The 144,179-nt window shown below is 38.7% G+C and overlaps 3 protein-coding genes across 5 annotated transcripts; 2 read left to right on the forward strand and 1 right to left on the reverse strand.

Annotated features, from left to right (window-relative positions):
• Positions 1-3,739: 3,739 nt before the first annotated feature.
• On the reverse strand, positions 3,740-11,838 carry LOC146330110 (uncharacterized). The gene is given in 10 exon segments (XM_084715585.1): positions 3,740-3,995; positions 6,830-6,864; positions 7,502-7,551; positions 7,999-8,029; positions 8,144-8,354; positions 8,611-8,897; positions 9,797-10,183; positions 10,913-11,075; positions 11,171-11,319; positions 11,715-11,838. Coding segments are annotated over 10 exon segments (1,464 nt in total). The 5' UTR covers positions 11,785-11,838; the 3' UTR covers positions 3,740-3,914.
• A 4,958-nt stretch (positions 11,839-16,796) lies between these two features.
• On the forward strand, positions 16,797-95,610 carry rab11fip4b (RAB11 family interacting protein 4 (class II) b). Of its 3 annotated transcripts, XM_084715586.1 has the most exons (16): positions 16,797-17,041; positions 22,934-23,021; positions 26,806-26,885; positions 77,594-77,844; positions 78,524-78,709; positions 81,041-81,175; positions 84,302-84,337; positions 85,914-86,013; positions 87,169-87,272; positions 87,526-87,666; positions 88,034-88,115; positions 89,837-89,974; positions 90,155-90,313; positions 92,813-92,893; positions 93,344-93,487; positions 94,611-95,610. In XM_084715586.1, exons 1-16 carry the CDS (start codon positions 16,889-16,891, stop codon positions 94,725-94,727), a joined length of 1,995 nt encoding a protein of 664 aa, XP_084571712.1. In that variant the 5' UTR covers positions 16,797-16,888; the 3' UTR covers positions 94,728-95,610. The 3 variants fall into 3 exon arrangements, with proteins under 3 accessions (XP_084571712.1, XP_084571713.1, XP_084571714.1); XM_084715587.1 differs by lacking the exon at positions 92,813-92,893 and having other exon boundaries at positions 16,802-17,041; XM_084715588.1 differs by lacking the exons at positions 16,797-17,041; positions 22,934-23,021; positions 26,806-26,885 and adding an exon at positions 59,577-60,011.
• A 4,698-nt stretch (positions 95,611-100,308) lies between these two features.
• LOC146330112 (uncharacterized) lies at positions 100,309-103,873 on the forward strand. Its single transcript, XM_084713224.1, has 3 exons — positions 100,309-100,817; positions 102,128-102,249; positions 102,958-103,873. The coding sequence occupies exons 1-3, from the start codon at positions 100,333-100,335 to the stop codon at positions 103,131-103,133; spliced, it is 783 nt and encodes a 260-aa protein (XP_084569350.1). The 5' UTR covers positions 100,309-100,332; the 3' UTR covers positions 103,134-103,873.
• Positions 103,874-144,179: the final 40,306 nt, after the last annotated feature.

The following is a 144,179-nucleotide window of genomic DNA, read 5'->3' on the forward strand; positions in this document are numbered from 1 at the left end:
TATTGTATAGCAAACAGGTGAAATGATCTCACACCTGGCATTTTTTAAGTTGTTCTTTCAAAATAAAAAATGAGCCTAGATAATAAGATAAACAGACTCGATAACAAGCAAAATTGCTTCTTAAGATGAAGTTAGTTGCGATATTCATCATCACTGATTACCTCTGCCTGACAAAGCCAGCGGTCATGTGGCCTGACACATCATGAGAAAGATTAACCCAAAAAACTGCATTAACAAGACAGACATAATGAGCAGTGACAGTGATGTAATGGTCTGGTAAAAGTCAGCAGGCTGTACTCTCAGACCACCTCCACTGTCAGGACAGCAAACAAACACCTGTTGTTCGTCCCCCAGACGTGACCTCCAGAGGACAGGACTTGGCTATGTTAAATTCTGGGTCAGTTACCATGGTAACTGATGCCTGTGTGAAGATTTTCCATGACTTAAATAAAATACTGAATGAAACAAAAACTGATACATTACAAAACTCAGAGAAAAAGAAAGAGCATCGCTGTGGTGCCTGTTTCTATGATCATTTGCTTATACAATTGAATTGTTTTAAGAAATACACTGAGACAAATGTTTAACTGAAAATGTAAGTTATTGAGGTGTCATGTAGATTCCCTCAGCACTGTGATGTAGTGATGGAAGGGCTGTCATATTTGCTTAAACCTTCTTGATTTATCTAACATCTCATATTTTATTTTCTCCTCTGTGAGTCAGCTTTCAAAACTGGGGGATATCTCTTTGTTCCAGATCTTAACAATGATTTTCTTTGCAGTTACCATTCCATAACAGATCACTTTTCAGACCTCTTTTAATCTTAATTTTAGTAATCCTACAGTTAATCAAAAATGACTCTGGATAAATGTGTAGAGGTCAAAAACCAGACGGACAACTACTGTATAATGCAGGCTCTGTTTTGTGTTTTTGTCTGAATGTTTTGCCAAACACAGTCGGCTCAGCAGGTAGGTAGCGAAGAGTGCAAAATGGTGTAACATTACTTTTGAAGATTGTGCTCATATTTCACGCTTTGCATATCTGCTAAAAAATGTTCCACATTCAGATTTGCTTTTGCCCTTGAAATGTGATGTATGTTACAAGGCTGTCTGATTTATATTATTACAGAGTGCTCCTGTGAAGCCACTGACTGAGACAGAAAAGGCCTTGAGCTAATGTGTCCAAAGTGGTCAGAAAAATGGACAAAGCAACAGTGTTTTTCTTTGTCATCATTTATTTAAGATGATAATTCGCTACCCAACCTAGCTTCAGTCATGACTTACTGAATTAATGAAGTGCATTGCATCAGATTAAATTAAATTATCAACCCCAACTGGCTGAGAAATATTTCAGGGTGTAGATGAACTGCCAACACCTCCCACGGTCTTTTCGGTACACACCTTCATGTCCTGCATACACTCCTTTAGCTAATGCACTGGAGACACAGCACGGGGTGGCATTAAAAGTGCAATTACTGCATCAAGATTGTGAAAATGGTTTAATTTAGATGTGACTCATAAGTGTGTCACATATGCACGCACAGAGACACATAGGGTGAGGTTACTTGAGCTTATCAACCTCACATAGCTCAGGACTCTTATCTCTTATTCTGCCTCTTATTCAAATATATCTGCCTAATGCCATTATCTGGAGCTGAATATCTTCACTGTGTACATATGCATGTGTGTGACAATACAGGACGAGTAAACTATGACTCAGATGTGAATATGAGCGAGACATCATGCAGCCTTTGCAATCCTTAAATTCATCCTCCATCCTCCCATTTCATGTTGTTTTTGTCTGTGTGCATGAAAGAGGAATGAATAAATATATTCCCTGTGTGCATGTCTGCCACAGAGAGAAAAGCCCCGTGTTGCCATAGTAGGTCAGTAAAATGTAATAAAACTCAGTACTGTCACAGTGTTGGCTTTCTGCTACTTCCTGAAGTACAATGCCAGCCATTCTCTGCTGAGTTATTGTCCACCATAAAAACCACATAAACAGGTGTGTGTATCTCCCTCCTGAGTCTTTTTACCTTTTTGCTTTCACACAGTATTCAAGTCACAGCACATTAATTCATAACAGAAGAAAATGATATGAAGAATAATAGATATGAGGGATCAAACACAATGTCTAAAGGGTTAATGCTTGTGCCATGATCACATGATGAAAGGTGCCCGCAGCACCTATCAGTGGTTGTCGTATTACTGTGGATACACCAGGATTGCTTGGCCTCATGCTCGCATTGTTCCACTAAACACAGGACCTGCTTTGTATGCTGTGCTGTAGGTGTGTTTTTACATTCAAATCATATCTAAACGGTGCCCTCTGCAGAAAATTTAGCAAAACTACAGCAGGCTGATTTCACTAAGCGTTGTTAATTGTCATTTCCCTCACAGCACAACACATATTATATTTGTGAGCAGGGAAGTAATGAAGTATAAATGCATGTTCTGTACTTTTACTCCCTACATTTTAACACAAAATATATGTAATTTGTACTGCTTACATTTTCAAAGCAGGATTGTTACTTCAGTTGTAATGCATTTGAGGTGAATTGTTGATTATTTTTATTTTGCGTCATTGTTCGCCACCTGACCAGCATCAAGATCGATTTCAAGCTAAATGGATAGCACAATGAGACGTGGAAAAGATGATGTCCACCAGTGCATAACACACACGACAGATGTAACAAGACTAAAAGGATGTAAAAGATGTTACAAGACCAAAGAGACAGAGAAGGAGACACAACAACAGAGAAAAGATGAGGTTCAGTTAGCTTTGCACTGGAACAGCTGGTAGAAATGTCATTCAGAGGGCTACTTTGAGTACATTTCAGAGCCTGTACTTTTTAATTTTTTGAGTGAAGAAGATTAATCAGAATTTCTAGTTTTAACAGTAATGGGTCTTTTTACTCAAGAGTCTGTACTTGTATTTGAGTAAAGAATGTGTGTACTGTAATGTGTCCCACCTCTGTTTGTGATATAAATCTTTTTTTGACCCCATATTTCTGAATTACTCTGCCTCAGGCCTCAGGCAGGAACCGTCTGTCAAAAAAAGAACCAAACTTTTGAAGTGTGTGTTGTATGAGGAACTTAGCCATAATCAGTGTATCACGAGTAGTCGGCATTCAGCACGGCCCCCAGTTTGTAGAAGCAGCAGGTTCACCAGTGTGGGAAGCTACAACCAGATTCCTTTAACAAAAAAGGTAAATTTGACCTTGCAGAACACAGGAGTTTCTGGTCTCCATTCTTTTTTGATGGGTTACTTTGTTCATGTTTTTTGTGTGACTTGAGTTAATGTGAACTAATCATTAAAAACTCTCAATTCACACAGTAACAGAAACAGGCAGCAGTTATATCATGGTGGTTTCCTGACAGAAAAGCCTGTCTGACAACAAGGTTAAGTCTTGAAAATAAATATAGTTTACACTTTAACTGATATTGTTGTTTTGAGCGGCTAACACAGAAGTTCATTGTTTAGCCTCCTACACCAGAACTCCTGCTGTGTCTCCAAACTGTGAGTGTGCCGACCGCCATGTGCTGTAGGTAACTCACTGATTCTGCATACTTCATACACTCACTTCAAAACATCAGACATAATAACACTGACAGGGAACGTTTTACTTTTACTTCAAGTATATTTATCTGATAATAAAACATCCAAACTATCCCTTCAAAAGGAAGACACATAAATTTTACAATAATAATAATAAAATCTGTTTTTACATACACTGGCTCAGTAACAACAAGATCAAAGAAGATCACATCCTGTCAAATTGTACAATTTTAGTCTTACACATGAAATCGGAACTGTGGAAATAGCCCTTCCTGTCCTGCTGTGTAACCCCAACTGATGCTACACTGATAAACTGGAATAAAGTATAAACACAAAAAGAGAGAAAATAAACATTTCTAATGGATCGGGGTTGTGAACGTGGACAGCGAGTTCCATAAAGGGGATCTGGTGGGTGTCTCTGTAGTTGTGTCCCAGTCCTGCACACACACACATACACAAACACACACATACAAGCTGTTAGAGATCTCAGCATAGCATGAGATAGCATATTTTAGCTAAACTTAAATAAGGAAGTTATGTTCTGCTGTTACTCCTCTGTGGGTGAATTTCAACCTGTTTTAACTTCATCTTGTACCTCTTCTTTCCCACGCTGTTAAATTCCCTCTATTCATAATTTCTGATGTCACCGTAACAGACTAGTGCTGCAACTAATGATTATTTTCAGTATTGATTTATCTGCCAATTACTTTGCACATTAATCAAATAATTGTTAATAATTGGTCCATAAAATTCATAGTAAAAATGTCCATCCAATTTTCCAAGCTGATGTCTGTAAATATCTTGTTTTCTCAGTCCAAAACCTGAAGATATTAAGTTTAGTATGATAACAAACAGAAAAAAAGCAGGAAATCTCACTATTTGAGAGGCTGAAAACAGCATTTTCTGCCATTTTTGCATGAAAAATAGATGGTGATTATTTTTCTATCAATAGACTAATTCATTAGTCGACTATTCATTGCAGCTTTATAACACACAAATAATGTTTCTGCTAATGTCTTTAAATATTATTGCATATTTGTCCTTGTTGTCTTTCAGACCTCCCCATCACCTCCAAGGTATGTCCAAGGAGGTTCAAGCTAAATGTTTCTATCAAGCACATGAAGGCTTCACCCTACCACCACATCCAGCATCCAGACTCCAAGGAGATCCTGTACTATCCTTCTCCCAATGGAGTCTTTCTCTATTGTCACAGTTTTTACCCACTGCTTACACACTGAAAGTGAATGCTTAGACAAAAGCATCAACTTTAAACTTTAAACATATGCAACCACGCCTCATTCAAAGACAGCAAAAGTACAAACACATTTTCTGCCTAGCACTTTGTTCACAAATCTGCAACGCACTCTTCATTTAACCCTTTAATGTACAGAAGAGTGTTAGTGCCAAACATAAAGGGAAAAAATGAAAGGATTTTGAGTTTCAAGAGTCAAGTCTAAAATTTCAAGAAAAGCTGAGAATTGCATCAAAATTTCAGTATTAGTGAAAAATTAGTAAGAAAAAATAAATCAAGAGGAATATTTTTTGTATTAAACTCAAAATGTACACATAATCAGGTTTAATACAAAGATGGGAAACAAATTAAAAAAACACATAAAAAGAGAAAATGTTGAGACTTAAATTACAATTTTTAGAAGAAAGTCGGAGCAGTAGTTCGACTTTTTTTTTAACATTTTGACTTATTTCTCAAAATGAACAATAAAAAAAATCTACCTCCTTGATTTAGTTTTTTCTTTATGCCTGGCATTAATACTTGTATATTTCATATTACTGGGCAAATATTAAAAGTTTTAAAAGTTATTTGCAGTTGCCATTCAATTTAAAACAACCTTGAGTCTTTACTGTATTAGGGGTGTGACGATTCACTCATGCATCCGATGCATCTGACTGTAATTTGTAACACTGACCATGAATCGGAAAAAAATCGATGCAGCACTAGCATATCGACCACGTTAGGACGGGCACGTTTCATATTTGGCATAATTTTCTCAGTTTTCTCTCTCCCCCTGCTTGTATTGTACACTATTGTGACAAGGCTAAATCATATAGTGCCGAATCATTAGCTATTTAAAAAAATTCTAATTGTATCCTTTAACATGTATAAAATTGTCTCAGTCAGTGACATTCACACCCTGAACTGTAATGCAACAGTAATAAAACAGGATATAATTGACAAAAATAGACCAATAAAATGACACTCCAGATCACAGCTAAGACTTCTGATATTACAGGAAATATCCACTTCCTGTCATGGCTGTTTTCATGATAGCTGGTTAGTCTTTCCATCAGCTGGTGATGACAGCGTCCTGCCCTCTAAGATGGTTGTTCAGTAACACAGAGAGACAGAGAGAGCCTTTAGTCTAATGAGAGCCTTTCATCAAGCTAATTGATTACAGCTAATGAGAGGCAGATCCAAACCCTGCACGACACCACTAATATGTGTGGGTTGACACTATGCTTGGTTTGTACTGTTTGTATGTATGTGTGTGTGTGTGTGTGTGTGTGTGTGTGTGTGTGTGTGTGTGTGTGTGTGTGTGTGTGTGTGTGTGTACATGCACACGTATGTTTACAGCTAAGAGATCAGGGAAGTTTACAGTTGTTTGTCAAAGTGAATCAACAGGAGAAACATTAAGGCTGCAGAAATACCAGAAATACCAAAAGAAAAGAGGAAGATGAAGAGAAGAACGCGCACATGATAAACCTTAAACACCAGCTATTGCAACACGCACAAATGGTGAGTCTGGTGGTATTACATGATTTTCTTATTGTCAAAAAATCCAATGAAAAGACAAAAAAGGAATGAATTCATCCTACAAACAAGAATTGCATATCCAAAGCCTATTATTTAGGGGATCACATGGACATTTTCCTGCTGTTGTAAATGTACTGGACTACACAGATGGATGACAATAAAGTCCCTCTTATCTCTTAAATACTCAAAAGACCAGATGCGTATTAATCCACAGCTGAAAACAGTCTCTAACAAATGTATTATTTCCTATCATCTGAGTGTGCAAAGTACTCCTAGTTCTTTCAGGTAAATATCTGTTGTTCATCTGTGGGACCCAATGTGCTTCAGACTGAATGCTTTTAATTTGATGACTAAAACAAAAACCCAGACAGCTCTATCCTTTAACTCAAAGTGTTGTAATAGTTCAAAAGAAAAAGAAATTACTGCAAGTTTAAACATCGTTGATAAATCATCCAAGAATTTTATCAGCGTTGTAGAGTCAGGTATTGATTGAATATTTACCTGAGAATTGTAGCTTGTGCGTCTTAAGGTCAGGTCTGGAAAACAAATACAAACAAAAAATCAGTTTGTCTTTGTATCAGTTTATCTCTTCTCTTGGAATATCCGTGCAATATACTGCAGTACTAGTAAAGCAACACTGTGCAGTTTCAAAATCTGACTTGTTGTGGGGTGAATGCAGCCTCTGTCATTCCCACCACTCTGTGCCCTGTATGCCTGTTCTCACACTATAACTTTGGTGTCTGGGCTGAGAGAAGTGCGTGACGCTTTATGGCACTAAATCACAACCAACTATGTCACTGATTTGGGGGAAAATGGCTCATATTTTGCAATCCACCTCAACTCTCTGTGATGTGGTTTCCTAATGAAATAAAATACCAAGCTGGCCTTTTTGCTGCTGGATTATTAGCTTGTTTGCTATGTCTTGTGTTGTGGCACTTCCTTGGTGTTTGGCATATGTTAGCAAAGTAGTATTGTCATCATAACAAATACACATGTACACCTGTCCGTATTTACAGCAACAGTGTACCAGTGAATCACACTCTGAAACTGCGGGGCACCAAATCACAAGAAATATCAAATCTTGCATAATGTTGCTTTAAAATCACCTTTAAGACACTAGAGAAAACTGAATGAATAGACTATTGACTGGCAATAATATCATCCTAAACTCACCAACAACATGGTCCTTAGCATGTACTTGAGTCCAGAATTGTGCTTCTTGTCTGAAACAGTTGAACACAGCAACATTTTATACCACATTTTCAATGCAGCAGTGCAGTAATGTGTATTATGTACTGAGTTACATGAAAATCAATTTGATAACCCCAAATCAAAGTTGTGTAAAAGAAAGCCTGCAACATGAAATGAATATTCAGATTGTGGGAGAGGGATTTCTTTGCTATCCATTATACACGTTTGAATTATACATCATATTCAAGCAAATTCAGAGGAATTATAAACCATTTCTTTTGTTGCCAACTTGAGGAAAATGTCTGCAGTTAATGCTGCCTCTAAATGTTTATATATCATAGCTGTCATGGAGCTCACAGTAAATCTCACGTTGACAATTACTTCAGGAAGACAAAATTATTCTGCACAGACACAGTGATCATTTATTGGTCTAAACTTTATCATCTTCAAGACTAATGAGCTCTAAAAACAGACGATACCTTTTCCTCTTCTCCTCGGCTGCTGCTTTTACTATAGAAAGGATGAAAAGCGACAAAAGAGAGGAAATGACACATTTCACAGAGGAAGACAATCATGGCAGTGTTAATGCATCAGTGAGAAAGTGGAGATTCATGTGTGAAATACCCTTTCTGTGTGCAACCACAGCCACAAGTGCCACTGAAGAGAGGAACAATACCACTGCAGAGAAAGAGCCCAGTACAAGAGGCCAGTCCACACCAGACGCATCTGCAGACATCACACCCGCATTATTGTGAGACACAAAAAAGAGATATATAAATAAGTCTATTCATGGTCACTGGAGTAGAAGTGCAATTCTGGGGAGCTACTTCAATTGCTCAATAATGGATTTCCTTGCAGCTCAGACAGATGTGATACATTTTAAATTGGCAGAAAATCTGAGTAATTTTTGTCTTCTTGTCCTGCCACACAAAATTAACATCAGATAGAATTTTATATAAGATGCTATTGTAGGCCTACCTGTTGATGCTGGAGGAGGACTTCCTGAAAAACAAGAAAAGAAGCAAACAGTTACATTTTGCCTTCAATTATACTCTAACTAAACCACACACATACAGGCACAGCCTTAAAACCATACCTTTAGTTACAGGTAAAGGGAGGCTGTGCTCAGATTCGCTCCATTTATTTCCCAGGAGGATGCTGTACTGGCAATGGTAGAAAGCCACTGGAGAGTCCTGGACTGGCACTGAGAAGGTGGCCTGATGCTGGGTCATGGTGGCGTGGTGAGTGGCGACAGGAAATTCATTGTCACGAAGGTAGAGGGAGAACACAGCGCCGGGGTATGCAGGAGACCCTGTGCAGAGCAAATGCCACACATCTGTCTGCTGCTGGAAAACAAGGGTGGGCACTGGCAACGCATCTGGCAACAGACAAAATGCAGTGGATATCAATTAATGCCATCCTTTAAGGTATATTAAATGCAGAATTTTCCTTTAAAAAAACAACTTGTAGACTGCCTGCATTTTCTTATTTTCTCATTATTTTGCTGTGCTTGAGACTTTTCTGGGTGTCAGCCATCGGGTTACACTGCCGTCTTCATCTCTGTCCTTTACTCAATGAGAGATACACACGCACGCATGCGCGCGCACACACACACACACACACACACACACAGGCAGAGCAGACTGAAGACACAGAGACAGGATGAAGGCTCACTTCGGCTGTTTTTACAAAAAATCCAGCATTGTACAGCGGTGTGGTGTGAAACAATCAAAAAATATTGTTTTATTTCTCTGATTCAGATTTGTTCTTGCTAATGGCACTACCTCACTTACATAATGTATATATTTCCTGGTTTTCTTTTTCTTATGTGAGAGTAAGCTAAATATTAGTGGGGTTTTGGACTGCTGGTCACACAAAACAAGCAATTAAACTACAACAAGTTGTATTTTGAGAAACTGTAATAGTGGATCTGTTTTCTGACATTTTAAAAAATAAAACAATACATTGATTAGTTGAAAAAATCTGCAGATGAAAAACATAATGACAAAAAGAATTCTAATATTTTCACTAATTTTTGTATACAAATGCTTGTCACTATTCACCTCCTTTGCAAATTTTATCCATGCATACTGTTATTAATCCAGGTGACTAAAATATTTTAGTATACTATACTATAAGTCCAGTAAGTGGCAAAGATGCAGGTTTATATGGAAGAGTGTTAGGGCCAAGAATAAGGGAGAAAATGAGAGGAGCAAGATTTGTTTTTGTTTTATTTTATTTTATATTTACGCAAAAAGTCATGTGGAACATCCTCACCTGTAATAGTGACTTGGACCATGTTGCTGATGGTTGAATTAACTAATCCTCTTTTCTTGGTGATCTGGTAGAGGCAGGTGTACTGACCCGCCTCTCCTCCCTTCACTGGCCCCACACTGAAGACTCCTGGCTGAGGATTAGGGCTTGATACCTGACTGGCCGGAGCATGGTGGATAGCGGATGTTTCCCCTGTTCGCTCAGCAGTCCTCACCAAAACGAAGGTAACTGGTTTGTTGTTCAAGCTAGACTGGGACTGAGACTGGGACGGAAAGGGGGGGACTGAGCAGCTGAAGGACAGCATGTCCCCACGTTTTACCATACCATTAGAGGGCTGCACAGACAGGACAGGAGGAGGGAAAGAGGGCATGGGGCGAGTAGGGGCAGCATCTGGACAAGAACAGAGCAAGAGAGGACTTCACAACATGTTATATACCTGGCGGTCCACCATGACAGTGTCATGTTTTCCCTTACCTAGGCTGAGAAACACTTAAAGAAACTGTAACAAAATCTCAGTATTACATCCACCCTGTCTTTGTCTCTATGCTGACTTGCTTGCTCTTTATGCTTTATGCTCATTACATTATTTAAATTTCTCTTACATAAATCAATATTCATTTAACTTTGTTTCACTCACCACTTTACTGAGTTGATAATCTCTATATTGCAGTGGTCTCATTACTTTATCATATTTTATTTGATGGCATAAATTCACAAAAAAAACCTATTATAATGATGACTACTTTGATTTGCTACAGTTGAAGGCCAAACCCCTCTCTCTCTCTCTCTCTAACCGTCAGTACTGGAAGCTTATATTGTGTTTGATGTTTTGTGTGTGTGGGTGAGTGAGTGTGTGGTTTCTATATGAAGTGCAGGATGTAACTACCACTACACACCCACAGAGCAGATGACAATAAGAAACCACAGAGAGCACCTGTGTGCTGAGGAGCGGATGGGAGTGTTTATTATTTTATACCACATGTAGAATCATGACCGGGTGTGGATTGAACTGATCAGCCCTACAAACTCTTTTGTGTGCAGTAAAATGTGGAGCTACAGCTACCGTTCTATGTAATACAACCATGAATTGTGTGTAATAAGTTTGAATGCAAGTAAAACCTTTCTGGCGCTTCAGCTCCAAATAGGGACTGAAGGCGCTGTAACGACCCCCCTGGTCCTTGTACAAACAGCAGTAGAGGTCAGCTTCGACTGAGTCCACTCCTGTTAACGTCACTGTGAACTGGACCTCCTCAGCGCCAGACTGCAGCTCACGAGAGTCCACCTAAATGCACGAAGAGAAGCACAGAGAAACATAAAATCACAGGAGCTTGGTGGCAGCACACAATGCAACAGAAAAAAACACACACATCCTTTTACCTTTTCTGTGGATTTGTACAACATGAACAGCACCCCACGGTTCCCCTCTGGGGCCCGGCAGACCAGAGTCACCGAGTCCTTTGACCTTAAATTGATGTTAAGTTCAGGTGGCGGAAGAGCGGGAGAGGAAGTGGAAGCTGACAGCCTTCCTAGACAAGTGAGAAAAGGGAAAACATACATACAGCAGCAATCAGTTGTGTTTCACAAATTCCTTTTGAGCTGGAGCAACAGTGCAGCAGATGTGTCGGTAAAAGCACAGCTGTGATTGCTACATATGATGACACTCACTTTGTACCAAACCGAAGTTTGTAGCTCATGAGAAAATTTAAAATGGAACATGGTGCTCAAAATAGAAATATTAACTTCAGCTTAAAGATGTAGTACATTTACAGCAGCCACAATTGTTTGTGATATTTTATATTTTCATTATTTTTTACTTCTTTTTCATCTACAAAAATATTTTTCTACTGGAGACAAATTGTATATTATTGACTGTTAGACAAAACAAAAGAAATAATCAGTTTAGAAACACCACGATACTTACCCCAAAGTTGTAGAGAAGTAAATAAATGAGTGTATATCCAAAGTAACTGTCCACCACTAACAACCTGCATGTTTGACACCAGAAGAAGACTGAATGGTTGAAGTCAGAAAACACAGATGAACACGGACTGTTCTCTCTCTCTCTCTCTCTCACTCTCTCTCTCTCTCTGTGTTTTCTCAGTACGTAAGACATCCTCTTGAGGACAGAATGACGGGGGAAGTAAAACTCATAAACAGACTTCCTTTTTTGGTTGAATTCATGGTAACATGAGAATAAATAGTGTCAGGCCTGTGTTTCAGTAACTCGCATGTGAGAAGTATTTCTTTGTCAGCACATTAATTGAGACACAGTAAAGAAAATATTCCTAAGATGTCATCCAGTGTCATTAGGATGTGACAGATCAATGTGCTTGATAATGGGTTGTATTTATGCGGCTCCCCAAACACTCAGACACATTGACTATGAATGATCTGCTAAGTTAAATTTGTGCTACAATTCAACATCAGTGTGAAAGATGTCACCCTGACACAAAAGTTTAATTTTCTGTGATATAATAAAACAGGGGGGAATTCAATGTTGTTGTGAGTCAAGCTGAGTACAGAGATGTTTAATATAAAATAGCGTCATGAAATACTATCATGGTGATTAATTATTTCATTGGTTTTCTTGTTCTGTCGTCTGTTTAGTCGTCATCGTTGATTTGACTGGATGATTTTAGACTCGAATTGACAAAATCAGGACTTGCAGCTCATCTTGAAATTTAACACCAGCGACTCATGACCTCACTTGGACTTGAGCATTTTGACTATTTGATACTTCCCCAAGCCTAAAGATTAAAAGTAGCTTACAGTATGTTATTTTAAGTGTGCCACGATTTTTCATTTCCTGTATCAACTAACATTAACACTGCTCACTCTCAGCAAGCCGACACTTAATTTCCCAAATCCACTTTGTTTGAACCAATCTGGCAGTTTCCAAATCAAGCTGGAAAAAATTATACCACAGATAATTTCGTTCATATACAAAAAATGGTCAACAAAAAATGAATGGCAGTATGGAAAACATGTCGGTCAAAAATTACAGAAACAAAGAGTAAGTTGAAACTCTGTTGTTAAAATAGCATTGCTTTTGGTGAAGAGAGCAGTATAACTTGTTTGAAAATCAAAGTTTAAGACTTGAGTGCAAAGACCCGAGACTTATTTGTGGCTTACAAAACAATGACTTGGTCCCACTTCTGCAAAGTATGGTGCCTTTTATGCATCTGTGCATTTAGCACATTTATGCATTTACAATAAAGTGGCCTGGAAACAAGCATATTAGAGTCTAAACAAAAGCTTGTTCTTTGTTGTTAGAAGTAGCCTTAAAAGTGTGGGAAAATAGTGTGTGGCAGCCACATCAGCTGCAGATGTAGAAAAGAGAAAGTGGATAAAAGTAACAGAGAATTAGGTCATTAGGACGGAACCAAGATGTTTATAAACTATGTCAACAACTCTAAAGTAGAAGGTTTAGTTTGCACAACAGAGTGATGAGAACTCAAGCCTAAATCAAACTTGAAATTAAATATGTTATTTATCTGATAGTGGTAAATATCCCTTAAGATGAGAGTGGATCTAAATCACATTACCCTTGGAACTTCTACCAGCGCCCAGCAAAATGAAGAGTCGTATTTCATTATCAGTTCACCAAAACGAACATTTACTCTGCTGACAGTTAAGCCAGCAATAGAAGAGCAGTAAATCTAATCTACAATAAAATATCCTCAAGGTGGATCCTGCAGAATGCCTGTCACCTTTTCTTTAAGAGCCTTCATAACCCACATATAGGCACTAATTTGAGTGCAAACATGGTATTACAAAAAGTGATCAGATGAAACACTGTAACACCATTTTAAAACATTTGGTTTTGAAAGCTGTTTTGAACAGGACAACTTAAAAAAAAAACATCTGCCACTTTTTCTTTCAAGACTCTCTTCCAAAAATTTATATTTGAAGTGTTACAAACAAGGACCTACTGGGAAGCGAACACGATGACGCATGACTCATACAGAAGAGAAAAACTAGTGGCTACTGGTGTTGAGCTGCATATTTTTGAGGAAGTAGACGAGATTTGTTCCATAAAAAGATCCACCTCTGAATCATTTTCTAAATAAACTACAAATTTTCCCCATTTTAACCATGATTATTTTCAGGAATTGTAAAGAGAAAGAGTGTAAAGAGATAAATTTCTTTTCTTTATGCAATATGTGGCATAGTAAACATTATGAGACATACTGGTTTCCAAAAATACAAACGTCTGTCTCTTAAATCCACTAGGAGACAATCATTAGGTATAACACTGTAAATACTACACTGCTACATTACACAACAAAGTATGGGTTATATTTCAGCATCATAAAAGCTACTAACAGCATGTAGTACAATAACAAATGTTGTGTTTTCTCAGACAGCAGCACAGCATCTCGCTTATAAATCTGTGATTTTACATCTGCTCCTTGCATGCGGTCGAGGAGCTGCTGCTCTTCTGTTCCACTAGCTTATTAATAACATTCATCTTCCATCCTGAGTGTAAAACTGTCTCTGGTAAGATGCTAAAATGTAAGTGTATTGAGAAATACAGCCTTGTATGCGCAAATAACACAAAAAAAGCTAACAGAAACAGGAGGAAGGTACATATGATTTAAGATCACCAACCACCACAAACATTTTTTGAGAATGTGGGAATAAAATCCATTTTCCGTAAACTGGAAAAAGTCACATGCCACTTTTGTTCTGTTGTCCAGACATCACAGCTTTATTCTTGGCCTGGTTTTTTGCATTTTAAAGACCTGAATTAAAATAACATTTCACAGCTGTGGCACTGTCTTGACAGTGCAAATATATTTTAACAAAATCTGTTCTGTCATATGTATGTAGAGCTCAACCTTGAAGATGTGGCAAAGGATATTTGTTGTGACAAGACTGATTTCTTCGTCTCAGGCCATTTCCATAATTGAAAGAGTGAGCTTCCTTGGCTCAGAGAAAAATGCAGATGGTTTTGGCCAAGCAAGAGCCACATCGATCCCAGAACAACATCAACATTGCAGACCTCGGTTAAAAATAAAATCAGAGTCAGTTTGAAGGCACTGTAACACTCATCCTTTATGAAACCGTGAGAACAGATTAACTGTGTGACAATGAGTTTGTGTTAATCTAAATAAATGCAAATTTGTTTGGTAATGCCCTATAAGTGCTTGAAGCTAATTACAAAAACACACTGCCTGCAACTGTCAGTTAACTCTGTGTCTTCTTCTTACTGTAGGCTTGTGTGCAAAGTTGTTCTCTTTTTATTTTCAGCCATGCCAACAGCAAAATCAACAACAGTCTTGTTGACCACCACTTCAATGCAGACTGAAATACTTACTTACTTACTTGTGATAAGACAACTTGAGATACACAAGAAAGAGGGGAAGAATGGGGGCACAACATGCAGCAAAGGGCTGCAGGCTGGAATTTAACCTGTGCTGCTGCTGAGGACTTATAACCTCTGTGCATGGGGCGCACACCCTACCAACAGAGCCACCAGCGTGCCCCACTGGTGAAATAAACAACTATTGGATGGAGATGGATTGCCATAAAATTTGCTATGGATATCCATAGTGCCCAGATGATGAATCCATAATGAGACTGCTTATTCCCTGACTTTACTCTAGTGCCACCTGCAGGTCAAATTTCCATTTATCCTGTGAAATTCCTCAACATCTACTTGATGGATGGGCACCAAGTTTTGTAACATTTTTGTTCATGGATAACAGACAATAAAGCCTACTGACTTTGGTGATCCTCTGACCTTTCCTCAAGTGATCACCATAAGATCTGGTACAGGCATTGATGTCTCCCTAAAGATATAGGTGATATATATTATATATTATAGATATTTATAGGTGATGCCCTGATTTCTCTTCAAGCACCATAGACTGTATAACAACTGGTGGATGGACCTTCTATGACATCACCCATAGGTTTCTGAAGCTTTGAGTGTGGTGGCTCTATCTGTTGTCATTTTGGCAGTGCCTGCCTCTGCTAACTCCTGTGTAATCCAAAAATGAAAAGAGTCCAGTGTATGAGTGGACCAGAGGCTGCCAGCAGCTAGCCACCTGTGACACACTTGTCACTTAGCAGACATGCCCTTAATACTAGTGAGTTATATAAACCCCTGCCCCCGCATACAGGTGTCATTAACAGAAAAATTAGCAATAGAAACCAAAACTATTTTTGTACCAGGCTGTAAACTTAATTCTGCTGTTAAGTTGGAATTTTTAATATGGGAGTCTTTAGAGATTGACTTGTTTTTGGAGCCAGCCCCAAGTGGCCATTCGAGGAACTACAGTTTTTGGCACCTCTGTGTTGGCTTCATTTTTCAGCCCCCGAGGTGTCAACTTGGCCACTAACAGCTCTTTTAGGCCAACTTGAATCAAAACTAATAAAATTCCCATTAGTCTCAGCTGTATTTTGGCTTTGTTGTTCATCACCAGATGTCAGAATTCTAACACACTAAATTATGATTGTGAGCATAGTCAACATTATACTTAAGTTTATAAAAGAGCATGTTAGCCTTTTCATTTTGAGCATGTTAGCATGCTGCTGTTAGCATTTAGCTCAAAGGCAAAGAAGAGCTGCTAGCATGGCTGTGTAGACTCTTGTCTTATTTAAGTTAGTATAGGTTATATCTAGATCAGCTTTTATTAACATGCCACTTTTTACACTTTTGCAAATCTACCTTTACCTTTTCTTATGATCATTTTATGGCATGACAGGGTAGACTATAGCCTGTAATACCCTAATTATGCTTAGATTGGACTCCTCATTTTCTCACTGTGACTCATTGCTAATAATATTGGTTGCTATGGCAATGAGCATCTTCAAACACTTCAGTGAGGCTGAAAAAGTGAAGATAAACTGAGTGGGAGGTGGACTTTTACACACTTCTGGTGATGAAGAGCACAGCTGTGCTTACCTTCACTTCCGGGTTGGGACATATCATCCGTCCATCAACATCACTCCTCCTCTCGCGCGCGGCACCAGCATCATCCACAGTCAGCTATGTGTCACACGCGCGCAACTCGAGCTGTTTTCAAACAACATGGAGTCACGTCGGGATGAAACACGCTGAAAGAAGAAGAAGAAAGCACTAAAAAGATGGACGAAGACTTTATTCCTGAGCCGGAGCGTCTGCTGGCATTAGTGACGAAACTCAAGGAGGTGTTTGACGTGTGTGACGACGACTCAGACGGTTTTATCCGACCTGAACACTTGGTGCAGCTAGGCTCTCAGTTTGGACATACAGAACAGGTGAGAACATGTGTCTTAACCTTCAGACACTGTTCATATTTGCATTTTCCGTAGCACGTTTTTCTTAAACTAGCCCAAACGCCGTTGAAGTGAAGTATAGTGTTATAGTCTGATAGTCTTTGCCACATGAACTCATTATTTTCTGAAACTTAATAGACACTGTCTCTTGCCTCTTGCAAAGATATAATTAAGGGATTTCACGTCGCTCTGTGATGAAAAAGCTTGCACGAAGTTCCACTTTTACTTTTTGACACATGAGAGTTTAATTGGGGAAAGAGCTCATTTGAACCTGCAGGGTGTTACTGTTGTAGAAGATGTTCCTAATTTGATTTTTCCAGGTTGGAGCCAAAGCAGAGAGAAATGTTCCTTAGCAATGCAGGGGCAACAATGGGAGTGTATGAGTCTAGCAGAACACCTTTACCTCTCTGACCTGAAAGCTCAGAGTGTGGTATAAGATTTAAGTTTTTAAGTTTTACTGGAGCAGGAAATATAAATGTGATGTTCACTGGGAACACTGTCTGCCAGGAGGATATATGCTATTATTTTTTAACATTTTTTTCTACATTATGAAAGCAAATACAGAATATTATACAATGAAGTTTCTAAACTTTAGGTCAACCATTATTACTTTGATTTGGCAAAACCCGATAGGCTACAGTAATAAAAGGAGATGAAGCTGACATATAAATCAGAGGAGCAATACTAATCACATTTAAATGTAGAATCTGTAAATGTAGAATCAGAGCTGTTTGGAAATGCCCAGAAAGGTAGTTGATAAAGCGCTCTGAGCACAGCAGAATGATGACAAAATAAGGAAATAAAGAAAAGTTTCTGCACATACATGCCCCACATGCTTTTAATGGATCATCAGTGATGACTGAAAGGAATTACATTTATATGAGTCTACATTGCTGTTTAAGGAAAATGTTGTATACCCAAAAAAGCGAACAAACAGACAAATAAAAAACAGCTCTTGGCTGATACATCATCAGATTTTTTTGAAAAAAAACCCCCCAAACTATATCAAAATCCATTGCTATATAAAGATTACATCCCTAACATTTTGCATCTGTGTCTAAGCTTAAACTGGTGACTAGGGTAGCAAATGTTTGAGATTTTCACATTATCACAGTATACGATATTACAAAAATGTTGTTATTATTATTATTATTGTTATTATTATTATTATTATTATTATTATTATTATTATTATTATTATTATCATTATTATTATCAGTTACAATGATCCTTAAAGGAATGAAAACACAAGGGTGTTTTTGGTTGAACAAATACTTTATTATAATTTCACGAAATATTATTTCCTGAAAAGATATGAAACCTGAAATTATTTTAATCGAAGAAGACCTGTGTGTTAAAAATCTTCCTTTTGAAAATAAAAAAAAAATAAGAAAGTTGTCCATCTCCTGTTTTAATGAAAGAAATGATGAAGAAAAAAGAGCAGGCCTTGAAAAACTAAAAAATTATTTAGAAACAAATAAATCAAACTGTAGAATTCAATATCATGGACAGGCAAATGTACATGGACGGTACAGTATGATAACTATAAATTGTGTATCGGCCGCAACCGTTCTGGTGACCTGTTAAAAGTGGAAGTGTACTATGTCTCTCACCCAGTCTGTGCTCAGACAGCTACAACCGCTTGCAACCCTGAACAGGATTAGCTGCTAAGAAAATGCTTAATGAGTGTATTTCGGGCGAAAAAGGAAGTCCATAGAGGGTTTATTGATTGCTAAATCCTGTATATTTTGCCTCCCTCAAAGCTCTACTTGAAAATGTTCCTTGGAAATGACCACGGCAGACTGTCCTCTATCTCAGCTTTCTCTCAGGTCTGAGACCAAGCTGCAGTTGTATTGGACCTTGCTATTCATTAGACTACAGTGTGTATGTCATTATTGGGCGATGTAAGTTAAAAAACTCAAATCATTCTCCACTTAAGTTTTTTCATTAAGCCTTCATCAGGATGATGTTTCAACTGATTGAGAATATTTTGTTTTTGAAGCGTACTAAGTTGGAACCTGTTTGACTCAAAGAGCTCAGTCGGCGATGAACAAGGGACATTGTTGGCTGTATTTTAGATGTTTTTCATCAGTGCGTGCCACAGTGGACGTTGTGCCTCCGTGTGTCTCGCTGCATGTCAGAGTAATTGAACACTGTTGTTGATTGGTTCCCCAGTGTTGTGTTGCTCGTCAGCAGGAACATTGTGGAGGCACTGATTAGCTCCTGGGGGAAACTTTCCTCTGACCTGCAGGGAAATGGGTTGATAGGATGAAGTAGATGAATCTCAAGGACCTACACGCTAGTAGATCCTATACAGTATAATGCACTATATTTTTTTATTTATTTTGTTAGAATAAATAGGATTTTGTGATTCAAGTATGATGCTGAGACACTTATAGACAAAAATCCCAAAACAATATGTATATTATGATGATTATGTAACTCAGATAAGATTGTATACAGATAAACAAACATGCACATTATGCACATCAGTATTTTTAAGTGATGTACCGTGTTAAGAGGTTTCCTTAGTGCAGCTGCACGCGTCCTCTCATGTCATTGTCCTATATGAGCAAATCTCACCGGCTGCTTCGTGACAGCCTGACCTACTATTGTACAAAGTACAGTAGATGACACTCTCCCAGTTGTACAGTCACATCACGTGCAAACGTGCACACCCTCACATAATCCTACAGTCTTCTCCTCTGACCTCTTTTCTTTCTCCTTCACTTTGCCCTTCAAAATTGAGGACAAATCAGAAACAATAATTTAGGCCAGGGATACTAAACTTGTTTTGCTCAGGGGCCACTTTTGCAAAATGACTGGGGCCCTGTTAGCCAGTTAATAAACAAACATTAATAATGTTATTTATCAGATGAAATGAATGAACATTTAAAAGCCCAAGACTTTTCTTTATTTATTTATTTATTTTCAAATTAAATGACTTAGGAGATTAATTTATCAACTAAATGAGTTTAGGGCAAGGATTAACATTAGGTCTATATGGCAGACAAATCAGATTTTGCTGCATTTAATAACTGCATCTGCATTTTAGTTGTGCATGCTTCAGTTATATTTGAACCTTAAACATAGCTGGAACCTCTTCCATCATGAAATCACTTAAACATTGGAATGATTCATAAACATAAACCATAAACATAAACTGCTCCTACCAGACACTGAATGAATAGCATATTTAAGCTCTTTTAGTATGTGTAGGCAGATATGCAGCTTCCCAAGCAACAGCCAAGAGACATTATTGAACATTTACTAATTGGTATAAACAAACAAAAAATCAAAGTGTGAATCATTTTATTTTCATTCTGAATTAGAAAATGGTCAGCGGGCCACCCAGCACCCTATAAGGTGCCAGATTTAGCCATTGATCTATGCTGTCACCAGTTTTGAACAGGGCCAGCTGACTTAAACAGATCTGTTAAAATTGGATTTGGTCCAGATGGATCGATTTAAGTCCTCCAGTGACCTCAATTCAAAACAGCATAAAATGGTTTAATCTGCAGTACTGTGCTCAATTAAATAAACCTAATGTATAGATTCACAGTATTTCTTGGATTTCACATTTAGACTGTTGCTTAAGTACCAGAAGCATTGAAGCATCGTTGTTTCTTTAACCTGGAAAAACCCTGAAGTTTCAGCCACAAACTTCTGCTAAAATTAGTGCTGTTAAAATTGAAATGGCTGTGGGTAGCTTGCAAAGAGAATAATGCATTATTCAGCTGTGGTGCAGAGTGCTTAAAGGAAGCAGTCCTCTTCAGTGACGTAGATTTGGGAGGATCATGAGTCAGGGTGCACATACTGTGGCTACCTTCAGTATACAAATGTGTGATATTGCACATTAGATGTGTTAGATTCCTTGAGTAAGCCATCCCACTGTCCTTGGCCTTGGTTCAGGCTAAAGATTATGAACATTTTGTATTTCTAGGCTAGGCTATGGATGACGATGTCAGTCCATCTGTCTGTTGGTCTTTTTAGTGGCTCTGTGAAGAAAACAGCTACTGGCCAAACATTCATGTAAATTATTACATATTGTCATGTGTCCCAGGGGAGCATTTTTAAATAAAATTTGGTAACCTCATCCCCTTTCATTTTGAATCATTATTAAAACAAAATCACCACTTTTAAGAAAATATCAGTGTATTGTGTGTTAAGTGTATTGGGCCCTCACTGTCCATTTGGACATATGTGCACCACCGTTAGACCAAGACATCGATTTTGCTCATTTAATATCTCCAAATCTAACAGGCAGATTACTATAATTCTGCAGGGCATGAACTTCTTAGGTGATTAACCATCTTGATATTAATGAGTGTTCTACTTATTCCTCAGTTCTCCTAAGGCTCTAAGAATTAGAACCCATCAGTCAGCCGATATACTGGCCTGATATGGGCATATCACAGATATGTTGGCATATATTTATGATATTGACCAATATTAACTTTTTTACGAACATATAATGCAGAAAATTATTCTTGGGATGATTTAGATTTAGTAGAGTGGGGAATATTTATAAAGACAAGAGGAGTTTCCTGGCAGGTGTAAGTAATGAGAAGCAATGTTTCTTATTTGAGAACCTGCTCCTAATTTTAAAAACTGGTAGTCGTTAAATTTTTTCCCAGTTGGCGTCAGTCTCATAAATCCTCTATCCGTTGTGCTCTATTAAGAATATCAAAACCATGCTTACTGGTATGTTGTTTGTTCAAACAAACAGTTGGTGCCACATAATAAACAATGCAGACTCCAGAGGGGCTATAAACGTTTCCTGGTTTCCAAGATGATAAAGGCAGTAAACTATTGCCTTTTAGACATTTATTGTTATGGTTGTAATCCTACAGGGTTCAAATATTTTAACATCCCCTGTGACCTGTTTTTGAATAGCACAGCTTTGTAGATGCTTTAGGGGGAAATTCAAATATGTGTTTGCAAGATGTTTCTGGCGGCCTGTTTGAGAGAGATAAGCTGTTGTTAATATACAGCATGGTATGCATGGTGTAGCTCTGCATTTGAAAAAACATACAGTGTCAGTTGCATTCATAATGAAAACAGAGGATAGGTGCAGCATGGCAAAACATTCTGACTGTGAAAACAATGATATGCAATGCAGATAATGATATGAAACACTGTGCGGTGCTGTGCATATGAAGAGCATCGGTGCAGTGAGTGATGGACTGGTTTGTACTCATCAGTTACGTCTGTATCTGAGAAACCAACTGGTGTAATGTAACAGTGAAAGGCACAGACTTCACACACACACACACACACACAAGCACACATACAAATATATGTTGACGGGCTGAAGATCTTTTGAATAAGATGTTGTACCTGGGTTTTAGTATTGATAATAGCCATTTTTTCACAGTATACACGTTGAGTTGCTGTAGCAAACCAAGTACAGGTATAAGTAATTACATGAACGAAGGCTCTGTTCTGTTAAGCTTGTGGTACGCCTAAATGGCATGAAACCGACAAACTTACGCTTGTTTTCCCCTACAAACCCATTTTTTATGCTACAAATGTTTCTTTAATCAATGAAATGTATGTATGATTTTGTCTTAACATGAACAGTCATACAAAAATGTATAAAAATAACCAGTACATCATCACCAGCCAGCACATGTATATACTGTACAGCACTTTTCGTATCAATTGTGCCGTAAATTACTTTGCAATGACTCAGTTTTCACACCATGGATAAACTATTGCTCAGCTAACCCATACAGACAGGCAGACAGTCATGTTTTTTTAAGTGAACAGAGAGCAAAATAACCTCATCCATAATTAATGTGACTGTGCTTTAACAGAAATGTGTTTAGTGTGCTCTGATAGCCTTTGTGTTTTCTCCGTACTTTTCCACAGGTGAAGAACTTGGCCAAATGTCTGGACCCCGACACTCACGGGAGGATCAGTTTCAAAGACTTCTGCCGTGGTGTGCTCACCATGAAAGGTTAGAAACAGCTCAAACGTTGCTTCTCAGGGAACACATTTTCCGTGTGTGTTTGTGTGTTTATGTGTGAATGATTTACTGTTTCTTACGGTGTTTTGTTTGGATGTGTGTGGGCCCATTAGCAGTAGGTTATATCAGAAAGAAATCATGAAAGAGGAATCTAGTTGCAGTGTAAAGAATGAATAGTTTAAGGGTTGTACATGTTGTGTAGGTTTAGAGAACAAACTGTGAGAGTCTGTAACGCCCAGTGTGTTCCTCCCTGCTTTGGGAATAATTTAGCACTGGCTACATTTCCTTGGCTGTGAACTAAAAATACTACAATAATCAAAATGTACTTTTTGCTACACTACTGAGCGGAACATTTTCAGCAGCAGCATCATTCTTTATTGTTAAAATGTATTCTCCTGTTTGGCTGCTTTCATACAAAGTGGTTTAGCTGCAGAGTCTCTTTTGTGCTTCACAGCCAAACTGCATCAATGCCCAAGCGATTTGTGGCTTTATGCATGTTAGGAGGGTATTGAATCTGAACCAGGCCTCCACATTTTATACAAAATTGTACAATTGTACAATGAAAAAATGGTGTGAAGACAATTCAGCTTGATGGAGTGAAGGCAATAAGTGCCAAGGATGCCATTCAAACCTCCATTTGGCTCACATTGTATTGGGGTTAAGGCAGAATCTCAGTGATTCAAATATGTAAAAATCTGAGCACACAAAGCCAAAACTGTCTGCATGGCTGTATACCACCAGAGATAAGCAAGATGTCTTTGTTTGTTGGTCTGTCAGGTCCATTCACCTATTTGTAGGTGCTCCTGAAGATTAATGAATGTGAGTTAGTATTTCCAGTTTTGATATTCTTTTGGTGTTTCCTCTGTTGTTGTTGTTTTTTTCATTTATTGAGAACATTTAGTGAGAAAAAATTCTCAATAAACAGCACAAGTAGACAGAATATGGTGCAGGCCTAAGTTACAGATTATTGCGCCTTTTTAACCATAAATCTTCTTCAATCTCAAAAGGTAACATCAGAGGAAAAAAGCACAACACAAAACAAATAAAACATTTTTGGTGTTTTAAAACAGCAGTCAGGAGCAAGCAGGTAATGTTCTTCTAAATTACATTTAGCTGGTTAGCTTTAAGTACGGTGAAGACATACTGTATATTTTTGTACATGTGACTTGAGTGAAGCTCTAATGCTCCCCTACTTAACCAAGTGGAATAAAGTAACATTTATGCCAACTCATCATATTTCCTCTTTGGCAGTCCTGTTCTCTTTGTATTCTGCACAGACTGAGAGTCTCTGTAAAACCAGGTCAGCTTATGCACTACAGTGGACCCAGGCCAACCAGGACACAGGAGGGGTCAGAGCCTGGGTACCACTGAGTTCGAGTGGAATAAAATACGTTTCTAATTCTGCACTGTTGAATGGAGTTGATCTGGCATTAATAATACGATGTCCTTTGACACTCAAGTGCCAATTAATGATCTGTTTCCAAATGTGTGGCTTAGGGATGAACCCACACAGAATTATCACAACTGCAGCTGCCCTTGGCTTTACAGAGCTTCCAAAACTTTATTGTTGTAGTTAACTCTCGCTGCTCTCATAACATCAGTTTTGACCACAGCAGGCAGCTGTTTTCACTAAAAAAGCTCTGTAACCTGACTGTACACTACCTGGAGGTGTGCTAAGACACAAGATTAATGGGTTAGTGAAGTATGTCGAACCTAAAGCCAGAGTTGGCGCCAAAGGTGTCTCTTTTTTAACCTGGCTCTATCATAGTGGCGACTTAGGCTGCGCTACTAAATGGGTGCTGGGGAGGTTATGTTCAGAGTTTTGGATTAAATCAGCTGTAGAAAGCACCATTATTTTCCTGATGATGTTCTCTGTGAGGGATGAAAATTCCCTAACTGGGGAATACATTATATTTCCAAACTTGTTTATTCCTGTTTGCTTCTGGTCACATTAACACTTGAAAATTTTATATAGCATGTCATCCATAGACTAAAAAGAATGATAAAGCTACTACAGACTGCTTTAGAGGACGTTTTTGATCTTAAATTGCTGCAAAGTTCTTTTTACACTGTGGGTATTGCAGCTCAGAACACCGATTACAAAACTAATTCATCTATTTGTATTTATCAAAGAGAGTATTTAATCAATAAAAATAATTTAAATTTGATTTGGCTGAAAACTACAGTGATTTCCATGTATCCTTCATTTTAGGACAATGTCAGACATGTTTAAATGCGTCCAGTTTAAAGGGATAGTTCACCGAAAAATGAAAATTCAGTCATTATCTACTCACTTTCATGCTGATTTGAGGTCAGGTTTAGTTTTTTAGTTCACAAAACACTGCTGGAGTTTCACCGGGAGATTCTGCAACGCTGTTTTCATGTGGAACTCCAGCAGCGTGGATTGAAAAACTAAACCTGACCACCAGTCGGCATGAAGGTGAGTAGATAATGACTAAATTTCCATTTCTGGGTGAACTGTCCCTTTAAGAGCTCTACAGTGCGCATTTGTCACTTTAGCGATAAACAGGAGGCGTTCAGAGTGTATTGAATGGTAGAATAAATATATTAACTATTAAAATTTATTCTACCCTTTCACTGTAATATTTTTATATAAAACCTTCTCTTCCTCAGAATTAGGTGATACATGCTTGGTCCATTTTGTGTGGAACTGTGGAGCTGGTGAACATACAGCATTTAGCAGCTGAAGAGCCAAAAATTCCCCCCAGGAGCTGATAAAGACAAAAATCAGACCTAAAAGAGTGAATACTGAATGCATGAATGTGTTTGCAAAGAAGCCAGAAATACCACTTGAAACGAGTGATAATATTACTCTGAATATGTAAATAAGCAACTGCAAACAAGTTCACCATATCAACTTAAAAGGTGACGGTACGTCAATGTTGTGTTCACAGCTCGTTCTCTCTGCCCTCAAATGGCCAAAAAAGTCATTACAGGTTTAAGGGAAAGTTTTCATTCCACGCATCATGATTTTGCATTTTGCTGGAGAAAGTCTGGCATCTTTGGCCTCATGTCAACTCTGTTCACCCTCCCCTCAGCACGACTTCACAACAGTTTTTCTGTGTTCCTCCCAATGGATTTGGGTTCTTTAATAATGGAGTGATTTCAGAAATTACACCACTTATCTGCTCTCTACTGCAAGTTTTTTTTTCACAGAGAGAGTTTGCGCTTTTGTCCTCATATTGACCCACTGTTTTTGAAGTTGTTTGGGAGTATCAGAGAAGCTACTTCTCTACTTCTCTAAACCACACAGGAGAGTCTGGAAGTTGAGGCTTTTGTAATGTTTGCAGAATATAGTCATGCTAAAAAAAACAATGCTGATTTGTAATTCCAGTAGCTCGTACCAGCCGTTATCAGTACAGTGTTCTTTTAACATGTGAACATGCACATAATGTATGCATGCAACTGTAACAAGTATAATGTCTATAATTTTCTTTAGGAGAAAACTGTAAGCCTTACTGTATAATGTTGACAAACAATTTGATAACTTTGGTGGTGGTGAGTGTGACATTTTTCACTTTCTTCCCTTTTAAATTTCTGCTTTGAAAGTAAATTAAAGATATTCAGTCATTTCACACCACAATAACAAGTGTGCAAGTGTATTATCACCCTCCAAAAAAAGAGCAAACAATGTATCAACATGTATGCTGTGTATTTAGCAGCACATGCAGTTTCTGCATCTCGGATAGGAAATGGTTGCTCTGCAGAATCTCCACCAGACTGAGATGATTCATTTTTGCTTTCTGCTTTGCAGGTTATATCAGGATCCTTAAGCAGAAAAGTGGGCCACGGTTCATCACAGGACCGTATGAGATGACGAAGAGTTTCTGTTGGGTATGTTTTTAAAGTGTGTGGACATGTGTCCTTTAAGTGTCCACAGAAATATATCACACCAGCCAGTGTTTTTGACACTCATATAATCTCCTACTATCCTGAACTAAGACAATAGTTTGGATTGACTTTACATGTTAATGCCAGTGGTGGATATATCTAGTTTAATATCAGCACTGCAGCACATGAAGTGAGCAGCAGATTAACTGTGGTACAGCCAGAAAGTATTTGACAGTATCCCTGTGATGCCCGCTGTATTAGTCTTACAGTCCAGTTTTGCTCATGTGAGCGGTTGTTGAAGGGACGTCCACACATGTCTGTCAATGGGCTGGGAAATACAACCGAAAAAAAAAAAAAAATAAAAGGATTCATTGCAGTCAATATAAATCATTATTGATAATTTTAAATTATCATAATTAATTACCTATTTTTAATAAAGACCAGGAGAAAAAATGAAAATTAATTTAACCATTTTCTTCTGAATTTGACTGTCTTACTTTATTTATCAAGCAACACAGGTAATAGACTTGACAGACTTAACCCTGGCCCTCCACCCTCTGCCATACTGATGAGCTGACCTGTCCTTAGTTAGAAACCTTTTTTTTTTCTCACCGTCTGCAGTCATTTTCTCACACCAAGCTATTTTCGTTTCTTTCTCACATGTTGATGGTGCAGCTGAAGAACACACTTAAATGATTGGCTGTTGGTGTGTGTGTTGGTGTGGTATGCTCCATTATCAACGGATATGTTTCTGGACCAGGGCATATATGTTATGTGCTTTCATGGTGGTTTGCTTCTAAGTGAAACTATTGAGCATTTTATTGAACAATTGTCTTATTACTATCGATGAAGTGCCTGATACATATCACTATTGTTGTATTGCCGAGGCCTAACAGGCCCAGGTAGATCTTATGTGAAGTAAACTATAGTTTTCACTCAATAGAAGAAAATGTGCTATTAAAATGTTCAGCTTCAGTATGTCATATCAGTTACTGTGCCTTGTTGGCAGTTTGATAACTTTTACAAAAATACATAAACAGCCATGTTTAGAGTTACAATGACAATAGCAACAATGCTGTAGTAAATTCAACGTAGGTGTAGCTTGTACTTCCCTACTTTGTCCACTTGGTGGTAGTGTTCAGCCACAGATGTGCAAATATGCACCAGAAACACAGCAGACGTACAGCATCCTTCCTTATTTGTATGTTAGCAGTACAAACATCCCTGATGATCTGTTGGATTGGGTATATTATTTATAACCTGCTGGTGCTTTTTGTGCCTCTGAATTCATTATTTAGACTTTTAAGAGCCCTTGGTTAAAGGATAAAATAAATAAATATAGTGATTTCCTAATTTTATTGTTTAATGTAAGAGTTTCACAAAATTACATTGATTTTCCAATTTAGGTTGTTCAGATGGAAAGTTTTTTATAGATGTTGTAATTTGGTCTTATTGCCACACAGAATTGCCTCGTGTGTTTCGTTCAACTCTGACGTCCGGGTACGCTGATGTAATTGGCTCGTTACATCACAGTCTGAGAGGAAAGATCCCTGGGTGTTACATGTCACATATTTCATGAAGTCCTCTAGATATCTCTTGGGAAATTTGAAACTTTGTGCAGTACCGCTCCCTTCAGCATTAATAACATGGGTACTTTGCATAGCAACTAAGTCAAATAAACATCAGCTCAACTTCATGGTTGAGAAGTAGCTGTTGCAGAGTATCCTGTGCAACATTGACATTCTACCTTTACATTTGCTTTTTAACTCGACTCCACTGGTTTAGGGAAGTCAAGATTCCTCTCACTGACGCTGGTTCAGTATAACATTTCATTATACCAAAGGAGAAGTGCTCTTAAAATATTCACACGTGGTGAAATGCAATACGGCCGCTACCTGCTGCGTCTTTGATGGGCAAAACCAAACACTTCTCTTTTCTAGAAATGCTGTCTCATTTGTTTACTTCCCTGTTAAACGTGAGTTATAAATGATTTTCTGGTAGCAGTCATACCATCTTATACTCCAGAAGAAGAGGCGTCTGCTTTTATCCAAGATTACTGTTGCAGGTAGGTGTGATATTCAGTTGCAAGTATGGGTTTAGTTATCTGTTTGAATAAAAATGCATTGTGTTCTAACCTTGGAAATGTCTAGCCATGGCAGGAATGGAAAAAATAAAAATCAGCCAGACTGAAAATATGAATGTTGCTGTACTATTGCACTGTAGAGACATACTGAAGATGAATGATGCAATATCTTTCTCGCCACAACTGCCTTCAGCTGTTAAAAAGACATTTTAAATGAAAAACTACTTATTAAAACAAATAATCTTTTGTTATGACTTTCCATTGACTGACAATACATTAGGATGATATGACAATAAATTCCACGTAGAGACACACAATACTGGATTTTTGCTGCTCTGCTGATATTTTCCAACTCAACTTGGCTGATTGCTGATGCAGATACCAATACACACGCACATCTAACTGCAGAGAGCATCAGGTACTTAAATTCTGTAGTGGAATTAACATTGTATTATGCCTGCTGTTATTGTGGTAGTCCACTGGCAGATAAAATACATTCTAAATAAATACAATATAAAATGGTCACATTCAAGGGGCAAAATAAGGAAACATTTGCTGTGTTTGTTTTGTTTTTTGTTTTGTTTTTTTGCTGTTGCCTGTTTCTCTTTGTTTTCAGTGAGAGAAGTGAGAGAAAAAATTCTTAGGTAATGGGCTCACTACAAAACATGCAAACACAACATAAAAATACACACACATACATATATGTATATATAGGATGCTGTCGCATGCACTGAGGATAAGGTTCAAGATGTCGAAAATGGAAAAGATTAGATAGCTAAGTTAATCTTGTATATATAGCACATAGATACTTTTGATACACTTGACCCTGTTTACTCTAAGTGCTGTTTGAAGTGATGTTAGTGCTGCTGTTGGTGTGAGAAAACTTGGCTGGTCTGTATACATAATTGATCTGTTGTGAGATCAAGTTTATCCTGCTGAGCAGCAGCATAGAAGGTCATTTACAGACACTGTTACAGTAAATGTGGTGAAGAGCTCTTCTGTTGCAATAGAACTACTGCGTTCCGCGTAAAGGGTCTCTTCTTTTCACCTTGTTTTTATGTTTTATTTAATGTTTCCCTCAAGTGAAATACTCTTAAGATCTTCACTGCTGCATGAGAGAAAGCAACCACTGCATTTAGAGCAGTCGATGATACAGTGTTCATTTCCAGTACAGACGCACAGAGTGTAATCTGCAGGTTCTTCCCCTGTTCCATCTATCAATCTTGGTCTCTGCAGAGCTTATCTCATTTTCCTGCAGTAAGTAGTTTTCCTCTTGTGGTGGATTGAGATAATGTGAAACTAATAACGGCTATTTAACCTCCTCACTGATGGCAACTACTTTATTAACATCTCCTCAGTCTGCTGGAGATCTTTTGTAAATGTCTCCTTATCTCATTTTCACATTAGAGAGGCTTCTGTGTTGCATATTTCTTAAAATTATATTTATGATCCATGGCGGCTCAGTTATTTGAGTCCTGAGGTGTCCAATTGTGTGAAAAATGTTCCAGAGTAAAGTTGTGTTGCCATAGCAGGGAGAGAGAGGAATGCCCAGAGCTCTCCGGGGTAGCTCTGCAGAGGTACATGTGTGTCTGTGTGTGTGTGTGTGTGTGTCTGTGTGTGTGTGTCTGTGTGTGTGTGTGAAAGAAGAGAGAGATGAAAGGTGAGAAGTGTCTCATTATTGCGTGGAGACATTGTAGGAGAGGATTTATTAGCTTGCTCTCTTCTGCTGCTTGGACACACACACACACACACACACAAACACACACCCACACACACACACACACACACACACACACACACAAACACACACACACACACACACACAAATATGAGGAAGTACAGGGGAAAGACTCAGCACGGCCAAAGCAGGTGCTGAAATGAATTTTGGCATGGAGCGAAGACAGATTAAACTGGTGCAGTAAGCAGCTGCATACATTGTGTGTCTGAGTGCACCGCTTATGTATGTGGGAATGTCGTGGCCCAGATGCTCATCTCCAAAATAAAAAACAGCCATTGGAGGACAGCAGAAACATAAACACACAATATGTAAGTTCTGCTGATCTCACATTCAAACAATTACAAAAGACATACTTTGATGATGTGAAGTAGCAGGGGATTATGGGAGTTGTTATCCTCGTCATTAAAGAACCATGTCTCAGGCAGAATGAGGTAATATTGGACTTTTATTTACATTATGTTTAGTCACGTTCGTGGACTACCTTCTTTACTTTCTGATGTATCTGATATATCCCATATTTTCCACAAAGGTTATAGCAACTAGTGGCTAGTAGGAAACACTACCTACATAACCTGAATGTTACTTTGTTGGAAACAATGTAAGCGTACATTCATACAGTATGTGACATGTCTAGTGTTTTTAGACATTTTGAGGCAAAAATGTTACATATTATAGCTTTAAATCAAGTCAGACATCCTGAATGACAGTTACAGCAGCTGACTGTATGACCTACAGTACTAGTCAAAAGTTTTTATAAAAAGCAAAGCAGTCAAAAAAGCAAAAGGTGGCTGCTTTGAAGAATCCAAAAAAGCAAAAACTTTGGCACACAGATGCGTAGGAGGAGACTATGGGTCAACAATTAAAAAGCAAAAAAGACTCCTGCACACTGTCCTTTGCACTGTGCAGGAGCATTTTGCTTTTTAGGAATCTAAAATATAAAACTTGTTTGTTTTGTATTTTTTGTTAACTGCATAATTCTATGTATGCAATTTCCTAATTTTGAGGTCTTCAGCGTTAAAGAAAAAACATTGAATGAGAAGGTCCAAACTTTTTAACTGGTACTGTATGTCACCATCTATATGTCACGGCAACCAAACCATGGGAAACTTAAAAGTACTTGGCCAACACTCGTGCTGAGGGCTTCCAGGGCTTGGCTCTTCATGAATACATGAAACAACAAACTGAGTGTTTGGCTGCCGGGTTGAAGGTAAAGTGTGTGGGTCCACCTGTCTCTTCGCTACTCTGGCTCTCGTCCTATGCTTGTTGTTTGGCCAGCTTGCTCTCTGTGGTCCGTAAGCATTCAGCCACGGTGTAAACTTAAATGAACAACAACCTGCACACAGTGCTGGTGCAGAAAAAGTCACTGAACACTGTCTGGTTTCGCTGCAAGTCAAATTTCAGGTAGGACAATAAAGACTGAACTGAGGTCTTGAATGACCACTTAGCTTTTTGGTACTTTTGATACTATCGAATATACAATAAATGGAGATCTTATTGTTTTAAACACTTTGTGTGTTTGCTGTTTGGTGATGGCCAGGTGGTGTGCTGTGGGCACCACAGTGTTTTTGCTGAAAACAGCTGTGGCCTGCATCTTGAAGTGAGGTGGATGCATGCTGTGAGTGAGTGAAAATAGTAATTAGGCTGCCAAAACAATGGACTGAAAGATCCTAAAATTCTCAAAAGAGAGAACTGTGGGTTTGTGACCACAACTGAGGAATTCCAAATTCCAAACATTTGACCCATTATTAAAATAAAATCATTGATTAGTGCAGCTTTAAATTACCCAGCCTGTTTAATGTTGTGCTGTCACTCCTAATCACCTGGAAACAAACACTTAACCAAAAAGGACTTACACATTTAATCTGCAGTGTTAATTGTAGTATATAATTATTCTGTACCTGCTAATTCTAACCTGCTTATACTAATTTCTCTTACATGCTCAGGTCAATTAAATTTAATTAATGTCTCTAGAGTTACTTGACTCAGCAGACTCCCACTGAGAAAGAACACAGATTCATCCCAAAGTGGGAAATTAAATCTGATATTCAGGCACCAAATTGAAATGATATGAATACGACCATTTCAGGTTGTTCTAATGTATTTTTAACAACGTTTTGGAACTGCAGTATATGTCTAATCCTCTCACATTCAGTGCAGGGTAATTGTAAGCCTCAGTTCTTACATATATCAGTCCTTAACCGGCAGGGAACCTCATAGAATCTGATCCTGAAAATATATGAAAACTGTATGGTGGCCCAGATTTACTGACTTAGCTGCTGCGAGAAATAATCAATAATTTACACCTCATTTGTCCTTGCATGGGGAGATGTTAATTTTTCTCCTCAGGGTTTCCAACAGGTCAGAGGAATCATCTGAGCTCTCTGCATATAATCTGCTTTCCTGTCAAAACTTGTCTGTGCTTTCCTTGTGTGTGTTCTTCATCTCCTCCTTGTTTCATTTGATCGCGGTGATCTCACTGAACTCACGTCCTCCCTGGGTCATCGCCAGAGACTGTTTTGTTTGTGTATTATGGCTGCAGAAGTGGGGTTTGCAGGTCAGACGTAAGCGCATCTTGTCGTCCCCGTCTTTATTTTTTATGTCTATATTTGTCTTCCGTCCTCATATGTGCTGTGCTGTTGTTTAAAGCACATCTCCTGCTTTTATTTATTATCATCACTCCTCTGCACCCTCCTGCGCCCCTTTCTAATTTCCTTGTACTCTCTCATCTTTCTCTTGAAATCTCTTTCATTCATTGCTTCCTTTCTTTCCTTTCTTCTTGCTTGTCTACATCTTCCTCTCCCTTCCTTCAGTTTCTTCTTCTTTTCCTCACTTCCATCATCCTTCTTCTCCTCCTCTCCCTCCTTCCACATTAACACTTCAGATGAACAGTGAGGAGGAGATTGCTCTGCCAGCCTCTGCAGTCATTTCATGGTCTGATTAAAGAAGTGAGATGGGGGGGGGGAAGTGAGGCAAGAGAGGAGAGTGTTGAGATGAGAACGTCAGGAGAGAATAATAACAGGGAAAAGTTGAAACAAAGAAAAACAAAAAGGGGATGAAAAGGGGAACTTGCAAGAAACAGAGAGTGAGAGTACAAAGGGCATGTTTGTTTACCATTGTTTGTGAGCGCGATGGGAAAATCAGCCAGCCGAGCAGCACTGCAGGCTCTGTGGCAGGGGAAACATCCCTGTCACTTCCTCATAATAACTATCAATAAGCCTTCCTCAGAGCTGTGCATCGGCTGTATGTTAGTGAAGTGGTTCTGTGAGGGAGTGGAAGTTTGTCTAAAGGTCAGTTTGTTGACAGTGTTTTCATGTCTTTCTTCATACAGTATAGATGAGGTAGTATCATCCTTCTCACTAAGCAGTGTAAAGATGCAAATGTCTCATGGTTGATATCACAGTGTTATTTCATGCAGGATTAATCGATACCAAAAACCACACTGAATATCTAACAGCTGCATCCCTTTAGGGCTAAATGTTGGTACGCTGTCTGCAGTATCATTTCATGCCACATCAGAACTGTTTGTGTTTTCTACTTTAAATGTGTCCTTACTAAAGAAGAACAACAGCATTTATTATTTGTTTACCAGATAATGAGCTCTTGTGGCCTTTCCAATTGTGATGGTTGTCTCTGTGAGGCAAAAACAAAAGTATGATGTTGTTACGGCACCTCAAAACCTCACAGGGAGGCGTTTACAGCTGGCGGTTAGGCTTGCAAAGTGTGAGAGTTTGACATGAGAGACCACTTATTGAATTCTGTTTCCTACAGTACCGACAGTTAAAGTCTGTTTCTTTTAACTAAGAGTATGGTGTTTCCCTTACCTTCATCAAGACTTTGTGGTGCCCAAACCTTAAAGATCATGTAAAGATACGATGAATGTGTGTCCAGTTTGTCACACGAAAGAAACGTGTTATTAACCACCCAGCCAAATTTGAATGATTAAAATAAAAGTATATAAATTAGGTCTCAAATCAAATACTGCGGGTGCGTCTGCTCTGCTGTCTCAGTGTCAAACACCGCTACGACCTGAAAACAACGTGAAACACTGTCTAGCAACTTTATTGGACATGTCCAGACATGTTTGAGCCACCAGCGCTGGAGGACAGTGACAGTATGTTTTTTTTTTTTCTTCTGTTTGGTTGTTGGAACTGAAATGAGCTGAGGTGAACTGCTGGACTGATTAACATGACTTAACATTTCCACTATGCTTTAATGTAATCCACTGCAGGGTTCAACATTAATGCTTTTTTTCTGTTGAAGTGGGTCAGAAATCTTCTTGCCCGCAGTCAGTTTTTACTTGCCCCTGTACAAATTGTTTTATTTATTAGTGGTAATCAAATGACAACAATACCTGAAGTTATTTGTCATGTTTAATCTAGGGCTGCAATGTCTTTAAAAATGTCTCATACCAGTTTTTCAATGCCTAAGGTGACGTCTTTAGATGTCATGTTTTGTCAGTTGAAAAACAAGACAGTTTAATATGATAGTAAGCAAAGAAAAGATTGAAGTCTCCATATTTGAGAGCTTTTTCTACCATTATGCTTGACAAGTTACTTTAAAAATATATTGATTATTAAAATAGTTTAATAGTTTGATTCTTTTTTTTGACTTGCCTGGTTGGGCAAGTCAGTTGCCAGATTTTCTTGCTCAGCATGGCATTTTACTTGTCCTGGGCAAGTGGGCAAGCCTTTTTGTTGAGCCCTGCACTCATGTCAGATCTTTGTGGCAGATGAAAGAAACACTGTCTGTATGATTTGTAGAAGTTAACATGTTTTGGGTCCTTGTATTTCTGTGTATGTTTTATGTGGCACACATGTGGAGCAGCATTAATGTGACTGGCTTGCATGTGTGACGTTTAGACACTCCAAAACCAACATGTGAGCTTTCTGGCCACATTAACAGCCTCAGAGCTGACTGATAGGCCCACTGACAGCCATGGAAACCTCGAGACATGTGATGCCACATTGTGAGCCATCTGGTGTGATGTGATGTGATGGCACATTATGACAAGCTGTCTGTTAGATTTACCATTTTCTTGTGATCAGAGGACAGTGCTGGCAGTGTGAGCCTTTTCTGTGATGTGTGCTAATGACCCAGACCTTTATCAGCTGCCGTGGTTAATGTTGTTTGGAAATTTCATTTGTGACCGCCGTCATGATATCCTGGAGTTGAAGTATGAAGAAATAAAGACAATGCTACATCTTTTATTGAATTTTCTACAGTGAATATTACATATCATTTTCAAAATACGGAGTTTACAAGTACACAGCTTTAAAATATCTCTGAGGATGTAGGGAAATAACAGTTCATATGTCAGGCAGATTTAAACATAATGGTTGCATTTAGGTGTAGAACACAGTATGACATGTAATGTTTGAACCCCAGTAGCCAGACCAGGCATATGATACTTCTCCTTCTGTCAGAATGACCACAACCCCTGTTAGGTGAAAACAAGCGCTTTAATATTGTCAGTGTCAAATTTAAAAAGCCCAGTGCATCATGTCTAAAAGCTGCCGCAACACATTTTGCATATCAAACAATAAAATAAACCTCAGTTAATGATTTTCTTTACTTCCTCAAAGAGTGAATTACAGTAAAAGAAGAGATCTGTAGCATCAGGCCACAGAGAGGATGAAAATGATAAATTGTTGGAGCTGGCTAGTCGATACCTGTGCAAACACTTCTTCACAGGGTAGTTGAAGTCTGTGTAAAGGAAATACCTTAGATTTTCTTCTAAACACATTGTACATGTTAGAAAGTAGTTGCTGAGAACACGTGAAAAAACTGAGGAGTATGTAGTACTAAATTGTGGACTTGGACCAGTCAACAGTTTCTGCACTCAGAAGTTTTTGGGGGGACCTGAAATGTGGCCTGATGACACGCTGGACCTGAACCAACTTACAGACTTTAATGATTTAATGTAAATACTATAATAAAACACCTGCTTTTAGAATGGAGTTTGGTTTAATAGTTTGTCCACTCTGTAGTGTAATATTTCATTTTTAATAAGTCCTGTGTGGTGACCTGAAGGTTAATCTTTTTATAAAACTAGTCAGTCACTTGTTCTTAGTGTGATCTGTAAATCATACAGATCCTTCACAGGCCACATGCATGTGGTTTAGTATTAAAAACTGAAGTTTTTTCTGCTACTACCTCCACTAGTCTTGCTTGTCAAGGGACAGTTGGTTGGTCAGTGCTGCTTGTCGAGGGTTTGAATGGCTTTGGAAACCTCCTCCTCTCCACAGCTTTCATGGAAATACACACCTGACAAATAGCCACAACTGTTTATTGTAACATGTTATATGAACTTCTTTTACCTGCATGACCTGACCCTTATTTTTGACCATCTCTGCAAGGTTCAGCACAGCACCATGTTGTATAAGAGGATGTGATGTAATAGTGATATAGAAAAAGACGCACTGAGGCCAGTATGACATTTTTAATAGGGAAATACATAAATTTTTTGCTACAGCAACATATAGTGTACATGCTTCAGTAGACTGCAGCATTTTATGGTAAAATCAATACAGTACTGTAACATCTCTGCCTTTGTTTGGAGGAGTAGTGTAGCATGTGGATTAACTAGCTGTAGCACACACAGCCTAAAGCAAAAATCAATTAGTATTCATTGCGTTTGTTTGTTATATTGATAGTATATTGACTTTGAACACATCTAAAGAAGGTTACAGAGAGCAAGTGTGCGTGTGCATACTGACTTTGTGAGCTCCGTTTTTCTCTCTCTGAGCAAGAGAGGAGAAAATGGCGGGGTAGTGATGACAGTCGGAGGAAAAACAATGACACAAGGAAAGAATGAAGGGGGAGAAAGACAAGGAAGTTGGGGGTCGAGGAAATAGTGATAAAGGGGAAGATAGATGGGATGTGTTGGGTCAAGTGTGGACGGATGGATGTGAGGGAATGAGAGTTTGGAAAGAGATAAGAGCAGTGGGAGGAATGCAGACAAAGAAGGAAAGTCTGAGGGAAGATAAAATGGAAACAGAGCAAAAAAACAGAAAACAAACAAAAGATAAGAGTGGACAAAGATAAAGAATAGCAGAGTCAGATAAATTGAGCAGGACCTTTATCTAATTTATTAATGTATGAGCCATTTGGCCTGTGGTTGAGTGACAGAGCCTATTAGTGAAGGTGACACTCATCAGGCCTCACTTCTAAATCAGTCACTGGCCTTTCTTTGTTCGTATGGAAACAGGAACGAATGATATGGTCAGGACGAGTCAGAGGCAAGCGTGTGTGGTTTTGAATTGTGGCTACTCAAAAAAAATAAATATGGTGTCTGCACATACTGAAAAAAAGCATTAAATTATGTAAACTTATGAACTTATGATCTTAGAAGTCTGCAATTAAGTTTAACACTGCACTTTAATTCTGTTATTTATCAAGATTTTTTACTGTATTTTTTGTTCTTGTGACAGGTACTGAACTGAGAAACGCTTATAATTGGTTTGTTAACTCTTCGTAAAAAAAAAAACACTTATAAACTCGACAGAAAACAAAATAAAACTCACCAGAACTGTCTTGCCTGTTTCAACAATAAACAACTCTGGTTTGGTCAAAAAAGTGCATTGCTGAGCAGCAGCTGTCACTCTGCAGACCACTGAATTAGCAAAATAAAATGAGAAAAATTGCTTAAAAAAATTTCCCCTCAATAAAGACAACTGATATATTCTTCCTGTTGCCCAGTCCTACTGCCAACTTTACTACTTTCCAGGCTCTATTAACATATTGCTCATTTTAACCGTTATAAACATTTACTCCTTCTAAAAGATTGTTTATGAGCCATAAGACATCATTAATAGATACTTACTCATTTGGTGAACATTTGTCATAGTTCTGTATTAATTTAAACTTCCTTTAAAGTAAATAAAAGGGAAACAGGCAGTATGGCCAAAACCTTCCACAGAAGAATGGAAATTTCAAGGAGATATTTCAATGCATGTTTCAAGTTATCATGTTTCCCTAGTGTCTAGTGACACATCATGGTAATTTCATGGTATAGTATAATAAATCTATTACATATTTCTCCTTTAAAAGGAAGGTTTAGATTTCATTTGCAGGCAGCCTGTGGTTTCAGTGAAAAAATCACCCTGGGCCTCATTACTTCTCGTAATAATACAGTCCATTCTTCAAAGCTGCCTTTGAGTTGTGAATTATTTAAAGTTATCTGATGCAGATTATATCTTTGTCTCTCCACACTCAATTGGCTCCTGAAACAAAGAGTAAGTCTGCATATCCAGAATTTTGGAAAAACCCATGCGGTTGCATGAAAAAAACTGTAATGCAGCTGTGTGGAAAATATGCTCGATTTTTCACCCTTCGATCACAGCGCTGCAGAAGTTTGCAGAATACCCTCGAGAAAAGCAGCCAGTCAACCCAATATTGTGGAGTTGCAAAATCATTCTAAGTCTGTTCAGGCAGAGAGGGATCAATAAAGAAATGCAGTGAGGCATCCTGGTAAAAATGGGTCACAGTGCATGCAGCTGCAACACTGAATCTGTTTAAGGACCATTGTTATGTTTTTTCCCCTTTTCTATCCTCATTTTCCTTGTCAGTTACCAAAAAATATGATTAAAATGACTTAATGCAGAATACTGTATGCTCATTGCTGTTACTATTGTCTCAGTTTTACATCAGATTCTCAGAGAATTGGAGGATGCACACACAATAGGCTGATAAGACAGGGAGGGAATTACAGTTTGTTGATTTGAAAGAGCACAAGCAGTGCTGCCTCACAGTTTTTGGCACCGATATGTTTGGCTTAGTTGGTTAATTAAAGTTTTGAAAGACTCTCATACACATACCAACAGACAGACACACACAAACATACACACACAGTCTGGAATAGAGACAAGGCCCAGCAGAGTCCCACCAATGACAGTCAAGGACACACTGCCACCAAGCAGACATGATTATCCTGTAACTCTGTGGCTATAAGGGAGGACTGCTAATGAACAGAAACATCACTCGTTCACCCTGAGACCCTCCGTCCTTCTCTCTCTCTCACACTTGCACACACATGCACATACGAATTGCCTTTCTCCCATGATCTCACTTACAAGCAATGGCTATAAATCTTAGTTACAGCTGGCTCTCACTCATTTCTGTTACGCTGTCCAATTCCTGTTAAATGTTGCACATACAGTATGTACTGTACACTAACAGTCCTTCTCAATCTTGTTATTTTTTGCATGGTAATATTCTTACACTTTATGTTTCTTTCCACTTTTCTCATTCTCTCCCTTTATCCTCCTCATGTCTTTGCAGAGCATCAGTTCACACAGAAACAGATGCAAGTAATTCTGTTTCAGCTCTCTGACAAATGATGCCTTTCACTGGCGTTTGATTACCCCACACAATCTCACCATCTTGATGTAATGTGTGTGTGTGTGTGTGTCCCAAGGCTGTTTCTTTTCTGTTATTCAAAACAGAGTTGCAATATTTAACAAGTTATAAACTCCACTAAAGGTGCTTAAAATCTTTTTATAGCATCGCTGATATGAGAATATTACATGATGTTACATTTCGGGCTCGAGGCGGTGTTGTGAGATGAATTAGCATTAGGAGGAGAGCTGCGATGATGGTGTGGAGCCAAAGAGGAAGCTGAAGAAGGTGGTTTCATGGTTGTTATCTCTGCTGTTCCTCTAGTTAAGTTTACATGACCTTACTCTGACTTTGAGCAAGCTTTGACTCTCTTTCTACCTCTGTGAGTGTGTGTGTGTGTGTAAGTTGTGTATGTGTTGCCACAAGTCTAGACCGTCTGTTAGTGGACAGAGGTCACCTCCTGCCAGGAGCATCTGTGTGGAGAGCATGAAGCATGAGCTTTTACACCCACTCACACACACTCACACACACACACATATGCTTGCATGTATCTTAATTTATTTCCGTGTGCTTCTGTACAGGTAAGCTAATAAATCCTGTAAGGCAAGTATGTTCTTACTGGAGGGGTGGAAATCTCTGGGTACCTCACAATTTGACTTGATTATGATCCAGTAGGCAACAATTCAATGATTAAACGATTCTCATTTTGATGCATCTTTTTGTCTGATCCAATTCAGAAACTATTTTTGACTGAATTAATAGAAAAGGAGGTACAGTTTTCAGTGTCTTGGTCCATTTTTTCTGACATACAATATGAAACAGAACTGGCAGTCAGATGGTCTGCAGCCTTTTTATTTTAAAAAAAAGTTAAGTGCATTAATTAATGAATTAATCAATTTGAAAGTTTCCTATAGTCCCCTGCCTGTAGGACAATAAAAAAATAAGAGGAAGGCGGAGTGTTTCGCTGTATTTGGAGTTATTCATTATTATGTCTCCAGCAGTGCAGAGCAGCCTCTCTGCTGACTGTTTTCTTTGTCATAGAGTAGTTTGAAGTTGTTAAATTCCATGGTGTGTGTCGCTCAGCCACTCTCGTTTGCTACAGGTGATCACTGCTCTGCTCCGTGAATGTCTTCACATCTCTGGTTGAAAAAATTGTTCACCTTTGTCTCGCAAATGCTGTTATTTAGACACTAAATCAAAACATGATTGCAACTGCTGCCTTTTGAGAAGATTAAGGACATGTCCCTGTTAACTGCTGATAACTTTCGTGTGTGCGCTGTAGTCTGTCCAGTTCCACCTTTTTCGCTCCATCAACTTCATGTTGATTGACATTTAGAAAATCGATTTTTTGACATTTATGAATCAATTTAGAATCTTCCACGTCCGTATTGCAATGATTCTAAGAATCAAGTATTTCCCTCAGCCCTAGTTCTTACACTTCCATTTGTCCTCGTGGGGACACGTCTTTTTTGTTTTGTTTTGCACTTGCCTTGTCCAGGAAATGTACTTTTCTCTGCTCTCTATCATGCTTCACCAGATGGAGCAAATGGAGTTGTTTTGTACACTCTCAGAGAAAAGCAGTAGTCGTAGAGGTACAAGATGGAAGAAACCTACAATATATTTATTTGTCAGCTCACTGCTTTGACAGTGCCCAGTGTAAGTACATTAAGGTCCTGAGAAAAGATCATTTTCTGCTACAAGTCAACTTTATGCCATTTATACCTTCAGTTACAATTACAACTCCAACATGTAGTGAGAAAACAAATGCGCTGCCTATTGTTTCTTGAGTTTTCCTCTTTTTCTGCTCCATTTGAAATGACCTGTTCTCTCTGTAGTGCTGTCCTTACTATTTTTGCCTTGGGGTGGTTTATACAGAGGACAGTGTAGACCAACCAGGAGTACTTTTGTTAGTCGATAAGGATCCCTCACCAGCTTCCCAACAGTAAACTTCAATGCGGTCGCAGCACTGCTGCAGGGGTTTGAAATTTGCACTGGCAAGTGACTGTTTCTTTTTCCCAGGCCCCACAGGTGCCTCAGTAAATGTGCTATCTTTACTGATTTAAGTAACTGCACTTTCTGTTCAGAATGCACATGTACAAACTTTCAGAAACAACAGCCTGACCACAATCATTCTCTATCCTTAAAAGTAGTAGTTATGATATTTCTCTAGACTTAACCAAGTTGTGTTTGTGCATAAAGCTAACCAAGTCTGTGCTCTATAGCAGAGAGTAGTCACATAAAAGTGATTTTTTTGTACTGGCTTTGGAAGTCACAGAGAAATTATGTTGCCCTGCGTATAGGGGCATCAAACCAGAAAGTCATTGACCAGGTTAGAGAATAAAGATGTATTTTGTTGTTCAATCTGGAGGAATTGTCGGGATAAAGAGAGTCTTTACCAGAATGTCCTCAAGTGAGGCACACAGGCCTATATTGACCCTCAGAAACTTTTTGTGCAGCCCTCAAACATGCCATTAAACACTTATATTATATTGTCATCATCTGTGATCTATTACTCTCCTTCCACTTTCAATAGCCTACATTCTGCATCAAACTGTGCCCGTCTATCAAACATCTATCAGATTAGGAGTGACAGCTTGTAGAGGGTTACTGGTTGCATTGCACCTAATCACACTTGGCGAGTGTTGCAGGAGGATGTCATCAAACTTTGTGCTGTATTTTGTTGGACAACCCGACCGTTAATGTGGAAGTGAGACGGAAAAGCCACCATGGAAAAAACTCTGTATGGTCAAGAGGAAAAGGAGGTTTCAGGGAAAATAGATCACCTCTCACTTTATTGGACCTCTGGGGACTGTTATGTGCCTCATCTGCCAACATGTGGATTTGGTGCTCAAGAAATGTAATGTTCATGGGTTTTACTGTGCAGCCCTCAATCATATGCTGGCTCCCTAAATTGGCAAAACTTTGAGAACCTCTGGTCTATACAGTACAGTATGTGCTTATGCAGCTGTTCTGTCCTCACTGTCCATCTCAGTATGTGCGTGGGTGATCTCCTCCGGCCCTTCCTTTTTTGATGACACCCCTCTCAGCACTTTGCTTTGCCATCACTTTTAGCTGTTAATTTCCAAACAACTTCTCTTTCTGCCCGGGTGCAGAACGGAATAGCATGTGAACTAGCACAGCTGTGAGGTGTCCTGTCTGCAGAGAATGAAGAAGGAAGCGTCATAGAGGAAAACAGAAAATTGCATGCAGCTCATCTATGTTTTTCCAGATGTAAACATGGATCTGTTGTAGGCCAACCCAGAGGTTAGCATCGCTCTGGTTCCCTCTATAAAAAGCCAATGCAATTTTTTTTAATTGGATTTTGGATCAGTGCAGAAATAAACTCAGTGAGGAACAAAGTTTTTTCAGCAAGGTTGTCTTGCAAATTAACAAATGAATGACCATTTGTATTATTTTTGAACTGCAAATGCAATCACAACAAGTAAATGCTAACGTTAGACTATAAAAGAACTCTAACATGGTTGCATGACTTCATGTCACCACCAGACAACCTAACCCTAACCCCTAACCCTAGCCATTTGTTAACAACTGCTTTTTTTAACACGTGTAAAAGCTTCAAAATTCACAAGTAGGGTATTTACTGATGTATTTTATGTCAAACTAAACGTGAAAATCTCTTGTACTTGTCTTAACCACAGAGCTCATTTCAGGCATTTAACCAAAAGCCCATTCAAAAACTCACTGACTTCGAGATGAAGGAACCAGGGGTACAAATATGCTAACTAATTTCAGAGTTTTAGGACTCATTCCTGCATCAATCTATATAAAACACCAAATCATATCTACGTCAATACTTATAAGTGGATGTACTCTTTAAACCAGTGTTTCCCAAACTATTTTTTCTGGCGACCAACTTAAAAATGACAAATCATTGCAATACAATCTTGGATAGAGTTAATTTGTAGGTAAATGAATGTTTATGCCCTTCTGTACTGCCAGTTCTACATCACCTTGTATTGTCTTGACATGTGTTTTAGAAAACATTCACATGTTCAATACTTTATAAATGTATTCAAGCTGTTTTTACAGGCCATTTCATTGTTTTTATTTCCTCTCATCAGGAAAACAATATAGGACTGTTTAACCTAAATATATAAATGAGACAAAATAAGTGTATTTACACAGAATTAACAAGCTCTGTTATAATAGCACTTTTGTAATATACATATTTGAAATGCTTTATAAAATGTGCACTGCAGATATAAATCTTAAATATGCAGAATTTCTTCCATAGTCTTTTATTTATTTGGCGACTCAAATAAAATATCCTGCGACCCTCCTGTGGGAACTACTGCTTTAAATCACACGAATTTGTCAACATCAAAGCAGAAGTGAGAGATTGCAGCAGGCTAATGGTACGTCCAACACCAAAGCCTCTCAGTCACAACAGTTATACAGACTGTGTTATGTGAACAGAGTGCACTGTGTCTTTGTCAGTCTGAATGATGCCTCACATGAAAGTGTCAGATAGCTGAATCAATGTGACCAACAGGATACTCTCAGTCATTTAGTCTTTGGTATCAAGCAGTCTGCTTTTTTTCTTTTACTTGAGTGATTTTCCCCAGTTTATGCCCTGCTGCTGGCCTTGTAAGGACTGCAGACAGGAGATTGTTCTGGGTATTTGTGGAGTACTATCCTTGTGCCTTGAGTCTTATTAAATGAATAAATGAATAGTCTTTTTTACTTTCTCTCCCACTTCCCTTAATTTGCCGTCTCCTTCTGTCTTCTCATCGCTGTTATCTTTCCTGACTAGTGCTGGAGGTCTGGGCTAACTCTTCTGTCCGTCTGTCTGTCTTGTTATCCATAATTAGTGTCCAGACCCTATCTTCCTCTTCTCAAAGTGGATAAACTGAATTGCTTGCAACAGCACTGCTGCCCCCAACCTCTATCTCTCTGCCCCCAAATCTGAGCCAGCATTTCCCAAGTAGCTCAAGGCCAGTGTGTAAAACACTGCACTCCTCCTAACTAACCCCAGTTACCATCCCTCTTTCCATTTCCCTACTTTACTTTCTTTTACTCTGCTGCTCATGTTTTATTTGGGCCTTGCCTGATTTAATCATTGATTTTCTCCTCTCGTTCCTCAGATCCTCCCTTTCCCTCTCTTTGCAATTTTTTTTGTTTTTGATCCCCATTTTCTGCTTTGTTTTTCTCATGAGCTTTCAATCACTTCACCCATCTTTTTCTCATCCAGCATCACTTTCTCTTTCTTCTCCTTGTCTTTCCTCTCTGTTTCTCTCTCTTTTTCTCCCTCTTTCTCTTTCTGTTTGTTTAATTAGGTCGCTGATTGTCCTGTGATGTGTGGACTGAATAGAAAAGCTGTCACAGGAGCTCAGTTCTGGATCACTGCCTCCTCCTTCTCTCTCCCTCTTTCTCCCTCTTTCATAAACAACAAAGATATACACACGCCCACTCATAGTGGGAGTTATGGCACCGCATTCACCAAACTGACTGGCAATTACCATAAACCTTTGAGGGCATGCATTGTTTTGAATTCAGTGGGATATTTACTGACATAATATTTAACAACATGATGCAAATGAGCACAGTTCATTTCTACTGAAAGTGGAATGTTAGCAAACAAAAATATTGAAAGAGAAAAGATAAAACTTTATCCCCGGCAGGAAGATGTAGCATTTCCATGTATAAGCTTCAGTTGTCAAAGTATTGATAGGTTTTTCAATACCACCTCTTTTAAATGATGCAATATCCATTATTATTATTATTACTACTATACTACTATAAAAAAGTAGTACTGAACGTAACTGTGCACATGATCTTTGTCTTTTAAGTCTTATTTCGCATAAGGTTCTGCACTGTAGCTATTCTTCATGAGAGAACTGGTTCATAATTTTTGTTTATACCATATATCAACTGACCGCTTTTGTCTACATGAGAAACATTTTGTTCATAGTCTCCTGAATATCACAAAGTCACCTGTTCTGGAAAATTAAGCGTTTATTCAAATAAAATAAGAATTTTAATTCATTTGTCCATACATAATGGCATAATTAAATACCTTTTTGTGAGTCTCTCTGTATATACTGTAGGCCCATACATTGTGGATTCCTTTTCCAGCTCCAGGATGCATATTATCACCTTTTTATTTTGCAGATATTTACATTGTGTTATTGATATTTTATTCGTTTTTTATTTCCAATAATGAAAGTGGTTTGACATCGTCCTAGCAGCAACTTGCAGCTGTGAGGAGATAGACTGATAAACAGCAGGGCGAAGCAAGCTTACAGCACAATTTCACACACAAGTGTTGCCTCTATCTCAGAGTTACAATACAGCCGTAAAGGAAGTTTATGCTTGCACAAACTGTTACAACAGGTGTTTCGGCAAAATTGTATCTCCCACTGTGTCACAACAAGGTGATTCATGATAAGCTCACAGGCTGAAATCCTTCTTCCACGTAAATGAGAACTGTGAGTGAAAGAAAGTCATCTTTGTGTAAATGTTTACTGTGGCCAACTTCCTGTGTCAGCACCCAGGTGCCTTAAAACCACAAGGCTGCTGCACTGCTGTTTTGTGCAACTGGAACTAGACAACAAAATGTAACACTTAGTTCATCTGGTGTCCTGTTGTGATATTGATAATGGTTTCAGTGTTGCAGTACATCTTGCTTGTGCTTTAGTGCAGTGTGTGTGTTGTGGCACTTTGCAACAGCTATAAAGTAAATCAAAGATGTGAAAGTAGAGGATAATTACCAATGAATTAACAGCTCAGTTTAGGATGTAAGACTCACTGTCTCATTAAATTTACAAACCTCATTTATTGTGTGTGAGATCTTTATGCATCTCCTCTGTTTGTTCATCTCTTTGCAGAGTGCATTTAAATTCCATGACCCTGGTCAATAACTCCTTTCATGGTTCAGTGTTTTTCCTCCTGTCTGTCAGGCTAATTAGCAGCCATTGTCTAGTTGCTTTGTTTTGGTTCAGCTCACACAGAGTACCCTCCCCTACCCACTGTAACCTTTCAATAGAGGAAGTGAAAACCCCCGTGAAACTCTGAACATCCTAATGAAAATCTGCAGCACCTTCTTCTTTGGTTCTGAGCTGCAAATACACCAGAGGTTTTGATACAAGTTCCCTCATCCAGTTCCCTCAGTCTTTCCATTAACTTTCTTTTTCTGTTTGTCTGTCTCTCACCTCGCTATCTCAGCTTTTAATCTTGACTTGTCTTACACTTTCTCACTTCCTCATTGATCCCTCTGCCACTTGCTGTCCCACTGGCCTGTTAGTGATTTGATAGATGGATGGTCGGCTCGTGTAGAGCTTTGATATGTTGTCAGTCACCTGTAAGCCTTGACAGTTCAGCATACTGATAGAGATGATCCTATGTGTTGTTTATGAAAAGAGTTTTAAAAAGTTATACTGTATAATTAACTAGACTTGTAATAGCTGTCACATAGCAAACAAAGTCTCCTGCAGCATTGGATTGGCTAATGTTTTATACATTTTAACCATCCAGCAGCACCTCTTGTTCAGCTTTGTCTTACAACTACTTTGTCAGAAAATTGGCCTGTGTGAGGCACCTTAGCCTATTCATGACGACGGCAGCATTCAGTGTTGGATTTTTCATGATGGATTTATTTTTAAAAAGCCTTGTAGGACATATGTGGTAAACCCTATCCATAACCCCTTTTAGTTTGCACATAATGGAGACATAGACACATCGACCCTTCTGTTATGTATACCTGTGTGCCAGTTTTAAATAACATTGCTCTGATATGAAGCCAAAGGTCTGATTTTATCTGTTAACCAAGAGCTGGTAAAGCGTGAGGCCGTATTATACTATTATATTAAGATTAAGTACCAGAGGGAAGCACAATCTCTCGAGAGCTCATAGGAAAAGTGATTTTGCATGATCTCAGATGGAAACAGATGTAATCAAACCAGAGACAGGCATGATGCAACAGTTTGTCGTAGCTAAGCTTTGCAGTGAGAAAAACAGTTAAACAAATCTGGATGAGAAAATGTTTAAGGAGATGCATCAACACAGGTTTTTTTATTTAGCAGCTAGAACTGGAGGTGAGATTTTAATTGTCAGTTTGTGAACAGTAGTCTGCTGCTGGCTAACATTGGCCTGAAGAGTTAGAAAGTTTCTGCGACACCGTCAGCTGCTCCGTCTCCATGTAGACTATATGTCTTGTCTTAAACCTGGAATCTATCACTAATGCCAACTTCATGCAAGCGTGCGTCTGAGTGTGTGTGGCTGTGACCAGCGCTGTTGTGGCTGTGATTATATTGTCTGTGTCGCTTCACATGTAACATGACCATCGTGCAAAGTGTGTGTGCGAATATAACTAGTACAGAATTGGATATGTGATGCTGACTGTCTGTTCACCCATGATGACTGGGAAAATATGAAAATATGTGTTGCCACTATGATGTCATTTGCATCAGCGCTGCATACACTGTACTCTTAAAGTAAGTCAAGACAAAGTTTATTAAAGTCCACTATCACAGACTGTGTCTTCAAGGGATGTACATAAAATAAAACAATAATGAAAAAACATAAGCAAAATATATAAAAATGCGTAAAGCTTAACATGATAAACAAAATATTTGAAATATTTAAGAATGTATATATAAAAAAATATGAGATAAAATACAACAATATGCACTTAAAACCCCTGTCCTTTCATACATTAATATTGTATGTGTGTGTGTGAATTTGTATACTAAATCTAAAGTGAATACCCATTCTCTGTAAGTGGAGTCTAAATCTTATTTTATACTGGATACTGGTCTGTTCGTCATAACTGTGTCAGAGTACATTGTTACCTTCCATAAACAGATGCATTATACTCACCATGTGAACAGTAATCAATACGTTCACGACTGTGTGTGAGTTTTCCCTGCAGGCAACACTAACCCAGTAACCTGGTTTCACTCATATTACAGCCATATATCACCAACAGATGTGTAGATGTGTCCTGCTGTAGGAAGTGGTACCGCCTTTACACATCTGACCCACAGGATTCCATTGAAATATTCACTGTGTTACTGTATACATTACCACTTACATTTCAATATCAATGTGAAAATCTTGTTGTGATGACCGTTTTTATATTTCAAAGACAATATCTGTTGTTCTCACTAGATCTGCAAGAGATAATATTGCACACGTCTATGCAATAGTATACTACTCTTGCTTGCTGCTTCTCTGTGCATCATACTGTCGTACTGTTGCTACACACAATGGTATATATTGCTGCATCGATTAATTGTAAGAATGTGTTTGTGCAACTATTTTGATAATTGATTAATTATTTTGAGTTCTTTTTTAAGCAAAAATATTCAAATTCTCTCATTTTGGCTTCTCGATTGTGACTATTTTCTGGTTTCTTGACTCCTCTATGACAGTGAATTGAATATTTTTGGGTTGTGGGCAAAACAAGACATTTGAGGACATCATCTTGGGCTTTGGGAAACCAAGCAACTAATCGATTAATCAAATGGAACTAATTGAGGAATTGATCAGCAGAGTAATTGAATGAAAATAATTGATAGCTGCAGCCCTATTCATTGTTTTATGACATGACTGCTGACTAGGGCTGCAACTATTTCCATTATCACTTTATCTTCTGATTTCTTTCATGATTATTCGATTAATCGGTTAGTGTTCAAAATGTCAAAAGTAATGTGAAAAATACTCATCTCAATTTGCCAGAGCCCAAAGTGACACAAATCCTCACATTTAAGAAGCTACAGCCAGCATGTGTTTGACATTTTTACTTGAAAAATGACAAACAGTTAGATGAACTTGTGATCTGTCCAGCGTGTACCCTGCCTCTCGCCCAGCGTCAGCCGGGATAAGTCTCAAGGATAGCAGTTACAGATAATGAATGAATGAATGAATGATTAATTCTGTATCAAAGTAGATGGCAACTAATTTGTTTTGTCGACTAATCCTTTAATCAACTGATCATCACAGCTCTACCTCTGACTAATGATACATCAGTGTGAAGCGATACATTGATGAACGATCCAATTTTATTGGTGCAAAGTAAGAATATCAATCTATACTGTATTTTCATCCAAAATAGGCCTTTATTTTGAAATTCCCATGGCATGTCTGTGTCACAAATATCTGGAAGATATTCAGTAATAACATTTTTGTGAGCTGGCATAAATGTAACTGATTGTGTTTAATAGACATATGATATTGTCTGACATCAGTTGCAGGCACCTGAATTGAACTGAATCAAAATTGTAACATGGCAGACCTTGTGATATTTGCAAATATTGTATTGTCGAAAGAATCAGTAAACAAAATTGTATTGTGACAAAACCTGTGATTACACTTCTACCTCTGACTAATTTTTAGTGTTGATTTTTTCATGCAATTTCGTATGTGTATAGTCTGATTGCATTGCCTCCTGCTTTAGTGAAAAAAAACTTTGCGTAGACTGTCTTTCTCATCATCTTTCCCTCTCCTCCTCATGTCTCTTCTCTACTTGTCAAATTAATCTTATCCATTTTTCAATCACACATAGAGAATCATTTATTCACGGTCTCAGTTTTTCTGTCAGTCCTGGCAAACTCAAGATAAGAACAGAAACGATGCTGCGCATTTTAGCCCTTTCAATCTTTCTGTCATTCCCTCGCTCACTGACTCGCTCACTCACACTCTGTCTGACCCCGTCTTCTCACCGCCTCCACTGCTACATTGTCATTATGGTGAACTTGTGCAGTTACTGGTTGCAAGCTGTCAGCTCTCAGGATCTGTAACAGATGTCTTCAAATATACTCCTCCAAACCCTAGCCCTGTATAATGATTGAGGATAATTATGGCAACATAAGTGCAACATTTCAAATTATGTGTAGTTATTAATTAAGACAGAAATGATGCATCATTCAAAAGAAAATAAAATCTTTTAATATGGCACTGTGCAGAAGTCAGATATGTTTATGTCATGATATATACTGAGTTTATGGAAATGATTGAGCGCAGGAGCACCAAAGAAATTCAGCAGGCTGGAGAATCAACTGCAGCATAAATACCCGAGGCTACTAGTGGGATTAAGCAGCTAGAAGACACAAGGCAGAGCTGTTGGCCTAATGGACTGAGCTGAACAACATAGACTATGTTTACATGCACATTAATTTTCCAATACTATTTAGCATTTCACAATATTCTGAATTAACATATTCCTTTTGGATATTCTGAATTAGGCCTTATTCTGTATATGCCATTTTCCAATCAAGAAAGGATGGATATTATTTGGGTTTTAGAAGCATTCCTTGGACAGCACATTTGGAATATGCGTCTCAGTTGTGGCTTTTACCGCACATAGACATCTTTGTGCCTGTTTACTGTCACATCTGTGTGTTGTAAACAAACCAACTAGCCAACAGTTTGAAGGCTGGGGTCTAGATGCATACACAAAAGAAAAGCATAATTTCTGGTCACAAGGAGAAACACATCTACTTTTAAATATTATGAAAGATATTAACAGGTTTTTGAATGTGTGCAAATAGTAAACACCAACCTTTTCAAGAAAGTGGTTGAACAAATGGAGGGGAGAGGCTTTGTTTGTACAGTTGAACAAGTCCGACACCAATGGAAAACTTTCAAAAAATGATGCAAAGATGCAAAATGGCTCAAGCAGCACCAAGTGTTTCACTTTCCCATAATTTGGAGTATCTACGGCTGCGTGTCAAGAATATTAATTAAATATTTGTTTTCATCAGCCATGTAAACAGCTTATTGTGAATAATGTCCTTTTCAGAATATGGGCAAAAAACAGAATATTAGTGCGTGTAAATGTGGCCACTGTCACAGTATTTATTTTGGTACATGTGTGGCAGTTAAATGTCCAAAGCTCTGCATACCTACAAGAAGTAGCAGCAGAATAGCAGCACTCGACCCAAATACGCAGCCTACCAACCCACTGCCCCCCTGAAGAGTATCCCTGCCTCGTTTACTTCTTACTCCTCTCTTACTCCGTGGGGCCTCTCCCTCTCTGGCTCCATCCATCTCTACTCCCACCCTCCTCCTCTCTATCATTTCTCTTGCTGCATTGCGAACCCCAGCAGCTGCCTGTGAATCCCCACAGAGCTGTTTCAGCTGAACTCTGCACCATGCACATTTGTTTAGGTTTGTTTTTTATGCTACTGTATGTGCACTTAAAGATATGTAGTAGTGTTGAAATTTTCTGTGGATTTTCCGTAACAGATAGTTGAACATGTCATCAATAATTAATAACATGCAAAACGCGTGCATCTTTTTCTCAGTTTAAGTATTATTTGAACAGTTAGTTTACATTAGTTATAGGAAGCATGGATTCATGAAGAATAAGGGCATCACAGTTTAAATAAAGAATCAAAAATTGAGCGAAATTAGCTTTCAGTTTCAATAATTGGAATCAAAGGCAGAATCTGTGTGGGGGTTTTTTCTCTACGCCCCCATCTACTTGTGGCAGCTGAAACAAACAGCACTTCAAAAACAACACAGCATAGATTACCAGCCTTTTTAAAAAAGAATTTGAAAATGTGAAGTGTTGTCAGGGCATAAAGATAATTGAAAAATTTAATTGAATTTTGACCTTAAAATCAAAAAATGAATGATGGATTTAGAGAACAGTGACACTCCAAATGGATAACAAACAAAAACAAACAAAAATAAAAATAAGAGAGTTTTACATCATGTCCGACCATCCTTATTCAACAAAATGGGGTGCAGTTACTGTCATTTCTAGACTAAAGGCAAACCAAACTGTGAGAAAAACTGTTACAAGGTGCACAAAACATACATCATCAGTTAATAAACTTTTAATTGATTAAAGGCCCAACATGTAACAGTTGCATAATGAAGAATGAGTACTATAGTCCTAATAGTGAGTTGGAGCCTTTGACGGTATATTAAATAGATTGAAATCCTATTTAATATACAAACTACAGTTAAAGTGAGGTGTTTCCTTCCACTGTCAGCTCTCAGGAAGCTTAAGCAGGCTGCAGAGACACTACAGGAGCGCAACACTGTAGTTTGACAATAACAAGCAACAGCAAGTCCACCATGATAAGTTGATTAGCTGTTTTTAACTGTCAGTTGTGTTGTTGTAAAGCTAAGCTTGTTATCCTGAAAACTAAAGTTCACTACTCCAGAGTAAATATACACTCTGGAGTGGAAGTTGAGTGACTGCCTGCCTTCTGCCTCCCAGACTCCATAACAAAAGTTACGGTCCAAAATTGAAATTTCAAAGGAGGACACCGTGGCTGTGGCATTGTTGTCAGAGAAACAAGTATTTCAACTTTGATTCAGTACAGTAAATATATCACAGATTTTTCCTTTAAATTCTTAAACATCTTAAACAACATTAAACATCTCTAGCATGTATGTGTTTCCCTTAGCCCTGTATCCATTCTTCTTTGAGGAGTATAATGCAGATTTCTCACCCACTATGTCCTCTTTGCCGCCCTCATCACTTTGATATTGCACCTCCCTTTACTCCATTATACACCATCACAGAAAGTAATGTAATGATGTCTTCCACTCTCTGAATAGCATTAATATAACTGTGTTAACACTTTGTGAAAGCTCATAGTGAAAGCCAGGCCAGCCTTGGTCCATAACTGTGTGTTGCAGTGTGAATGAGGCAGGTAGACATGAATAGAATTGTAAATGGCTTCTTTGAAAAGGGGGAAAGGGGCCAGCCCTCTAACAAATTGCACATAAACAAATAGCCACAGGCTATTGGCTGAGCCGCTGCCAGTGTCTTTGAGAAGTGACGGAGAAGGAGAGCAGGAGGGAGGGAGGGAAAGAGAGAAAGGAGACTGTAGGAAGGGTGCATTCCTTTCCACACAATTAGGTTTTATTTGGTTCTCCCAGCTTGGATCATATCTCTTTCCTCCTCTTCATCTTTCTCTTTTTCTCGTCAGTCCATCAGCATAATACTACTCACATCAAGCATCAGGACTCAAGCAGCTACAGCTCTCTGACACCCACTATATGAGACACAGAGACTGGCCAGCATGCAGAGTATGAGTCATGAAATTAACACTGAAACACTGAAAATATGTCAACAACAAGCAACAGAGAGAAAAAACAGCAAGAAGGTAATATGTTCACTGACATTTCCTTGTAATTTTAGCAGGATTAAGTTTTGGCTCAGCTGCCGTGAGCTCTTGCCAGACGCTGCTGAGTCCGGTTACTGGGACAAGTCATGAAGTGGTGAAAACCTGAGCTAACACCCGACAAACATAACTACCCAGGAAGTATGAGATTTTATCAAAATTATATGAAAACAAAGGTTAATTAAACCAGAATGTTTGCTGAAACACAGTGTAGAGGAAAGACATCCAGAAGGTGAATAAATGTGCAAAATTAGCATATGGCAGATCAGAATAAACATACAGAAGCTAGCATGTTTCTGTTTTTATTTCAAGTAGCGCAGACAGACACCGGAGGGGATTGTTGGGATGGCAGTGGAGTGTGTGTGATTTATATTTCCACAGCACTGGGAACAGGTACTTCTAATATAAGTAGGACAACAACAATATGGGAGTATGGGATGCCCTCAGATGACAATAACAAGAGAGTGAGGATCATACTAGTGGCTTGTTCTGTCATGCAAAATAATGCAGAGATAAAACAAATCTTTTTTGTGATGTCTTCTTTATAGTGTGTATAAACAAACACAGCAAAGTGAAAACAAACAAAAACAAATGAGAGAAAGAGGTATATAGTAAATTCAGACTAACCATATGGTTCACTGCATCCCCAACCCAACATAAGAGACTAAATACAGGCTTACTTATTGTACCCTATTCCATATCTATAACTACCCGTCTATCTTTGCTGAACTTTTTGTAACCAAGTTAGTTTAAAGGTAAGGGTGTGTATCTCACTGACTGAGACCGATTCGATTAGTATCTTGATACATGTTCAACGATATGTTATATCTTATCTAGTCATGACACAATACTATATTATGCAATACAAGATCATGTAGTCTGTGAATATTTACATTTTGATTCAATTAGTGGTACACTTGTAGAGTGCTATTGGTCACAAAAAGAAATCCTGATAGTTTTACTAAATATAGCGACAGTAGAGACAGAGAGAAGGAGACATTACAGTGGTGTTAACATCTTGTTATGTGTCTCATGTGTAAATGAGATACTGCAGCCTAAATGAGTATCTGAAAACAAACTTTAAAACTGTTTAAGATATTAGTATTTTTGCAGTAAGATGATCTGCTGCTCTGTTTCATATGAAAAGTGTTGTGGTTTTGATTAGTGTGGAGGAACAGTGATGCTCCATGTTACCTGCTCTCACAGTAACATGTCTCTGTGGGTCAAACTCGTGGCTCTGTACTCTGCTGTCCAGCATGTTTTGTATAAATAATTTGCAGCAGTGTTTCTCATATTTCTTATAAAACCCAAAATTATTCTACACTTGTGTGTTGTGAGTGTTGTGAAAGTTTGGTGGTGCCATGCAGTACAATGTCACTTCTGTCGCTGTTCTCAGCGCGGTCAGTTTTGAGCAAATGAAGACAAAAGTCAGGAGAGGGGGGAGGGAGCGCTTGTTTTGAGAGAGCGCAGCAGCAGGCGTCCAGTGAGAGCGGTGCAGACAGAGGCAGGAGGAGAGAGAAAACGGAGGAAAGTTACAGTGGCACTTCATTGGTGCCAAAAATGAAATATATGCGTCCTCTTCAGACGTATCGATGCGCTAGTGCTGCATTGATTTGTTTCCGATTCATGTTCAGCTTTTTACCGATGCAGGCCGTCTGAACCTATGCACTCAGATGCATGAGTGAATCGTTTCACCCCTATTTAAAGGGGTAGTTCAGATGTTTTTAATTGGAGTTGTATGAAGTAGCTATCTATGGTCAGTGTCAGCAGTAAGTTGTATTGTAGCTACCCATAAAAAGGCCAATTTAAAAAAGACTAACATCAGTTTAAGTTATACATAGAATGATATATATTAGAACCAACCAAACCAACAAGACTTTACTAGCAACGTCCATAATTTTTCCTTGCAGAACACAGCGGTTGCTAATGTGCAGCTGCCTGTTTGTGATTGTGTGAATCTGATCGAAACTTTTCAAACACTGAGGTCACACAAAAGCATGAAACAAACTAACTGACTGGGGCAGCAGGAGATGAGCTACTCCTCTGTTCAGCAAGGTAAAAATGACTGATTTTGCCTATGGAGTCTGGTTGGTTTTGAGACAGTACACATAAATTGATATTCATTTTTTAGATGAGCCTTTTTAAGTGGCTAAAATATTTTTATGTTGCTGACCCTGTCAACAGCAGTATATTGTTTAGCTCCCGTGCCAGTACTCCTTTTTGCTTCTCCAAACTGGGGGCGTCTTGACCGCCATCTACTATAGTTAATAATGTCCTATGGATAAGTACCTCATACAACCTCACTTTAAATAACCCCTGCCATCCCTTTAAGTTACTTGAATTCAACTCGCCTGATCTTTTAATTGAAGGTTAAGAACCATGCATTGATATATCACAGATAAACATAAACTGATATAATCTGAATAATAATCTGATTTAATTAGTCAGTTTCTGGATCAGGTAGAAATAGCACGAGTAGTGCATATGAGAGCTATAATTTCTACTGGTAATCTATGTTTTATCCTATGCCCGTATTGGTTTGTGCAGCACGACTGAAACCAGGTCATCTTGTCGTGTGTATATATAGCTTCACATGAACATGCTGGTGGTTCAAACATGCTCCTGATGCTGTCGAACTCAAGCTCAGTCTGCAGTCAGTATACAGTATTGTGTCAGCCGTCATATCATGGTAATGTCCATATGGTTGTCACTTTAACTCCAGTCAGATTCACCTTTTCACTAACAACATAGTTTTTAAAAGAAAGTGAATTTTGAATGCAAAACGGCTCCACAAGGGACTGTAGGGACTGTAGGGACTGGCGCCGCCAAAAAAGAGTAACAAACATGATAATCACATTTTGGGAGCTCTAATTAGAGGAAGTCCGGGCGCTTCAGTGCTGACTTCAAGTTGCTCTCTCTGATAAGAGCGTCTGGTCTGGCCTCAAACTAGAATAGGAGCCATTTAAAAGATACAAGTTGAGGAGTAAAGCACAGAGTGGCAGCTGAGAGAATGATTGAAACGCCCTGTGGAGCTGAGATAAGAGCTGAAAAAGAAAAAAAATGGTAAACATTATGGAGAGCCCACTCAGAGAATATTTTTCTACATTTATTTAAAACTTCTGTAGACTCTTTGAGGAATAAATTATATGCAATATATGTATCAGTAGTACTGTGAAATTATTTAGAAATGTAGAAGAAATGGTGTTGCATAAAAAGTTGTTTTTGTAAAATTTAAAAAGAAACTGTACAAAAACAGTTCTGCTTTTTAGAGGAGTTGGTGCAAAGGTTTGAAGTTTCCGTTCATCTAGTCTGTGCATCAAATTATCAGAAAAAAATAGATATGTTATTTATCTTAGTTTCACTAAATCAATTTAAACCATTAATTAAGTCTTTTAATATGAAAACTTGGACATTTGGTACATAATTCTCTGAATGAATACAACATAGCGTATTTCTAAAAGGACAACTTTTCAGGAACTGTGAAAAACAGCTTCACATATATATTGACTACCATGCATTTTTGAAAGGATTTTAGGATTTTCTCAACTCTGGTTAATCCAATGAAGGTGACTCACATGTTTGGATTTCATTTGTACAAATGTAGGATCATATGATTCAGAGTTGCTTGGGACGTGAGAAGTAACCTGATTGTAATGAGTTTATGTTAGAGCTGCGGGTTACAGTTTATGTAATATTATGAGATTGGGTTGTTTTTATCATAATGCTGTGTGAGGCTGCAGTTAATTTAAATTTATACAGAGATGCACTGAATGCAGTTTTCTTGGTCTCCAATTTTGAAAGCCTGACCGACTGATTCAGATTTTCTTTCTTTCTGAGAACTATTATATTATTGCAGTTCATAATTAAACATGGACTATTAAATAACTTTGTAATTTTCTCCAAAAGTGCTCTAAGTTACTGGACAGCTTTTTTGTACAATTAAAATCTAGTTGAAAATGAATTTCAGTTATATCATGTTGAGCAGGAGGATGTTTTTTTTTTCAGTGTCTGATTAAGTTTGTTGTTCTGAAAAGTTTTGTGGTTGTCACAAATTGTGAGCTTTGTATCTTCTTCATGTAGAGTGGAGAACTTCCATGCTAGTAACTTGATAGCGTGTGTGTGACTGTGACCAGCAGCATTAAATATGGCTGTAACATTACTGTCTTTGTCAGTGTGCACATAACGTAAGCCACTGTGCTGCACATGAGTGTAAATTTGACAGAAAGAGAATATATGTCTGATACTGATCAGCTGGTTCACCAGTCATGGCTGATAAAGCTGAATACTGTCTGATTTCGGTCACTGGCCAATCGATCAGTGCATTAATGCAGTTTTATCCAAAATAATTTCTACTATCAGTTAATTTGTCAGTTGCTTTTGCTGTCAATCAATGAATTGTCCATAAAATTTCAGAAAATACAAAAACAAAGGATTTAGTGGCAGATTGCAAAAACCTTCCTCACCCTCCCCTTCCCCACCTGTAGGTGAACCTACAGTGGCCATGAAACCTGCTCAAAACACAAGTTGCCTTATCTAGAACCAGTGTTTAGGTTTGCAGTTCTGGGCTACTACAGGAACATGGTGGTGCAACATGGCGGCCTGCATGGAAGAGGACCCGCTCCCTCTGTAGATATATACAGTTCATTCTAAGGTAACAAACATACCAGAATTATTTTCAGGTAATTATACACAAATGAAAACATATGAAAACTTATGAATATTATATTCCATTTCTGCCATTAATAAACCCGTGTAAATCTTAGACTCTGGGCCTTAGTTAAAGGTTTTAAAAAAATTACTTAATCAACTAATCCATTATTGAAATAATTGCTGATTCATTCTCTGTTGATCAACTATCTGATTAACTGACTAACTGTTTCAGCTCTAAGCTATAATACTACAGTTTAATCAGTGTTTTTAAAGAACCCGTTGCAGATGTAAGTGTTTTTGTGAACTCATTTGACAGTTTCAGCTCAGTGAAATTAAAAACAAATTCCTCCAGCTGCTTTTACCGTCACCTGTCATCCCCCGTTCTCTCCTTCCCATTGTGACCAACCAGTACGTCTTTTTCTTTTTGACCCCTCTTGTGGAATCTGCTGCATCACTGAAGACAAACTGTTTCAGTTAAAGTGGCAGCCATCACCCTCCTCCCTCCCCCTCCTCTCCTCCTCAGCCCACACAGGCTCTGGCCTCTTCTACAGCGCAGAGACACACAGACAGAGACGGAGAGGCAGGCAGGGCTTGATATGCAAATATAGCCTGAGTAGGCGGCAGCCAAGAGCAGAGTGTGCAGCAATGTGAGGACTCTCGCAAGCCCCGCCCACAGAAGCCAGTTGCTAAGCAACTACCCGCAAGTAGGGGAAGGGGAGGGTGAGGGGGAGGAGGGGCCATGAATTCAACAACTGTTGCCTGATCTGAGCACTCACTGTGTGAATGCGAGTCAGCCGGCGAACCAGTCAGCGAGATAGAGAGAGGGAAAGTGTGTGAGTGTGAGGGTGTGAGGTCCAGAGTCTGTGCTTGTGTGTGTGTGTGTGTGTCGCAGTGTGTGTTGGTGTAGGAGAAGCCAGGCAGCCGGTGAAGCGGTGTGTTTTAAAGTGAACGATACATCCTGCTTCTCTCTTTGGATTATACCACTAACAGGGACTCACCCTTTGGACTATCCTGACGCTTCCTCCTCCTCCTCCTCCTCCTCCTGCCTTTGAAGGGAACACCTGTGTGTGTTTGTGTGTGTGAGAGGTGTGAGACAAGACAACGGACTTAGCCCTGGTGAGCAGGGCGAGTGGATGACTTCAGTGGATTGGGGTTTGGCTGGTGGAAAGAGGGGGACTGCTGCTGCTGACCATGGACTCCCCTCACTAGTAGACGGGGTAAGCAACCAGACTGCACCCAACCAACCAACCGGCTGGAAAAACGGGGATGATGAAAGAATATTTGACAGAATGGGAACAAAACAGAGGAAAGACTCGAATAGAAGAGACATGAGGGCTTAGTGAAAGAAATCAGAGGTAGTTTTTAGTGAAAGGGGGGGCTGGCGAGTTCAGCGGCAGTCCATTGTCCCCCAGTTTGTGTTTGAATGTGTGTGTGGTGGTTGACCCTGCCTGCCTCACAGCTTCCCTGTCTGTCTGTCTGTCTGTCTTGCTCAGCTGTTGGCGTCTGTGTCATCACGCTGCACTGTCTCCTGTCTCTTCTGTTCGCTCTCCTCTTCTCATCCCTCTCCCAGTATCCCTCCTCATCATTTTCTCTCTGCCTCAGTCGCTGGTGGCTCTGGTGCGGTTCAACATCTCTCTGATGGTAATGGGATTAATTGGAAATCAGTGTAGCTGGAAGAAGAGGGAATGACAGAGAGGACGGAGGGACAGAGAGAGAGCGTGATCCAAAGAGGTGTGCAGGGTACAAGATGGATATAGCACATCCAGGTATAGATAGATCGAAAAAGGAAAGATAGAGGAGATAAAGGGGAGAACAGCAGGTTTTTGCTGTCTGTCAGGATTGAAGTGACTGATATTTGGCACATAAATGTATGTAACTGTTGGCTGTTATGATTCAGGATCTGTCATGTGTGAACATTTAGAAATCATCTGAAGTCATCATGTCTGCTCTATAAGTGTAATTCAAGTTATTCCAGTCTGTTTAAACAGGCCATAGTTCAGTGAGAATGGGGAGGTTTATTCCATAACAGTCAAACTGTGTGTTGGACCAAACACACTGAGAATGTAGGTGTACTGTTGACGTAATAAATATACAACGGGCCGAGAAATTAATATTGTATTTGAAGAAATTTTATTTGTTTCTAAAAACTTTTAGATGTCCTGTTTACTAGGGCCGGACCAATACTGGATATTTATGGCCATTGCTGATAATGGTAAGAGGGAGTAAAGAAATTCCTGTATTGATATATTGGCTGATTGCAATGATCCCTCAAATATAGTTACTAAACACTTGTTGACAAAAATAAAATAAGGAGGAAATAATAAGGAGGCAGAATATTTTACAGACAATAAACTTTATTGTCCAAAATGACATCAGATCACTGAAACAGTAAATTTTCACTGGTGTTCTTAATAATGAAAGCATATTACATATTACATATGCTGATACCAATTTAGACCAATATCAGGCAGATATTATCATCAAATTGTCTTTGTGACAGTGTCATCATTTTAAAAATAGGTTTTACTCTTATTTATATCATCCAGATAAATGTAGGCAAGGTGACGCCATTTTATTTATACAGGATGTTTCACACACAGTGGTAGATTCAAGGTGCTATACAGAGTTGAAACAACACAGCACGATTATTATGTTGCTAGGGTCTCTCACATTTAGATAATAACAAAAGTTGCAGTTTAAGGACATTTTGAAGTAATGTAGGAGTTTTTCTCTTCATTTCTAAACAGCTGATGAAAATCTACCTGACATGATAAAGTAATATTAAAGTTTTATTCATGTTACATGTGCGCCAACTTGCTTTTTCACTCTCTGACTTAATCGGAACATACCATGTTTTCCCATTATAGTTGTAGTAACTAGTTAACAAGGGCTAGCCGTAACTCGCTGTTACTTGGAATAAATTACAGATTTCTCTGCATTTGAACACCGCTGAAAACATTTGGGATAATTTAAGTACACAACTCAACAAAACATATATGTCTAGCATTTATAGACATTTTAATGTGGGCATTTAAACAGTTAAAAAGTTAAAGTCATTAAAAAGCACAAGATAAAAGAGATGAATCTATTAAAAAATAAGAAGAGTAAAATTCAGTCATGATAAGATAATGTCGATGACCTGAAAAAATCTGACTATAATGTGCTGTTCACAAGACAGGGACATTAGCCTTTTCAGTCATGTGCTGTTGACAGTATACCTGATACTTTCTGTACTCTCTGTACCTTCTAATGTTCATTCATTACTCCTAAAATAGAATGGCAAGGTGAGTCTTCATTTGCTTTGTGGGGATCACAATAGCAACATGTGACGTCAGCCTCTAAATTCGTTTTGAATACTCCTGGTCTGTGACTGACTGGACATTACATAATGAGATTTACTCTTCTTCGGCTGAGCAGGAAATTACCTGTTGATTGTCCCGGGCTCAAAACATTCCTGGAAACCATTGTTTTCCACTGAAATCATTTTGCAAATGCTCATATATCTGAATGTATTTGTCTTTTAATAGTAATTTGGTTTGGTTTCTTGAACAAGGCAGACATTGAGTCAAGTGTGTTTGACAGTGCACAGTGTGTACACCAGGACTAGAATAACTAGATTAGCATGCAGCACTGAGCTGTACTGGATGAATGGAGGCTAATCTGCAGCAGGTACAACAGTCACTCCTCTCTATGGCATCCTCTATACTTTATGTTACACTGATACTGAGATAGATACAGATTTGAGGTGCTTGTACCTTACTTGAGAATTTTATAGTCATGTCACTTTATACTTCTGCTCCGCTACATCTTAGAGGGAAAAGTTGTACATTTTTACTCCACTACATTTATCTTACAGCTTTAATTATTAGCTACAATTTAAGATATTTGTACCCAAAACATATGGAGGGTAATGTTTTGTAATACAGTAAATTACCCAACAGTTTATACAAGCACAGAATCAATTAGTTGGCGCCATTTCTCACTATTTTCAGAATTTTTACAAACCACACAATGCAAACCACAAAATGATCTGTTGTAGTGGTCCTATACAAAATAGTTTAAAATTAGCTCCACTCCAGTCAATGACACTAATCAAATCCAATTACCTTTTCTGCCTCAACTATTTTTAATACTTAAAATACATTTTGCTGATAATAATTAAATATTTTTTCTTAAATAACACTTTCAATCCTTAATCCACCACTGTCTAGACAGAACAAATAATTATCTTCACGCACATTCAGTCACAACTTTACTGAGTTAATGTTCTGTAGTTCCAAAGACAAATATTGTTTCTGAACTTGTGCTGAATATCTACAGAGGCTGACTTGTTTCCTCTTGTAGTTTTTCCATTAGAAGGTATTTGAATGAGTTATTGCTGTGCACACGCAACAGCTGACAAGAAGCAGAGGCCTGACCACCTGCTGAGGGTCTGCCACTAACAACACACTGAAATGCCCCCATTCAGCAGACAACAGCGAGAGTCCTGACACACAGTGGCTCAAGAGGCAGACAATGCACGCTGTTTAAGAAAGACAGCGCGGTGCTTTCTTTTCTTTTCACTGTAAATGAGTTTGATGACTCAGAGAGGACATTTAACGCGGCAGACACACGACGCACTCTGACTGTGAGGACGACGGATTTGGACACTGAATGAGATGGAGAGCTGTTAAGCATTTGTGCTGCTACATGTGAGTCAGAATGTTGTTCATTTCCCTTGAAGATGAATCTAACTTCTTGTGTTACCTAATGATGCTAGTGATGATGAAAATTCAAGGGAAACATGACTGCACCATCCCAAACGCCTACCTAAAACCATCAATCAGAATTAATTAGAAAAAAAGCAATGTCAATGTTGGGTAGAAAAGCTATACTGAAAGTCTATACTCAAGTAAAAATGCAATTATTCCTGTATGAAATCACTCAAGTAAAAATGAAAATTACCATTTGAGAAACCAGCTCAAATAAAAGTAAAAAAGTACCTGGTTAATTACTCAAAGTACAAGTTACTTTACATTTGTTCCATTTTTTCCCAATCCAAGTAACTTTGAAGTTGACATTTCATTTAACTAACTGCCTTCTAAAGCAAACCAATTTAAAAGCCCATAGACCACCAGCTGCTAGATTAGTTAATATTAATTTACACATGAAAAATGAATATAGGGCTAGCTAATATTATAAAGCTAATTCCATGTTCATGTTTCTTGGTAGTTATGCCTTTTTTTTCATTTTGGAATAAAGGTTTGGTCAGATGTGGCTGAAGATTGTGACTGGAAGCTGCCTCTTGCTCTGGGTTTTGCTCTGTTATCATTGCATTGTGATTGAAGGACAGGTGGTGCTTATTCTCAGCAACTTGTAGAGGTGCTCCTCACTCAGCTAGCTTCTTCCTTAATACTAACTAAATGTTAGGAAAATAATCGTGAGTTGCAGCCTCAGTGGTCTGTATCACAGTGACTGTTGGAAGGCTAAAAACAAAGCACTCTGGTGTGACTTTAGTTTGACTCCTGTGGGTTCGTGCCGACTTCCTTGTTTTGATGTGAAGCATGGCGTGTTTTGTCCAAACATACTGTAAGTAGCAGTCAAACACTTAAGAGTTCAGAACAGGTAATTGACACCCAGAGGACAAATGGACACACACTAACACTTGCCTACTTGAATGACACCTTCTCTACACTTATTTACACTTCACTATGACAGTGAAACTGTTTGGCCTATGTTCTACCCACGCAAACATTTAGATTCATTTTTACTTTCTAGTTTCTCTGTCTGTCGGTTTGATAATCCTTTCTCTGATTATCTGACTTATTTCACACATGTAGAGCCTGGATTGAATGTTTTGCAGCAGGCAGCAGGATACAACAATTGCTCTGCGTGCAGATTTGTGATCTGTGGTTTTTCTCAAGGATTCTTTCGTTTTATTAAAGATGCAGTTCACTCATTAATTCAGTCGCAAACAATGTAGGACACTTAAATTACTCATAATGAAGGGATGCATTTCAAGTTCTCCTTGTTTAACGGGCCTACTGTATAAACACACCCACACGCAGATGCAGTTTGGTTTGAAACGCTTGTGACAGCACTAATTTCTTAACCACTAACCTCAACTGCAACTGTTAGGTGGTTTTAACCCTTAACTCTAATCCTAAACATAATCTGGATGTTAATTTTCACTCTCCAGATTTTCATCTTGAAATTCCCCATTGATGAAGTCTGGACAAAATAAACTAACTCTGAAGTACTTTCCTTGCCTTCAAAGACATTTTGTTGTCATTCAGTAGATACAGAAATACACACACTGTTTCACCCCTTGAGGTTTCCTGTGTGTATGTAAGTTGGTTTTCATTGAGAATACCTGCACACAGTCTCCAGTGTGCAGCTCCAGTCCCTCCCTACATTGTCCTTTGTCCAGCACAACATTCCTGGTAATTTAAGCAGCTACCTGTTTCCCTCGAGACTCAGGTGGAAACAAATACGTGTGTGTGTGTGTGTGTGTGTATTTGTGGCTGAAACACTGTGCAGAGTGTAGAGTGGTAATGTTTTTATAGATGTGTAGGTGTGTGTGCGAAGCTGCTCTTAAAGCCCCAGTGTTGAAGTTTTACTTACCGTTTGGACTTAAAGATGAATGAGCAGAGAGGAAGAAAGGATTTGTTCAAAAGTCTCAAGTGTTTTTGTGTGCTATTTCTGTCAGAAGAGTGGATGTGTGTGTGTCTCATTTGATGAAGTTTCTCACAGTGTTGACTTAACAAAATGTTCATGAAACATGAGTCATTACTTCCCCTTTGTGTAATATGTGAGTGTGCATGCGTAGGAAGAGGATTGCTTATTATAGGAGCTGAATGATACAGACAGGCAGGCAGACACATAGACACACACACACAGTGTTTATGCTCCCCTGTCATGGTATTTTGTAGAAGTGGTCTCATGTGAATATGATCATTGCTCAACAAAGGAAGACTAAAGTTCCAGTCTACAAAGTTTAGGGGGATCTATTGGCAGAAATAGAGTATAATATTCATAAGTATGTTTTCATTGGTGTATAATCACCTGAAAATGAGAGTGGTTATGTTTCCCTCAGGACGTTTGCTTTGGGGGTCGGATACGATGTGGGAGGGCTGGGTTGACTGCAGAGGGAGGGTGGGGAGTCAGAACAGTCATCAGTTGCATTTCAGCTCTTGAAAAGAGAAACATTAACTAAAAGCATTTAAGGACTGTAAAATGAGGTCAGCATACACTTTTTGTGACTGTGTGAGTACTAAACAACTGTTGTTGTAACAACATTAACTGTGTGTTTACGCGTAATACAGCGCAAGCTAGCTGGGCTAGTCAGTTAGCTCATTGCTTGACGAGGCTAATTTCTTCACACATTCAGCGTACAATAGATAAACTTAAAACCAACAAGACAGTGAAACATCATGAAATACAGACATCATATATCATTGTGTTACATGAGCCTGGCAGCACATTGGTAGTGACTTTTGCCTTGAAACAACAGCAGAAAGTATAGCTGAGCAGAGTGACAGGAAGCAGAAACACTTTTCAAACGCTTTCAAACTAAAAGTCTCTGAAACTAAATGTCTGAATGTAAAGAACTTACCATTATTGCCTATTTGTGTAAAAGCCAGAAAATAGTGAAAAGTTTCCCAGAGGCCAAGCTGGCAGTTCAGAAGCCCCAGATATTGAGTTTAATATCATGGAGAAAAGCAGAAAATCCCCACATTGGAGAAGCTGAAACCAGCAAATGCTTGGTGTTGGTGTTGCTTGAATAACGACCCAAATGATTGATTAATCAAATAATTGACAGATAATTTCAGCTCTTGTGAAAAGGAAAATCCTTTTTAGCTTCTGTAAAGCCTCTTATGGCCTTTGCCTGTTGTTACCCACTGGTGAGATCTGAGGCTCAAGAGTGACAGAAAAGCCAGTGGTAACAGAGTCAAAATGCTGAATATCAAAGCGGAGGCATAAAAGGATTCACTTTATAGGTGAATCTTTCTGTGGTGGCAGCAGCCGTGGAGCTCAGGGCTCAGAAGAATGTGGAAAAAGAGAGTAAGAGAGGATGAAAAGAACAAAGAGACAGAGAGAGATGTAAAGCCTCTGCAGAGAAACGCCTCTTATCTCTGGAGCTCGCTCTGACAAACAAGCAGAGAGACTGCTGTTCTTTCTCTGCTGCACTTCTCTCTAATGCTCACTCCTCTCCCTCTTTCTGTTCCCTCTCTCCGATCCATTTCTCCACATTTCCCACCTTTTTCCAATTTGCCCCTAACTCTTCTGCTCATCCTACAGTCCCCTTTTACTGCTGACTCACTCTAAATCAAAGCTTCATCAGTGTGGATCGATCCAGTCGATACCAGTTCATGTGTCTGCTCATCCAAACCCACCCCACACCGGTGTAGCACTCCATCTCTCTTGGTCTCTATATTTTGCACAGTACTTGTTTTGCAAGGTTGCTGTCCAGCTAGTTATACAACAAATAGACAATTATAACAGCCACCTTTTAAATCCTGATAAGCTTCATAATTCCTTTAATCTAGTTTTGCTGAAATGACAAACCACAAGCATGTAAAATATTCTTAGAGGGCGGCCCTCTGTAAAACTCTTAAATCTTATAAGCCTGCTACAGGAAGATGCATAAAAACATTTCAAATGCAGAACATTTTTAGTTGATGAAATATCTAATGCACCAACAATTTCCAGTAATACTTCATTTGAAGGGGATGTGCATAAGGATGTCATTACACTGTCATAATAATGCCTTGATACCTGTCGTGAACATTGAGTCTCTGAGTGTTTATGACTGTTGTCATTTGGTTAAATTTGTCATTTTTAATGCAAAAGTCATAAAATGACATAACTGAATGGATGACAACAGTCATAAACATATAATACATATATGAGACTATTACATCACTGTCATAATTACATGACACCTGTCATGAAAATGAAGGAGTCTTTATAAATTTCTTTGTTTCTTTAAATTGACATTTTTTTTAATTTTTCTTAAGACAGCATCTTAAAGAGACAACCTTTCAGTGTGATTTTGTACTTGATACGACTTCACTTGAGGTCAAAGGAATTATTTATGACACAGTTATTAGAGCATATGACAGTGTAATAAAACTTGATGACATCTTCATGACAAGTCCAAAATGTACCACTTTATTTGTGGTCATGACAGTCTCATGATAGCCAGTGTCAAAACCAACCACGTATGATAGACGTTGAGAGGCTGTATTGTCTGGGTTAATGTCAAGTTGCCATAACAAAAACATTATTGTCTTTATTAATATCTGACCGAGTAACACTTAATGTCATAAACATTCATAAATATGCTTCATTTTCACGTTTTTATTAATATTTATGGATTTATCTGCTATATTCTGGGTTTGGTAACTGGGATGTTTTTATGGAAAATTCTGCAAAAGTTGAAAACAAATTAACAAGTCATGATAATTGAGTGAAGCTGAATTAGACACACATGGGAATTTCACTTGCAGCATTTTCAGCAGAGAAAAATTAGATGTTGTGTAGGTTGTACCACTGTTACCCAGCCATGGTCTGGCAGCCATCTTTTACTTTTTACATTTAAATCAATAGGGTCTTGAAATGCATGGTCATCCAAATCATTCCTCAGTGTGCCAGAGGGGAAGATTAATGAGTTGTTCAGCACTAAAATGTTATTGACCCTCAGCACTCAGCATTGACTAAAGGGGTGTGAGGAGAGGTGGGTTGGGACTCTATTTTTTTTTAATGACGGTTGCAACAATGCTGTTGTTGTTGTTGTTCAACCTGATGAAGAGTTTGGGTCTTTGATGACTCTGAGGTGGAACACTAATCTAAAATTAATTGGCTTTTCAGTGGGTAATTAGCTCATGTCACTCTGCCTGTCACCCTCTGTGTGTTGTGTGTCCGTGTGTGCATGTAAGCTTTTATTGTAAACGAGAGGATAGTGACACTGTGTGTAAATACATTGATTTGTTACTAAAAATAGGGGTCAGATTCCATGTATGAAAGGAAAGAAACAGAGGGAACTAAATTTTCTTTTACTTTTTTAGAAGATGATTTTAGATTATGTATGGTTGCCTGTGACAGGAAAGTCCTCCAAATGAAAAAACAAAATGCAGATTTTGTCCTCAAGAGGGAAACATAGAAGCATTTTCTGATCTGACGGCTTTTTTATATATGCCTTTTAAAGCTGTTACAAATGTTTTTTGAAAAATAAACCGTTTCATGATGTGAGAACTCTAAGATAAACATTTGATTAGGCACAAAGGACTTGGTTAGTTTACGGGAAAGATCATGGTTTGGGTTGAAATAACAATTTTGTTTTGGTCAGTTAAGAATCAAAGTTTGGGTTGAATGACGCTATTAAGATTAGGGGACCTTTGTTGTCATGGTTACAATAATAAACACTGGTGAAAGTTATGGAACAATTGTGGTCATGATTAAAAGAGAGGAGAAAGAAAAAGTGTTGGAACGGTATGAAGACCAGTCTCCCGTGTATAGTTGTTGATGTTTTGCTGATAAAACCGTCACCTGAATTCATTTTTGCTCCCATTACAATTGTCATGGTCATTTCACTTGAATGTAAACATGTTGTTGAACTTGATTTGTGGCAACAGCTGTGGCTGCCATTCTTCTTGGGAGGACAGTCTCACTTTGGAAAACTACAGGTGTATCTGTAAATATTAATTTTGGTACCGTTTGGCTTGGTGCACCAAAACACCAAGACAAATTCAAGGAATAGACAATAAATTATGAAAAGTTATTATAAACAAGCATTCATAATAGAGCTGAGCTGTGATCTGGCTGCTGTTATTATATATGTATGTTAGATTGTAAATGTGCATGCAATAATGATATCGTACATGGATTTTTTGTTTTTGCATGATATATCGGTCATTGGCCGACATGCTCTCTAAATATTGGCATCGGCCATTGATAAACCCATATCGGTCGACCAGTAAATTTGACTTGACTTCCTAAGAACAAACTTTAGCCCTGTGATAATTATGTCCATGAGAAATTTGCATTTTGTTTTTGGACGGGTTAATTTGACTACATGTCATTTCAGAGGAAATAAAAACTGCAAGTGAACATGGGTGGGAGGATAAACTTTTCAGTGTCTCTGAATGCACTTTTGCCTCCCACTCACCTGTTTTGTTCCAAATCTTTCTCTTACACAAACACATGCTCAATTTTGTAATGAGAAAACATTGATGCCTCCCTGGCAACCAGCAATGTAGCAGTAATTACAATACAACAACATCGTTGAGATCTCACTAGTTTCTGTATTATAATCCTTTACAGTGTTGCTCAACAACTTCAACATGACAAATACATTAGTCAGCGTTTTGAGTTTCAGGACTGTGTCAACATGGTGTGATTGGTAGTTGCCATGCATATTATATTAACTTCCATCTCTGCCCTGCTGAAGAGCACATGTTGCTGCCGAGCTGAACCGAAAGTTAATAATGAGGTCAAATTATTTTCCAGTTACTTCAAACATATTTCCAACGTGCTGCACTCATATATAGCCATGCTTGCTGTGTTTTTAAGTTAGTCCCTCAGATCTTTTCTCTGCTCACCATCTCTCTCTTATTCTTTCCATCTATTTCTTTCCACTCGACGTAGTGATCTCACTCTTGTTTGCTGCTCTTTTTTTTTTCTGTCTCTGTCTCTTTTCTCCCCACTTCTCACATTTCTATTGGAGCTGCAGAAGATGTAAATAATACATTTTTCCCAGAGAGCCTGGCTGTGTTAGAATCTCTCTGTTACTCTGTCTCACACATAACTCCTCATGCTTCACAACTGTTTCTCTACCTGTAGAATCTGGGCTGACATTATTTCTGTCTACACTACAGTAAATAGCGTCTGACCTGTATTTGTATATGAGAAGGTTTACAGAGAGGAGACACAGGCTTATTCAGCCGCACATGACGTGTTATAAATTACATGTAATAAATCCATTACATGTGAGGAATTCAGTGATGATTGATGTTGTGTAGAAACTTAGCTTTAAACACCTGAAAGGGGCTCGGCTGCTGGGTTAGCTAAACAGAGAGCGCATTCACACATACACTTATGGCTCGTAGTTAGGAGCGTGTATCTCACTGACTGAGACTGATTTGATCCATATCTCGATACATGTTCAACGATACAATATATCTTAGAAAGTTTTAAATGGCCAACGATTCGGTTCAGTCCGATTCAGTGCTGTAGTTTTGATTAGTGATGGGGAACAGTGATGCTCCAAGTTACCTGCTCTCACAGTGACACGACGTCTCTGTGGGTCAGACTCGTGGCTCTGTACTCTGCTGTCAGACATGATTTGCATAAATGATTTGCAGCAGTGTTTCAGTAACAGTGGGTTTTATAAGAAAGATGAGAAACGCTGCTGCAGATCATTTATGCAAAAGGTGTCGGACAGTGGAGTACAGAGCCACGAGTCTGACCCACAGAGACGTCGTGTCACTGAGAGACACAGAGCATCACTGTTCTTCCACACTAATCAAAACCACAACACTCTTCATATGAAACAGAGCAGCAGATCATCTGACTGCAAAAATACTGATATTTTAAACAGTTTTAAAGTTTATCATTTATCTCATCTCATTTACATATGAGACACATAATAAGATGTTAACATCACTGTAATGTCTCCTTCTCTCTGTCTCTACTGTTACTATGTTTAGTAAAACTATCAGGATTTTTTGGCAACTAACATCACTCTACAAATGTAGCATTAATTGAATCAAAATGTAAAGACTGACATATTGCATTGTCTTGTATTGCATCGTATCGTATCGTATCGTATCGTATCGTGTCAGAGCTGAATCGTATTGAACCGAATCGTTGGCCACTTAAAGATTTATAAAATATCTTGTATCGTTGAACATGTATCGAGATACGTATCGAATCGTCTCAGTCAGTGAGATACACACCCCTACTGTGCATTTAACATGCACAGCCACATACTGTATACACATTCACACATTGCTTTCCTGTAAAACACACAAAATGACCACAAACACACAGCTAAGATCTTTCCACTCAACCTGAATTTCTCATCTCAGAAAAAGAGATTTTTTCTTGTCTTCATCTCTCCATTTTTTTTCACTGACATTTGTCTCACCTGGGAGACTGGAGAGAGAGAAGGAGGAAGGAGAAGGAAAGATGATAGAAAGTCTGCACTTTAAGTAGGTCAGACCCTACAGCAACAGACTCACAGAGAGATCAGAAATCCTTTCCCTGTTTTATCTAAAGCAAAATGTGAAAAAGACATATGTACAACAGCATGCATGATGTGCAGAGTAATGATGTAAAGGTGCATAGTTTCTTGTCCCTCTCTAGTAAATGTCTTTATACATCTGAGACAGACGATCCATGAACATGAATGTTGAGCAAAGCGAAATACAATATTTTCTTTCAGTTAGTACAGTTCTGTTATGCATTTGGAATAAAATTAAGTTAAAGTTTTTTGGTAACACTTTCATGTCTATAATGCATTATAAACACATTTATGGTGACATTGACAAGTTTGTAAAGAATTAAAAGTGGTGGATATATAATGTATTATAAGTTCAGCATTCATAATGCTTTATACCCCCAAACTAAATTGACAACAATGTTTGAAAGAAGAATCTGAGTCCTGAGTTACACAATGCATTATAACCACCATAACTTTAGCCAACTATAAAGACACACAGAAATCTGCTTTAACTTATCATAACAAATTATTATATTATTAGAATTCTAAGTTCCAGAAATGAATGTCTCATAAGCATCAATAATATGCTATGCCATGACTTTGTGAGCTTTGAGTAAAGTGACAGCTCTGTGTACGGTTATAAACATTTGTACGATGTTTATAAAACATTATTGCATTTCAGAAATGTAGAAATTATAATCTGCTTTGATATCTTATAGTTTTATAAAGCCTTATAAATGCATTTATTGTTTTATGAATGCATTATAGATATAACCTTGATAAAAAGTGTTACAGATTTTTTTATCATCTTGATTTTTAGTGTACATTTTGACCATAAGTCATTGTAAGCATTAAATATAATTGAAAAATGTTGGAGTCTTAAGTTAAACTGAACATGGCATCATTGTGTCTTGACTTCTTCTTGACTTCTTGTTGTGTTGCGTTGCGTTGCGTTGCGTTGCGTTGCGTTGCGTTGCGTTGCGTTGCGTTGCGTTGCATTGCGTTGTGTTGAGTGAAAACACAAACAACACTTTAGTATAAAATGTGCTGTGTAATATATTGGGTGTGCGACCAAACACTGAAAGGCTTTAGACATCTTTATTACCTGATAAAACCTGCTGATAAATCATCACTAACAGAACTGTTTTGGCCCAAGCAAACATTTAATGGTGATAAAAGTCCTCCGTTGGCTAAAGGGTGATGTGAAGGCACGTCAGGCTCCAGGCAGTGCCGCTGCAGTTAAAAGCACAGCACATCTTGATGTCCTCGGTTCAAAGCCACTGGCAGGTCGGACTCTGTTTGGCAGGCTGGCTTGTGTTTGTGCTCCGGGGAAAATCAAGCAACTCAAAACACTCTGCAGGCTCATGTTTTGGCAGTTACAGCCCCCAGGCTGTTCTGAAGCAGGCGTGTAGAGAGACAGGCATGCTGTAAATACACAGACACACACACACACACACACACACACACACACACACACACACACACACACACACAGAGGTCCCTTACTCAATTATCACTTTTTACTATTCTCAGCAGAATGACTGGCAAAGAGGGCAAAGTACTTCTGTCTGAAAACACACACACACACACACACACACACATAAGCGACAGGATATTACTGTCCATTTGTGTTTTTGCCGGAAACAACACGCACATGTTCTCCTTAAAATGGTTCTTGACTGACAGTTCAACATTCACTTAAACAGAAGAAAATAAACTTCTGTAAATACTTTGTAATGAGCAGTCAAGTAACAATTAAATACAGCCTTTACTGGGTATATTGCATTAGAGTAGCACAGGCATTAATAACTTTATGGAAGGGATAGCTAGAGATTTAATCTTAATTTTATTCTATGAATATTTCATTATCACTTCATCAACAATATAATGTGTTACTCTGGGGTAATTTCCCAGTTAACTAAACAACTAATGTTGTTGTAGTATTAGGAAAGTTATTCCATAAACAGGATTTCTTACCCTTTCAATCTAGATTGAGGGGCTTTGTTCTATATTTTGACGAGACTAGGGCTGCACAATTAATCGAAATTTTATTGACATTGCAACATGGCCAGCTACTATTTTCAAATCGCAGGAAGTACAATGTTTGTTAAAGGCAAACTTTGTGTCAGAATACCATTTTAAATGAAATATTTTCATGCCACAGAGACTTCCTGGCCCACACATCATGTAATGCATACTTAAGCAAACTTCTTTGATACAGATCCCTGCAAAAATTAAACAATAATCATTTTGTTTTTCAATGAAAATGAGAATAATGATGTAAAACAAAATCTGTAAAATGATATCGTAATTGAATTATCAGTCATAATAATGACAATTACATAAATCATTCAACCTTAGCTCTAACATTGTTTGTCTTATGCGAGCTAACACCACATATGAAAAAGCTCATCTTCTCTCTTCCTCAGAGTGAGCTCAGTAGGTGTCAAATGTCCCTGCTGTGTTTGCTTGTTCACTTTTTTTTTAATTATTGTGGTGCCTCACATTATTTCTTTTTCTGCTGCAGGGAAATAAGGAGAATAGTTTGAGGAATGCTAAAGGGACCTTTACCCTCGGTTTTATTCTCAGTCTGACTCGGCTCCAGACCCCACGTTGGCTCTTTGTTACAATACAGAGCCTCAGTTTCTGAGTTGAATGGGTACTTTTTAATTTAGCTGCACACAGGCATGAACATTTGTGTGTGTTTGCTTGGTTGTGGCATAGGGATGTAAACAAATATGAACACATAATTCTGATATGAACAGATAATCCTCTCTGAATAAATGTGAACAGCAGTGAAATTATTTTAATATTTGAAGAAACAAAGTCAGTGCTGCACTGTGTTGAAAATCAATACAGCTGGTAATATAAAAGTAAAAAATCCAGAGCTCTTCAAGGATAGGACCAGTAGATTAATAATAAAAAACAATGACTGTCCAGCTTGCCTTTAATTGAAGTCTGTGGTATTAGTAGGCTGTCCAAAAAAGAATCTGAGGCGCTCTGATTATAGATATAAAAATCCTTTATCCTGATCCATGAGTTAATAAAGGGTTTATATTTATAATCATGCCTTGGGGGCTTTTGGACTCCCTACAAATACCACTTTAATTTTTTTTCGAATATGTGAGAGGCTTTCAAAGTGGGAGGCGGGCCTCCCTAGGGGGGCTGCAAACAGTTTCAGGTTAAAGAAATAGTTCAGAGATACAGTTTTACAGTTTTCCCCACTTTCCCAGAATCAGAAACTAATAAATGCATTGGGACAGACCTTTTTATGTATTTGGTGTTGTCTGATGTTACGTAAAACTGCAATATTAGGCTTTCTTGGCTCAATTGTTGAGTGTCTGTGGGATCAAATAACCTGCCTTTGCCTTTTTCCAAGCTTTGTTTGAGGGGAGGCCCACAGTCTCAGATTTGAAAATGCATGCAAACTGTCCGAGAGAGGTTTTTGGATCTTTGTCAGTTACTTTGTCAGTTTTTCATTGCATAGACACAAACACAATTGAATTGTTATTTATTATTATGAATCTGCATGCACAATCTTCCTTTTTTTAAATTGCACAATAAGGCCTAATGGGGTACTATACTAAATTTATTTATTTATTTATTATTTTCTCATTTTTTATTAGACACTTAAGACCAACTCTGAATTTCTCTCACTTCATCCCATTATATATTAAGCATCTTCCGGCTTTTAAAGAAAAATCATGCAATATGCAATGCAATTTTGACTTGAATTTTTCTCCTGTTAAAACCTCCTGCTCTATATCCAATATTCATTCCCGCCCAGACCATTAAAAGTTACAGAAATCACTGTAGACTTTGCACTTAACTTTTTTCTTTTTGAAGGTAAGGTTCAAATACAAATCATGTTTTATTATTTGATTATTTAGGTGTAGGGTTGCAAATTATGTACATTTTACTTAACTGATCGTTGAACATGTTAACACTCAATAATCGATTAATTGTTAATAATTACTAAGATACAAAATGCATGACTTTTTCTCAGTTTAAGCTTCATTTATACAATTCTTGTGGCACTCTAGTTACATGAAACATTAATTAATGAGGCACAAATTTTTTAAACAGAATAACAAAAGAATCAGGCTCTCGTTCAAAACAGCTGCTCTTGTCCACCTGTCCTTATTCAACAAATGGCTCCACCAAACAAAACAATGTCAAATGGGGCCCAATTACTGTCAGATTTTACTGTTCAGCCAAGGTTTCTACATCAGCAGAGCTTAAGGGATGGAAAGTCGAGCTGCAGAGAGCTGTCTGAATCTGAGTTGCTGAAATCTTTTATTAGTCTGTAATATTGTTGAATGCTGACCTGACTGTCCCCAAGCTACTCTGTTATCTCTCTGCCGCTGCTACATCTTTCTTCCCAGCTATCGTCTAATCTCACCCTCACACTGTACCACTAATTCTCTTTCATTCCTTCATGTCTTTATTCCTCGTGCCCTCTTTTACTTCTCTTCACTTGTTAGCTGTGCTGTCTTCTTCTGCACATATTCTTCCTCCACACCACCGTTGTGTTTATTTCTCCACCTTTCTGTTACTTACTCTCCCACACACCCTGCTCTGTCTCCTCTCTGGTTACCTCCTCACCTGCCCTCCTCCTTCATGCTGAGTGTTTCAGCTGTTCAGTCATGCTGAGATAAGTCCTTGTTTTCTTGCATTAGACAAGATTTGAGTTGTTGAAGAATGAAACTAGATGGATTGGGATCTGTGACCTTTGACTTATTGCCCTTTAACCCCTCCAGCCCTCTAGACCCCCTACATGTCAGCCTAAGACAATTCCCACCGTAAAGAATTTACTTAATGGTAAATCCAGCCTAAAACAGAAGCCACTGTTACTCACAGCACTTGCCAGAACCTTGATTTCTGACCAGCTGCACAAAAACTGTTATTTTTTAAGCCATTTTAATTAATTCCAAAGGATTCTATTGTCTAAAAATATACATTTTCAGGATTATGTGATGTATTTTAAAGGGATATTAACTAAGGGTTGGCCAATATGTTTTTTCAGGGCCAATACTGATTATTGATAATCATGCAAACACATGATCAGTATTGAAAGAGATATACATTTGCAGTAAAAATGAAAATCTTGGTGTAAAAGTTTAAAATAACTCCAACACCAAACTTTGTTGAAATGCCTTTAAGCATATGTCTAATTAAAACTTGAACTCCCTGAACTTTTCAGCATTTTTTTTTAAAGTGCAGGGAGCTGCCAACAGCATTGAACTGTAAACTTTAATAGCTCTGACAAGTTTTATAAAGTAAATAAAGTAAAACTTAAATTTGTATTGAAATTTAATTTATCTTATCAGAAATTGAATTTAAAAATATGATTCCAATGGCAAAAACATTTTGAACATCAGGTCTGATAATCAGTGAGCACAACTTTAAAATTATTGGAATTATTGGAATATGAGGGAAGTGGCCAATCAAAAATAGAGTTTCATCGTCATGGCTACTGCACACAGTGGCTTTCTGGCTGGAATGAGCCACTTAGACTGTTTGTTTGTTTGTTTGTTTGTTTGTACCTACTCAATAAATTCTTCCTCCCTTTCATTTCTTCCTGTCATTCTCCAGGGTGGTGAGGAGGAGCCGGTTTGTCCGGTCATCATGTGCACGCGGGCCTTTCCTGACCCCGTCCCTGAGTGCCAGCTGTTCCCGGGAGAGGTGGAGGAGCCAGAGGAGGAGGTGGCAGACGAGGGCAGGGAGAGGGAATCAGACAGAGACAGCGCTGTGGAAAGCACCCAAGGGTCAGACACCTCTGACAGCCTCATCAGATCGGGGGACAAGGAAGACGCACTGGGGGATCTCTTTTTCCCCGGGGAGAAGTAAGCGCTGGTCCACCTTTTTAATTTCTGCTTTCCTGTCTTGTTGTCTCTAAATCATACTTTGGTCTTCATTTGATTATGCTCCTTGTGCCATTCCTGCAGATAAATGTCTGTTTCTATTCAGCTTCATGGTCCTCACTGTTGTTTTCTCAACCAGACTCTCTGAAATTCTCTGTCAGACTAAAAATATCAAAATATTATTTTCAAATAAAGGCTCAAGTCCTATAGTCACTCTCTCTGTTACTTTCTTCTGAATGTCAGTCTACAAGTGATGTTTTTGGGAAAATGTAGGCTCTAAATTCAAATAAAAGTACGATATACCAGGGGCTGTAGTTGTAGTAGTGTGTCATCATTAATTTCAGTTCAGAATCTGAAACAAATCTGAAACGAATGACTTATGAAGTCCTTTTATTGAAATGAGGTCAAGTCAAGTCAGTTCATTTATACAGCACATTTACAAACAAAAGGAAAAAGCAATAATACAATATCGGCAGCAATGCAAACAAGGGAAAAAATACAATAATGCAAAAGAACATAGAAGGCAAGATTAAAAATGGAAACCTAAGACACTAACATAATAATATCAGGATCAAGTAAGAGGATGTCAGATAGGAAAGAAGATAATGAATATAGAGTATAAGTAAGAAAGTATAAAACCAACCTGTCTCTCCTTCCTCAGGTGTGGTCAGACCAGCATCTCAGTGACCTCTGACCTATCCACACGTTCCTCGGCTTCTCTGAACGAGGAGCAGTTTGAGGACTACGGAGAAGGGGAGGAACCAGACTACATTCCCAGCAGCCCCTGCCCGGACGACGAGACCCGTACCAACGGATACTCTGACCTCGGCTCATCCGTTCCCTCAAGGTATGAGAGAGAGTTAGAAAGATAAATATTGTTCTTCATGTTTAAATTCTGGTTGGGACACTGGTTAGGTGTTGTTATCAGCAATGAACCTCAACATTGTATTGACCAAGTTACTGAAAAAAAATCAAATCATACCTAACTGTAGCTACCTTAGATTTTCAAACATTTCAAACATTTAGATATCAAAACACGCATCTTATCTCTCTCTCCTTACCTCCTTCAAAGAAACTCAACAGTAATAGGAGCACTGCACACACTAACTGTGTAGCTGAGTGGGGGATGATGAATTGATTACCTCATGTACTAACAACCTACTTCAGTTCAAACTCGATGTTCAAGTGTTTTGGGTGTGACAGGGAGTGATTCAGTACAGACAAACAGCAAGGTCAAGGTAATTACTACGCCATTAGCTTTAATTATCGTAGAAACACTGATAGTGAGCATGACGTTCCTGGTCAGATTGATCACAATAAGCAGATGATTTCTATAACCAAATGTATTTACTTTTTCTTTATTTCTCATGCAGATTAGAATCTAATTGACATCATTATTTATTATATAAATATAAAGTAATGAAATAGACAGCTTTGCTATTTACTCATTTTTATTGACTTTCAAAATTCATTACAGATGTTTCAGATTACTGGACAAATTAAATTACTGTCCTGTGTGTAATTTAAATATATTATAATACAGTACAGTAATCACTTCACCTCAGGGGGCTCAAAGGGCCGTTACATCAGTGAGGGCAGCTCCAACACAGGTGTTTTCCCCATGTGCATCTGTTTTCTGTCTCCATCGGTAACAGACTGTTTCTCACTGAATTTATACATAAGCTTCAGGTTTTGCTGTTGCATTTCGTTTGCTCAGGTAGCCAGCCTGAAGCAGATGGGTTACTGTGACGCAAAGTACGCAATTCAGCTAAAGAAAAATAGAATTGTCCTAAAAAGTGTTTTGATTCATATAAGCAGCTGATCTCTGTCAATATGAATTTATATATATATGTATAATTATGATTCAGCTTAATTGATGAATCATAGCATTTCCTCCAGTTCCAGTAGTAAATGTTTGGTGGCCTAGCACCAATCTGCAGACTGTTTTATGAAGTACAGATAATGACACATTATAGTTGTAGGTGTCTGAAGACATTGACCAGTTTCTGTAATGTCAACTCTGTTAAAAGTTACGGAGTTGAGGCTCCTCTCCTCAAGCTCCAGAATCATTACCTGACTCATATTATTCTGAGTCTTGACTATAGAAGTGTAACTTAGGAGCTTTTGCCCTTAAGGCCACATTAATATTCATCAAAGGCCTGTGTTTAATGGGATTAAGTCTCCCGGCTGATAGACTGGCAATACGGCACCGTGCTCCCTCCACGCATACCAAGCAGACAAAACTCACCAAGTGGAGTTGGCATGGAGATTTAAATTCAAAATGAGGCCCAGATTTACAGGAAGTCTTAGACAACTCAGCATGGGAAAGAAGTTTGAATAACTACAGTACAAAGTGGCTTAAAGGTGCACTCATTAATTTGGGTATAGTCCCCACTAAACCAGTGGTTCTCAAATGTTTTTCAGTAATGTACCCCCTGACCAGTGCAATCCATTTTCCATTTACTACATACCATTAAAACGCATTAGTAATTTTCCTGATAATGATACTATATTTTTGGCTCTGTTTTTACTCTTTTTCACTTCTTTCTCTGTGTTTTCAGCTTTATTACGTTTCAACCACAAACCTATTTTCTTGATTTTTGTTTGCCATTCAAAAACAAAATTGGTTTCCTGCTCACAGTGAATGTGACTTTCTTCTTCTGTGAGGTGTTACAGCACTTCACAGTTTTTGGTGGTTTAATCAAACTTTTACATTTTTTATTGATCTTATTGTAGTGTAATTATTGTAGGAATTATGCATGACTGATATTTTCTAAATAAACATTTCAACAAAATACCCTCCACAGTACAGTAAGGAATTTGCCTTGGTTTTAGGGGCCATAACAATAAGCATAGTAAAAGCAAGTACTGCAAGACAACAGAAAACTGACAATAAAATATTACAAAAGTACATAAAATATGTAAATGAAAGAGCTTTAGAGATGTATTCTGAGAGTATTCACTAAGTAATGTGCAAAAGTTAACAGTATGAAGTATGAGAATTTTAAAATTTTAAAATTAAATTTTAAATATCAGCCTCACTCCGCTACACACTCAAGGTGTCTCAAATGGACGTATGTTCAGACATGTACATGTAATAAAAGCCAGACGTATTTTTAGTTCATCGACAGATATAAACCGTGTGTGTGTGTGTGTGTGTGTGTGTGTGTGTTTACAGTGCGGGCCAGACTCCTCGTAAGGTGCGTCAGCATTACACTGGTGAGCTGATGGATGTTTACTGTTCTCAGTGCAGCAAAAAGGTCAACCTGCTAAATGACCTGGAGGCTCGCCTCAAAAACCTCAAGGCTAACAGGTAGGACACATACGTGGCATACAAACACGCACAGTGCACAGTCCTACAGTTGTTGTTGTGTACAGATTTAAGAAGTTTTTCCTCAGTTTGTAGCCTCTTTCCTGTCCTCTAGTCTTTCACGCTGACCACCACACTCTCATTCTGTCTGAAAGCCTGTCACATCAAATCAAATCATCAGCATATATTTGCTGACTGCAATTTTTCCTGCCGCTTATATTCAAATCAAACATAATATAACACGACATGGTGAAATATACTGTAGGAGTCACACAATACAGGGGACATATTTCTGTAGAAAATGAGCATTAATTATCCTGGCAGGTAATTTTAGACACAACCGTTTCATATTAAATGACGATATGTTACATTACAGGAGCTTTACACTGCGCTGTCAGCTATTTTATGTATTGTACAGGACACCCACAGAGGGATTTGAAGTGTATTGGGCCACCCACACTTGACTGGTGAGGGGGATTCAGGGGTCAGTGTTTGCTTTGTGGACTCTTATCCAGAATAAATTAATAAGAATGATGTAATATTGGCGTTTAAAGTGTTCCCGCTCATGTTTCATGTACGAACATGCACACACGAACACTAATTGATGGTTGCATAAGGCTGTCACTCCTGTGCTGAACTCAATAAACCATTGTAATAGGGAATCTATTATTGGAAACTTAATCCTTGGCGACCAGTAATAGCTCTACTGTTCACCTGCGCTCACATACACACACAGACGCCGACTTATTTGAGATGACTTAATGTTGTAAGAATGATGTTTTTGAATATGGTGTGAACTGTGAAGTCATTTTTTTTCCTTTGCTATGTGGACTTTGTGTTGACGCAGCAAGATCTTTCCCCGGAGAGAAGTGGCCCTATAATCCAACATGGCTCTCTAATTAGACCTGTGCTTTTCCCTTATGAATAATGAAGTAGAGATGGGCAGAAAGAAAGAGTTAGATAATAAGAGAGTGAGTGAGATGTTATCGATTGGATACATGACTTTGAATGAAGTGAGCTCATACTGTAGGAAGTGGATACAGGCCGAACTGGATGTTGGAGGGAGTGGATTTTGATGAGGAAGGAGGATTAATGTGAAGGCGTGGGTAGCAGGTCATGTGGATGAATATTAAACTGGTTTAAAAAAAATGAAACAAGGCACCATATAGATTAATCCAAAGAATTAAGGATTTTAGGCAAGACTAAATGGATTCAGAAAGGACAGAGGAAGGAGCTTTTTCCACTAAGTAGCATGGAGTATTTAAAGGATCCCTTGTGCATGTCAAGCTCCTTTAAACACAATTAATTAAATTAAATTGGGCCCAGTGAAGCATGGGTAATAAACACACAAAGTTAGTGGGTGGAGTTTGGCTCATTTGAACATGGATCAAAATTGAGAAAGACATATGTGCGATCATACAAAACAAAGTCCATATAAAACACATAATATTTGGTCTTATTGAAAAATATTGGTATTGGCAAAAAATATTGTATTCATGTCCAATATTCCTTGGCTCGTGCAGGATATTTCACTGCATGTGTAAATGCATTCAGTGTGTGCATTTTGTGCAGATGAAGGTTCAGAATTAAAAAAGGCACTAATTCTGCTCCACAATCAGGTCTATTGGAGCTCTTCAAAGAGGACATTAGGTTAACGGAAACATTAGCTGCAGGAGAATCATTTAGTCACACTCTGTGTAAAACTTTTCTTCATCTAAATGCTGAGAGGATCCTGAAGATCACAGATTCTGCACTGAATATGATACATCTCTATTAAGCGTCTTCACAGTTTGCATCACTGTTGAAGCAGAGTGAGTGAATTTCTTTGATCTTTGAGATTAGTATATGACATGATCGACCAGTACCTCCATAATCTTTAGCACCTGATAAATTAAGGCTGACACAGACAGAAGACACACAGAGCTGTTTCACTTGGATGCAGCAGTAGTATAGTGGTATAGTGGTATAGGTATATACAGTGGTATGGTTTCTTGTATTAGCACAAAATACATTGCTTTTATAACATTTGCCAATTTGGGCTGTGCCAAATGTAATTTTTTTTAACATTGAGAACTTCTATGGAGGTTTTAATTTGCATCATATTGTAAGTGGTGGTAGTGGTAGATTTTATTTTAAAGATGATCCTCCTCTATCACGTTTAGAAACCTTGTAAACAATAAAGAAAATGGCTTGAGTTTGACCATGACACATTTTGAATAGTTAAACGTGTGTTATTACATACAGTGCTGAAAAATTCCATGGACTGGCCCACACCTCGTCAGTTTCGTCACCATGAATGTAGTTGATGCTGATGCTGATAGATTGCTGCTGCATATGTGCCTCACTTTGTGTGCATCAAATGGGAAAGTAAACAGGTTGTTTTGGTTTTTTTTTAACCTCAGTAGAAATTATGTCTTCGAAAGTCTACACACCAACAAATATACACTGAAGAAAATTGGTCTGGAGTTATTGGAAATGTTGTGATCACACAAGTCAGAAACAATCCTACACCACTGGAATCTAAACCTACAAATAGTATAATACTAAAAATATTAGTGTAGCCTAATCTTTATCTGCTGCTGTACAGAAAAACCCCATATAAACAGAATTAACAGACATGCACAGCATTTGAATGTTGATTTAGAATTCAAATAGAAATGAATCAAATGTGAACAAAGCTTCAAAGCCTCAAAGTACTCAGTACAGCCCTGTTGCCAGTTTTACTTCAGTGCTGCTGCTGTCTGTACTGTATATTCTACTGTACTGTATTAATTGAGCTGTCGTTTGTGTGACCCTGCAGTATGTTTGCTCATTTTTGTTAATCCAATGTGAAATCCTGCACAGACAGACACATCAGACTGAAAGAGTCTTTGGGCTTTTGTCCCTCTGAGACAGTTGCTGAGCTGACAGAAACCCCCGCTCACTGAACCAGGAGTGAAATTGTCCTATCATTGACATGTCCTTCAGTCTTTCTTTCTTTCTCTTTCCTGCATGCCTGCCACACTGAAGAGCTAAAATCTTAATTGCCATCAGCCGTTGGTTCCAGTGCATTGTTGAGCTGTGTGTCTAGACATATCCATGACAATCCACTGTAATGATAATGTCTGTCATTTTTTTTTCTCTTTGTAGCCCCAACAGGAAAATCTCCAGCACTGCTTTTGGAAGGTAGGCCACTCACCTTTATGTGTGTCTGTGTGTGTTATTTACACCGAAGGTCACTCTGTGTGTGTTAATCCATTATACAGCCTGTGCTGCACGTTTTTGCTCCATTTGTTGACATAAGGACACAAACACACACGCAGTAAGATAAGTTACTGCCTCTTTATCAGTCAGCTTCCCGACCATTGCGCTCTAACACCCAGTTAATTACTAACTAACGTCTGGATGGAATTAATCTCGTCTGAAACTGAGCGTGATGTGAAATCTTTTGGTTTTTTTAAGTTGAGAAAAAGAGTTTGGACCGCAGCTTTTTTCAGGGCAGACTTGGATCATTCTTCATGGCCTGTTGGTTTGTACTGGATGAAGTGTTTTGAATCCAGGCTTTTGTCCTATTTCCACCCACAGTAACTGAGTTATAGTGACAGACTGAAAATGGCCTGTCAGACCTGATCTATGTAGTCAATATAAGATTTGGCTCTCTCCCCCTGTTCCTTCTACTGTCTCTCTGTCAACTTTGATTACTGCTTCAACTTTATTGCTTTCTTTATCTGTTCTCCTGCTCTTTCTCCTTCCTGTTTTCTCGTCATCTCCTCTCCATTATTCTCCTTTTCTTCTCTCCTCACCTCTCCTTAATGGATGCAAACTGATTTTCAATACTAATGCCATTATCAATTCTGCTTATTTCAATTCAGTTCTTTATTAATTCCCTTACTGATTCTTGATCATTGTTAGACTCAAGCTGACTGTAGCCTGAGGGCTAGCTGTAGCAACAGTCTGACCGTCACCATCTAAAATAGATGAAATAAGAGAATGTTTGTTTTCTTATCGTGGAACATCTTGGTAGCATCTTATGCATTCCTTGTGAAAACACAGCAGAAATGCTGCCTGTGTGGCGTGTGAGCTGCAGCAGCTCAGCGATGTACAGTAGCCATTCACCCTTGATAACAGACATGCTTTCTTGGTAGGGAAGTGTAGCATGTCAAATATATTCCTGTAATTTAAAACCATTACAGATAGTTTCTTACGTGGAATGATTTGTCATTTTAAAGACATTACAACCAGCACTGTTGTCATCTTTGTTCATGAAATGAAGCCACACTTTGGACTAGTTCTTTGTCTCTGCTTTGACTCCATGTTGTCGAGTTTTCTCTCCCCTGCCTTCTGCACCTCTCCCCTCCTCTCCTCTCCATATTTCTAATCTCAGTAATGGATGAGTTTGCTGTTCTCAAGTTGTTCCATCAGTGTAAAAGGGGGCAGCTGTAGTCACATCACGGCATGAATGTCGATTGTGTGACAGTCAGATATAAGCACACCTGTCTGTGTGTGTGTGTGTGTGTGAGTGTGTGTGTGTACTAATTTTAATTCTGTTTGCACCAGCTTCCCTCCTTGGCTCCGTCCTAATAGTCCTATATCGTCTACATCACTGCAGGATAGAGCACACCTCCTTTTACTAACACGCAATCACACACACACACACACACACACATTTATCCATATGCACACTGAGAACCAGCTGGTCCTCACCTGAATCTATGCGCAGCAGATTCTTTAAGTTTGGGTGTCTGTGTGTGTGTTTGAGCAGGCAGCTGCTTCACAACAGCAACTTGAGCAGCAGTAACGGCAGCACGGAAGACCTTTTCCGAGACAGCATCGACTCCTGTGACATTGACATCAACGAGAAGGTATGAATGTTTGTGTGTCCATATGTTGATCTGTGTCAACAGACCTTTAATTACAGAAGCTAAGCTCTTTTAAGCACTAAACAAATGCTTGTGTCAAGTAATAACAACCCTTCCTGTTTCTGTGTGTCTACTTCAGACTAATAAAAGATTAAATATATTGCACCTTCAACATTTTTTACGCTCTTAGCAATAAAATCACACAGAGTGGAGAGTTTTTTCTGGTGGATGCACAGCTTAGGCTGAGAATGCTAATCATTAGGATGAGCCCTGTCAGGATTCCTCTTACGTCTGCAAATTCAAGGAATAAGTTGTTTTTTTTTTAAGGCCTCTAAAAACTTGAGAACTGCATAGTTCAGATCATTTGATGCGTTGTATGAGGTAGTTATTGTCAGTGAATTCCCTACAGCATATAGCAACTGACACGTACCCAGTCTGGAGAAGCAGCAGGAGTGTTAGCACAGAGGCTAAGCAATGTACTGCTATAGACAAGGTCAGCAGCAAAACATATTTACAAAAAATCTGTAAAAGTTTAAGTGTATGCTATACAGAAAATAATTTCACCACTTTAGGAGTCACCATTATGTAAGCCAGATACCACTCTGTTGGCAAAACACACAACACAAGAGCTGCTGGTCCTGCTGCCTCGATTGGTTAGTTGTGTTGTTGTGGTACTTCTGTGATTCCGAACTAACCTTTTAAAAACACCCAAGTCACACAATAACAAAAACAAACAAAGTGATTGAGGCAGCAGTAGACAAGCAACTCCTGTGTTCTGAGAGGTACAATGACTGATTTTGCCAATGGAGTCTGGTTGCTTTGGAGCTAGTGATGTTTGGCTTGTATAATGGCAGTTTCCTATTGGAAAAGGCTGTCTGATTTTTTTTTAGTTGGGCCTTTTTAGGGTGGGCAAAATAGTTTTTTGCTACTGACCCTGTCCATAGAAGGACATTGCTTAGCTTCCTACACTGGTTCTCCTCTCTCTTAGCTGGGGGATGCCAACTGCCATCCTCTGTAGGTAATACACAGACTATCGATAACTGCCTCATACAACCCTCCTTCAAGTAATCTGAATCATTCCTTTAATGTAGCTGTCAGATTCAATCACATTTATGGTGTAAATGCAGGTTTTTAGTAATCTGTCTCTGTTTCTCTCAGGTGGGTTCTCTGGAGAAGAAAGTGGCAGAACTGGAGAATGAGATTCTGATGAATGGTGATCTCAAGTCCAAACTGAAGCAGGAGAACACTCAACTAGTACACAGGTAGGAACTGGATTTTAGAACATACAAGAACAAATAAATGACCTGCCCAGTGTCATATTATACAGACCGTTCTCTGTTACTTCTCATTGTTGAAATGTCAACAGTTTTTTTTAATCTACAAAAGACTAATTTTGTTCACATAATGCAAGAGAATATAGAAGTAATTTATTATTCACTGTTTCAAAAAGTAACACTCAGTTCAGTTATGATACTGTGCTGAACGAACTGATGTGTGATGTGATCATCATCACAGGGTTCATGAGCTGGAGGAGCAGCTGAAAGACCAGGAGACGCGAGCAGAACAGAATCTGCAGGAGGAGCTAAGACGACACCGAGAAGCCTTCAGCAAGATGGAGAGAGACAAGAACACACAGATAGAGCTGCTGACCAACCGGTGAGAAACACACAGATAATCAAGCAGACTAATGCACAATGTCTTTTTTTTTTAAATTATATTTAGTTGCATGAATTCAACAAAGTGCATCTCATGCTGAAATACAGTTCATTAAAAAACTGGACTTGGCAGCTTTGCTGTTAAATCCCCTGGATATGGACATTGACGTGCCTGCCTGTTAGGAGAAAATGCAAAATGTAAATGTATGCTAAACAGAGCTCAGAGATTCCTCCTGGGGTTAGTCAGCTGCCTCTGGAGCTACAGTACATACTGTGGACGTTTGCTTTAACTGGTGCCTCAGCTGCCTATGAGCCAAACTCAGCGTGTATATAAAAGTAAATTAATGTACAGTGTTTTGTGTTTTTAGAGTAAAGCAGCTGGAGGATGAGAACAGTGACTTTGCTACTAACATGTGCCGGCTCAAATCACAGACAGAGAAATTAGATGAGGTAAGCCATGTTTACTTTTTATTTTTCTATATATATTTGCTTTCTTTTATCTTGTTTGTCTTTTTCTTTATTCTGTCCTAATTTTTACATTAAAAGGGCTCCACAGATTTTACACATCAAAGTCTGTTAACAGGCCTTGGAGAGTACTACTGCATAAGTGAAAAAAGGCATATAAGGCCTTTTGTGTGCAATCTGATTAATTGCCTTAAGTGATGTCACGTGATGTCTAGAAGGCTGTTTGAAAATGAAAAAGAGGTGTGGTGTTGAACTGAGTTTTTCAGACCACTGTAGCCTGCTCTTCATCACTGCTTGAAGGTAGGTGCTTGAGGCTGTATTAGCCATTACTAGCACAACACACCCAGACCTCTGACTAAACTGTCAGCAGCAGGGCGGAGTGCATCATGAGTAATGTAGGCGCCAGTTGACAGTTTCTGACAAGAAAAAAGGATATGTGTAATAAAAAAAACACAATATCTCTGTTTCTGCTAGATTTTGATGCTTTCATTGTCAGTTGTGAGTAAGTTTTATAGGAATGCAATGCTAAATCATTTGTCCACACAGTCCTCCTGTCCCTTTCAAATATGTTTCTTTAAGAGCTGAATAATGTTCGACGTGTGCAACACACACACACACAGAAATATTAATGAGGGACTGTAATTTTATTTACAAGACGAGAAGGTGGAAACTGTGGGTGCTGAACCACACCTCTATTTCAAGACAGTGCCAGTGTTAATGACACCAAACCAGAAAGTTGTCAACTCCGTCTTCACGAAATAAGGATGTGAGTCACAGTAGCAAGAAAACATAACTCTGCATGGAAATACTTGAATAAATGTACACCAAAAACAAAATCTTTGTTTAATAGTACAAAATTAATATTAACAGTAATAGTACAAATGTGTCTATTAATGTAGATATGTCTATATGTCTTTGTGGGTTTTCAACTTATTAATGATTAGTTAATAAGTGTGAATGTTTTATTGTTTCAGGCAGTCAAATCTATCTGCACTGCTTTACACACGACATGTCTCACTCTCCATAGAAGAGGCTTTCAAAGTGGGTGGCTGGCCTCCCCAGGGAGGCACCAAACAGTTTTGAGGGAGGCTCAGTGAATCGAAGTGAAAATTTATCAAAAGGAGATCACACAGAATAGCCTAAATGTATGTGATTTCATCACAGAGATAGTCCAGGCATACAGTACTGGGGAATTTCACAGTTTTTCCCAGAGCAAGAATAAATGCCTTCAGATAGACCATTTTTGGTGTAGCCTGAAGTTATGAAAAACAGCTCTGTTAGACTATTTTGGCTCAATTGTTGAATGTCTGTGGTATCAAATAACATAAACAGAATTAAAATCTAATAGACATCCAGTAATAATAATAATAATATACCAAACACACCCTCCCAAATTGGCAGTCTGTTTAAACTGTAGAAATTTCCCAACTGTCCCTCTGCCTGTCAGTGCCACTGCTGCACTGCATCGCTATTGACAGCTGTTCTTTCAGCCCCACCAGCAGGGGTTATTTTAAGATATTTCATCATTCCCTATTATCTCTATTTAAATGTAGTCTGCAGGTAGGGTTGAGGTTGGCGCCTGGACACCAAACTGTATGTTCTGCTGCTATAATAAACCTTTTAAAGGTGAGCTGTTTGACTGAACTAAATAAAACAAAACTAACTTCAAGTTATAACTGTGTGTGTGTGTGGCTGTCCTTTCTTAGGAGAAACAAAGGATGACTGACAAGCTAGAGGACACCAGCTTGCGCCTGAAGGATGAGATGGACCTCTACAGGAAAATGATGGACAAACTGAGACAGAACAGACACCAGTTCCAGAAAGAAAAGGAAGCCATGCAGGAGGTGGGAGGGACTATTTTATGCAGTCAGAAACATGCACAGAGTGTTTTGCTTGTTCTGCTGCTCATTCTGTTCCCTCTCTTTCACTCTTCTGTCTCTCAGTGTGATCATGCCGACACCTACACCTACAAAATACTGCATAGGCATTATATAACATTGTTCATCTGTCCTTTCTCTGTGTAGCTGATAGAGGACCTGCGTCGAGAACTGGAGCATTTACAGCTCTTCAAGCTGGAGACGGAAAGGCCTGGCCGTGGCCGCAGCTCTTCTTCTGGGCTGGCAGACTTCAACAGCAGGACCAGGGAGGTGGAGCTAGAGCATGAGGTCAAGAGGCTCAAACAGGTACTGATAAAAAAAGGTCTTTTCAGATGTCTTTGTTAGCATAGCTCAGTAAGTACTGTAGCAACTGCGTGTGCCTTAAGATTCAGACACAATCATAAAATGCTCTCACATTGATTTTAGAGAGTGGGAAGCAACATGGCGTCTTTGGTACAGCTGTCTGAAATCTGTTGGTGTTAACGCAAATAGTCTGCAGGTGGATGTCATACATAAGTAATAAAAGGATTTTCAACAGTATCTAAATGTAAGACTTCATCGCAGGATAATTGCAGTGAACTTTACTGTGCTGTTATAAGAAGATAATGCCTGGGTTTGAAGAGCACTAGATTCACAGTAATGCTAAGCCTCAAGGCAATCTACATAATTATACCCCCACAGATTGAATGCTACATATTATGTCTGAAGTCTTACAGAATATTCAACTTGGCTGTTTTTTTTGTTTTTTTTTAACAGCAGGTGCTATTGTGTTGGCTGGTCTTGGCTGACCAGTTGTTTTTACCTATTTCAGACATTCAATGCATTATTTATTTTCCTATGCTTGATTTCCAAAGTGTCTTTCAATTGATATATTTTCGATGGGAGTGCAGGTTAATTTTATTTATAATAATTCATCTTTAAAAATATTTTTCATCATTTTTTAAGTTTGACTGAGCATCATCCTACTTATTCTAATTGGCGGACTCTCTGTCAGTCCCTTCAGAATTAGCAACTTTGTAATCTTCATAATAAATGGAAATGCAACTAATCCCTGCATTATTTCTTAGAACAATTATTTTACACACACACACACATTCAGATTGGTTCAGATGATACACTACATAGATTTATACTCAATTTATATCTACCCCTGCAGAACTGAGTGCACTTAACATTGCTCTTAGAGGAAGTATAATAGTTTCCGTTTAACATAATAAATTGGTTTATGTACTGCCAGAGGAACATTACTGTAAGCGCACCCATTCCATAAATCGAGCCACACTGCAGATTCTAGGTAGACCTGGAGGACACATTGAAACAGGGTGGGGTTAAGAAGAATATATTATCATACATTACCAGTGAGATTAGGGACTGGAAACGATCACGGTCAATCACATTGGCTCCTCTAGTTCCCTTCAGATCACGTTTGAAGGAAACATACCGTCATCGACATGTCGCACTGATAGTTAATTGAAGAGAGTCCAGAGTCCAGTGCAGCTTAACTTAGCTTCATCACAGTTTATCAGAATAGCTGCAGAATACATGTGTTTCAGTAGTAACATTGTCAAAAATATCCATACTTAAGTACCTTTTCCATACTTTTTAGACATAAGTTTTTGTTGTCTCACCTGAAATTTGGTGTGCAGCAAAACCAGACAGTATTCAGTGACTGTTTCTGTACCAGCTCTGTTTGCAGGTTGTTCAACTACAAGGAACTTTCGTATTGTGTTGATTTTGGAGGACCCTGTGAACAAAGTCAGTAGTATTTCCAGCACCATAACCACAAAATCTTAACATCAAAAATAAAATTATGGAAATATACATCTCCTCCTGCTTCATTTTAACTCCCTAACATAGGCTTGTTTCATCCGATTTCAAGGAGAATCCGACCCATTAAGAATAACTTTAATAACTATACACAAACAATAGAAATAGACGATCCTCTCGCAGATGGTCTTGTTTACTTATGTAGGTCTTATAGAGGCATCAGTAATAAATAGACTGTTTCATAACCAGGTAAAAACTCTTGCAGTATTTTTTTTTTTTAAAAAGAAAAAAGCCCTATTATAGTATTCTGTATTGTATTTTATACTAACTTTGTACCAAAGTTTAAAATTCTTGTATTGTGACAACATGCACATCCAGTAGTTTTAGTATTCCTAAATACACTACTTCCCACTGAGGTTACTGTGTCCAGTCCTGCAAAGTGTACAGATCTACTGCAGAGTAAACATTAGAGATAAGGAAGTAGATGAGTGTTTTTTTAGATGTTCTCTCTGATAAGACTTGTTCTTTGAAGTCTGAGTCTGACTCATTTTTATGACGTGTGATGGTATTCATTACACATTATGTTTTCAAGTTCCTAAATCAACAAGAGAGCAGGCAAAAGCAGAAGTTACTAAAACCAGCAAGCCTCGACGTAGCTCTGCAAGCCTCTGCATAGCCAGTCAGTTAGAACAGCTGATTTCCACAGTGTGTGAATCTTATCAGGAGCTAAGATGATAAGGTCCACCGTGTCTCCAACTAGCCTCAGAACAAACTCGTCAAACAACAATGAGAATGAAATATACCAGTCTCAATTTGCAGATACTTCTTCCTCTCTCAATATATGAACTTCCCATCCTGAGCTACTTCCTGTAGTTTTAGATTCAGAACAGTTCAGTTTGATTGTCCCTGTACGGACAAATGATATAGCTGTGTGTGTAATTTGAGAGACGCTGCTCTGTGACAATCATTAGGATAATCTCACTATCTGATGCCTGCCTGTGCACCTCTGTAAATGTCTGTATGTGTGTGTGTGTCCAGCGATTTGTGTCCCAGGACTTTCTCCCCCCTGAATTCCAGCACCTGGTGTTATCTGGGGCTCGGCTCCGTCCCGGTCTGATGGTAAAATTGCTTCTGTGACCTTTGACCTCCCGATTAACCACTAATCACAATGGAGTAGAGTGAACTCGCCCGAGCTGAATTGGGGTCAGCACTGCCATTCCCTCACTAATAGTTCAGGATGGAACAAGGGAAAAGCAAACTGACCTCTTGTCGGCACTAAAAGGCAACTTAATCATGGAGCTTTCATAACACACCAGACAGAGCAGGGGAGCAGTTTGTTCTGTAACACACGTAACCCATGTTATGTCCTGTAGGTGTCGCCAAATAGACGCTGTGTTTGCTGCTGGAAGTGCAGTGTTCTTTGTCATATGGGTTGAGTGAGGCTTGCGTAGCGGCCATTTTTACAAAAAGCATCATCCCTCGTGATACATTTGTGTGGTCCAGATATCGATCTCATTCTCATCCCACCTCTCTCTCCCCTCTGTCTCCCAAACTGATTCTGTATTTCAGGAGAACCAGAAACTGAGGGAGCAGAACGAGGAGCTCAACGGTCAGATCCTGAGCCTCAGTCTGTATGAAGCCAAGAACCTGTTTGCCACACAGACCAAGGCCAAGTCTCTAGCTGCTGAGATAGATAATGCCTCCAGAGACCAGGTAAAATCACCATTTAGAGCATATCTGTATTTCTAGGACAGAGCGGTGCTCTAGATGTGACGTTGTTGATTTAAATCTAATATGCATAATCTGGAGGTCATCACTAATAAAGACTGACCAGATACTATAGAAATAAGCTATCCATGCTTGAAATGGAATAACTCAGCACTATGAAGTCTGTATCCGCTGTACAGCAGAATTAGAGCTGAAACAATTTAGGGATTAGTCTGTTGTTAGGAGAATAATTGTCAACTATTTGGATAATCAATTATTTATTTTAGGGCTGCAACTAACGATTATTGTCAAAAATTAATCTGCCAATTCTTTTCACGATCAATCCTCAATTGGTTAATGTATAAAATGTATAAAGGCCCAAAGGTGACGCTCTCAAATAGCTTTTTTTGTTTAACCAACAGTCCGAAACTCAAAATTGTGATGGATATTGCTTCCTGTTTTGATAAAATGATAAGTGAAGATTGTCAGGCATTTGATCGATAGTGAAAATAACTGCAGCCTTGAGCTGCATTTCTATCATATATGTAACAATCCAATCTACCTGATTATTGCAGGTATTCCCATAAAAAAGTTGTACATAGTCACTTGTGTAGTACATTGTAGTGAGTAATGGGCTACATTAAAGATTTTTTTACATTTTAATTTTCACATTTTAAGATTAAAATTGAACTGTCACAAACAAAGTAGAATATTAGCACCTGGCATAAACTAAATAAAATCAATGAAGGAAGGCTGCTTTTTTTATGAGAATAAAGTTGAAATGTTGAGAACTAAGTCAAAATGTTCCCAACAAAGTTGAAATACCATTTTGAGAATAAAGTGGAATTGGTCTTTGAATTTTTGGACTTAATTCTCAACTTTTCAACTATTTCCTCAAAATGCAGAATCTAACAAAGTCTTCCTTCTTTCATTTTTCCCTTTATGCCTGGTCATAAGACTCCTTCCTTTGGATATCCTAGCTTAGCTCAAACAAAATATTCTAGGTTTAGCTAACACAGAAGTTCCATATTAAAATAACGAAAGTGTTAAAAGACTGATAATATTCTAATATACCTTTTTTGATAAACTGAAATGAAAATGCCTTTGACATTCTTCGCTCTCTTCTCAGTTAATGGAAGCCCTGAAGGAGCAGGAAGAAATCAACTTACGTCTGCGACAGTACATGGACAAAATCATCCTGTCCATCCTGGATCACAACCCTTCCATTCTGGAGATCAAGAACTAGCAGCAACTCAACTGGAATGAGAATCGTTCCCAGTCTGAGGAGAACGAGGACCATTCCAGTTGTTCTGTCAGAACCTGCAGCCTGGGTCAGGAATCTGAACAGGAGAGCAGAGAGAACCAGAGCCAGTCTTAGAAACTGGAACATATAAATAGACACGCACCGCCCCCTGCTGTTTGTGGCGGGGAAAGGAACTTAAATGGGATTCTGCGCTGAACTAAAGGGAGTTTTTTTTTTTTCAACGACGACTGCTCTCTGACTGTAGGTCAAACTACTGTGACTCTTCAACTTAATGCTCTGTTTTTATTCGCTGTCAATGCTGTGAACTGTAGGTACTGTCACAACTTTGAACTTTGAGGAATATCCTGCGCTCAACATGGTATGAGGATCGATGTAGTACACTGGACTTTATGTACTTTGGCATAGAAACTGGAACAATTAACAAACCTGATGTGGGTTCTGTTGTATCCTGGTGTAATATTAGCTGTATTATCCACAGACAGCTTGCTATGATGTAGAGAGACAAACAAGTTGGTAACCAGGCTGTAAACCCAACTCTCAGAGGCATGAAGGCAGACTAATCGAGCGCTGCCTGATCTGTAAACTGCCCATCCTTTCTCCTCTGTCACGTAGGTGTTCTCTAAAGAATGCATGATGATGTATTTGGACAGGTACATTTTAAGAGAAGAGAGAGAAAAGTGGCAAGTGGTCAGAGAAAGAAAATAATGAGAACCCCTGTACCTACAAGGGAAACAGAAGATTTTAATTCAGAAAGACAGAGTAAAGCATCTCTTCCCTGAAGTGGTGAGGAGTCAGATGATGGACCATGTGTGCCAGAAAAGGAGGGTTTTAGTGAAGTCGTTGGTGGTTTAATTGAAGGTGAAGATTTTTGGGTAACACTTTAATTGATGGTGTGTGCATAAGAAAAAAAAACAAAACATGTCCTGACCCCCGTCATGAACATGAAGGAGTCTTTCTTCTGTTTATGACTGTTGTCATTAAGTGTCATTTGGTCAGTTATGTGATTTTTAATGCAAAGTTTACAATGCTTGAGATGTCTTTGTTGTAACACCTTGACATAAATCAAGACAAAAATGTCTTTGTTATGACGTTGTTGAGACATTTAAAACTTACTAACTTACTAACCACGGTCTCTGGATCTGTGTATCACCTTGGTATTGTACTCTGTTGTCAAACTGGCCTTATAACATTTAATGACATCTTATTGACAAGTCCAAATGGTACCACTTTAGTTGAGGTCAAGGTAATTATTCATGATACTGTCATAACAGCGTTTGCAATGGTCTTATGACACTCGGTGTCAAAACCAATCACATATGACAGTATAATGTTGAAACATAAAGCTAAACAATTTCTTTAAGTCTGACAGTGTCAAGTTGTCATAACAGACATTTTTTGTCTTGATTAATAACAAGTTGTTATAACAATGACATCTCAAACAATTTCAACTTTGCTTTAGAAATGACACACTTGACCAAATGACAGTCAATGACAACAGTTACAAACATTCATTAAGACTCCTTCGTGTTCATGACAGTGTCATGACAGTCTCATGCACACCCATTCAAATAAAGTGTGATTTATGTTTTTGTTTATTCTTGAAAACATGTCTTCCAGTAACCTTGCAACAGCACTTGCAGTGTCAATCAGTCTGATAGTGAATATTTTTCACTGAGAAGTGGCCCTTAGTTGGTTCAGGCGAGTAGTCGAGTGTCACTTTATGGAGCAGAAGCTGCAACCGAGGAGTGTCTTTAAACTGTAACTTCCCTGGCTGCTCTTTGGTAGCAACGCAACAAGCTTGAAAAAGTTACATTGGTTGCTAGCAGTAGACCCAATGATGTTGCACAGAAATGTAAGGATATGAATGTACAGCATGTGTGGTTGGCGTGACTGGTAGCCATTGTAACATGGTTTACTGAATCATCTCTGTATGCTTAGTGAAATCATCTCAGATATTGTACGTGAGCATGCACAGGAGACTCACCTATTGGTACTTAAGACTGGATTAGCAATCTCATCGAAGCCTACATGTTGCAGATTGTTTTTAAAACCCAGACAGCTCTCTGAAACTCTCTTAATACTGTAAATATCATGAATGTACAACTGGATTTTTCTCTTTCTATGTGGCCAAAAAGGCTTTTTGACTTTAAATCGCTGTAATTGGTTAAGATACGGAGTAATACTCATTTACAGTATTCAGTACTGTAATGAAGAGGGCATTGTTTGAAGAGGGGAAACAATTACAATCTGCTGTATTATGTAATTATTCAAAACTTGAGTTTTGCTTCCTTGCACAAAAGAAAAAAGACATTTTGTTTCCTTTTGCATGGTTCACCTTTTCTTCTGTCTGTGCCTTTTGAGGACATTTTTCAAGATGATGTTGCTATAGATTTACATAGTTTTTTGAAGCTACATTCTATGTCTATGTCTGACATATTTTCTTGACTTGTAAATGTTGTAATTACATAGTGATAATTTGTATTCATGTGCCACTCACCACTCTTTTTCAGATTGATACTATGAAAACTATTTTATACAGTTTTATCAAGGAAGAACTTGTGATTGCTTCGGTGTCCTATTAGAAAAGCGATATAGCACAATGCTTTGTATGGTACGCAGGCCAGATTAGCATTTTGGAAATATTTTGTCAAGGTAAATAATTTTTTTTAATGCATTTTTTTGTTGCATTTCTCTCTTTTTTATGTTAGTCACAGTGAGTCCATTGCTTTTCAATTTGCTTTAAACTGGCTTTTATATGGTTGCAAACTGTCTTCCTAACTTCAAAAGTGGTGAGCATTATGAGCAATATTAACTTATTTACCAATACCTGCTGATTTGTGTCTTGTTTTGCTTCAAAAATCTTTTCAGTCTATAGCTGCTTGTGCCATTCTAGGTTTTAAAAAATTAAAGGTACATTAAGCTGTAAAATTTGTCATAAACTTTTTTTCTTGTAGCTCTTAAATTTTGACTATTAGGGCTATCCAATGTGATGTAGTCACTATAAATAGCAATAAAATGGCTTTGGCAGTGATGCTGTCTCATGAAGTTTCTCTAATTTTAAAACTACATTTATTTCACCTCATTTTCATTCATAGACAATTTTTAAAACTACGGTTCCGGCTTCCTCCCACAGTCCAAAGACATGCAGCATAATAGGTTAATTAGTTAACCTGGGATAGGCTCCAGCTCCATTACATGTCAGAGTAGTAGATTCAGATGATTAATATTCAATGTAGGCTACACATAAGGGATGATGTATCACTACAGATACAGATAAAACTTTATTGATCCTCAGGGGGAAATTCACAAGCTACCCAGCAGTTTATAAAGTAATTAAAATTAACTTCACATTTACCAGTGGCAACATTAAAGTGATGAACACAATAATATATCAATGATTATAGTAATAATAAAGTTTTAAATTCAGGACACTTACTTGCAACAGATATTTCTACCTACACTGTATTAGTACTTTTACTTCAGTGAAGCATCTAGGTCCTTCATCCAACTCAGTCACTGGATGACAAACATTCATAACATAGCAGATGTACTCAGCATGATATCCAGCAGAAAAGGACAGTGAATATAAATAAAAGAAATAACCAAATAGATAAATAATATTCATTTATAAAGCAGTATGAGATTTCTAAACTTTATTTTTCAGCAAAATAATTCACCTTACAGATGGACAGTTTTATTGCTTTTTGTCTGTAAATTATAGTCTTAATATAAAGGACAGATCACCCAAAAACTGAAAATTCAGTCATTATCTTCTCATCCCTATGCTGTTTGAAGGTTGGATTTATTTTTTAGTCCACAGAACACTGCTGGATTTTCACAGGAAAACAGCTTTGCAGAATCCCACAGTTTTCAAACAAACAAACAAACAAACAAACAAACAAACAAACAAACAAACAAAAAACTAAACAAACATAAAATACCTCCATACTGCTCATCTGGTGTGATCCAAGTCTCCTAAAGCCCCAACATGCTGTTCACTTGCATGTGCACACCGTCACACCCAGTTCAGACGGTGTGCACATGCGTGTTAATGTGGCTCCAAGTCAAGGATCTACAGTGAAGATTTAGGCTGAAAACGTGGTATTAATAACGTCTTTCAAGTCAACCTGGCATGTGAGGGTTTTAGGAGACTAATAACACCAGATGAGCAGTATGGAGGTTATTTTATGTCTTTCATTTAGTTTGTATGTTTACTTTTGAAAACTGGTCACCATTCACTTAAATTGTTTGGGAGATTATGCGATGCTGTTTTCTCCAACAGCTACAACAGTGGGTTGATGCAGGATGACAATCACCAAAACTGTCAGTCTGCATATGTTTAGCTGTTCATCTTGGTGTCATTATTAAAATAAATAAATAAATAATAATAATAAAAAAAAATACAACAATGTAGCCCATCAGTTTTCACCTTGGGAACAAATTACCAGAATCACAGGTGTGCCTGTGTTGAATACACCCTGAAATATGACATGTTTGTGTGGCGCCATCTATTGATGCGTCCTCCCCCTCACATTCGTACATCCCACTCCCCAAATCACCGTGGGCTGGGCAGGTGGGGTCGGTGGCTGCTACACAGGGGGCGGCACACTTCAGGCTACACTACAGGTAAGAGCTGAATGCTAGTTAGCTACATTAAACTGAAGGTAGTTAGGGATTAGCGTTAAACCAAGGGATTGTTTTCATTTTAAAAGCTTTATTAGTAGTTTCCATTAACGTTAGCTGTGTTGTTATCTGTATTGTTGCTTTTCCACATGGTCAACAGCCAGAATCACAAGGTTAGCTAGCTAACGGGGGATGTTAGCAGGTGCTGTTAGCAGTCGATTAGCACAGAGTCAAACTAACTGTCGGGCTGGACTCATGTAGCGTCCTGCTGGAAATATAGCTAGCTGTTATTTTTACCGTTAACTCTCCGACTTCAAAATCCAGGTGGAAGAAAACTTGTTTGTTTGGAACAGATCACATTACGATTTGAATAGTTTGTTTTTCTCAGTGAAAATAAAAATTGTAACTAATCGCATCACATATCGCAATTTCACTTGAACCAATCGCAATATGACTTTTTTTTTTTAGAGCTGCAACGATTAAGTGATTTTTTTTTAAATCGATCATTACATTAATCCGCAATTATTATCGTAATCAATTAATCGTTTTAAGAAAATAAAATAAATTTAAAAAAAAACGTAAAAATTCTCTGATTTCAGCGTCTTAAATGTGAATAGTTTATGGTTTCTTTACTCTCTGTAAGTAAACTGAATATCTTTGGGTTGTGGACAAAACAAGGCATCTGAGGAAGTCATCCTGGGCTTTAGGAAACACTGATTGACATTTTTCACCATTTAAAAAAAAAAAAAAAAGATTAATCAAGAAAATAATCTACCAATTTATTGATTATGGAAATAATCTTCAGTTGCAGCCCTGAAACTTTTTGTTACCTTATCATGCAACACAACAAACATCTACAATAATTAATGATACTTGAATTTTCAATGCACCACCAGTGAGTTCAGCTTTCTTTCATTCTTTGCACTTCTATCCAACTCTCCAGCTGTACCTTACAGGTGACGTGATGCTTCAAAATGGTGTGAACTATGAAGGTAAAAGAAGAGGACCACGTCGCAACACCATTAAAGCCAATTGTCAGGTCAGCAGTCATGTCCCAGGCACAGGTCTGGTTAATGAAGCCGTTGTTCACGATGGCTGGTGGGCTGCTGCCACTAAACCCAGTGAGGGCACACCAGCTGTAACAATGAATATCATCAAACCACGCCACATGGTTAATGGTTATATTGACCATGGGTACAAGGCTAAAAGTACAAAAGCACCACTGCCAAGGGCACTCAGGAAACAAGGAAGTGAGATTTCAGCTGTCGCTGATGCCTCAGCAGCTGGCAGGGTCAGCAGTGAAGCCATTCCAGGTGGTGTCTCAGTGAATGGGGCCAGCTGTCTAGATGCTGTTGACTTGCCCTGTAATTCTGACCAAGTGGCACCAGAGCCCAGCCTGCCAGCAGCAGCAAAGAACTACAGAAGATGGAAGAAATTCAGACACAAGAGGTGCGCTATTTACCTTACAGCTGTTTTGAATAAACTATTCTGTCCAAAATGTACAGTCATGCATAATTACTCAGAGTAGTGAGAGTAAGCTGTTACAAGGCTTAAAATGGAAACATAATGCTCCATCAGACAGGTTCCTACGCACTGTGTAAAAGTATGGAAAAAATAAGAGAGTGTGGGAAAGCGTTTGTCTTTCCAGACTAATTCTCATATTTGGTTCTTTAACAATTATGCATTCATTCATCATTTAGAGAATATTTGATGTGTATGTTTTCAAAAACATGCATGAAGATAATATAAGATGATGTGGAAATGGTAGTAAAAATGGCCTGGAAGGTTACGTTATGCATAAATGAACATTATCTTAGATTTATTGATGAGGCCTGTTGTGAATGGAGTATTGATGGTTTGTCATTTTTTAAAAGTGCGTCCCCAGAAAAAAAAAAAGAGAAACACTGCTCTAAAACATAAAGTTCAGAATTTAAAAAAACTATATTTGTTTTTTTTAATACATTCATGGTTGCAGCATGTAGACCAGCTCCGCCCCAAGTGCCATATAACTGTACCAAATCTGGTCATCTGCAGCTAATAAGTTTGAAAGAAAATGTTGCAGTATCTTTGAATTGCATATATATGTTGTCATAGTGTAACTAGTAACCAACTAATGAAGCTTGTCTAAGCATTTTTGGGTTACGCAGTGATATAGATATCAGAAAAGTTAACGTTATTTCCATGGACACAGTGAATAAACAAGGCTGCACAGATGCTGTGAAATTTAAATTTAAAATAAAACTTTTTTCTACTCATTTTCAGAGACTAAAACATATGGGATGAACAATAATATTCATTACACAGTTAGCTACAGTTAGCAGCCAGTTAGCTTAGCGCAGTATAAAACAGGACAAATGGTAAGCCCAAGAAATAACTCCACATATGACCCTCTGTAAAACTCCAAATTGTTGCTTATACACTTTGGTCATTGTACAGATGTGCATACAGAGGTGGTGGTAGATGTTTTGTACAGAGGCAGGCTAGCTGTGCTCTCTGCTTTCATGGTATGCTCACATAATCTTCTGCTGGCTGTGTCTTTTCACCCAAGTCAATAGCAAGGAAGCAATTAAGCATATTTCCCAAAATGTAGAACTACTCCTGAAATCCAAAAATATGTAATGATCATGTATTAACAATCAACCAGTGTCAGATAATCAAAAATAATGTATATCAACATTGGGGTAATTTCACTTAATGTCACTGCAAAGATGAAATCTACCTGATTGTGGATTGGTTTTGTTGGTTTCAATCTTTTCTAGACTCTCACCGACACCCCTGATGCTACCAGTGCTGCCATACAAGGAGGAAGACTGGGAAAATGAGATCCAAGAGGACACAAAAACTGACTGGGAAAAGATTTGTTTTGGGGACAGACCTAATGGTAAAGAAAAAAAAACATATTGCAGTATCTCTCTCCACAGCACTATATTGATATTATACACTGTTAAAGAAAGCCGCTTTCTGAATACCTTTGCTTAGTCATATTGATGCAAAATCTGTGTTCAGCCCGCATCTATTTTCATTCCAGCTCAAATATTCACTATATTGGCCACCATATTGCGAATCAGTGAATTTTTCTCCTCTAAAATTGCCAATGGTATCATCTGAAAAGTCCAAAGCCTCCAGTACCAATGCCAAAAAATACCTGAAATACATATGCCAGTAATGATCATTTCAGTGGTATTATTATTTATATTTATATTATTATTATTATTTACCACTGCAGTCAAATGAAGGAAACTGTAAAAATGTAAGAATTGGAAAACAGTTTCTCTCAATTTCATGCTGTTGATAATAGATTTGGTGTTATGCTACGTGTCATTGTTTTGTATCAGCTGGAGTTGATGTTTATATCTTATCCTGCTAGAACACAATTAAACCTACAGGAGTGTTGTACCTGGAAAAAAATAGTTAGATTTGAGAACGCTCAAAAAGACCATGAACAAGTACTGGTAGTGGCCTTTTTTTTTTTTTTTCCAAGGTTTATCTCAACAAGCTGTTTCTCCTCAGGCTGAGGTTGGCTTTCAAAGCAGTTTTTAGGATTCAGGCCAAGTACAAGTGTTTGACTGCCATCCTGTGCCTCCTCCAGGTCCAAAGGATGTGCTCCAATTTGCTTTGCGGAATTTGACACTCAAGCAAAGGGATCCAGTTGACCTACCAGTGACAGCCAATTACAGCCCAGCCATCCACCACCCACGCCCTGTCCGATGGTCCTGCTTCTACATTCCCACCGTGCCTGACCAGTTCGCAGACGCTGACGAGTAAGCCAGACGAATGCTGTTACGTTAGAGGATTGGTAGAAATCAGTGTTCATATTCCAGAATTAACTGATGAGTTCTGCTATGAATGTCATTAGCCCTTATTGGCATTGTGAAGAGTTTCTGGTCATGTGACCTATTTGGGGTTTGCTTAGATTATTTGTTTGGTCAGTATCTGTGTTTTTTCCTCCTCTGAGAAATTAGTGGAAGAAAAAAAAAAAGCTTCAAAGTCAAATGCTCTCATAGGTTGACTGTTGTTGGGTAGATTCTTGTTTTGTCTTTTTTATTGTAGGTTTTATTTTATAATTTATGTTTAGATTTTATATTGAAACATATTTATTTGTTAGGCTTCTGTGATCTTATTGAATGATTTTAGCTTACTCCCACACATTTCTGTTTTGCCGCTTCAGTGACTGTTGTTACTGAAAATGGCCATGCATTTACTGTTCATTCATTTCATATCTTCATAACTTTGCTAGTCTTCCAAGGACGGAAATAATAGTTTTTTATCTAAGTTTATCTGAAATGGGAATACTGTTGTCATAATTAGTTGAGCTATATGATCACTTTTGTTGTATATATACTGCACATGTTCACAACAAGTACATGAGACAGCTATTTTAATTTCGAGGCAGCTAGACTAACAGAGAAGTTATAGTTTGATTATGTAACAACAGCAAGCTGTTATCTGTCTGTTCAGACATTCATTTTCATTTTCACATCAGCAATAAATCAAATTTTCTTTTACCTCGTGGTCAAAACGTGCATGCTTATCTCCACTAGTTACTACTCCAGGCAAATGAGCTTCATTTAGGGTGGCCAGACATCCTGGAAAATTCAGGACAGTCCTAAATTTCAAGGAGTCCTGAATTCTGTCCTGTTCGTCCCAAAAATTAATAGTTATTGATGATATTGATCGATAAGTATTTGTTAATATGAACAAGCTAAAAGGAGAGCTGTCTTTATGCTGTGAGACTCAACTTGAGACTTGAAAGCTGAACCACTGAGTAGAGCTGACTGGTTGAAACAGTAAAATTTAAAAAATCCTGCACTGAATGTGCTGTGTATTTTAGAGTGCAGCTTAATTGTCACGAAGAATTAATAACATGACGGAAACCTGCAACAAGTTGGTGCTGTAAAGAAGACCCTTTGAATGAGAAAACCATTTAATTCAATTATTTAGTCCACATGAATTAGTATATTGTAGTTTTTCAGTCTGAATGTTGTGAAAATCTTCCAATCAAATCACTTATATTAGCTATGATTCCTGCTTTTAGCTATTAAAAATATGTAGTATGTGTATTTTCACTTGTTTATTGCAGTGATTGCTGATGCCAGAGGAATTTGTGATTAAAAAAAAAAAATCATAAGCATATCATAATGTTAGCAACAAATTATCAGAGTTACAGTCTGATGTTATGCTAAATTATTGTGTACATTTTAATCCTTCTGATGAGAAGCCAACCCCCAACTCCCCTGTCTCAAATTTCACATATTCTCATCAGTATAACAGAGCTGTCTGTTTGGATCTCTCACTCCCATTTTACTACATAAACCAACAGATTTACTCAGGTTTCCTAGTTTAAATCTTAGGGAGAGTCTTAAATGTGATGACAGCATTTGGCCACTAGATGGCAGGGTTGGTGTCAGATTCTGTTTTGTCTGAGTTATTCCACACACCTCTGGGAGTTCAATGGGTTCATTCCCAAGGACTTGGGAGACATAAAGCACTCTCTTGCATACTGTTCAGACCACATTGCTCCTTGCAGCTCCATTCAGAATGCAACTGAAGATGGAGGAAACTGTTCCTAAGCTGATTTGTGTCATCTAATAACGCTAAATCATTCATGTCCACATGTCAATAATAGATTGATGTCATAATCTCTGGTGAAACCCACAGCCGTGTGCTCTGATGAGACTTTGTAGTTGAATTTTAAGTGGAGCCCTGGGTTTGTTTTTCATTTTTTCAAGCAAAAGTATGAAACATCAGATCCATCACTATCAAAGAGATGAAGTAGCTTTTGATGTTCCTGAGGCTTCTGTGTGAGTTTAATGGTTGGTGTTGAGTGCAAATGTGATTGGAGGAGTGGTGATGATAGGGAAAGATGATGATGTTGTCGTACTTTTCTGGTGTTCACAGAACACTTAGGTGGGGATTGGGTTTGCACTGAGCCCCTTGTCCTATTCAACTTTTCATAGGAGATTCTAACAGGTGAGAATGGAGTGTCAGAAATGAGAGGAACATGACATGAGGCTTTCTAAAATACCATAGGGATGATTCTGTCGAGGTGGAGTACTGACCTGTCATAATAGGAATGTGGAGTTTTCATGCCCCCGGTGTTTCTGGGATTTCTTGAGGTGCCGGTGTAGGTGAGATGAACTCCAAACTCCAAGGCCCTATACACACCTACACAGGTATTTTTAAAAACATTTTTATGCGTTTTGGCCTTTTGTCCCTTCACAAACAGCGTTTTACATCACTAAAAACAGAGCTGTTTGAAAACCGCTGTCAAGGTTAGGACGCTTAAAAACTCTATTTTTGATGTTTAGACAGGGAAACCAGTGTTTTTGACTTTTTACATCAGAGTGTATGCTGTTATCTCGTTTGACGTCTGTGTGCACTGTCTTCATGGTTACCCTGTTTGTTTACATCGGGGGGCTGTTTTGTGGAAGATGAGGAATGGCTGCTCCTGTTATTACCTGAGTGATTCTGGATAACTACGAATGCATTTGGACTCTCCTGTTTCAGTCATTATCTGACAAGTCTGCTACGCAACCACCATCTTCCTGCGTCCAGACTACATAAAATTGCCGAGTATAGAGCCTTAAGTGAAGAATCTCTTGTTCAGCTTCAGTGAAAGACATGGTATAGGCTGCACATCGAAGTAAAGCAACATTAAAGTTAAATCCACAGAAAACATGGATGGAAAGGGGAAACTTTCTTTGAATATACAAATGTTGTGTGACTACAGGTACTGTTTCATGGACGTTGTTGTCAATAATGGATTCATTTTGAGGCATCAAAGTTTGCTGGTATATGACAGCTTTGGCTGTTATTGTGTTCATTATGCATGTGTTATTTAGCATTACCTCACCTGCTAATTTACTGTCTTTTGGCCCATTGTAGGTCAATATTCATATGATAGCTGAAGTGTCTTCAGCCATATTAATATGGACAGAGACTTTTTTCCTGAAATTATACTAAAACACTCCTCTTAATGGATATTGTTTTAGTTTTATACTTTTTTTTTGTCTGCACATGATGAACCCTGCCTCTCAATTAGGGCATGCAGAAATAGCCTCCAGCCCATCCCACCCCTGAACAGTATAAGTAATTTAGAAAATGAATGGATGATTGTCTGAATGTTAATTTTAATCTGTGTTTGTCTTTATCTGTTTAAAGCATTTGTTTCCAGGAAGCTGACCCACACTGAATGTCATTGTTAATTTACTCTTCGGATGATCATTCTTTGCGAGCTTGGCTCACCCTAAAGTAAAAATCCACTCCAGAGCAGAATTCACATATGTTATTTGTTTGATCTTAGACAGTTTAATAAATATTTGTGGGCATGAATAACTCTCTCCCAAATACAGAAACCAGAAAGCCCAGAATCAAATTTGTCATGTCATCATGAGATTAAGTCCTTTAGCTGCTTCTTTGACGGGAAGTGTTACACTACTGTCACTGTTTACACTTCCACATGTCCTATGTTGTTCAGAAGTAGATGCTATTCAATAAAAATGTGCCCATTTCCTCATTTAAAGTTCCCCCTCTACCCTGTCAATCCTTTCCCAAAGCCCATCTGTTATTCATTGTCATTGGAGCGGCTCACATACTACAGCTTGCTCACTTTTAGCTTTGTGAGCGGCTGCTTCACATTCAGCATCATTTTCATTGTGTGTGCTTTGGATTTCCCCTTGAATGCTGCAGTAGCTGTTAGAGTCTTGCATGATAATTTTGTGGGGGTGGTATCAGACTGACATTGTTAAGAAATAGCGTGTCTCATAAATGTTGTAATCCTGGTGAGTGATTAATGCTCCTATATGTCTCAGTGGACCCTTTCTCCACATCCTGTGTTTGGACAAATAAGCAGACATGCTGGTGGTCTATGACCAGTCCTGCTTACCTTTCAGTGTCAATGCTGCATCTATGGTATAGGTCAAGTTCTGTTCCTTGGTAGTAAACTGACTCACTCATGTTACATTATTGTACTGATAGCCAGATAGACTTTGATTTTAATACAAGTCTCATTTCTCAGTGCTGAGATTGCTTTGGGAAATCAGCTCCAGGCCTTTAGTGCTACATTTCTCAGACATGAATCACCTCCAGTTATTTCATCTGTTTCCAGTGTGACCAGTCATTTAGCATTCAGCGTCTTGATTGATCTGGCAACATAATGGTTTGTTAGCCTGGCACAGGAAGAGACCCAGGAGGGGACAGGAAGGAGGATTGTGGTCAGTTCAACCTCCTGCAGCTAACCAAAGCAAACACATTGCGGCAGAGGATACATTCATCACAAAAATCACCGTTATTCAAACCTGGCGGCCCTACATCGCTAATCCTTCATGTTGTCCATATGCCAGCCTAGTTGAAGGTACAAGTGGGAACTTCAGATCAATTTAGATGACAAGTCTGATATTCTACTGTATATTTTTCTTAACCAAAAGAAAAAAAAAAACAAATGCCATATAAAGACCAAAACTGGCATTGAATTCATCCTATCTGTAAGTATTTTCTGTTGTCCAAAAACTATTGAAAACATATTGAGACACACCTCTGCACTATGACTAACTTCCTTCATTAAAATGATCACAAGTGTAGTTTATTTTGAGTCAGTTCCACATGTACCATCCTGCTGCCATAAATACTCACTAGAGAACCAAATATATATCAACCTAAAGCTTAAAACAGTCCCCAATAAATGCACTATTTACTCTTGTTTGAGTTTGCTAACAACCAAAGGGCTCCACTATTTTGGGAAATTATAGAGCCTTTTTAAAAATTATCCATTTATTTGTGTTCTTTCTTTAAGAATCACAACTTCAGTAGGAACCAATGCGCGTAGGGGCAGAGTGCCACCTACGTAATGCTGCTGTGATTCATCAGTTGCAAAGTAAGCGCAGAAAAATAAATAAATAGGGGATTGAGCTTCCGTGTACAAAATGTGAAGCCATTGCTAGTGCAAGTTCCTTAAACGTGCATTCTTTCTCTTTCTCAACAGAGGGCGACTCCACAGGTTGCAAAAAGAAGTCCAATTGTATGAAAGAGAGAACATTAGAAAATGACCCTACTTCTCACATGTTTTATTATGTCAGTAAACCATTTCCTTATGGTTTCAGTTGCTAGTTTTAAGGCTTCTCTTGTGCAGCATGGTGTTTATTTTGTAAATTAAGGTCCCAGTTAGAGTAAAAATAGATAATAAAGCATATTTTAGGGAATGGCTACCTTGTCATTGACAAGTCGTTGTCCTCTGGTTCTGGTAAGATCCAATCAGGATAGAGATACTTATCCTTCCACGCTCCATCCTAAAAACTTCTGGTTCCCAAAAACCAAGATAGCGATGGTTGCAATGCCAAACTCGAGGATTTAAAATGGTTGACCATGAACCTATAGGTAACATCACAGTGGGTTTACACTTTGGGATAAGTTATACACTTTAGTTTGATTTAACATTCATTGAAACTAATATCTTATAAAGCCAGATGGTCACAAATAAGCCTACCCCTGCAGGGAATTAAGTTTTTTGATGAAACATAATCTGCTATGTAATAAACTGCACAATGTTAAATCTTAGTCTAACCTTAGCCAAAGTAATCCAGCAGAACGTATGGTATTTTATAACAATATGCATCAGTCCTCCTAATCCAAGGGCTTTATTGATGCAGGGTCCCCATGGGGGGAAATAACCACCAGAGAAATTCTTCTTTTCCCTCACATTCCCTCATACATTCCTCTATACAAACAACATGTAATACATGCTATATCAATAGGACCCTGCACCCCTTCCATCTCCTTTAAATGACCTCCTGCTGTGCGTGATAAATCATACACGCAGTTTAGACTGGCGCTTAGCTCGCTTTTTCTCTTCTGTGACTCACCTCCAGTCATGGCTTTTCCGTCTCTTCTTAGTGTGTCCGGTCATTTTCTTTGCCTTCTTTTGATTGATCTTGTAACGGTATGTTGGCAAGTACAGGAAGATTCCTGTGGTAAGCCAACCACTGCCAAAGCTAACCAGAACAAAAACATAAATAAAATTGGCTGTTTTGGGGTGCAGGGATTCCGGTAAATTAGAACAATTATCTGCAGTCCACTAGTGTAAATTGGTAAAAGATGGAAACTACAAGGACCTTTTGGAAAATCTGCCTCAGTCAGGCTAAATCCATGCCAGTGTTATTTAATTTGGGATTTTTTTCTCACAGAAATTTGGCAGCATTAAATTTAATGACTCCTTGGCACCTTAAATTCTCTCAACTTTCTGGAAATGGTGGATAGTATTTTAATGGCTTGTTTTAGGCCGTGAGGATATGAACACATTGATTTCTCTGAGGTTCTATAAAGCCAATTGTATCCCTCCCAAAGAAGACGGTTCGTGGTTTCCTGTCATTGTGACTTGACCCAGTAGGAAGAGCGCCAGCATGTAGAGATCTGGGTAACAGACCATCGAGAAAAAACATCCACATAGCCTGTGGAAATAACTGGCAGCAGTGACTGTAAAGGTTACAGTCGGCTCATGGCCAAACACTGTTTCTAAACTTTGTGATGAAACAAGAAAGTGCTGCAATGTTCCTGACACTTCTTCCAACTAGGTGAGCTTGAGGCACATAAACCATTTCTGGGCTTTGGCCCTGAGCTGGATTATAGGTGTTTATATTTTAAAACTTGAGGGTCTTTAATTATGTTTTAGCATATTTAGTGTTTTGTGGTGGATAGCTCTGAAAGAAATCGTTGCCACATCTGGCAAACAGAGGAAGGGCAACAGATTTCGCTGAGTCAGAGTGATTGGAATCAGAGGGCGTTTGCCTGGAGTGAAATCTTCACCATATGGTGAAACTGGAGCACCGCACCAGTGCTAACAAGCCTGCGTCTGGTAAATTCACTTCCTGAGTGTCACTGTAATACCATACTAGGACATTCTTTTTGTAACATGATGGCTTTTATTAGGGTACAGTTAAGGAAATACATCTGTTCTCTCAGAAATTTCTCCTGCCTTGAATTATAGCAATATATTTCAGCTCTGCTCAATGGCAGTGCAGTTTGAGGACTCTCACAACTGTCTCTAATTTTATGAAGTGAGATAGAAAGGATTGTGCCATGAATGAATGGGACAGTTCACCCCAAAATCAAAAATGCATATTTTTCCTCTGGCCTGTAGTGCTGTTTATCCATCCAGATTGTTTTGGTGTGAGTTTTGGAGATACTGGCCATAGAGATGTTTATTGCTGTTTCTCTTGAATATATTGGTACTAAATGGCACTCAGCTTGAGGTGCTCAAAGCAGCAAAAAGACACATGTGAAAAACTCTTTCCAGAAATCATGACCCGGTTGCTCAGGATAACCTCACAACAAGGTCTGTAGATTATCTCGAGTAACCAGGTCATGATTTCTGGAAAGAAACATTGTTCTTGAGGGTTTTTTTTTATTGCTTTGAGCACCACACACTGATTGCCATTCAGTTCCATTATATTGCAGAGGCAGACATCTGTACGACCTTTATCTCCAAAACTCTGTCACACGCAACCAAACACAACAAAAAAATCTAGATGGATGAATTACACTACAGGCCAGAGGAGAAATATGTATTTTTGATTTCGGGTTGAACTGTCCCTTTAGCATCATATGAGCACAGACATTAAAAGGAGAAAGGGAAGTGTGACTGTGCCAGGATAATTTTCCATGGTTGTAAGGTACATTTTGTGCCTCAGAATATTTAAAACTTTGTGTGGATATTTAATCTCCTTTTACAGAGATAGTAGACTTGGTTTGTACAGCCTGAGATTAGTTTTGCTCTTGTTTAAACTTGTTCATGACTGATCATGGTCTTTGACATTGTAGTTTTTGAAAATGTGACTGTGAACAGTTCAAAGACCCTATTCTGTTCTTAAAGGAATTTCTGTAAGATTTTTTGCTTAAAAACAAAATACCTTAATGATCATTTGATCAGCAAAATTGCTTCCAGTGAACTTTCTGTCACATTAACCCTTACCCAATGCCAAAAGCACAAATCGCCCTTAATGTTTACCATTTTTTACTGGATTCAATTCCTTTACCTGAAGCCTTACTTCAGGCTTTAGGAGGACACAATGTCTTCTTTTCTGTGTCTGTAGCTGAACACCCAGTGATTAAAGGGTTATTCGTCTCCATGCAGGCATCATTAAATGCCTGCAGTACTGTGCCAGGCCCAGACAGAGGCAGTGTTTATCAGTCATGCAGCTGACTGACCCTCTGGCCTGTTGGGATGCTGGGCTCGTAGCTCAGCTGGCTGCTACGTACCGGCCCGTGACGACCTGCTTGTCTGCCTACCTGTCTGCCTCCTACATGCCTGCCTGTATCCGTCTTCCTACCTGTTTGCCAGTCTCTAACTGACAGCCTCTCTGTCTTCCTGTCAGACTACTCGCCTGGGTGTCTCAGTGCTGCCTCTGTGGACGTCTCCCTCCTCCTGTCCAGTTACATTTTTTTTTTTTTTTTGCATTTTCCTCGTGCCTGTCAGTCTAACTGCAGCTGCTGCCAGGCTGTCAGTCTCTCCTCCTCTCTGGTCGTCTTTTGTCATTCTGTCTGCCCAGTTGCCTGTCTGCCTTGTCTGGCTTCCCAGCTGAGGGATGTCTGGATAGGTGCCGGATAACAAGGACCCCGCAGACCCACCGCTCAAACACAAGAAAGGAGGCAGGGAGGGAGAGGGAGAGAAAAAGGAGGAGGAGGAGGCTGTGACAGATGAAAGGAGAGATAAATGGAGAAAAAAGAAGAGAGGAATAAGAAGCGAGCACATACAGTAAGAGAGGGTGTGGAGAGAGAAGGTGAGGCATGAGATAGACGTACATTAAGAGGAACAGAGGGAGACGACGAAGCAAGCAGATGGATAGGTGGGAAATCGAGTAAAAGAAGTAGTGAGATGAGAGATGGGGAGACAGAGAGCGACGAGACATGCTGCTTATTAAGAGGCTTACACTGTTTCTGTATTGAATTAACACGCAGACGCACTGTTAGTCTGAGGAGCAGAGCTGTGTGTCTATAGGGACTTGCACAAAAACACACATACACACACACTCTGTCTCTAACACCTTCTCATAAGCACGCACACCCACACGAGCAGTCATGTAGTGTCTCTGCACACAATCATTGTGATGAGACCTGGATCTGAATTACAGATGAGGCTGCCTAGTGTAAAGTGCTTTAGTCAGAGTTACAAATTTACAACTCATTTGTATAATACATAACCTTGACTGTAGTTAATCTCATAAGTCAACCTGGGCCTATTGTGACTCTTTGTGAATAATGCTTTTCTCCTCTGACACCATTTAAAATGAATATTCAGAGCCACAATGGGCATGAAATAAAGCTACACATTAAAGTCATTAATTGAGTTATGAATCCTGTGTAGGGCTTAAACAGTTAATCTAATAAAAGATAGAAAGGCAGGTGACAGAAAATAAATTGCGTACTATTTTGATAATCAATTGCTGTCTGTTTCCAGATTCTCAAACGTGAGGATTTTCTGCTTTTCTATATCATTGTAAATTGAATATCTTTCTCAGAACGATGAATATCACGTTTCATAGGGATGCGCAGATTAGTTGGCTGCCAATCATTGTTTCCTGATATTAAGTAAAAATATGTGATTGGGAGAGCGAGATTGTTTTCTAGCTGCTGATTTCAAAAAAGCTTCAGCCAATTCTCAGCTGAGATGGTGTCATTGTCACATACTAACTAAACAAAAGAAGCAGTTCATTCCCAAAATGATGACATGTATGTAAGTCACTCCATGTTGCCTTAAAATCCTGAAAAAAAAAAAAAAAAGCCACATGCCAGTGCCTCCACCTGTAAGTAGAATGAATCCAAATCATGCTGTCCAGACTTGTTCAAGTTGATTGCGCCCCTGATTTTAGTTTTTAACAACTATAGTGAAACATCCAAGTCTCAACTAAGTCACAACTAATTCTCATTTATCTCATCGTATGCTTAATGCTTCCAAAAAATTTGGAGGTAACTCACTACTACACCTGTGGTTAAACACTCCCAAGTAGGGTTGCAGCTAAAAATATCCATAATATATAAATACTTTTAAAGAGCAACGGTAAATATACAAAAGAGAAAATCAACAAGTCTCTCAAAATGAAAAACTATTTGGTTTCCTTTTTAGAAAAATAAACATTTTTAAAACACTACATGGTATAATGCTAATACAAACTGTATTATAGTATACTGTAGTTATATATATTAATTATACACTATAGAGTATAGCCCAATAATACTACACTTTAGTCTCACTCAAGGTCCTGCACACACTGATGTGATTATTATACATCACCAGTAATATCCAATCAGCACTGACAGCTGTGTCACAGACAGGCCGAGACTGCAGGCTGCTCCGGTGAGTGAGAGGAGCTGTGTGAAAGCAACTGCTTTTAAATCAGTCAGTCCTCCTTTTGTTTTTTGTAAGACTCAGAGTAAAATGCATCACATATCGGTCTTGTCTTTTCACTGCGACTCTGCATCCAGATTTAGGGAAATATCGCTTTAATGATTAACACAGAGTACATACTGTTGTGGGTGGCACGGTGGTGCAGTGGATAGTGCTGCTGCCTCACTGAGGTTCTGAGATTAAATCCCCTGGAGGGGGGCTGGGGAGTTTGTGGCAGGGGCAGGACCTTTCTGTGCAGAGTTTGCATGTTCTCCTCATGTCCGCGTTTTTTCTTGGTACTCTGGCTCCCAAAGACCTGCAGCATCATAGGTTAAATGATAACTTTAAATTGCCCGTAGGTGTGAGTGGTTGTTTGTCTCTATGTGCCTGCAATGAATTTGTAACTTGTCAACCTGCCAGGTTACAGACAATGGATGAATGGATACATACTGTTGCACCGCTGCTGTGCTGTTTATAGTTATATGGATTAAATGAAGCTTAGATGATTTTTACCCATTGAGTTACTCAAGTTTCTCAAGGGATCGTTTCAGCCCTACTCTCAAGTGTGCCGCTGAAAGCAACAACTGCGGGCATCTGTGTGGTGTAGTCCTGCCTCCTACCTCGCTCACTGGCCAAGAGCTAAGCATCCAGTCAGGGTTGAAGGCCACAAAAACATGATCGGGGCATCCTCAGTTTTTCTCCATTGGTCCATCAGAAAATGCCACTTAAACACATAACCCTGGACTCAAAGGAAGAAATTGTGATGGACATTTTTACTATTTTCTGACATTTTGTGGACTAAATGAGCAATTGATTGGTCCAATTAAATAACAGATAAACAATAATAAGAGTAATGATTGGGTGGGTTCTCATCCTGTGCAGATGATGTGTGAGATGCAGTGAATTAAGCTCGTGCACAAAAACAGGTGTTATTCTTTAAATCTTTAAAAATATCCAAAACATGTTTAGCTGAACGCCCTCTGACTTTTATTCAGTGTAGAGTCATTGCTCATAGCATTAGCCTACGTGCTATTTGCTGAGCTTGTAATTCTATGTTTGCGTGCGTGTATGAAAGAGCTGGAAAGGAAGAGGAGGGGTGGGGTATCAGCCTCTCTGTGTCTTTGATCAGCAGGGCAGAACCCAGAATCCTCATTCTCCACATTGCTCTGTGGAGCGATAAGAGGAGTTGTAGCTAGCTAGCTTACACCTCCCACGCCCATTTCTACAACACACAAACACACACATACACACACTTGCACTGTGCACACCATACATCACCCAGGAATCTGCCCTTTTAAAGATGAATTACATTCTCTTTCCTGTCTCTGTCTGCCTCTCCCTTTTTCTCACTCTCACACACACACACACACACACATACACACAATCTACAAATTGAACAGGCTGACGATATCCAAGGTTCTCCAGCTCTCCTGCCATCCATTCAGAAAAATGTAACCTTTTTTCCACCCTCCCTCCCCTCGTGTCTCGTCTGTCTCGGCCCATGTGTTGTCTTTCCATGCCTTTTGTAGCTGTGGTCAGTGGAGCCATCTTTGCAGCTGCATCCACAGTTATAACTAGCTTTCCGTACGGGAAGGCCCGTCGGACAGCACATAACAAAGGAATGTGACCTGACTGTCACAGCTGATGGAGATATCTGCAGCCTTGTGTGTAAATTTGCACCCTAGCAGCAGTAACCGGTGGTGGAGTTCAGCTGTTTCTTCCTTTATTACAGTTTTGGCTAATTGTCTTGTGATATAAGTCTGGTTTTGTAGTATGAAAGCATTTCTCACAGTGAGCCCTCCCCACCACCTTTATCTACCTCTTAACACGTGGTTCAAAGTCAAAATCGTGGGAGGCAGTGTGGGAATGATGCCTGTAAAAATACATTTTTTGGAGATGAGAAGCTGCACCTTTCATTTAGCGATGACATGCAGAGTCATACATTGAAATATGTTTTTTGGCCATCTGCTGTTTTGGGATGCTGCCAGGATTTTGTGGTGCCACTTTCTCCAAAAGCTGTCCTGTCATTCACACAGATTCAAATCAGTGGCTGCTGGCACACCACATATGTTTGTTTAGTTAAATTTTCTTTAAGAGTCACTTCTTTCAGGATGACATGCAGAGGAGTTTACTAATATGGAGGCTTCCCACAGTCATGGAAAACCTGGAGAAGTCGTGGATTTTTGTTGTGTGAGTGTAATGAAATTAATTCTGACAGAAATCTACCGTGGATAACCTTCCACAAAATGTAACGTAGCAGCAAATTTATTTTCCGTAACTGTTGATGTAACAGTTGCTGTTGTGTTGATGCATAACACGTAGTGCTGCAATTACTTATTATTGTCATTATTGATTAATGTGCTGATTGTTTTCACAATTAATAAATTTTTTCAGTCGTAAAATGTCAAAAAATTGTGAAAAATCCTCATTACAATTTCCCAGAGCCCAAAGCAGCATCCTCAAATTGTTTCTTTTGTCTAACCAGCAGTTGAAAATCCAAAGGCTCTTCATTTACTATCATAAATGACAAAAAAGCAGCAAATCCTTATGTTTAAGAATTTGGAACCAACAAATGTTTGACATTTTCGCTTGAAAAATATCAATTAATCAAATGTCAAAGTAGCTGGCAATTTTCTTTTCATCAGCTTATTGATTAATCAACTTGCCGTTGCAGCTTTAGTGATAACATTTTGTTTACTATCACATATGTTTCTTCATTTTCTCCATCCAACCCGTCTCCCTCCCTGTATGTCAGCTAGCTGAAATGATGGTTGAATGATGCCAGGCAAGTCTACATTTCATATTTCATGAATATCTGACCAATACAAACTTTGGTTCAAACCCGAACCAGAGGATGACCAACATGCAAGATGTAAGCTTTGCAAAACAAGATTCAATATTGGCAATATGGGGGAGTCATGCTAAAGGAACAAGGTACATCCATCATGAGAAGACCGTGAGAGATGTCCTCCCAATCCAGGTGTTTATCAGCTAAATAAAAACCACAATGAGACTGGCAATGGTCTGCCTCCAACCAGAGCCTAGTTGCTGCAGCTATACAAAGCACTTTTAAAGTAAAACCATGAATATGGACACAGGCAACTATTAGAGATTGAGAAAGGTTTTGAAACATTTGGAGTAAAGCATGTTAGTTGCCATCTATTTTGATAAAAGTGAATTGCTTCAGTCATTTTTCCAGCAAAAAATGTCAAACATTTGCTGGTTCCAGCCTCTTAAATGTGATGATTTGCTGCTTTTCTTGGTCATTAATGATAGTAAATGAAGAGCTTTTGGATTTTGGATTGTTTGAATTTGAAATTTTATGGACTAAACAATTAATCGAGTTAATCATTAAAATAATTGGCAGATTAATTGATAATAAAAATAAGTTAGTTGCAGCCCTAGTACATTAACAGAAACAACTGAAACAATTAGATGATAAATTGATCACTTGATTGATATAAGATCAATCAGCTTTTGATTCAGTAATTTTTTAAGCAAAAAATGCCAAAAATTCTCTATTTTCAGCTTCTCAAATGTGAACTTTTGCTTGGTCTTTTATAATAATTAGCTGAATACTTGTTGTCTCTGGACTGTTAGTTCGAACAAAACAAGCATTTTGAATGCAGCAACTCGGAGTTTGGAAAATTGTAATTGGGCATTGGGCAACCCTGTTGATAAAATAACTAAAAACATGTTTGGTCATTGGTTTCAGCATCTAAGTATGAGTTTCTGCTTCTCTCTGATTGTAAACTGAATAGCTTGTCACACAAAATTTTAAGACATTAGGAAATGATGATGAGCGTTTTTAACTCTTTTATTGACCATCCTGTCATCAATCGTGAAATTAAATTTTACTTACAGCCCTGTTTCAAACAATTTATTGATTAATCTGGAAAAAAAATAGCTGATTAATTAATTATGAAAATAATAGCTGGCTACAGGAGTAATTTGATTGATATTTTGTTTCTGTCATGTAATTTCTTGATGGGTCACAGCTAATTATTGTTGAGATCTTCCATCAGTTCCACTTTGTTATCTCTAACCGAATGTGACTATGTGTGTAATTTGCAGAATTTCCTGAATGATCCATGATATTCGTCTTAATTTATTCGCACTGTTAAGGATTGGCTCCTGCCTATTCACTCTATTTCACTCGGGCAAATGTCCAGTTTACCCAAATCCTCCTCTCATCATGAATAAATCACCTTCTAGCCGTACATCATCAGTGCGTTTAAAGAGGGAAAAGATCCCCCACATACTAATTAACCTGGGCATGTTTTGTCATGATCCCTGTCAAAGACTCCTCTTAACGCGGTACACTTGACGTAAAACAGAGTTGCCTTCCGATGCATTCTGGCACGGCGCGGGCAGAAAAATGGGCATCTGGTGGAACGGCACCTCTGTGCTCGTGGCGGTGTAACCTGGCACCGGCTGCAGAGAGATGGCAGCAGGATGGCAGCATAGCAGGCAGACAAACAGAGGGAGCGGGCACCGTATCCAGGACGAGCAAGGTCGCCGGCAGGTTGATTGAGTGCTTGTAGGAGTGGGTGACCTCCTTCGCTTCCCCTCAGTGGCAGAAGAGAGGAGGAGGAGGGAGTTAAGAGCTTGTATCGCTGCTGTCTGTCCCACTTTCTCGCTTTCTTTCTCCATCTCTGTCCCTGTGGTCACATTTGCACAGACATTCTCCCATACGGTCACATATTTATACTGTGCATTACAGTATATGACCATATACACTCGTCAGGATACAATTAAATCCTCTCTTTTTGTGCATTTCTATATACAGTGTATATGTTGAGTGTTTTTTGGCATGCCTACACACCACATATGAACATCCTGGACCTTGACCATGTTCATTATATAGCATCAAAGCAACGCCCTGTAATTAAGAGCCTACATTAAGTCTGTGACTTTCTCTTTGTCTCAGCCACCTTATCCATCTCAGCCTGCTCGTTTTTGTACAGGCCATATTATTGTGCATTAGCACAGCCATGGTTGCCGCGCAGCATTGATCACACTTAATCACTGTGACAGATGAGCAGGTTGGTGAGTCAGCGGGCGCGCACGTCCATGTGTGTCAGGGGGGTCTACCGCTGAAATGTAACAGGCAGGCTTAAAACCTGGCCATCGTGTGCAAATGTGAAAAGCACAGCAGGGCTGACCTGTGGAGGGCAGAGAGGAGGAGGAAGAGGAAGGTGAGGATTTAAAGGAGTAGTTCAACATTTTGTGGCATAAGCTTATTCACTTTATTGGCAAGAGTTAGGCAAAAGATTGATATCAGATATATTAAACCTGCAGTGCAAGACTGTATAACCATCTGTTATATAACAAGTTCACACACTGCTGATTAACCTCCAAGTAAGTGTTGTGAGTTTTTTAATCTGGTGTCGGTGATGACACTCCTGTTTTTCCTGTACTTTTCCAACTGTGAAAACTAATAAAGTGGAGAGGTGCTTTGTATTACACATTTAAATTCCTAATGTTACTGGTCGGACATAGGAAATGTAACCCCCCTTTTTTCAAATCAGGCCCTTTTAAAAAAGAAATATAATTGGCATGGCAAACATCATAAGTACACGTCAACACCATGTGTGTAATTACTGTCACTGCCAGAGGGAGAATAAAAGTTCCACACTACAGGTTTAGATGTCAAGCTATGGCAGCCAGTTAGCTTAGGTAAGCACAAAGACTTGAAACACATGGAAACAACTAGCCTAGCTTTGTCCAAATGTTACAAAATCTGCTTATCAGCATTTGTAAAGCTCAGTAATTAATACGTTATGTTTCATTTGTTTACTTGATACAAAATTCAAAGTGTAAAAATGACACAATGGCTGGATTCTATGTTAGGCAAATTTCTTTTTAACTTGGTGCAAGGGTTGGGCGATTGGACTTTCCATGCGGTAAAGTAAGGATTTATTTTGACCAAACCAGAGTTGGTGATTGTTGGAAGAGTGGATGGTTTTGGAGAATTTTACAGTTTTTCTCTCGAGTTTAAATGAAGTGTGTTTTCCGAGGCGTTAATGAACCAATTAAGTTTGTATTAGTTCAGTAAGAGAGAGAAACTTGAAATTTTAGCATATCGTCCAACTCTACTTGGAGCCAACCCAGGCTGTCTCTGTCCCCCAGTTTCCAGTCTTTATGCTAAGCTAAGCTGATCATCTGCTGGCTGTGGCTTCATACTGAGTACACAAATGAGAGAGTCATGTTGTTCTTATTGTCTAACTTACAGCATTTAAGTGATAAGCATGCCTCCCACACTGTCAGAAATTTCCTTCAAAGGCAAGATGAAATGAAAAATTCTTTCTTAACCCTTTTAGATCACTTCCCTGGTCACATTGTGCCCCGTTTAACAATCTTCTTCTCCTTCGACTTTCGGCTGCTCCCATTTGGAGTCACGACAGCGGATCATGTGCTGACGGACTGGACTCCCACTACAGTATGGATCCGCATATTTTATTAACATAGGCTTTTTACTCCAGATGCCTTTTCTGATGTAACCATCCCCATTAATTTATGAGGCTTAAGCCAACCAATCTGTGATATAGAAATGGGCAAACATCAGAGCTGCAGTATAGGTCACCTTCGTTTTAATAGATAGTGCAAACTAAAACATCAAAGTGCACATAAAATAAATGTTCTATGACATGGTTTCTGTCCTTTTAGGTAACTCTTATCACGCTCATTTTGTTTGTTTGTTCAATTGTTCATATTTCAAGTTTTTTAATAATCTGATGCTATGAAAAGGGGGTTTCATGCCATAGTTGACAGCTGAGCCCTGTATGGCTGTATGGATGGGAACTCAAAAGCTCAGCTCCAACTCTTACGACTACTGCGTAGACGCTGGCTCCAGATGACATCACCACTGCAAGATAGCAGCACTCATATCAAGTGGGGACGCATTGTCCATCTTTATTATGTCAGTGGTTTTAACTAGGGATGTAATGATACATTCAACTCACGATTCAATACGATTTCCGATACTGGCTTCACAATACGATTTTTTCATGATTTTTTTTTTTCACAGAATGAGTTTGCAGACAAATTATGACTGAAAAATATTCCTGTAGTTATTTCTCAGACAAAAACACATGTCTGAGGTAGGGTGTAGCTGCAAAACACAAACTTTGCAATGAATGTATATTTAAAATATATATATATATTTAAATATATAAAAACTACAACATATATTTTCTCTTATCCTTAACAAATTATAGTGAACCCCTTTTAATTAATAATTAATTTAATTAATAAATATTTTTTATCTCTGACGTAGAGTAAACTGTGCAAAACAACCCATATGTCCTCTTCTTACAAGTGTAACTGAAATTATATTTTATCTTAAATAACAAAAAAATGAATAAAAATTAGATTTTTAAAACAAATCCCACATCAGTATAACTAAATGAATAATACAAATGAATGAATGAAACTAAGGCTTGCATGTTTTCCTAGTTTGAAAATCTGCTTGTCAGCGTGGATTGTCCTTTTTAAAGTTTCTTTGCTCAGGCGGTGTTGACTTGAACTTCTTACTATACTGCCAGGTGACATGCTGCATCATGTTGGTTGTGCTACTTGTGTAGGTCATCGCCGTCTTGTAATATTTGCACGCAGCCTTAATCTTACCTGTGATCTTCTCGCCCTCCTCCATCACAGCGGGATACACCCATCAGATGTGCCCAAATGCCCTCATTAATTCACCAGTGAATTTAGGCCGAACTTACAATAAGCTGATCAGAAAGTCGGCTTTCATCACCTTTAAGAAGCAGGTACGCCAGGAGCACAAGCGATGGCAGCATGACGGCGGATTTACCAGGAGGAAACAAAGAAAAAAGATTTTCTAGGTGAGGAGACAGATCTCCTGGTACGAGGATTGAAAGCGTGAGAGCGCGTAATATATCATCCTCATCTCCTCCTCCTACCCTCATTCCTCCGTCCTACTGTGGGTGTAGGAAACAGAATTTGAAAGTGTTTTTCTGAAGTTTGAAGTGTGCAAAATTAGGCACAGTGTATCTACAACCAGCTCTGTCAGAGGCACACATACCTTTTTCTCTACGGGTTGGGCCGGTCTTGCGCAGTCATACACGCTCTGCTCTTTAAAAATGGCATCTCAATTCATTTTTGATCTCAACCGATTTGAGTCGTCACACATTTGTATCAATTTCTAACTGTCTTGTAATGCATTGTTACATCCCTAGTTTTAACCAATAATATCATGACATCAACCTATGAATCATTCTTTAGTTTTTAGCAGTACAGAGCTAAGACTCATTACTTAGTTAGCTAGCAACAGCATGGTCACTCAGTTTATGATATACTCTTTTACCTATCCTGTTTCACTCAGAAAAATGTCACAATACAGAAGCCAGAAATGCCATTTCATTTGGGTTTTAGCAATGTCACCATTGTCAGTGTTTTCTTGTTTTTACATTGAGCTTTTTAAGCCTTATTCATGCTTCATTTGCCTTTTGAATCCTTCGCCCGCTCTCCTTGTTCTTCAACCCGTCATTCTTGTTGCTGTTGTCCGTCTCCTCTCACAAATCTCCCTCTCACTCTTTCTCTAGTCTCTCTACCTTCAGGCCTTGGAAGGAGCCTTTAAACTCCCACACTCACTCTCCTCGTTGGCCTCCATAGCTGCCCAAGTTTGCCTTGCTTGTTTTATCTCCTCATGCACAGCCTCACAATGCAATTCAGTTGTTTGTAGGGCTCCATCGTCTGCCGGATTTCTGGAGCATTTCTCGCTCCTTCTCCTCTATCGTGCGTCCACTAGCACCTACCTCCAGGCTGGGTTTTTAGTGCTACGATAGGTTGTCTGGAATCAAGCCTTCCGGATGTTTCTAACAGGTGCCCTTAGACCCCCTGTATCTATGTCTGCTGAGATATGTGGCCTGGATGATGTGTGTCCATGTCTGTGTGTGTTTGTGTGCGTGTTGGCAACAACTCCTGCATCCTCTGGGGGGTCATCGGGGGCACTCACTGTAAACAGATCTTTGTGGGCATCAGCAAATCCCCTGGCTGAAGCACGTGCTCTTTACCATTCTATCATTTTCTCTTTCACACACACACACACAGGCAGACACGCACGCTTGCACATAAACACTCCCACCCATGCATTCACACATATTCCTTATCTGTTGACCAGAGGTTTCAATCTCTCTCTCTCTGTCTCTCTCTGCTCAGTCTTTGTCAGGCAGTCTCTCTCTCTCTCTACCCCTTTCCCTGACAGCGGGGCCTCCCGCTTGCTTTACCGTTTCCAGGAAGCGGGTAAAACCAGTCTTGAGTTTCCCTGCCCTCCATTCCAAGCTTCCAGGTGGAGAAAATAGACTCTGCTGTCACCCTTGTCCAAATCTGTCCCCACGTTGGAGTGGAAAACAAACAGTGGAGCTGCCTGACAGGTCCGGGGGGACATGAGAACTTGCGGACTGTTTGAACAGAGGCCAAGATGAGAAATTGAAAGGTTGTACTTCAAAGCTGTGCTGCTGCGTGTCACCCATTTCCCATTCTACTGCCATGTCATTCATTTGTCATTTCTTCCAGCTTCTACCTATTGCCAGACCAACACAGTAAGTCTGCCGCCATGACTGAAGCGCCCTCTTACATCACTGCCTGCTGTTATACACCATTATGAGCATCTGACGTATACTTAACTACAATACTGGAATTTCTATTTTCACTACGATACCTTGAAAAATATCAATATTCTATACCACTTTTTATACCAATGGGGAAAAATGTGTTCAAGATTGAGGGCATAAAATTGTATATTTTAATTAAAATCTAAGTATAATAGGGCTACAACATAAAAATGGAAATAGCAAATGAGACAACTAAGTGAGAGGAGGCGGGACTATGTTGGCAGTGGTTGGTGTAGTAGTTGGTCATTTCGCTGTCTGACAGAAAAGAGATCGCAGCTGGGACCGGAGTATCAATACTGCACTGAAAAAAAGAGTATTAAAAGCACTTTAAATATTCAGTATTGATATTTTCTAGATATCTATTTTTGGCAACACTACACTCAACAAAAGTATAAAAACCCAACACTTTTATTTTTGCTCCCATTTTTCATGAGTTGAAGTTCAAGAGTTTAAAACCTCTTTTGTGCACACAGAATTTATTTCTGTCAAGTTTTGTTCACAAATTTGTTAAGAATGAAACTCTAAAATGAGCAGTTTTATCTTGAAAGAAATGCGAATTTGCAAAAGCTGTGACCACCTATTTCAACCTAAACAGACCTGTGCATCCACGTATGCATGCGTTTACACACACTCACAGCCTCTTGACCTCTGTTACTAAAGTATAAGGAGGGATGGATGGAAAAAGGAGCTCTCTGCTAAGGTCAGTGACACCTGCCGCAAGGCTAACAAAAGGGGGGCGTGGCTTAAGTATAGGGGACAAGGTAAACAGCCACCAATGAAAAATGAACATGGCATAGTCCAAAAATTATTTCCAATAGTGCCTCAAACAAACAGTCAGTGGGATAGGAGTCTGGTCATGGTAAGTAAATCCATTTAGAATTTATGTGTCTTTGGTTATTGGCCTCCCCCGCTGCCACGCCCCCTTTACCAGTTGTCATGAAACGTTCAGCTGTCCTTTGGCTGATGAGCAACCTTTCCACAAAATCTTGTGCAAGTCTGAATCTATTTTGAAAGCTATACATTATTTTTATGATAGCTAACTCCTATTGCCATGCCCTGTTTTTGCCAATTGGCATGAGGACAAACACACACTTGACCTCAATGCCAAGGGCAAAAAATGCAGCTGCCCAAGGATGGGGAATTTTTGCTGACAAAGTGACCTAACTTAGCTGGTTGCAGTTAAAAACACATTTATTAGGAACCGTGGCTGTTTCACATGGGACTACATTTTTTCCCCTGGAAGGGAAAAGTCATGACCCGCCCTCCTCTTCCTCTGATTGGCTAGTACCCTTTGCTTTCCCGTTGGGTTGGTTAGGTTTAGGCATGATGAGTGATTCCTTAGGGTAAGAATATCAGGGTAAGCCAATCAGAGGCACAAAATTGTATCTGTAACCTTCTGTGAAATAGCCATAGTTCAGTGCCTAATAAATATCTGTTTTTTTAAAGATAAAACTGCACATTATCGAGTGGCCTTTTATTGTGGCCAGTCCGAGATACACCTCTGCAATAACCTATATGCTACACTTGTTAAGTGGATGGATTATCTTGGCAGTGAGAGGTTCTCACTAACATGGATTTTTAACAAATTTGTGAAAAAAAATTTGAAGGGAATAAAACTTTTGTGTGCACAGACTAAGTGTTAGATCTTTTACTTAAATTTAGAAAAAATGGGAACAAAAACAAGTGTTGGGTTTGTATTTTTGTTGAGTATAGTCACTTACAGAGATGCTAGGCTGTCATATTGCCTTGAATATCTGAATTTGATAATGTGCTCCTATAATCAAGCTTACCTATCATGTTGAAAACTTCTAAATCAAGCTGTGATGATTCCTAGAAGGACAGCAATGTTCAGCTGTTTCTCAGAAACCATCATCTGTCATGTGACAATGCAGTCACATGACAGATGATGGTTTCTGAGCACATACCGCGGTTGGTTTTTTTTTAAGTCAAACTGGGATGTTCCCAGCATTTACAAGCAGCCCTTTAAATTATATATCTTAGCAACAAATTATGCCGTTTAATAAGACGAGTGTCATGACAAGACCACAAAGTCCTTAAAAGGTGTCATTTGTTTACACAAAGCCATGTATTTTTGAGGATTGATAATTTTAGGTTGTCACCCACATCTCGCTTCTATCACTGCTGCACAATCATCTGTCATTAGAGAAGCATTCTTTTTTTTTTCTTTATTTGAGACAAATGCTTCAGAAGATATTGTACAGTATTCCCATCGATTTTGTTTTTTTTAAGGTTGTATTGAAAGTATTTTTGTCAGGTTGCCAGGGGGGAAAAAAACAACAGATTCTACGAAAGTCCTTGTAAACTTCTCACACAACAGCTTTCTTCCATTTTGGCAGGTCTCTCAGTGAGCAGTGTTTTGGCAGATCTCCCTCGTGTGTGTGTGTGCGATAGTAGTTTGTTTCAGGAAGGCTCACTTTGCCAGCAGGGCCTGAAACAATAGAGCACGGTTCTCTCCGCCTGTTGCTGCTCAGTGTAGGCCTTCGCCTGCAAGAGTGAGAGGGAAACTCCGGACTTGCCACCTCCTGCTTCTCCTCCCCCTCCTCCTCCTACTTCTTCTTCTCCTTCTTCTTCTACTTCTTCTTCTCAACCTCCTCCTCTTTCTCCCCCCCCCCCCCCCCCCCAATGATGACTCAGAGAAATGTGCTTGGCTCAGCTCCCACTGCGAGAGCACAAACCAAGGTCTGATGAAAACGGAGTGAAACTGACAGAAGATTCCTTTATAAGAATTTGGCTGGATTAAGGCCTTAAGCTATTTCAGATGTACTGGGGTTCAATAAGTGCAATAAAACAGAAAGATTTGTTGAAGATAGACCAAATAGGTTCATGTTTCTAAACTTATTCATACATGTTTATGTGCTGCACTGTCGAGCTGGAGCGGCTGAAGGCAGCCAGTTGCTGCCAAACTCAGCTGCAAACATCGTAGCCGTGTTTCAAGTCTTTGAAAAAAGTGCTGATAAGATTCAACTGAGGGTGCTGCTGATTTATACTGTCTGTTTTTGATATAATGGACTTGACTTTAATGCCTTTCTGACACAGTGATGTCTTTGTTTTCAATTATGTATTTTCCTTTGCATTCTGTAAAAAGAAGATATTTGACTGGAACCAAAACATACTAATGAAATATTTTTTATAATTTACTATTAAGTATTTTTACTCGTAAAATATTTTAAAAAATCTATCTATAGCCTATGTCTTGATACTGGACTGTGACGATATTTACCCTGATTACATGGCTAATTATTTTATTTCATTATGTATTATTTTTATTTAAGGGCTGTGTCTAACTGCTGAATTGTTTAGTTTTGCTGTTGTACAGACATAGTTAAAACATTAATTGCCAAATACATTTCATGCCAATTTTTTGCACATACATTGGCTACTTTAATTTTATTTTATTAAAGAAGGAAAGCAGAGACGCTTTATACTAAAGGGAAAAAAAAAAATAAAAATTCAGTTTTACATGAGCAAAAAAAATATAATTTAATACAGAAGACTTTTTAAATTTTCTTTGTTTTTAATGTTGCAATAAATATTGTATGATGGACTTTTTTTTATTATGGTATTATAGTACCGCGAGTTTTTGGCATTGATATATATGTAGTAATTTCATATAGTGGTTTAATAGATGCAAGTGTTGCTTTGTTATACCTCATATTTATTTATGAATCATTCTGAAGGTTTTATTATCTGCCTAAAGTGGGAGACGGGATAGAAAAAGTTGATTTAAAATAATAACCCTTATGATACTAATTTTTATGTTATTTTATGTGTTTTTACTAAAACCAAATACTAAAAACTGGGATCAATTTCTGGTGAAGAAATCGAATAAAATAACAATCAGATCCCAAAGTGTTATTTCACAAACATTTCATATGTCTTAACAGACATATCAATAGAAATGGCTAAATGATAATGAATTAAAGATTCATAAATGGGACAATCCAGTGTATGGAGCAGAATTTTAAAATTATTTTTCTTCTTCTGTAAAACTATGTTTTCTAATATCAACTCAACAAATTAGTGTTACTTTTGAAATGGAACTGATTGCAGTCAAATGGAAACATTAATATCAAATCACTCATAAAAACAGCACAATAATCCTGTAATACTTAACAATATGTAAGTCAAAACTGGGGCCAACAGGTCAGTTAGGTCATTAATTTCACTGTTAAATAAGCTTAACACTGTGTTATTAATTGTCTTATCGCAGGTGCAATTTGCAATTTTATTTTCACAGATTAACTAAAAGTATCAGTTAGTATCTTAAAGTAGTAATGGCCAGTATATAACTCATTTTCCCACATTTGATCCCCCATTACACAGCACACATTTATACCTTATTATATAAATTAATAATATCTGTAATGCAGACCAACATGGTCAACATGTTACGCTCGTTACCATCAGTTTAAAAACATGTAAAAACATGCAAACCAAGGCAAGGAAAAAGATTTGACTCAGCAGTGTTGCTTTGTCTCCATGAGAGGGATAACACGTACTGAAAGTCATAAAAGTTGAGGAAATAACCTTTCTTTGTTTATATGGAAAATCAGTGAATTAGCAGGCACAAATCTATTTTCTATGCATCTTTTTTTTTTATAACTAGCAACACTATAAAATTGTGGGAATCAAATATGATGGTTTTTGTTTTGTTATGAGATAAATTAAGTTGAACACACTGGAGTAAATAAATGAAAGATTAAGTTAAGTTTAGTAACTTAGTAGTAAGTTAAAATAAGTTATAATAAACAAAATAAATAAATGTCCAATCCTGTTTGAGTGTGATATCAGTAAGTATTATACTTGGTGCCAGTAGGATTTTAAATGATTTTGCAGAGTGACTCACAAACGGTTTTTTGGGATGACTTATCGTTCATGTTGTTTCTTGTCTGACCACTTGGCTCTTTCATTCAGGTTTTATGTGTCATCACGGCTAATCTGAAGCACCAGTACATTAAAATGGTAGTTTTGGCATATTTCTGTCCAGTCGGCCTTCCAAACTTGGCTTTTCTTACTAAAGTTATTTTTAAGCAGTCGGACTGTGTGTCATCGGTGGGTGTGAAGGTATGTGTGTGTACATCTGACATTGTTTCTGGTCTTGTTTGTCTTTAATTGTGTGCTTTTGTAGTCACAATGAGAGGCCCGTTCCTCATCCATGGTTTTCCTCCTTCCTTCTCTTCTTTTGGTTTCTTACTTTTGAACTGATCAATCTTTCACCATCTCACCCAACTGTTGCTCTTCTTCGACTTCAGCACACACTTGATCTTTGTCTCTAATAAGAATGACTTGTACTTTGTGACAGATCTTGTATGATCTTTGTCTCTGTTTTTCTTTTAATTCTGCTTTGCTTCATCATTCCTTTTCTTTCTTTATTCATCACCCTCCCTCTGTGTGCCAGAGATCTCACACGACATGAACCAAAAGCCCCTGATCGTTTCTGTCAGAAATATCAACTCCTTGTCACATGCCCCCTTCTCTTGGGAGGGAATTCAACTCTATGAAAGAGAAATTTAGACAAAACCCTCAAAAAATCATATCAGAGCACACTTCACACAGATGGTTAAATGTGTTGATAATAGCGCAGCAGATTTTCTTGGCAGTGCTTTATAGTGTATTAGGTTTAACTGTTGGCTGTAATATATTTGGCCAGCTACAATAGCTGCTCATTGTTGAGGGGGGTCCCTCAGGCCTTGTGTGTTGGCCCTGCACAGTTTCTTCTCTAGAATAGCATCTGCTTTGTTCTCGGCTCTCAAGTATCATCCTTCAGATCGCATATCTAACTGCTAAACTGATCGTAATAGCTTGAGCCTACGGCCCCCTTACGCACATTCACAGACACATACAGAGACACTATCACAGAGGCTCAGTTGGTTACACAAACCCCCCCACACACGCACTCAGAATCATGCACAGAACTAATCGAATGACTTGTGCAACGCTGGTGATAAATCTGTTTAAGGAAATGGCCCGTTGTAAAGGAAAGAGCAAGATCCCCCTTGGTTACTTTGGGTGCTGTTTAAATGTTGGTACGTGAGAAAGAGAATATACTTGCTTCTTTATCTATTTGCTGCTTTGGAGTATATGTATGACTACAGTACACACATTTGTTCCATATGCATGCTATGTTTGTGAGAGTGAGCGTGTGTGTGTGTGTCTGTACGTGTGTGATAGTACTTTCCAGTGCTCTTTTGTGTATTTGTTCCACAGGAAGTACGTTTTCTGTGCAAACTGATGTCTGTGATCACCCTGCATGCTCTATTACAAGACATTTTTGTCCGAAAAAGAAAAAACATTTGTCTGGAGTCTCAACTATTAAATTCTGTTTTCCTCTGAGACTTTTCTTTTTTGGATTTTGTGTCCATAGCTAGCCAAGGGAGACTCAAGACAAGCCATCAGCAAAATTTAGAAAAAAAAGGTGCTGAGCAGTAAGGCTGTGACACACATTTTAGTTGGCAAAATATGGTTATTTTATTTTTTAATTTATTTATCTCAGCTGGGATAGGCTCCAGCCCCCCATGACCCTTCGGGAATAAGCGGTTACAGAAAATGGATGGATGGATTTATTTATCTATAAAATGTACATTTTTACAATTGAAGAATGTAAGAATCACTTTATACCAACAACTAAATAAAAATAATAAAAAGTGTTGTAATAACAACGCAAGCCATCTCACTTCCTTCTCATGTCTGTTGAGAGTTGCAATTGCATGATCAGGCACTCGCTCGTATATAGCAGCAAGTAGGGCTACACAATATGGGAAAAAGTCCTCTTGCAATTATTGTGACAGGTGTTGAAGTTGCGATATGATTCACAATTAATGAGAATGATTATTCTTTCATCACAATTTTCATTTACTATTAAAGTCACAATGGTGTGACATTTGTTGGGGTCTCTATGTTTTCTTACATCTGGAGAACAAAGCTTGTAGGCCAGGGCATCTCTGTAGCACTACAGTACTTCATTATAGTGCTGTTTTGTCACACATTTGCCTTCCAAAAAATGCAGCTTCTATGATTTGGATATTGCCCTTGGCCATGTTGCAATTTTGATAACATTTCAATTAATTGTGCAGCCCTAGTAGCAAGTAAAGACAAAGTTTATGAGCTGAGGCTCAAGCCAACATTTCAGTTATTCTGGAAACAGGAGTTTAGTTTGGTGGTGTTAGAGGATATGGGCAAAACTCCAATTACGCAGTCTGCCGTAAGTTTGGCATTTTCCAAAGGTAAAAAATGTCACTGGAGTGCCATGACGAGCCGAGAGCGTCTCACTTTCATGGCACCTAAGCGGGCTGCCAACAATCCCTCTTCCGGGGCCTTGCCAGTCCACTGCCAAACATTAACACTGAAGCAAGTCAGGTAATTGCAAAACTGATCACTACAGCTCATGCTTCAAAAACCCTGGTTACTCCCACTAGTTTCTTTGTTATTTGTCTTTATAGAGGCAAGTAAAAATTGACTTTGGGTGGATATAGTAGAGGTGGTGCCAGGCACTGCACAGTGGCCGTCCACTGCTCCTAATATGAATGGATTACATGCATAGACTAAACCTCACTATGTGTTTTACTATGTATAATTGTATATGTGACAATAAAGCTGACCTTTATTATCACCTTTACTTTTAGATTTCTGACAAAAAAGACATTAATGTTCATCCCTGATGTGTTACTGCATGTGTGTGCATGTTTGTGTGTGACACAATCCCCCTGGCTCAGAGCGCCGGCCCTGTTGCTGCTAGAAGTTCCCGTGTGAGCTGGAGGGGCAGCGCAAGACAGCTACAAGGTATCAGTGTGTGTGTGTGTTTGCGTATGTATATGTGTGGGTTTGTGAACATGTGTGTGTATGCATGCGTTAGACAGAAGCAGAGCGACAGTTTGTTTGAAGCCTGCCACTGAGACTAGCATCAAACACCACCTCAACTCTTTGCCCTTCAGCCTGTAATCACTCACACACACACACACACACACACACACACAGTTGCACATCCTTGATACATCTCATCGCTCTCTCTTCCTCTCTAACACACTTTAAAAAACACTTCTATTCTGATCTCTTTCTCATATTAGTATAAAAAGGCACAGAGACAAAAATGTCAAAAAAAAAAAAAAAAATCAAACAGTCCAGCTGCAGGTATTTTACTACGTCCTCGTCTTCCATTGTAGGCAGTTATCTGTCTTGTCCATCTGCCAGACAGACAAGAAGACAAACACAGGTTGACTTGTCAGTCAAACCACACGTTGGTTTGTTGAGACTCACATGTTGCTCCCATCTGGACTCCAGTGAGGTTAGCGTATGTCACATCTGGGAAAAGATGCAAGTGGAATAAAACCAAAGAACTACCATTAAGTAATTATTTTAGACATGTTCTAATTTTAATAATTGCTTGACTGAAACACTCCATAATCATTGAAAAACAAGTGAAAACAGATTTATACATATTTAGATGATTGCTAATGTGGATTAAGGTGTGTCTTTAGTGCAGCTGAAACTTGCAGGCCTTGTTGCACATGACCTAGATTACTTGATGCCACACATACATCTCCAATAGAAAGTCGAAAGTAAGATAGACTGTCTTTGGTTAAAAAATGTGTCAGGGAAATTCCTTTGTGACTCACATGCTGTTGGTGCCGGTTTGTTCTGAATCTGGGTTGGTGCAGGGTTTTGGTAAAGTCCACCACCCTCCGGTCTCTTCCTCACCCTGTCTGAGTGTCTGGGGACGGGTGGATGGGAGGGATGGAGAGGAGAGTTGGCGTGGGGAGACAGGTTTTCACCCCCGCCCTTTATGGTGAGATACAGTCTGGGGTGATGACACTGAGTCATCCTTGCTTTCTAAGCTCTCGTCTGTCTTATTAGTATTCTCCATCATGGCTCCTGTTCTCACCACACCCGATCCTGCCAGTGTTACACACTCACACTGTACAGCGTGCTGTAGGTCTACGCATTCCCCTACAGGCTTTTTTTTTTTTCTAAATCTGGGTCAGGACCCAGTTGAGAGTTAAGGGAAGATTAAAATGTGCCTCGAATATTCAGACGAAATTGTCATGTAAAACTATTGCCTTTGCTTTATACAGTCCTAAAGCCTTCCTGTTGCTATGTGGGTATGAAACACATTGTAGCCTGTAGACATGTCATTTTTCATACCAAGGGAAAGAGTTGCATCATTTGTACAATACAGTACTCTAAATGATGCAAGTCATGCTGCAGATAAGCAAACACAATAGTCTGAAGAATCTGTCTGGGTCCACAAGGAGAAATATGTCGAAAATATGTACAGTCGACCAAACAGTCACCCTAACTGTTTGCTGATTACCAGCTTTACTCAAACAGTGCTGTGCTACCAGTATACTGTGTATGTATAAATCTGTTCTCCAGTGGTGCCGACTATAGGCCTCTTATACAGCATGCTGTTTATTTATTCAGTTCACAGAAACACAGAAACTGTGTTGCCTTGTTAACATGGCTTTAGGGGTGGCAGTGTTTGTATGTTGGTCTCTGTCGGTACGTCCACCGCTTTGGACCAAACTCAAAGATCACGACAAATATTACATGGATTGTGAAAGTTTGGTCAGAAATCTTTGAACCATAAACTGGGACAGAATACATGATCATGAGATCCATGATCCATAAAAGGCCATAAAACTTCCTGTGAACTGTCTTTATATGAACCTTGAACTTGAACTTGCAGGCTCTCAGATGATGAATTCTAGTGAGTTTGATGATTACCTGACTTTTCCTCAAGCGCCACCATGAGATTCACATTTGTGGTTTTGAATTAAATGTTTCAAATGCTTTTGGGTAGATTGCTATGAATTTGGCACAGATGAATTGTAAAAATGCTGGTGATGCTCTGACTTTGCATTCACGCATCATCAGTTAAATTTTTAATGTGTCTAATACTTTGATTCATGGCCAAAAAAAACTGCAAAGCAGTACTTTGTGTTTAGGTTCACTTAGCAAACAATGTGCCTGTGCTCTGCCTAAGCATTGTTTCCTCCAGTAAAGTTGTTGGGCCCAGTGGCAAGTATCCTTTGACCAGGGCCGTCAGCCAAGTGTCTTGTAGGGTCCTATAGTTTATGTGATAACATATTCACAGCCTGATTTGCTGAACTGAGAATTTAATAAAGCCATAACCCAGATTTTGGAAGGCTCCACATTATGTCAGTACTAAAAGCTGACTGGAGATTTAAAATATTACTCTGTAATGTTTTGTTTTAAATAATTCATTTATTCAACACACATTTAAAAAAAAAAAAACAAATCTAGTAGAATTTTACAAAGAATCTGTACGATGTACAGTCTTGAAATGCTGAAATGAAATGATGAATTTCTTATATTTCTTTCCTAAAAGTGTCTTAAGAATTAACAAACATGTAATTCATGTCATAATTCAAACAGGATCAAAACATAACATTTCTTTCCTGTAATAAGGTTCCTTGGGGGAAACTGGAAGGACTTCTATATGCACCTCTATAGTACATTCACATTTTAACCAACAGAAGAACAGCTTATCAGAGCCGCTAGAATGGTTTGCATGTACATGATGACTGTCTCACGTATCCTGTGTCCATTTGGAGTGTGGTTCTTCACGTACACAAGATGCAATACACACGTGAACGGTAGGGGCAGTGTGGGGATGTGACAGGATTAGGGCCTAATAGGCACATCAGTAGTGCTAATGATGGCAGAAAGGTTTTGAAAGCAAGTTATAAATTGTTATACATACTTATAAATACAATGTGTCTGATACTGCAATTTAAGATTATTTTCATTATAAATTAATCTGTTAATTTTTTGATTAATCGATTAGTTGTTTGGGTTTGATCACTGTTTCAGAAAGCCCCAAGTGACGTCCTCAAATGTCTTGTCTTTGATGTGGAAACCTGCAAAAATAACAAGTCCAAGATGGTTGGACAAACAGAGTGGGGGCAGTGCCAATGACATCTTTTGTCCACCAATCATCTGACACCTGAGCTGACTAAGCAATTTTATCCATACCAGTCGACTGAGACCAGTTTCCCACAAAATATTACAGTGTGTGATTTACATCTAATTATATACTGTCTGAGTTGTTAGTGTGGCCACTAGAGGAATCCTCCTGTGCCATGTGTGGCACATGGGCAAGTATGTGAACAATCCTGTTCATGACGCTGGCAGTTGTTTACTCAAGCGTTCAGTTAAAAAGCAAGTATGTCTCCATCCTTAAGCTTATTTGACTCAAAAACTTGTCATAACATCTGGACTGTATTACATAAGAACACACACTCCTGTGCCCATACATTTCAACTCCAACTACAGCGTTAAGCCAACATTTTCCTGAGTAAGATCTGCTGGGATTGAATGTTTCATTTCTCAGAGAGATCTGCAAACAGTAGAAGTTAGTCGCCCCAGGCAAGAAACATCATGAGGTAAAATGTACTGGCATGCTATTCATGTCCATAACTTTATAGCCTAGATCATGATTGTGAGGCTGTGCATACACTCAGGCTCAGCCAATGTAAATATATGTTTGGCTGTGCCGCCACAGTTCATTGAGCTGAGTGAAATATCTGAAATAACTCTGAGTCACAACTCTATCACTAATGTAAGTAATGGGAATTTGATCTGCGGCATATTTAAGCTTTTTTTGCATTCAGTACAGTGGGGAAGCTTGATGTGCCGATACTTGACTTTATTGGAACGCTCTTTTATATTTAGCATAATTATGTGTAGCATTTGGCCTGCATAAGAGTAGATATATATAGGCCAGTTTTTTTGGGGGGGAGTATGTATGTTTTGTAGCCAGCAGGTAACAAGAGAACATGCACAGACAGTTACCCTGCTGGAATGGATGTAGGCGGCAGGAGCTTTGTGCGTTTGAATAATTGTCTAATATCCCACAGATAGACAGTTACCCTCCGGGATCTCTTCTGCCCCCCAGCCCTCATCCTCGCAATATCAAAGCAAATGTGCTGAATAATCTACGTGCTTTTTGACTGGGAACTCGACCCCCCATGCCCGGAGAGAACAATCATGCACAGAGGGAAGCTTTTCCAGGCAAATTAGCTCAACTGAACTCAGACAGAAGGATTTTTTTGAGAGGCCTTTTTCCTTTACTCCATGTCTTGTTTTGTTTTGTGTGGGGCTGTCACCTGTGGGAACGGACTTTTAGATTAAAACTGAGCAGCAAAAGATAAAAATTACCATAAGACTAAAAAATAAAATGTTAAGAGAAGAGCATTTTCGCCAACTCACATCTGCCAGCGTTCCTGCTTGAAAACACGGGCAGCTTGTGATAGTTTGGTCAGAGAGCTTTGAACCATAAAGGGGGTTAATATACAGGTTATCATTAGATCAAAAGGCCATGAAGCTGTCAGTGAAGTGTCACTACATGAACCTATTATCACAGAGTATACACAGCACACACACTAGTGTGTGACTTAAACTGTGCAGCCTGCAGAGCGACTCCTATATGGACTGCTGGTGTGAATACTGGCACAGTGCCGAGAGAAAACGTGTTTTATACTGTTGTCATGATGAACAAGTTCAGGTAACATAGCTGAGGTTTAAGTAGCACATGAGTGAAGGCAGTGCAGGCGTTCACAAGGATTAGTGAAACTATTTCTTTAAGTAGATAGTTCGTCATTGTTATTTGGCAGTTTGAGTTTTCAAATAGATGTACATTAGGCAGTGGCAGAAAAGCTGATTCACAGGACTTAGTGTAGATTTAATGTACTTGCATTTTGCTTAAATTTGCCTTCTTGACATGTTATAATGTAAAAATACTCTGCTGTAACATGGTTTTCCCACATAACAAGTTTTTACAAAACTCTGAAAAAAGGCTGGAAGCACATCTACGCTGTCTTCCTCATTCAGATATTCTGGATCTGGCCTCAAGCCACGCCAAGCAGGAGCCAATCATGAAGTCACCTATTGTTTTGTGGACTACAATTTTAAAACCTCGAGTCTGTCATGTTGGGGGTTGCTATCTTGTTTTTTTAAGCAAGCAGAGCATGCAGTCTTGACAAGTACATGAAGCTGTTGGATAATGTACTGTGACTTTGGTGGTGATTGGTTTTGGCTTGGTTTTTGGATTTGGATTTGGTGGCCTGCCTGGTTTTTCATATTGCAGCTAAACAGTACACTAAAATGCATTTCTGAAAACATTTACATGAGAAATAGGCTATGCAGAAATAGAATCTTGATCCATATTTGATCAACACTGTTTAGCTTTAGAGTTTGGTCTGAGATTCAGGAGGATCTCCTGGAAACCGGACACACAGTGGCAGCCCCTGCCTGGTCATGATCTTGCTCAGATTACAGTAAAAAAAAAAAAAGAACACTAAAACACATTTCTAAGAACATTTTAAGTGAGAAGTAGGCAGCAAAGTAACAGAATTGATCCATTGTTTAACATACGGTCTATGCGCCCCACCCTCCACCACTGCTTGCGCTAGTTGACCGGTTAAAGAGCGGAGCGCATCAAGATGGCTAGTGTTAGTGTCTGAGGAATCATCAGTGAGAGCAGCCATACATGTTTAAGCTTCCGTGTCAGATGAGGAGATTGTTGTGTACCAAAATCAATGTATCAGAATGTAAATGTAGTTAGCATCCTTTATTTATTTATATTGTTTGTTAGCTTGTAACTGGCAGTGTCTGATACATCTTATGTTAACTGTCACCTTCTGTTCTTTGCTGGAGGTTTTATGTTTCTTTAACTGCATAAAGCATATTATACAGCAGGTTGGCTTTAGAATTTATTAATTTATTGCCTGCAAATCTAGCTTGCCCAGGGTATGTTTGAAACCCAGATTTTAGGGAAGTGCACAGACGTCTCCCCCTTCAAGAGAGGAATGTGAAATTACTTCTCTAGTGATACATGTCAGTATAGTCAAGTTTAGACATGTTAGACAACATAAATATTAGAAAAACACGTTTTTGAGTCGGAGGATCATTACTTACTTTGTTTGTTTGTTTGATTGGAACAGTGCACGTTAAAGAGAGGATTTGTCAGAGCTGTTTGTAAATGCATCAGAGAGATATTTGATTGTTGAGTCTCATTCCTGGGACATCAAATGCTGACATTTTGGTTTGGCAAAGCATCCCAAGCACAGAAAAATAATGGGGAAAAAAAATAAAAATAAGGAAATGCAGCAGAGGACAGGATCTCTGCAAATACAGACACCCCCCGCACACATTTAGTGAATTACTAAAACTGTTTAAGAGGGATCATTTTTTAATTTTTTTTTTTTTTCTTTTTTACAAAAAAGTTGCCTAATATTTTACTTTTAATGAACATCAATATTAAAATACAACATGTAAATATGTCGGATTTTAGCAAGAATGATAATTTATGTAGGTTTCAGCGGGTAACAAAAAAGACATTGTTGGTAACAATGTACATTATTCCCATTTCAAGCTACTTTATACTTAGGATTATATTGCACTTTTTACTCTACTATTATTTAACAGAGTCACTTCAACCAGCTACAACATTAAATCACTGCTTAGAAGTTAATGATTTAATAATATTAGGATAATAATAATATATAATATAATAATACTCTTCATTATATTTTGCTGATATATTTATATTTTCTCACAGCATAAGTAAAGGTTCTGAGTACTTCAATTACTGACATTAACATAAGTACATGTTGAAACCTTGTTTTTTCTATTAAGTTCATGATTTTCAGGTGGTTGAGCACAGAGATCAGTTGAGGATAATACCCATTAAAACTCAAGAGAGGAAACAAAACCAGACATCACAAATTCATTTTGGGATTGTTAATCAAATACTGCCAAAAAGGAAAAAAAAAAAAAAAAAAGAAAAAGCTCAGCCCTTTTTCTTTTCGGTTTTCTCTGGTGAGTTGCAGACCAGAGTATAGGTCTGTGAGGAGGCCAGTGAGTGACCCTGATGGTGTGTCATGTGGGACGAAAAAGGCAACTGAGGCCTCGTTTGAGGAAGGAAGTCATAGTACTTCAAAATAGATTTGGTTTGCTCGTATGGTTTTTATCTTTTAATCCTGCTTTCTTCTCTCTGCCTCTCTCTCTCTCTCTCTCTCACATACACACACACAGATGCACACACACAGGCTGCAGGCTGTGTGATGTGGTGGGAAGACCTCAGGAGGTTTGGCTCCTGGTGGTTTCTGGGAGCAGCATGGTGACTTGATCCTCGCTCGACGACTGGATTGGCTTGATCTGGTCTGCCCGCAGCCATGGCGATCTGGTTCTGCCTGGAGATTGAAAGGGCGGAGGGGAGGGGGGTTTACTGAAGAAGAGAGGGAGTTTTTATTAAGAGGCAGGCTGGCTAGAGTTGATCAGGAGTTTTTTGTGTGTGTGTGTGTGTGAGAGAGAGAGAGAGTGTGTGTGTGTTTTGAATGGGGCTTTTTGTTCCAACGTGACTCACCATGTTCTAGCCACGGTTGGTGCCTGAAGGGAGAGATGGAGGGAGGGTGAACAGCACAGAAGAAAAAGAGTTGATGTGGTTAAGTCATTAGGAGACTGCATGTTGGGTTGCCCTGTCAAGCTCCGGCCTATTTCTCTGATGAATCAATAAGCCAAATGCCTGCCTGCATGTGAACGAGACACACAGAGAGGAAGATCAGATCTGTCTCATGGTTTGCCCGGCCCTCGGATCATTTTAACTTTTAGCCAACTCCTCCGCAGATTGTGCGTGCTAGTCGCATGGCTAAAAATGCTCTCGATGCGACATCAGTCAAACCAGATGGTGCGTGTGATTGCTCACTACTGCCTATAAATTTGTCAGCAAAAATTTTATTTAGTTGACGTTCAAAATCCTTTTTGTCATGGTTCTGATTAGTCTGTGAAAACACAAATGAATTCATCCAGAATGATTTCTTGGTTATGTCTCTAGGAAACCACTGTTTGCCTGTGTTTGTTTACATGTATTGATGCTTTAACAGAGAGAACCCCACAATCCTGTATGCAATTTTACCTCCCTTTTCCCTTTACATTTTTTAGAAATATTCATATATCATAATTTCCTGCAAAATTCTTGTATTCCTTAAAGTCTTATGAACAAGTGCGTCCAATCAAGATCTCTGTGAAGAAAAAACAAAGATCCTGCACCTTCTCCATCACTTGTACATACTTGTGCTATACTCAGAGGTGAAGTGAAACCGGAACTTCCAGGTCCTGTTCCAGCAGTAAGAAAACCTCTTTCTAATTTTGTCTTTTTCAGCAGTATGTCGAATGGCTCACTGCACTTGTATAGATATGGCAGTTATTGGGGGGGAAAAAAAAGATCTAATGTCATTGTTTAAAAAAATGTTTGGGTAGGAGTGTTGGGGTCAAAAAGTCATTTTGATTCTCCGATGAAGACTTGATGCTGAAACATGTTGTAGGAGGACAGTTTTAATTGTTTTAAAAGAGAGTGCTTTGGAGTGTCAGTATCATTGTTTATTCAATATTTCTGGCCTTTAAGGAACATCATTTCCCCCTAGATCATCATGGGTTAAACCTCATCTCATTGCACGACAAATGTGTTGAATTGACGAGCCGAGATGTGCTCAGATATGTCTGTAATATGAAACAGCAGTGGAAGAGAGAGGAAAGCGGATGCTATAATGGTTTTTAATTAGCAGAGATTACAGATAAACTGGAAAAAATACTATATGGCCTTCATGAATATTATGTATATGGACAAAACCAAATTAGAGTAATGCAAGTAACCACTCTGCCGTGCTGGTAAATTTTCATGGGAACTGCTCTGTTTTGTATGTTCACAAAAACTCAGAACTCAAATCGCAGAAGCTGCAATTTTTTAATTTAGGAAAGATGTGTAACAAAAAAGTACTATAAAGAATATTCTGATGCTGCAGAGAAGTCCTACAAATCTTGCTTTCTAGGTGTAAGGAAATGTCACATCATGATTTTTATAGTTTTTCCAGTCAAACTGAAAACTGTGATGCAAAAATGATCATTCCCATTAAGTGTGACTCATAACACAAGTGTTATACGTGTCAAAAATAATTTGCAGTATCATACAGTTTTACCATATCATGCTTCCCTCCTCATAAAGTAATCCTTAATCATAAATCAAAAGGTTTAAAATTTCTAATTGCAAGTGCTTAAGTGGATGCTGATTTGTGGAAAGAAAACCCTGCCATGATGTAATGACTTTGGCTGTCTGCACCCATATGTTAAAATGTTATGATCAAATGCTGACCACCTGTTGCTTGCAAGTGAACACCCATGCGCACGCGCACACACATGCACACACAGACACACACACATACACCACCAGTTTTTCTTAGTCCCCCCCCTCCTTTGTTCCCCAGCACTCATTGTCACCCAAGTGTGAAAGAAACCTCCACTTGAGGCCCATCCATGACCACCTCACCGGAGCTCTCCAGGAGGTGGTCACGTACTTGTTACCCCCTCCGCCTCTCCACTCCAGCGCTGTTTGCCATGGATGTTTCAAAACCATCTGACCTGGCTGTGCTAACGGGTGGCTATTTTGGGAGAGGGATGGCAAAACCGTCTGCTACTCACGACGGCCATCGGAAAAAAAAAAAAAAAAAGAGGGTCCTCCTGTGTATGTGTGTGTGCAAACGTGTCCGTGTGTGTGTGTTCACAGCCAACCAAACCACTGACCAAGTGTGGTGTCGGGGTCATATGTCACTGTAGGCCATAGGGATTGCTGTTGAAACTGGAGATTTCATACTCTTGCAAAACCCAGACAGAAGTTCATCCTGAAACTGCTTGTTGTCAATTCAGCCTTTCACCCATATCTTTATCAAACGGGGTGTTTTGCTCAACATAGTTCAAAACCCTGCTGACTCCTTCTGATCATTCAATGTGGGTGCTGATTTACGAACTTGCACATGTCGTTTGTACACGATTTATACCTACAGTACAGTATGACCAGCTTATGGAAATTTTTTTTAAATAACAGTATCCATTTAGCTCGGGGCAGTTGGCAGACAAGCCACCTGTGGTTGTTGCCACTTCTGACAGAATCAGCCCATAGTGAAATAAGCTTTGAGGCCCTTCGGGAAGGAGCCTGATCAACAGGTTGAGCAATGGAACATGCCAGCGAGTGAGCGTGGCATCTCTCTCTATTTGCATCTGAAACATCATCTCCCTCTGTGGGACCTGACTAATGCAAGTAAGAAAACATTTGATGGTCATAGGCATGAGTCATCGTGCTGGACTCTTGTTAAGATAACTTAGGAAGTCGATACACTAGGCACATATAGTAAAAGCTTATTAAGCTTTTGGATTGCTCTACCGTGGCCAAATTCGGAGAGGAGTTCAAAACTGAACGTGAACTTTGGGCAAACTTGGTGTGACATTTTCTGAAAAGCTGTGGTTGCATTTCATTTTACGGTACGCTAATAAGACATAACAAGCCGTTCTTGAAATTGGACAAAAACTTGAAGCATGTTCTTTCTTAGACAGTATCAGACCCTTTATTAGACTCTTATTAGACTTTATTAGAAGGTAATTAGGAACACATTACCACAGAACTGTACTATAAACTAAAGTATATTATTTCCTACTGTCAGACCCTATTAGACTTTATTAGAGAGTATTTACTGTACTGTAAACTGAAGGGAAATGTTTCCCTAATTACCCTCTGATAAAGCCTAGTAAGCGTCTAATTATGGCATACCTCTTGTCTAGTAAAGAATACATTCTTTCTAGTTTTGTCTAATTTGGTACAAAGTATGGCTTGTTACGTCCTATCATGTGTATGGCGTCTAATGAGGGTGTAGCTGTGTTTGGCTACTGGCTATTAAAGAACATATTTCTAGTTTTTGTATAATTTGATACGTGTGGCTTGTTACATCTTATTAGTGTACTGTAAAATAAAGTGCAGTCGAAGTTTTCAAGCCCTTGATTTATGTTCCTGTTATTTGAAAATGATTCCACTCCTCTATTAGTTCATCGAAGGCCTACATACTTTACTTTTAGACAGGCATGTTGCAATCCTTGTGACTTATAATAAGATTTTTCATCCCACTCTTAAGGATGAGGACATTTTACATTAAACACACACTCACGCACACACACACTCACAAGGGACCGGTCTGTAGAGTGAGTGGGCCAGTTCCTCCTACTATTTCTCTTAATGTGTCCCTTGTGCTGAAGGTGTGGAGCTGCCAGCATTGTTCACTAGCTACACAGGACACTAACAGCTGTGTGTATTTACCGATGATAAACACACAAGTTTCTGCCGACATTTTAGCCTTGTAACCATGTTTAGTTATTGTTAACAGCGGGTGTTTTGAATACACCATTTGAGGAGCTGTATTTAAAGTTCGTAGGTGTGAGTTCATCTGGCTCTGCTGTCTTATCTGCGAGTGTCTGTTCAGTGTCTGGCAGAAAACGCAGCACAGATAAGGCGTGTCTGCATGTTTGCAAATCCGAGACTGGTCCCACTGGACTATGTAAGCAGTTCCTCCGATGCAGCTCCAGGGTGTGGATCGCAGGCTGTGTGACCGGGCCTCCTGATGCACCTCCTTGGCTCAGGCTCATAGGCATCACGGGTAGGCTGCGAGATGGAGCTCCAGGGTTGGGCGTGCAGGCTTTATGAATGGGCCACACGATGCAGCTCTTTGGGTGGGGCGTATCACCGGCCGCCCACATTTAAACTGCTTTTAGGTCTTTGGTGGAACCTCAGGTCTTGTATGAACATTTGATAGGTAGGATAGTTGGCAAGTAAAATATCTTTTTTTTCCCGTCCTTTTGCTTTTCAATTAATTACATGGGTGTTTTCCCACAGCTCAGATGTGGCACGAGCTTTCATAAGGTTTCATAACAAACCAGGGTTGATTTTTACATGGATAGTCCAGATTACCTGTAGTAGATGGTGGTCAGTCCATCACCAGTTTGGAGAAACAGAAAGGAGCACTAGCACTGAAGTTCAATAATGTACAGCCGTGGACGGGTCATCAACACATTTTTTTAGCCACTTAAAAAGTCTGCAGCCATATAAAACAAATATATATAACAAATGTATATATACAAATATATCCAATATATGTTTTAAATAACCACAGTTTCTTTTGTCATCTGGACCCACAGGAGATGTAAAATAACGCTTAAATGTTAATTTAACCTTCTAAAATTAAATCCCCCAATGCTCATTTAAGTATACAGTGGATTGTGCCAATCAGTAATTTTTCCAAGTCACAGTTCCACATCCAGCATGCAGCAAATGTCAGTGTTGAATAGAAAATAATCACATTTATTTACTTAGATTTACTTAGATTTTTAAAAATGGTCTTTTTTTTATTTTAGATATTTTGTATATTTCCCACCAGACATTTTGGCTGCTTATATTTTCATCTACCAGCAAAATAACAGCATATTGAAGTCACATGACAGCACAAACAAACAAATAGATTGAGGCAGCGGTACACCAGTAGCTCTTGTGTTCTAAGGTAAAATGATCAATTTTACCTATGCAGTCTGGTTGATTTCAAGAGAGGAACGTTTGGCTTATGTAACAGCAGTTCACCATGAGAAATAGCTGTCTTGATGGCAAAAGTAAAGTGGTGAAACTATTCCATACACTTAAAAAATATTCTAGCCACTTAAAAAAATCTGTTTGTTTCTGACCCTGTCCACAGCAGTTCATTACTTAGTTTCCCTGCTGCATTTAGCGTAAAAAATACAGTGATTATGCGTAATTACCTCATACAACCCCAATTCAAATAGTCTGAATTATCCCTTTAAAATGCTGACACTTCTCCCTGTCAACGCTTATAAGATCCTGCTTGTGACCATCAGAGCTCTCTGTTTTATTCGAACTAGACCTCATGTGACATT

This window comes from Lutjanus erythropterus, chromosome 3 (assembly GCF_056507025.1).
Source record: "Lutjanus erythropterus isolate fLutEry1 chromosome 3, fLutEry1.hap2, whole genome shotgun sequence".
Lineage (NCBI taxonomy): Eukaryota > Metazoa > Chordata > Actinopteri > Lutjaniformes > Lutjanidae > Lutjanus > Lutjanus erythropterus.

Excerpts from the sequence above, each read along its gene's own strand:
- LOC146330112 (XM_084713224.1), top strand. The coding sequence starts at position 100,333 with ATGCTTCAAAATGGTGTGAACTATGAAGGTAAAAGAAGAGGACCACGT. Across the intron at positions 100,818-102,127 it reads AAGAAATTCAGACACAAGAG|ACTCTCACCGACACCCCTGA; the intron begins GTGCGCTATTTA and ends AATCTTTTCTAG. Across the intron at positions 102,250-102,957 it reads TTTTGGGGACAGACCTAATG|GTCCAAAGGATGTGCTCCAA; the intron begins GTAAAGAAAAAA and ends TGCCTCCTCCAG.
- rab11fip4b (XM_084715586.1), top strand. The coding sequence starts at position 16,889 with ATGGACGAAGACTTTATTCCTGAGCCGGAGCGTCTGCTGGCATTAGTG. Across the intron at positions 89,975-90,154 it reads AAAAGGAAGCCATGCAGGAG|CTGATAGAGGACCTGCGTCG; the intron begins GTGGGAGGGACT and ends TTCTCTGTGTAG. Across the intron at positions 93,488-94,610 it reads ATAATGCCTCCAGAGACCAG|TTAATGGAAGCCCTGAAGGA; the intron begins GTAAAATCACCA and ends CTCTCTTCTCAG.